Source organism: Salmo salar, chromosome ssa03 (assembly GCF_905237065.1).
Source record: "Salmo salar chromosome ssa03, Ssal_v3.1, whole genome shotgun sequence".
Classification (NCBI taxonomy): Eukaryota; Metazoa; Chordata; class Actinopteri; order Salmoniformes; family Salmonidae; genus Salmo; species Salmo salar.
In genome coordinates this window covers 66349438-66451278 of record NC_059444.1, presented here as the reverse complement: position 1 = coordinate 66451278, position 101841 = coordinate 66349438, and the positions used below count along the sequence as shown (strand labels likewise).

At 43.9% G+C, this 101841-nt stretch overlaps 4 protein-coding genes across 14 annotated transcripts; all 4 read right to left on the bottom strand.

Moving 5' to 3' along the window:
• Positions 1 to 10500: 10500 nt before the first annotated feature.
• On the bottom strand, positions 10501 to 29458 carry LOC106601226 (transmembrane protein 184B). 5 transcript variants are annotated; one of them, XM_014193265.2, is made up of 11 exons: positions 29192 to 29458; positions 29018 to 29055; positions 24150 to 24386; positions 22892 to 23057; positions 14151 to 14241; positions 13865 to 13940; positions 13664 to 13755; positions 13120 to 13289; positions 12762 to 12956; positions 12282 to 12308; positions 10501 to 11866 (listed from the first exon to the last, which is right to left on the bottom strand). In XM_014193265.2, the coding sequence occupies exons 3-11, from the start codon at positions 24384 to 24386 to the stop codon at positions 11640 to 11642; spliced, it is 1281 nt and encodes a 426-aa protein (XP_014048740.1). In that variant the 5' UTR covers positions 29018 to 29055; positions 29192 to 29458; the 3' UTR covers positions 10501 to 11639. The 5 variants fall into 5 exon arrangements, with proteins under 5 accessions (XP_014048740.1, XP_014048737.1, XP_045571108.1 ...); XM_014193262.2 differs by having other exon boundaries at positions 29277 to 29458; XM_045715152.1 differs by having other exon boundaries at positions 24150 to 24430; positions 29018 to 29458.
• Positions 29459 to 31633: 2175 nt separating this feature from the next.
• LOC106601228 (casein kinase I) lies at positions 31634 to 40069 on the bottom strand. 2 transcript variants are annotated; one of them, XM_014193266.2, is made up of 11 exons: positions 39670 to 40069; positions 37253 to 37343; positions 36924 to 37034; positions 36481 to 36629; positions 35846 to 36074; positions 35473 to 35643; positions 35165 to 35313; positions 34632 to 34821; positions 34169 to 34308; positions 33780 to 33846; positions 31634 to 33649 (listed from the first exon to the last, which is right to left on the bottom strand). In XM_014193266.2, exons 2-10 carry the CDS (start codon positions 37326 to 37328, stop codon positions 33814 to 33816), a joined length of 1248 nt encoding a protein of 415 aa, XP_014048741.1. In that variant the 5' UTR covers positions 37329 to 37343; positions 39670 to 40069; the 3' UTR covers positions 31634 to 33649; positions 33780 to 33813. The 2 variants fall into 2 exon arrangements, with proteins under 2 accessions (XP_014048741.1, XP_045571107.1); XM_045715151.1 differs by having other exon boundaries at positions 39804 to 40068.
• A 1309-nt stretch (positions 40070 to 41378) lies between these two features.
• Positions 41379 to 72684, bottom strand: LOC106601229 (trinucleotide repeat-containing gene 6B protein). Of its 6 annotated transcripts, none has more exons than XM_045715149.1 (21): positions 72269 to 72684; positions 69935 to 70022; positions 69655 to 69676; positions 67338 to 67691; positions 64509 to 67208; positions 64267 to 64422; positions 63993 to 64177; positions 63800 to 63862; positions 57528 to 57686; positions 57146 to 57280; positions 51716 to 51865; positions 51400 to 51498; positions 51009 to 51204; positions 50540 to 50695; positions 50242 to 50409; positions 49978 to 50121; positions 44541 to 44633; positions 44165 to 44380; positions 43902 to 43972; positions 43411 to 43550; positions 41379 to 43165 (listed from the first exon to the last, which is right to left on the bottom strand). In XM_045715149.1, the coding sequence occupies exons 2-21, from the start codon at positions 69989 to 69991 to the stop codon at positions 42610 to 42612; spliced, it is 5820 nt and encodes a 1939-aa protein (XP_045571105.1). In that variant the 5' UTR covers positions 69992 to 70022; positions 72269 to 72684; the 3' UTR covers positions 41379 to 42609. The 6 variants fall into 6 exon arrangements, with proteins under 6 accessions (XP_045571105.1, XP_045571104.1, XP_014048746.1 ...); XM_045715148.1 differs by having other exon boundaries at positions 67338 to 67697; positions 72269 to 72683; XM_014193271.2 differs by lacking the exon at positions 72269 to 72684 and adding an exon at positions 71604 to 72210.
• Positions 72685 to 73462: 778 nt separating this feature from the next.
• Positions 73463 to 89050, bottom strand: LOC106601230 (caspase recruitment domain-containing protein 10). Its single transcript, XM_014193272.2, has 24 exons — positions 88804 to 89050; positions 83732 to 83974; positions 81431 to 81568; positions 81153 to 81339; positions 80695 to 80833; positions 80299 to 80487; positions 80072 to 80191; positions 79759 to 79884; positions 79244 to 79414; positions 78945 to 79043; positions 78344 to 78380; positions 77652 to 77689; positions 77289 to 77377; positions 77039 to 77085; positions 76813 to 76933; positions 76487 to 76664; positions 76264 to 76387; positions 75845 to 76085; positions 75553 to 75619; positions 75365 to 75467; positions 75011 to 75169; positions 74724 to 74836; positions 73971 to 74086; positions 73463 to 73825 (listed from the first exon to the last, which is right to left on the bottom strand). Exons 1-24 carry the CDS (start codon positions 88808 to 88810, stop codon positions 73618 to 73620), a joined length of 3060 nt encoding a protein of 1019 aa, XP_014048747.1. The 5' UTR covers positions 88811 to 89050; the 3' UTR covers positions 73463 to 73617.
• Positions 89051 to 101841: the final 12791 nt, after the last annotated feature.

The following is a 101841-nucleotide window of genomic DNA, read 5'->3' as shown; positions in this document are numbered from 1 at the left end:
TTGTCCTGTGCAATTTGCACAATAAACACAACAAAGTCCACCTTCTTCACTGTTAGTGTTTCGGGATCCTTCTCCTAAACTGCATTCACTGCAGGCTGTGGGGCATCCACTGCCATCTCGTCTACACTCGCTCATCCAGGAGACCTCCTGGATAGTCCTGATCCTAGCTACTGCGACCGCCTTCATCCTTACAGGGCACTCCAGGAACTTGGGAACATGATTCCCATCACAATTACAGCAATGTGCTTCATCTGACTCTTCAACTACAACATATTTATTCCTTCGACAAACACTTGTCATGTGTCCAATTTTCTTTTACAATTGTAACACTGTAGCAGCTTCTGTAGATACAGTCTCACCGCATGTTTCACATACCCAAGTTTTACATGAGTCGGGAGAAACGCTTGATCAAAACACAATAACAATAGGTCTTTCCTTTCTTTCAATCTATCATTTGGGTCAGTCGGCGTACGTCTACCACTTCAGGTGTCCTACTTGGAAAATCATAGCTTTCCACATCATACGTTGATAGTTTGTAGAGCCACAGCACTTCCTCCCTTTGTTCTTGTGACACACACAAAATCAACAACATACCACTTCTGGTCCCTCTGACCGACTCCACTTTTTCCAATGCGTCCTTTACCATCGTTGAGACCACAAACGGGTTACCCAAAAAACATCCTTGCTGGTGAAACGCACTCCAACAATAAATGTATCTTAATTTCCAACTAGCCCTTTTAGCTCCATTCTTCTTTCTCACCATTGTCCACCTATCATTCTCACCAACTCCACTCACGCCAACAAAATCAAACATTGCATCCGCTTCTGGCGTTACACGACCTGCCACCACTAGGATAGATTCTAATTCATCCATCCACCTTCCATATTCCTCCACTCCGGGAGCCTTTGTCCTTCTCGTCCTCTCATTATAGCTAGCTAACATCGGCATTCCCTCAAGCCCTTGTCCTTTTTCTTCCAGCTCGACAGCCAGATCCATTGGAAACAAATTACCCCTCATTGACTCTGCTTCCCCTGTGCTAGCTAGAGTTCTTCTTTAAATTTGTATTGGCGGATCGCAAACAACTGAAAGGTAAATACACCGCCATCTACGGTACTGGATTGTGAGGCCGGTCATGTCCTCCCTATTCATCTATTTCTCTTATCTAGTCCTGTGTTTCCGCCTACTGTTCTGGAATGTGAGTTCATTACACTTTGTGACACAAAAAGACATGGGGAAAAGGGAAGAGAAATTGCCCTACTAACTAACTCTACTCCCATTAAAACTTCACCACTTTTTCACTACTTGGCCCGATCTGATCCTACACTAGGCCGGCAGCCTGTGAGGACGGGACACTTCTGCAGTAAAATCTCGTACACTGAAGTACTTCTCTGCAGCTGCCACCACAACATCTATTTTCTGTGATTTACATTCCATTTCTGTGGTACAGTTGATTGGCAATGAACGCTAAGAAACCAACCATACTGAAGCACGTTATTCCTATCACTCTGTATTGGTCTCAGCCTACTCACAGGGACTCTCTTAGGATCACTCGCCCCGATCTCTTTACCTGCCTTTCTCTCCCCGGACACTTCTGATCTCCAGCACCATGTGTACCCTTACAGGTAACACACAGCTCTTTCCACCAATACTACACATTCCTTTGTTTCATGCCCTCCTGCACACTTTTCACATCTAGGAATCTCCATCCTACACACGGCTGCAATATGACCATGAGCTTGGCACCTAAAACACCGTAATGGGTTTGGGAGAAAAGCTCTCACGGGATAACTACAGGTTATCTACAAGTCTCTGCTAGGTAAAGCCCCGCCTTATCTCAGCTCACTGGTCACCATAGCAGCACCTACTCGTAGCACGTGCTCCAGCAGGTATATCTCACTGGTCACCCCCAAAGCCAATGTCTCCTTTGGTCACCTTTCCTTCCAGTTCTCTGCTGCCAACGACTGGAATGAACTGCAAAAATCTCTGAAGCTGGAGACTCATATCTCCCTCACTAGCTTTAAGCACCAGGTGTCAGAGCAGATCACTGCACCTGTACATAGCCCATCTGTAAACAGCCCATCTATCTACCTCATCCCCATACTGTATTTATTTATCTTGCTCCTTTGCACCCCAGTATCTCTACTTGCACATTCATCTTCTGCACATCTACCATTCCAGTGTTTAATTGCTATATTGTAATTACTTCGCCACCATGGCCTATTTATTGCCTTAACTCCCTTATCTTACCTCATTTGCACTCACTGTATATAGACTTTTTTGTTTTTTCTACTGTATTATTGACTGTATGTTTTGTTTATTCCATGTGTAACTCTGTGTTGTTGTATGTGTCGAATTGCTATGCTTTATCTTGGCAAGGTCGCGGTTGCAAATGAGAACTTGTTCTCAACTAGCCTACCTGGTTAAATAAAGGTGAAATAAAAAAATAACTGACACATCCTAACTTGACTTTGTCGGGTAAAGACACTTCTTTAAAACTCAGCAGGACAGACGGTGTCGTCTCTGTTTCACCATGCTCTCCACCAGGGCTGCGTTGCACCAAACGGTGGGCGTCCAAGACACCAGGAATCTTCCATTTCAGTTGATCCTCCTCAACACTTAACGCCACCCCAGTTATCACTCTTTTCAACAGTGCCCTGCTCCGGAGAGCAAAGCAAATCACCGTTCTTATCCCGAGGAGCATGTTGCAGAACGCCCCATCCCTCTGGGCGGAAGACACACAATCATCACGAGTCCACTTCAAGTTACTTGCACCAATTTTCAAGTCCCCAACCTCTTCTCCACCCAACTAGACACCACATATGGATCAGCCAGAAGGCAAGGATCCATTCTCTCAAAATCTCACTTCCACTAGGCCAGAATACCCTTTACCATCATCGGACGAGGCTAGAACTTGCCGGTCTTCACTGCACCTGCCACCACAGGTAATTCATCCTCATTCTAGTCATGTTCAATGTCTTAGCTACTGGAGTATGTTTTTTGTTTTTATACTTGGCGCCAATCTTCCTCACCACACCGCTTCCCTCTTCACTCAGCTCTTTTCCGTCTTCCTCGCTGTCCATTTCCACGCTCTTTCCACTCCTTCATTCGCTGTAGTAGCAAACTATTCGAATGATTCTTGTATCTTAAACTCCATCAGGGGGGTTTTCTGAAGAGGACTATAGACTACAACATTGTAGGGTTTCATACTGGGTTTTTGTTCAACAACCTTCCTTGCTGGTGATCATACTAGACCAGCTCCATCTCTGCTTGATCTGCTGAGCAAGAAGGACCTTGGCCAGGGAGGTGACCAAGAACCCAATGACCATTCTGACATAAGTAATTCCTTGGCTGAGATAGGAGAACCTGTCAGAAGGACAACTGTCTCTACAGCACTTCACCAATCTGGAGAGAGTGGCCAGACAGAAGCCACTCCTGAGAAAAAGGCAAATGACAGCACACCGAGTGGTGTTTTCAAAAAGGTAAGTGAAAGACTGACTAAATAAGGAAAAAGATGCTGTGGTCTGACGAGACAAAACATTTACTTTTTAGTCTGAATGCAAAGCCCAGCCAACAGAGAATTGCAGTAGTCTAGATGGGAGATTCCAAGATTCCTGGATTAGGACCAGCGCTGCTTCCTGTGTGAGGATAGGTCGTACTCTACGGATGTGGTAGAGCATGAACCTGCAGGAGCAAGTCAATGTTTGCAGAGAATGACAGGGTGTTGTCCTGGGTCACGCCAATATTCTTTGCACTCTGGGAGAGGGACACCGTGGAGTTGTCAACGTGATGGAGAGGTCTTGGAGTGGGCAGGCCTTCCCTGGGAGAAAGAGCAGCTCAAAACCAGATTTGTCCGTCGGACTGCCAGATGGTGAAGCGTGATTCACCACTCCAGAGAACGCGTTTCCACTGCTCCAATGTCCAATGGCGGCAAGCTTTAAACCACCACTTGTTTTGGGGTCTCTTACGCTTATAATTTGGTTGTTATATTTGAAAAAAAAACTATTTTGGATGAAGCAGTTGTTATCTAGAATAGTAACGCTAATTTACATAATAGGCTGTAGCAAAAGCTAGCCAAAAATACATTTTACTGTTTAAGTGTTGAAGTTTAATGCAGTTGATTTGCGATGACGACACACGCAATATATTAAGCAAGACATTTATACGTGCCTTAAAATCCAATTATAATCCAAAAGTAGTGTGAAATGCACTCATAAGCAACATGTAAATAGAGGCGTTTTTTCTGGCGTTCTATAAGAACTTCCCCGTCTTTCGACACCAACTTGCACGCATCGCCCTCGTGCGGCAATGTTTGCAAACACATGAAGGGGTCTATTGTATCAGTATGATCAAAATGTATCAGCGCTCGAAGCCCCGTATTTTGTGCTTGCCATTCCATATAGACATTAAAATACTTACATTAATTTGAATCTATTATATATTTCCGTAATTTTTAACATCTATTTACCTGTTGTTTTGAGCTTCTCCTCCAGAGATCTGATAGTCATCCTCATGTTCTTCATCTCTGTGTTACAGTAATGGGATAGATGTACATACAGATGTAGGATCTTCATTTTAAAGTGTGTAGTGTATTTGAGGTTTAAAAAGGCTTTTAAAGTTTGTAATTTCCACTTTGCAATGTCAGACCTGATTTTCCTCTTATGAAAAATGTATGGACTCTTACAAAAATATTTCATATTTCCTGTTGCTGAAGGATTATTTTCCTGCTGTAGCAAACTGGCTAAAATGTAAGATCCTACATCTGTACATGCAAGTATGTACTAGTCCTATACCATCTATCTGTGTTCCCTATCGTTTTCTCTACAGCCTGAAGCAGAACTTGCACCTCTGAGCTATGGCTTAACTCATGATATCGCCCCCTGCATTTTTGGATTGTCTCCCGACTGCTTTCTTCTACATATTTTCTCTTGGCTCTCTTGTTTGTTTTTTGTGCTTCAACACAACCATAAAGTCATTGACCCTTGAACTCAGTATATTCTGGATAGTGTCTTACTTTCTTTCATCTTCATCAGTGAGTTGAGCCTGTTGAGGTGCTCCATACAGAGCAGGCAGCTCCACCAGAGTTACTACGCGTCTATCTACCTTTCCCTGTCTCTTCATACAAACTGAGCAGGAGGTTCACTCTGGGCTGGACTTTGTCTGACCCAGGTGGCTGTGTAGAAGTCTTCCAAGCTCCTCTTTTCCCATACAGCACCAAGTTCACTATTGCAGACATTGGGAAGAGAAGATAATCAGATCATATTTCTAATTTACACGATTCATTTGGATTACTTTACAAGCTACTGAAACATAACTAAGGGTACCATCTTTGCTAAGTTCTACACTCTTTGGTGAGACAGTGCTTCACAAAGTAGGTGGGGCCATAGTATCCTTTTATCTCTCTATTGGTATTTTTTATAAAATGTCACTTGTTGCATTTTGGAGACTTACTGACGATGTCCCCTCTTGCGGGTGTATATGACACATTTAAAAGGTTTGGTTAGTGTTTTTCCAACAAGGATGTAATAGTCTACACAAACTCATAGCTATGAAGAATAATTTCATAGCAGCCCTACTCTAGTCCAGGGGGTATGCGGATGAGGTACTGCAAGCCAGATCAAAAAGATAAAAAAAGTAATAATTAAATATTACTAGTAAAAACAGATTAAACGAATTTGGCCAAGGGTTCTGTCGAACAAGTTTAGAGGATACAATATTATTAATCTAAAATATAGGCTACCCTGAGATGCACAACGTGGCCTGTGAGGCTCACCAGGATCCACAGTACTCCATCAATGATAGTGTTCAACTCAATACTTCTTGTATTCCCTAAAAATGCTGTTTTTCATTGTAATTTAGGCTTTAAAACGGTTCAAATGTTTCTCTGCCCCATGGGAAAATGTGTAGAGTTGCAGGAAATTAGTTTTAAACCTGCAAAATGTTCTGATTTGAGGGGATCTCTGATGAATTTGCTTTCGCAAAGGGGGTCCCCAGCTCCAAAAAGTTTGGGAATCCCTGCTCTAGTCCACTCAATAGATTTCTTCTGAATCGATTAGTCGAAACAAAACTGAAATACAATATCTTAACGACACATTAAAGCATTGGCATGGTTGTCTGAATAAGACCTGTATGAAATACACTCACCATGTAAAGGGCTTCGGGAGGCCATATCTTAATGTCCCCAAACTGCTATTCAACTTCTTTGCTAAAACTGAACTTGAACTTCAGTTCTTATTCCCTTGTTCTCAGTTGTTTTCTTTTCAAATCAAAGTTACCAGGACCAGAGGGAGAATATTTATTTTTAGCTTCCTACAGCCTTTTCTCTGAAAAAGGAAGACATTCATAATTCAAACCACTGTTACTACTACTGTTACTTTTTGAAATAAAATAGTTGTTACTTTACAGTATTTTCTCTGAGGCTTCATGCCACAATGACTACCGTCCTGTAGCACTCGCATATGTAATCATAAAGTGCTTTGAGAGGCTGGTTATGGCATACATCAACTCCATCATCCCAGACACCCTAGACACACTCCAATTTACAGATCAATAGACAACGCAATCTCAATTGCATTCCACACTGCCCTCACCCACCTAGATAAGAGGAATACCTATGTGAGAATGCTGTTCATACAGCTCAGCATTCAACATCATTGTCCCCTCCAAGCTCGTCACCAAGCTTAGGACCCTGGGACTGAACACCTCCCTCTGCAACTGGATCCTGGACTTCTTGAAGGGCCGACCAAAGATAGTGAGGGTAGGCAACATAACCTACGCCACGCTGACCCTCAGCACAAAGGCCCCACAGGTGTGTGTGCTTAGTCCCCTCCTGTACTCGCTGTTCACCCACGACTGATGGCCACGCACGACTCCAACACCATCATCAAGTTTGCTGACAACACGACGGTGGTAGGCCTGATCACCGGCGATGATGAGACAGCCTACAGAGAGGAGGTCAGTGACCTGGCAGTGTGGTGCCAGGAAAACAACCTCTACATCAGTAAGCCCGAGAAGCTGATTGTGGACTATGGGGGGGTTTTGCAGTGGAGCAGGTCGAGAGCTTTTAAGTTCTTCGGGACTCAAATCACTAAGGACTTAAAATGGTCCACACACACGTGCAGTCGTGAAGGAGGATCGACAGCGCCTCTTCCCCCTCAGGAGGTTGAAAAGGTTTAGCATGGGCCCTCAAATCCTCAAACCTTTCTACAGCTGCTCCAGTGAGAGCATATTGACTGGCTGCATCACTGCTTGATATGGCAAGCAGTGATGAACAGCTTCTATCCCCAAGCCATAAGACTGCTAAATAGCTAACAAAATGGCTGGTCAGACACAGATCTGAATTGACCATTGTATTTATTAAACATTTTGCACTGTCTCTATGCACACTCACACGCCAACACACAGAACATGCACACACTTTTATACTGACTCTACACACACACTTACATACAATCTTCATTTACGCTGCTGCTACTCTGTTTATCATACATACTGATGACAAGTCACGGTATCCCTGTGCATACAATATCTACCTCTATCACAACAGTATCCCTGTACATTGTAAATATGGTATTGGCACTGACCCTCTATATAGTTTCTTACTTTCTCGTGTTCTTATTTCTATTTCTCGTGTTTTTGTTCTACCCTGTTATTTTTAGTACTACATTGATATTGATTACTGCATTGTTGACTTTGGAGTTTGCAAGAAAGGCATTTCACTGTACTTGTGCACGTGACGAAACTTGGCGTCTTAACAGAACAACTATATTGTCTGGTAGCATCATACATCTCTGAACCAGAAGACTGTAGCTTCTCTGTATAGGGAAGTGACCAGCTCCTAAAAGTAGTACTTTAAGCTTTTTATGCAGCCAACCTAAAAATTAACAAACGCAATATCAATCAATCCCACTGACTCTCCTCTCACTCTGTAGTCACTCAACACAAGGACCAAATGAAAATAATCAATTGTCTGTCTTTTTATTTTGCGGTTGTTTAAACACCACAAAGACAAAAAAATTGCATCAGAATCTAGAAAGCAGAATAATACCAATATACAAATGAACACAAAAGTATGAAACAAAATAATATAAGGATTATGGAGCAAAGACGATACAGAAGTAAGTATTCTGTGCTTTATCATTATTATACCCACCAATAACCATATTCCATTATCTAGTTCAACTTTATATACAATATCCTGTCTTTTCAGGAATAATATATTCATTTTAATCAAAAGACACAGCATAGGGCACATCATTAAAACAATCACTTAAGTGTATGTAGCCTATACTTAACATTCAAACGTATGAAATATACAGTACCAGTCAAAGTTTGGACACATCTACTCATTCCAGGGTTTTTCATTATTTTTACTATTTTCTACATTCTATAATAATAGCAAAGACAAACTATGAAATAACACATATGGAATCATGTAGTAACCAAAAAAGTGTTAAACAAATCAAAATATAGCCACCCTTTGCCTTGACAGCTTTGCACACTCTTGGCATTCTCTCAACCAGCTTCATGAGGTAGTCACCTGGAATGCATTTCAATTAACAGGTGTGCCTTTAAGTTAATTTGTGGAATTTCTTTCCTTCTTTAATGCATTTGAGCCAATCAGTTGTGTTGTGACAAGGTAGGGGTGGTATACAGAAGATATTTGGTAAAATACCAAGTCCATATTATAGCAAGAACAGCTCGAATAAGCAAAGAGAAATGACAGTCCATCATTACTTTAAAACATGAAGGTCAGCCAATCTGAAAAGTTTCTTCAAGTGCAGTTTTAAAAACCATCAAGCACTATGATGAAACTGGCTCTCATGAGGACCGCCACAGGAAAGGAAAACCAAGAGTTACCTCTGCTGCAGAGGATAAGTTCATTAGAGTTACCAGCCTCAGAAATTGCAGCCCAAATAAATGTAACAGACACATCAACACCAACTGTTCAGAGGAGACTGCGTGAATCAGGCCTTCATGGTCGATTTGCTGCAAAGAAACCACTACTAAAGGACACCAATAATAAGAAGAGACTTGCATGGGCCAAGAAACATGAGCAATGGACATTAGACGGGTGGAAATCTGTCCTTTTATCTGATGACTCCAAATTGGAGATTTTTGTGTGTCTTTGTGAGACGCAGAGCAGGTGAATGGATGTGTGGTTCCAACCGTGAAGCATTGAGAAGGTGGTGTGATGGTGTGGAGGTGCTTTGCTGGTGACACTGTCAGTGATTTATTTAGAATTCAAGGCACACTTAACCAGCATGGCTACCACAGCATTCTGCAGCGATACGCCATCCCACCTGGTTTGTGCTTAGTGGGACTATCATTTGTTTTTCAACAGGACAATGACCCAATACACCTCCAGGCTACGTAAGGGCTAATTGACCAAGAAGGAGAGTGATGGAGTGCTGCATCAGATGACCTGGCCTCCACAATCACCCGACCTCAACCCAATTGAATGTTTTGGGATGAGTTGGACTGCAAAGTGAAGGAAAAGCAACCAACAAATGCTCAGCATATGTGGGAAATCCTTCAAGCATTCCAGGTGAAGCTGGTTGAGAGAATGCTAAGCGTATTCAAAACTGTCATCAAGGCAAAGGGTGGCTACTTTGAGAAATATAAAATATAAACAAATCTAAATATAATGTAACTTTTTTTGGTTACTACATGATTCCATATGTGTTATTTCATAGTTTTGATGTCTTCACTATTATTCTACAATGTAGAAAATAGTCAAAATAAAGAAAAACCCTGGAATGAGTAGGTGTGTCCAAACTTTTGACTGGTACTGTATTTATTGGACCCTGTAAACCAGGGTTTTTTAACCCAAAGTGGGCCCTGGGAATGTGAGAGGTGGGTCGCGAGTTATGAGAATACATCCATAATAACACACTATTTCTTCTTAATTTGGGTCGTTAGAGGAAGATTTGAGTCACGGGAGGACAGTAAAATGTATAATTTGGGTTTCGAAATGAAAACGTTTAAGAACCCCTGCTGTAGAAAAACACTTCCCTCAGGTATTCAAATATGGGTAGTGTTCCTATTTACATTTTTTTGTAAAACTGCAGCTTTGGAATTGACAGTTCAGTGAGTTTTTTTTTTTTATGAGTAAAACGTTTCAAAATTATCTGTTTGTGTGTTGTCTTCAGCAAAAAGACCTCTCAAAGGAAAAATTAATGAGGAGGCAAGTGACACTAAGCAGCAACATAGCAACCCTAACAAGACAAGAAAACAGCCATGATGAAGAAAACAGGTATATTCAGGCATAACTGACGTATATTAGTGCTGAAGATAGCCAAGCCTTGCCTATGTATTCAAATAAACTATTTCTGCTCAACAGGCTCCTCCCAGAGGCTGGGCTGGAAATCTCTCTGCCTCTTGCCACCAGGGGGAAGAATTGCTTGGTCCCCATACCCTTTGACAACTTCACCGAGTTTCTAAACCCAGAGGTGCAACATTGAAGTCTTCCAGGAACGCTTGTGAAACAGACCAGGCTGAGGTTTGAGATGAGAACAGTGAACTTAGTTGTTTATTTTCTCAATCTAAAGACACAACCTAGATTCGAGCCACTGTCTTAAGTAGTTGAAAATGTTATTACTCCAACCTCCTCAAAGTGACATTTTCATTTTCGTCCAAAAAACATCAAAAGACATCATTTCATTAGACGGTCTGCACATGCGCAGTTCGGCGCGATATGACCGTTAGACCAACGTGATGGTAAAAACATGCCTGATCTGTACCGCACATAATGCCCCAATTACGGGATTATAATCCTGTCTGCTGTGGCCGGGTCCAGCTCTGCTAAGAAGCCCGTTCCTCTTTCAGCTGTAATCCGCGTGAGTGATGTTAGACGTCCACACCAAAACTCTGTCAACAGCTGTTCCCTCAATACGTCGTCAACAACAACCATAACATTCCGGGAGACACCCGAAATGACCCCCAAAACCCCCCAATTATATTATCCTCACTGTACCTTCCTGTTCACGCCAACACACACTAACACACATCATATAATAATAACCTCCCTTCATAATAGATTAGTTTAAAATGAGAAGAATACCATCAGGTCAATAAACATCAAAATATACAGTGATTTCAGGGTGTCTTATCCAAGTCACTCTGAAATCTAAATCTTAAGTTAGAGAGGGTCCTGCTGACCAAGCGGGATCTCCCTCTATTTGGCAACATTTCAGCAAGAGGCAGAGCTGGCAGGAGGGTGAGGGGGGATGCTGTATAATTGACAATATTTCAATTATACAGCAGTGGGTGTTTCTCTGTGTGGAAGGCCTTTGTAGTGTTAACACACAGCCTGGAGACACCTGGGAATGGTCTATGCACGTGTGTGTGTGTGTGTGTGTGTGTGTGTGTGTGTGTGTGTGTGTGTGTGTGTGTGTGTGTGTGTGTGTGTGTATCTGTATTGATCCATATTGGCAGTGGTATGTGGCAATGGACCTCTGTAGTAGGTTGCTTGTATTGTCAATATAGACTGAGGAATATGAGTACTATGTTCATGTACGCAATGAAGTGGATCAGCCAAAGGACTCAAGCCTGTCGATTTGGTATGGCACTATAGTAGAGTCCATAAAGCCCCTCCCGTCTCCACCCCCCAGTAGTACCACCGGTCGGTGTGTAGGGGGGCTCAGAACTCATCTTCGGAGCTGAGCAGCAGGGTCTTCTCGTTGTCGCGGGTGCTGACGTTGCTGTGGCTGCGGGACACCGGCGCCCCTCCGCGCTGCTCAAGGGTGGACTGCTGTGTGTACTGCTGGTAGGCTGGGGAGAAGTTGTGGATGGCGTCCTGCACCATGTCTCCGGGGTTCATGGTCTCCTTCAGACTGCTGGAGATGCTCTTCATTGGGGCGCAGCGACCTGCCGGGAGAGGATGGAAATAGAGGGAGGATAAGGGATAATGGAAGGAAGAGTGGAACCCTACAGTGAGCAACCTGAATGCCATGAGTAAACTAAATGGAGGATCACATAATACTACTGAACCAAACAGACAAACAGGCAGTGGAGCTCCTAGTGCATTGCAAGGGGTGAACTCAAACACCACAAAATAATATATTGATAAAAGCAGCACATACTGTACAATAATGGCAATACAAATGTATGACAGCACTTAGGATGCTCAAAATAAATTGTTTGTACAAAATTAAACTCTATATCTCAGAAACAGTTAAAAATAATAGAATAACAAAATATGAGCACATCACAGAAATGGAGTCAACCAGAAAGTACTGTGGCAGTGAGAAGCCAAACACAGCTGAGCTAGTGGTAGACCTACCGTACTGTCCATAAATAGGAAAGGACCCTTATAGTGCAGCACAGAGAGAGACAGATAAAGAGAGAGAGGAGGGACATAAGAAAATATACACGGATGAATATTGAACAATAAAAAAGATGGTCGAGAGAACAGAACAGCAGAATAAGGAAGAGATGGAAGATAGATGAGAGGGGAAAAAAGGATTCAACAACAGAAAAATAGAGTAAAAAACCGAGGGAGTGGAGAGGAGAGAGAGGGAGAATAAAAGAAAGGAAGAAACATTTAGAGACAGAGAGAGCAGGTCAGTGGAACAAAGTCACTGAAATAGACTTGAAGAGCAACCATGGAGAACCAGTTTCCTGAATCCTCACTGAACACAGTTCCAGAAACATAAGCAACTGCTTGTGTCAGGAATACACACTAATATGCTAGTGATGACTTCTTTTTACTTAAACAGTTATCTCTAATCTGCATGGATAGTCCCTCCCTCTGTATCCTTACCGTAGGAGTCCAGCCTCTTGTCCATGTAGACCTTGTAGGTGAAGGCGTGGCGCAGGGCCACAGCGGCAAAGAACATCTCAATGCAGATGATAAAGTTCTGGTAGCCGGCGGCGACCGTGCCCTCCCCCACTGACACTTCGGGAGAGTTGATTTTAGGGATGGCTCCACACTTCTCCAGGATGGCCAGCAGCATACCTTATCCCCCAGAGATAGAGGGAGAGAGAAATCGAGGATGGAGGATCAGAGTCCTATCAAATCACAATGTGTGTATTATCTGGGAGAGAGGGTCAGCACACTTGGATGCAGTATTATCTATGATACATTGCGTGTGTGTGTGTCGATCGAGAGGTTTCCTTACCCTGCCAGAAAGAGAGGAAGATGACAGACTTGACCATGAGGAACTTGAGCATGGGGCTGTAGGGGACCAGCAGGTTGCGGGTGGCGAAGTAGAAGAGGAAGAGGGCGTAGAGAGACAGGCTGACAGAGAAGTTATAGATGATGGTCACATACAGGTACCCACTGGCCACACTGGAGAGAGAGAGAGAGAGAGGCACAGCCAGCTATCAGAACAGTGTCAACACATAAGTCTGTGCTAAGACATCCCTATTTTAGAGATTAAGTAATATAATTCCTACTCTGAGATGCTTGACAACTACAACCCCAACATTTCGGTGAAAACAGATTTATAGCCAGAAGAGTGTAAATGTAAAAATCATCTGTGAGAACAAACAAATAACATTTAAACTGTTCATACAGAAAAGTACAGACTAGTAAAGATATTATAGACAAACATGAATCCTCTGTGGCTTTTGAAACAATTCACTTTGAGGTCAACACAGGTTAAGCAAATACTCTGATATAGTATAGAGTAGAATGAGTGAGTGTCCCATAGCCCTACGTACTTGAAGTCTCCGTCTCTGTACTTCCCAAAGGCCTGCAGGATGACCGTGATCATGGCCATCAGAGGCTTCACCACACAGAACTGTAGAGTGGCCTGAGAGAGAGAGAGAGAGAGAGAGATAATATGTAATGCTGTAACAACTCTGTGTTCATATGTAAGGGTTTCTCACAAATAATGTGTGAGAAGAAGGCTTCCACTATACCTGTTTGCAGAATCGGAGGAACCCAATGGAGTAAGTCCTTCCCCAGAGACAGCAGGTTCCGTACACACAGCTGGACCTGTAGACAGCCAAGACACAAGCATTTGGTAGTCTGTGTTCTCAAGATCCAAATGGCATGAAAAGAGGTTCAAACCATACAATAAAGTATTGATACACATTACTATTCTGCAGTTGTGGGATGTTTGAATGACATTCTTGGATTGTATATGAATTGTCTTCTTTAATTTTTATAAGAGAGGACAAAGAGTGATAATAGAGAGAGACTCACTCAATGGGCTTTCCTCTGATCTCAGCCATGATGGCGCTCTCCCCTCCAAGGTACTCATAACACAGGCTGAGGAAGTTGTAGATCACAAACGCTGCAGAGGAAACACACACAAACACATGTAAGCAGAGTCAGAGAGTTAAGAGAATATGGGGGTAGTTGCCGCTATGCAACTACAGCAGTCTTTCGGTTAACCCTGCAAAGCTTTCATATCCAAAATCAATCCCCCAATCAGTCTGTCTGTGTGTATTTGGTCTGTTTGGACTCTGGGCATCCCTTGAGGCATTGGCCATGTTCCTCTCTACAGTATTAAGGCCATGGTCCCTATTTCCCATGAGCAGAATGCTGATGTGCTGTGTCAGTGCAGAAAGCAAAACAAGATGAGAGACTGAGTCATTGTCCCCAATGGCCTCTGGCTAAACCGCCCTCCATTCTAGCTTGGATCAACATCGTTCTGTCCCACTGTGTGTGTGTGTGTGTGTGTGTGACGTGTATTCCAGAGATTCCCATATATTGATATCCATCCAGCTGAATGTTTAGTCCAAAATTATTCAGTTACCATCCTATTTAACAACACATGTACAGTACTGGTATAATCTAATACGCACCTGTTTATCTGAATCCATTCATTAGCATAAATTATTTATCTAAGAGATTTGAATGGTTCATAGAGATTTCAATTGATTTGGAAATTAAATAAATTGTTTCAAATGAACAGAGCACAGTGGTGGGTCCCGACTCCTTGGGACAGACGGAGAGTTGAGGGAAAATCCTCTCCAGTTGACTGAATCACTTCCAGTTTGTCAGGGCAGAAGAGGCTGCAGGACTTCTCTCTGTCTCTCCTTTGGCTGCGAACACTGTTGTTGGTGTCATTGACTGGGAGGAATGTGGTTTCACCTGCTGTCCCAGGTGTTCAGTCCATGCTAATTTGAGGGTGGTGAAGCAACTACAGGATGAATCAATCCTGAAGCGTTGCTGCTCTTTCTCCTGTTCTGTCTCTTTTCTGGCATTGGAAACTCCAGCCATAAAGGACCTATTCCATTTGCTTTCCTTGTATATTGTATTTGCACACATATCGCTGCATAGAGGTCTGAGTAGACAATAATGGGAATCCCAGTGCCATCCTTATGGTAATGACTCCTGCTATTCGAATGTTTGCAAGCATGCATGTATAAATATTCAACATCAGTGTGTGTACTTTGCTGTGTGTGTGTGTGTGTGTGTGTGTGTGTGTGTGTGTGTGTGTGTGTGTGTGTGTGTGTGTGTGTGTGTGTGTGTGTGTGTGAGAGAGAGTGTGTAACTTTATGACAGCACTGGGACCCTCTATATTTAGCAGTGTGGAGCCCTGGGGCCACAGCTGCTGCCTGTGCGGTGTGCCATGTGCTGGCAGGGAGAGCCCACTGTGTGCAGCCTGGCTGAACTGTCAGCTCCCCTGCCATCAATCCATGCGCTCACACACATCATACAGTACACACACACACACACACACACACAGCATTCTCTCACGCATCATAGACTCACACAACTCTCTTTGACACAAGGTAGACAAAATGTGCAGAGCAAAGCACTCGTTCATGCATTGAGCACACCTTCGCACTGAGGTCCCCTTTTCCCCACAAACAGACATAGGGTTGTACATTGTACATACAATAGAGTTTGTCAGGCATAATTTGATGGCAGAGACCGGTAACCAAGGGGCACACCTGTCTGTATTATGTAACCACTGTAACAAAATGCTAATGCCAATTTCTGTTGATGTTACTTCTGGTGAGATACAGCCGGCTGGTACAGAACAGCCAGACAATTTATCTGTTCATAATTGAGTGGTTTCTAAAACTCTTCTCACGGCTTCAGTCATTTGCATACTGTTGCTAGGGAACAGGCTTCCCCTCCCCAGCAATCCCAGCAGGCCTTGGAAACAACAAGAGAACAAAGATGACCACTCTCGTAAAGGCAGAGAGACCGCAAAGGCCATCTGTCACTGGGGACAGAACAGATTCCCACACACTCGTTACTACGACCAGGGGTTGGAACCAGTTCAGAGAACAGAACTGAAAACCGGAAAAGAACGTCATTTTTCAAGGAACAAAATCAGAACCGGGAACGAAAGTGATCTATTCTTCTCTGGAACAGGACCATTATTTTAAAAGCATGGTGACCGGTTAATAACGTTCCGGGCATTTTTCTTTTAAAAGTCCCACAAAATAAACAAAGTGCCTATGCAAAGCCCTCCCTCTGTCAATCAGAAACTTCTTCCAGTGTCGTCCTGCTAGAGGTGTGCCGAGTAGTCGGACAAAACGAGTATAGTAACAGATATGGGACATTTTCTGGATACGACTTGATCAGAGTATTTTTTGTAATTATCTCAAGTGAGGTGCTACATGGTCTAAATAACTCAACTGGCCAGCTTGCCTGTCTGTAAAGAAAAGGGTGGGCTGTACATTGATCCTGCTACTCTAATTGGATAGAGTGAAGATGTATTTCGCTGTCCACTCGCTTCATAATTTCACCCGATCACTTTCACTTCTCTTTTGGTCTGATCATTCAGACTACTGCTGCTGCCTCCTGTTAGCCTGCTACTATGATAAATCAAATGGAAAGGGAGTTTGGTATCAAGCTATCAATGTGCATAATATTTAACAAGCGGGGCAAGGTTAGGGGAAAAAGATGAAATGGAGTCTTATATCTCCCTCTCTAACTTAAAGCATCAGCTGTCAGAGCAGCTTACCGATCACTGTACCTGTACACAACCAATCTGTAAATAGCACACCCAACTACCTCATCCCCATATTGTTATTGATCTTCTTGCTCTTTTGCACCCCAATATCTCTACTTGCACATCATCATCTGCACATCTATCACTCCAGTGTTAATGCTAAATTGTAATTATTTCACCTCTATGGCCTATTTATTGCCTTACCTCCCTACTCTTCTACATTTGCACACACTGTACATAGATTTTTCTATTGCGTTATTGACTGTACGTTTGTTTATGTGTAACTCTGTGTTGTTTTTGTCGCACTGCTTTGCTTTATCTTGGCCAGGTCGCAGTTGTAAATGAGAACTTGTTCTCAACTGGCCTACCTGGTTAAATAAAAGTAAAATAAAAAATGCTGACGCGCATTCTGATTGATAGCAAACTTGTCTGCCCGCTACAAATTGAGGACACACAGACACACCGCTCCTAATCTGAAACTTGTTTGGTCTATAAACATACAGGGAGATAAGTAGATGTTGGCAAAATACCTAAGCATATTAAAACTTCTACGTTTTTTCCGATCACTAGTATCATCCGATCCGACTATCAACTGTAAATTTATGGATACAAATACGAGTATGGCCATGTTGGCACACACATACTGCCTGCCAGCTGAAAATGTTTGCCAGTGTGCATGTAGGCTACTTGCCCCTCCCCCTCCGAAGCATACAGTTGAAGTCGTAAGTTTACATACACTTAGGTTGGAGTCATTAAAACTCGTTTTGTAACCACCCCACAAATTTCTTGTTAACAAACTATAGTTTTGGCAAATCGGTTAGGACATCTACTTTGTGCATGACACAATTTTTCCAACAATTGTTTACAGACAGATTATTTCACTTATAATTCACTGTATCACAATTCTAGTGGGTCAGAAGTTTACATACACCTAAGTTGACTGTGCCTTTAAACAGCTTGGAAAATTCCAGAAAATAATGTCATGGCTTTAGAAGCTTCTGATAGGCTAATTGACATCATTTGAGTCAATTGGAGGTGTACCTGTGGATGTATTTTAAGGCCTACCTTCAAACTCAGTGCCTCTGCGTGACATCATGGGAAAATCAAAAGAGATCAGCCTGAACCTCAGAAAAGAAATTGTAGACCTCCACAAGTCTAGTTCATCCTTGAGAGCATTTCCAAATGCCTGAAGTTACCACATTCATCTTTACAAACAATAGTACGCAAGTATAAACACCATGGGACCACGCAGCCGCATTACCGCTCAGGAAGGAGACGCGTTCTGTCTCCTAGAGAAGAACGTACTTTGGAGCAAAAAGTGCAAATCAATCCCAGAACAACAGCAAAGGACCTTGTGAAGATGCTGGAGGAAACAGGTAAAAAAGTATCTGTATCCACAGTAAAACGAGTCCTATATCGACATAACCTGAAAGGCCGCTCAGCAAAACCGCCATAAAAAAGCCAGACAATGGTTTGCAACTGCACGTGGGGACAAAGATCGTACTTTTGAGAGAAATGTCCTCTGGTCTGATGAAACAAAATTAGAAGTTTTGCCATAATGACCATCGTTATGTTTGGAGGAAAAAGGGGGAGGCTTGCAAGCCGAAGAACACCAAGTACGGAGGTGGCAGCATCATGTTGTGGGGGTGCTTTGCTGCAGGAGGGACTGGTACACTTCACAAAATAGATGGGATCATGAGGATGGAAAATTACGTGGATATATTGAAGCAACATCTCAAGACATCAGTCAGGAAGTTAAAGCTTGGTTGCAAATGGGTCTTCCAAATGGACAATGACCCCAAGCATACTTCCAAAGTTGTGGCAAAATGGCTTAAGGACAACAAAGTCAAGGTAGTGGAGTGGCCATCACAAAGTCCTGACCTCAATCCCATAGAAAATGGGCTGAACTGAAAAAGTGTGTGCGAGCAAGGAGGCCTACAAACCTGACTCAGTTATTCTGTGGGCCTAATTCAGATAATTCATGTCATCACAAGATGCTCAACGCTTCCAGCCAAGTCTCTCCCCACCCACAAAATGTCAGTTGCACCTCACGTCCTACACTTGTCTTTCCATCAAGCATGTAAACAACTCACTGAGCTATAGCTTGCCCGCTCCATAGTAAGTTGCTCTATCCATACTGCATAATTGGTGAAGTAATTTAATGTTGAGTTAAATGTAAAAAATATACGATTTCAGGGGTTTAAAAAGGAACAGAAAGGAACAATATAAACCTGTCGTCTTTTGGGGTCGAACTTGTTCAGAAATGTATTTTGCAGGTCGAAAATTGGAATAAAAAAAAAATTTAAAAAAAGAATGGTTCTATTCAGAACAAAACGATTGTAAAAGGATTTTGTTTCCAAGTCCTGCTACGGGACACAAAACAAGTGCACATGCAAAAACACAATCATCGAACGTATGTCCACCAAAAATGTGTTGTGAGTACTTGTGCATCTCCAATGGAGTAGAAAGTACGTGTGTGATATTGCTTAAAAAACACAGAACATGTAGTAGCACAGCAGAAAGGTTTCGGCCGTAACAGTGTACTGCAAACAATAGAATGCACCTGTGCTTAGCGCAAATACATTTTTCCATTGCAACATCAAACCATAGACCAGCAGGATGAGCAACAGACCACAAACCATGTCTATCACAGCTCTATTTGAATGTATAAGGAACAAAAATATAAACACAACATGCAACAATTTCAAAGATTTACAGTTCATATAACCTCTTGGGGCTAGGGGGCAGTATTTTCACAGCCGGATGAAAAACGTACCCAATTTAAACAGGTTACTACTCTGGCCCAGAAAATAGAATATGCATATTATTAGTAGATTTGAATAGAAAACACTCTGAAGTTTCTAAAACTGTTTGAATGGTGTCTGTGAGTATAACATAACTCATATGGCAGGCAAAAAAGCTGAGAAAAATTGAATCAGGAAGTGGGAGTAATTAGAAATGTAGTTTTTGTTTTGAATCCCTTGGAAAAACTACAGTGACATAGGATTTACGTTACACCTCCTAACTCTTCCATTGGCTGTCAACAATCTTTAGGAACTGGTTTCAACCGTCAGCTGTTACCGGGCAGATCATTTTGGCTCAGTCAATCATTGGCCAGTCTGAGGAGAGGTGTCTTATGATGCACATGCACTTGACGTCATCGTTTTTATATTTTTCTTCTGGGATGAATAGCTATTGCCCGGTTGTAAAATTATCGCAATTTTACGTAAAAAAATACCCTAAAGGATTGATTGTAAACATCGTTTGACGTGTTTCTACAAACGGTAATGGAACTTTGAACATTTCGTCTATGGATTTGCGTCCACTCCACATGGCATTGTAAAGTGTTCTGGATGGGTCAAAAAAACGGACGTATTTGGTCATAAATGATGGACTTTGCATAACAAATTAACATTTCTTGTGGAAGTGGGTGCCCATCCGAGTGCATTCCGCCGAAGTTCAGCAAAGGTAAGTAAATATTTAGAACATATTGTTAGAGATTTGTCGACGCCGAGGTTGTAGGCTAACTGTATAGCTTAGCATTGAAGGCTAAGTTCTGTACTCAGAATATTGAACAATGTGCTTTTTCCGTAACGTTATTTTGAAATCTGACAAAGTGGTTGCATAAAGGAGTAGATTATCTCTAATTCTTTAAATAATTGTTATACATTTTTTCAACGTTTATGAGTTCTTTTGTAAATTAAATGTGCCTATTCACCGGAAGTTATGGGGGGAAAAGAAATTCTGAATGTCACGCGCCAATGTAAAAATAGGGTTTTTGGATATAAATCTAAACTTGATCGAACAAAAAATGCATGTATTGTCTAACATGAAGTCCTAGGAGTGTCATCTGATGAAGATTGTCAAAGGTTAGTGCTTAATTTTAGCTGTATATCTGGTTTTGTGATGGCTATTGTGCTTGGAAAATGGCTTTTTCTTTTTTTTTTGCTGAGGTGCTATGCTAAAATAATCTAATGTTTTGCTTTCACCGTAAAGCCTTTTTGAAATCGGACAATGTGATTGGATTAACGAGTAGAGTATCTTTAAAATGCCGTATAATACTTGAATTTTAATTTTGAGATTATTTTGTTTTGAATATCGCGCCGTGCTATCTCACTGGTTGTTGTCCAACCAATCCCGTTATCGGGATTGTATCCTCAAGAGGTTCATATAAGGAAATCAGTCAATTGAAGTAAATTAGGCCCTAATCTATGGATTTCACATGACTGTTGGTTACAGATACCTTTAAAACAATGGGTCTCAGGATCTCGTCACGGTGTCTCTGTGCATTCAAATTGCCATCGATAAAATGCAATTGGGTTCATTGTCCATAGCTTATGCCTGCCCATACAATAACTCCACCGCCGCCATGGAGCACTCTGTTTACATCAGCAAACCGCTCGCCCAAACGACACCATACATGTGGTGTGCGGTTGTAAGGCCGGTTGGACGTACTGCTAAATTCTCTAAAACGGCTTAAAAGCTCTAAAACAAATTAACATTCAACTCTCTGGCAACAACTGTGGTGGACATTCCTCCAGTCACCATGCCAATTGCAAGCACAGTATCTCTTCGCTCTAAAACAAATGTACTTGTATGTACTTGATGTTTCTCAAGGCTTTCAGTCTCTATGGGGGTGCCACAGGGTTCAATTCTCGGGCAGACTCTTTTCTCTGTATATATCAATGATGCCGCTCTTGCTGCGGGTGATTCTTTGATCCACCTCTACGCAGACGACACCATTCTGTATACATCTGGCCCTTCCTTGGACACTGTGTTATCAAACCTCCAAACAAGCTTCAATGCTCCTTCCGTGGCCTCCAACTGCTCTTAAATGCTAGTAAAACTAAATGCATGCTCTTCAACCGATTGCTGCCCACACCTGCCAGCCCACCTAGCATCACTACTCTGGATGGTTCTGATCTAGAATATGTGGACAACTACAAATACCTAGGTGTCTGGCTAGACTGTAAACTCTCCTTCCAGACTCATATTAAACATCTCCAATCCAAAGTTAAATCTAGAATTGGCTTCCTATTTCGCAACAAAGCCTCCTTCACTCATGCTGCCAAACATACCCTCGTAAAACTGACCATCCTACCGATCCTTGACTTTGGCGATGTCATTTACAAAATAGCCTCCAACACTCTACTCAGCAAACTGGATGCAGTCTATCACAGTGCCATCTGTTTTGTCACCAAAGCCCCATATACCACCCACCACTGCGACCTGTATGCTCTCGTTGGCTGGTCCTCGCTACATATTCGTCGCCAAACCCACTGGCTCCAGGTCATCTATAAGTCTTTGCTAGGTAAAGCACCGCCTTATCTCAGCTCACTGGTCAGCATAGCAACTCCCATCCGTAGCAAGCGCTCCAGCAGGTATATTTCACTGGTCATCCCCATAGCCAACACCTTCTTTGGCCGCCTTTCATTCCAGTTCTCTGCTGCCAATGACTGGAACGACTTGCAAAAAAAACCCCCAAAAAACGCTGAAGTTGGAGACATATCTCCCTCACTAACTTTAAGCGTCAGCTGTCAGAGCAGCTACCGATCGCTGCAGCTGTACACAGCCCATCTTTAAATAGCCCATCCAACCAACTACCTACCTCATCCACATATGTTTTTTCTTTTCTGCTCTTTTGCACACCAGTATTTTTACTTGCACATCCTCATCTGCACATATCACTCCAGTGTAAATTGCTAAATTGTAGTTACTTCGCCACTATTGGCCTATTTATTGCCATACCTCCTTACTTCATTTGCACACACTGTATACAGATTTTTCTATTGTGTTATTGACTGTACGTTTGTTTATTCCATGTGTAACTCTGTGTTGTTTTTGTCGCACTGCTTTGCTTTATCTTGGCCAGGTAGCAGTTGTAAATGAGAACTTGTTCTCAACTGGCCTACCTGGTTAAATAAAGGTGAAATAAAATTGTACAAATTATATTCATGCCAATACATTTAAAAATGCTATTTTAACAGGTAAAAAGCATACACCATTGACAGGGTGGGAAGGTTCTCACCTTCGTAGCAGTCGCGGACCGTGTCAAAGTAGACGTAGTACTCTTCGTTAGTGAAGAAGAGGAGGCTGAGCCACGAGTCAAAGGCGTAGATGGGAACGATGAAGAGGATGCGAACTATGTGCCTCTGCTCATTGGGAGAGCTGTAGTAGCGCAGGTGCATGTAGATCTATCAAAGGGAGAAAGATAGGGAACGATACATAGACAAGAAAGAGAAGGACAGTGAAGAGGGCATCATTTAATCTCAGCTCCTAAAGGACCTCGCTAGATTATAATGTACTTCATTGTAGGAGAACAATTTAAAAACTATAAACGTGACAGTTAAATAGACAATGGAGTGAAAGGAGGGTAATTGTGTTTGAATATTCAACAGCTTCCTTCTCCCTCAGAGGGACCACAGCTCTGTCAACGTGAGCTAGCTAAAAATGGGCTAGCTGAAACAAGTATCTCATGAAATCAATGTGTTTTCACTAGGGCTCAGTGACTGTGACTTTGTGGTCCTGCCCACATCTTGGGGAGAGCAGTCGACATCATGCGTGTGTGTGATGAGTGGATCTGTGTTGTGTTTTTCCATTCGGATGAGTAGGCTCTGTCATCAGTACCTTTTATCTACTTCATCCTGTCCCAGGTTCCCACTTACACAATGCTACACCTATCACCTTTCCTGGCCTGGGCACACACACCTTTGGTAAAATAACAAACAGTAGGGCGCTCGCACACAGAGAGCACCGTACCCAGCTTTGTTGCTAGGCAACAGCCCCCGCTCTCTGATGTCACTGCAGAGCTAGGTACACCTGTTGTCAGAGCGACGGCTCATCTTTAACCCAGGAACACACAATGGAGAGGAATCATTAACCTGGGCTTTTCAGTAGCTCTGAACCTACAGGAGGTTAGTGGTCTGCAGGCAACATGAATACATATTGAAGACCTGCCACAACTACTTTATCATGGCTGAACAGCATGAGGTGTTCCACGCTGGATGTGTTCCAGAGTGCATAATCAACCTGGACTTGGCAGGCATGAGGAATCTGAAGGGAATCCTTGATATGCTTCTGCAGTTTCTATCTGCAATTTGATTTGTGCATACTGAGAAAACTACTGTAGGCGCTAGGCATCCATCTTATGCAGTAGTGAGACCACACTAACATATGATTTGAGTACACACAGTTGAAGCATATGTTAGATGCAGCATGCAGAAAAACATAGGAGTGTGTATGTGTTTGTGTATGTATGTGTGAGAAAGAATTCATTAGCCCCTTACCTGGTGGCAGGTTATTAGCAGGGCTGTCCAGACAAAGAACCCTGACACGGTCTGGGCAGTGGAGGTCATGAGGAAGTATGGTTCCTCAGGGGTCACCAGGGGGGTGTCTGGCACCCAGGAGGCGTTGGAGCCCAACGGGGCCGCTGTGGTCGGGGACCCTGGGCCAATATCGGCTGGGGAGTCATTTTCCATTCGATCTGACAGGGGCATGCCACGTCTCCACTGCTCCTCCATCATCTGGAGGGTTTTCCGGATATTCACAATCACATTAACAGAAGTAGCTAAATATGTAGAAAAGGTGGAGCTCCATTCAGGAACAGTGTGCCTCCCAAGGGACCAAAAGCCTAGTTTCTTTCAAGGTTATCGAACACATCACATGTGGATGGTTGTCTCGTGCATACCAATAAAAACCTACTTCTTTATTCAATTGAACAATTAAAGCTGAAACTAACATCCTAGTGGACAGAGAAAATCTGAATAAGATATGGAGAGGAGAGAGAAAGAGGGGAACCAGAAGAAGCTGAGTGAGGGGAAGAGAGGGGAACCAGAAGGAGCTGAGTGAGGGAGAGAGAGGGGAACCAGAAGGAGCTGAGTGAAGGGGAGAGAGGGGAACCAGAAGAAGCTGAGTGAGGGGAAGAGAGGGGAACCAGAAGGAGCTGAGTGAGGGAGAGAGAGGGGAACCAGAAGGAGCTGAGTGAAGGGGAGAGAGGGGAACCAGAAGGAGCTGAGTGAGGGAGAGAGAGGGGAACCAGAAGGAGCTGAGTGAGGGGAAGAGAGGGGAACCAGAAGGAGCTGAGTGAGGGGAAGAGAGGGGAACCAGAAGGAGCTGAGTGAGGGAGAGAGAGGGGAACCAGAAGGAGCTGAGTGAAGGGGAGAGAGGGGAACCAGAAGGAGCTGAGTGAAGGGGAGAGAGGGGAACCAGAAGGAGCTGAGTGAGGGGAAGAGAGGGGAACCAGAAGGAGCTGAGTGAGGGAGAGAGAGGGGAACCAGAAGGAGCTGAGTGAAGGGGAGAGAGGGGAACCAGAAGGAGCTGAGTGAGGGGAAGAGAGGGGAACCAGAAGGAGCTGAGTGAAGGGGAGAGAGAGGGGAACCAGAAGGAGCTGAGTGAAGGGGAGAGAGGGGAACCAGAAGGAGCTGAGTGAGGGTGAGAGAGGGGAACCAGAAGGAGCTGAGTGAAGGGGAGAGAGGGGAACCAGAAGGAGCTGAGTGAGGGGAAGAGAGGGGAACCAGAAGGAGCTGAGTGAGGGAGAGAGAGGGGAACCAGAAGGAGCTGAGTGAGGGGAAGAGAGGGGAACCAGAAGGAGCTGAGTGAGGGAGAGAGAGGGGAACCAGAAGGAGCTGAGTGAAGGGGAGAGAGGGGAACCAGAAGGAGCTGAGTGAAGGGGAGAGAGGGGAACCAGAAGGAGCTGAGTGAGGGGAAGAGAGGGGAACCAGAAGGAGCTGAGTGAAGGGGAGAGAGGGGAACCAGAAGGAGCTGAGTGAGGGGAAGAGAGGGGAACCAGAAGGAGCTGAGTGAGGGGAAGAGAGGGGAACCAGAAGGAGCTGAGTGAAGGGGAGAGAGGGGAACCAGAAGGAGCTGAGTGAAGGGGAGAGAGGGGAACCAGAAGGAGCTGAGTGAGGGGAAGAGAGGGGAACCAGAAGGAGCTGAGTGAAGGGGAGAGAGGGGAACCAGAAGGAGCTGAGTGAGGGGAAGAGAGGGGAACCAGAAGGAGCTGAGTGAGGGGAAGAGAGGGGAACCAGAATGAGCTGAGTGAGGGAGAGAGAGGGGAACCAGAAGGAGCTGAGTGAGGGTGAGGGAGAGGGAAGTTGAGAGAGAACACAGGGACAGAGTGAATCAGTCAGACAGAGCGAATTGGCGTGACATGGGCTGAGGGCCCACTGACCCAAATTCTCCTTCTCCTCTCCTCCTGGTTTGAGAGCAGGGGCAAGCGTAGGAGAGCCACAAATAAATCTCTATGGAGCACATTGAAGGACAGACTGGGTATATCAGTGCCAGTGGGACATACAGTTGAAGTCGGACGTTTACATACACCTTAGCCAAATGCATTTAAACTCAGTTTTTCACAATTCCTGACATTTAATCCTTGTAAAGATTCCGTGTCTTGGGTCAGTTAGGATCACCACTTATTTTAAGAATGTGAAATGTTAGAATAATAGTAGAGAGAATGATTTATTTCAGCTTTTATTTCTTTCATCATATTCCCAGTGGGTCAGAAGTTTACATACAGTCAATTAGTATTTAGTAGCATTGCCTTTAAATTGTTTAACTTGGGTCAAACGTTTCAGGTAGCCTTCCACAAGCTTCCCACAATAAGTTGGGTGAATTTTGGCCCATTCCTCCTGACAGAGCTGGTGTAACTGAGTCAGGTTTATAGGCCTCCTTGCTCGCACACACTTTTTCAGTTCTGCCCACAAATTTTCTATGGGATTGAGGTCAGGGTTTAGTGATGGCCACTCCAATACCTTGACTTTGTTGTCCTTAAGCCATTTTGCCAAAACTTTGGAAATATGCTTGGGGTCATTGTCCATTTGGAAGACCCATTTGCGACCAAGCTTTAACCTCCTGACTGATGTCTTGAGATGTTGCTTCAATATATCCACATAATTTTCTTCCCTCATGATGCCATCTATTTTGTGAAGTGCACCAGTCCCTCCTGCAGCAAAGCACCCCCACAACATGATGCTGCCACCCCAGTGCTTCACGGTTGGGATGTTGTTCTTCGGCTTGCAAGTCTCCCCCTTTTTCCTCCAAACATAACGATGGTCATTATGGCTAAACGGTTCTATTTTTGTTTCATCAGACCAGAGGACATTTCTCCAAAAAGTACAATCTTTGTCCCCACGTGCAGTTGCAAACCGTAGTCTGGCTTTTTTATGGCAGTTTTGGAGCAGTGGCTTCAGTAAAACGAGACCCGTTTCCTTCAACATCTTCACAAGGTCCTTTGATGTTGTTCTGGGATTGATTTGCAGTTTTCGCACCAAAGTACGTTCATCTCTAAGAGACAGAACGCGTCTCCTTCCTGAGCGGTATGACGGCTGCGTGGTCCCATGGTGTTTATACTTGAGTACTATTGTTTGTACAGATGAATGTGGTACCTTCAGGTGTTTGGAAATTGCTCCCAAGAATGAACCAGAATTGTGGAGGTCTACAAAAAAAATTCTGAGGTCTTTGCTGATTTCTTTTGATTTTCCCATGATGTCAAGCAAAGAGGCACTGAGTAGGTAGGCCTTGAAATACATTCACGGGTACACCTCCAATTGACTCAAATTATGTCAATTAGCCTCTCAGAAGATTCCAAAGCCATGACATTTTCTGGAATTTTCCAAGCTGTTTAAAGACACAGTCAATTTAGTGTATGTAAACTTCTGACCCACTGGAATTGTGATACAGTGAATTATAAGTGAAATAATCTGTCTGTAAACAATTGTTGGAAACATTACTTGTGTCATGCAAAGTAGATGTCCTAACCGACTTGCCAAAACTAGTTTGTTGACAAGAAATTTGTGGAGGGTTGAAAAATGAGTTTTAATGACTCCAACCTAAGTGTATGTAAACTTCCGACTTCAACTGTATAGCTAATGAGAGGAATTTATTTAATGACAGAATTTTTTTAAACATTTATGAGATTGGTTTGAGTCTTTTAGCCATCAGCAGCACATGTTCAATTCTCTAAGTCAGCAAGGTGACTGACCCCTATTGCTCATTAGGTCTGTAATACTGATGTATTGCAAAGTAGCCAGATAGCAGTTTTCTAATGGGAAACTGTAGGCTAAGTGGCCATTAGAAAGATGGACAGTAGATTCTCCACACCCTTGTACTCAATTCTGGCATTAGTGATGCTCACTAGGTAATGTGATCGCTAGATGCATCAGTCTGGAGTCCAATGATGGCAATAACCTAATCATTCAGAATAAAACTGATTTAAAAGGGGATTTAATTAATATGCATGGCTAAATATAGGCGGGTCGTGGCCATGGGTGACTCACGCTGCTGGACGAAGCCTGCTGTATGTATTATATTTGAGGGGGCAGTTACATTTGAGTGTCACACTCGTTTCCTTCAAGTTGGGTTTCTCAAGTAACTATTGGTTCGTGATAAGCATAGACTATTGACTGATGACTATTGAGGTTGAAAATCAACAATATGTAGGCCTATTCTTTATAGGCCTAGAGAATAAATGCCTATTAGATTATAATGTGATTTTTCCATGACACAAATGCTTAATTATTCAAGAAAAGGGGAAAGGGTTGAGACAGTAGTAAAGAATGAAAGTATTGATGGCTTCTAAAAACAGCATACATGTTACATTGATAAGGTATACTGATGTTCAGTTGTAATTGAGAGCCATGTCTGGTGCATTTCGTTTGGTTTAATGACCAGATAATTCATATAGACACGACAGGGGTGACTCCATCAAGTCCTGCTGACTGAACCTGAAGGTGTATTTCATAACATCTGTTGTACTTTGACCTAAATCCTATCAGTCATCCAATATCGGCTTTTTGACATTGATGCCAAAATGAAACGAGATACATTTTTGCAGTTTTCCTCTCCAGATATACTAAAGGCATAACATACTAAGGAAAATATATGGCGTTGTAGTGAGAATAAATGAATAACATAATTTCCATGCAAAGACTACATTTAAAAAAACATTTAAACAATAACAGCTGCTCATTTCCATAATAGAAAAAAAAGGCAACCAAAACCTCTTTATGGATGATTTCATTATGAAAATTGTCATTGTACAACAAAGTGAAAACAGGAGCTGAAATTACAGCTGTGAAAGCTACATTCGTCGTTCGTTTGGAAACAGTTTCTTTCCATCCATTCCGAACACAAAAACACAGCGCGAGCGGTGGCTTACCTGCCTCTGCTGATGTTTGATTTGTGTACACACTGCGGCTGTTTGAATCCAAGCATAAATGTATCCTAAATACGTTATCTACGACAGACACACATTCATAAAATAATAATTCATACTAAATTAAAATTACTGCAATATAACGTCAAGTGAGAAACCAATTTAAACCATGTTTACAGTTATATCTAGTTCGCTAGCTAACGTTAGCATAGCTAGTTAGGTAGCTGCTCGCAAACTCTTCAAAGCCTAGGCAAATACAAACTTTTGTCTGTACTAATAGTCCATCTCATGTAGAAAAACTTTATTCAGTCACTATAATTTCAAAATAGCATTATCGGGGAACGCTCGTGAATTCGGCTCCGTTATTCCCCTGTATCTCTCCTAGCGATTCACTACGCTAAGATTTTACAGTAGCAGAATAGCGAAACTCCTCCACCGTTTCTGCTTTCACGCAGGCGCAGTAGCTTCATTGCCTTGAGCCACTTTCCCATGATGTAACCGTACATGCCAGCTGGTCTTGTATTGTTGTACAAACCCAGATTTCAAGTATTTGTGTTTGTGTATGAAGAATTTACCAGGTAGTATAAAGTTAATTCATTCGGTAGCTTTGTTTTCATTCGAATAATATTACACATTTCATTGTAAATACATATGTCTTATTAATTAAATAAAAAACGCAATTAATTAGCTAGCTCCAAAATAACTTGTCACAAAAGATTTGGATAATAGTTTGCCCATTTTAAAGTTGATTTGTATATCAAAGTGAAAGAAATTAAGGGGCAACCAAACTTTCTTCCAGTCAATTTCACTAATATATCCGTACCCGAAAATGTTTACTTTAATATTTATTGAAATCTATAGAATTAGTCAATGACGAGGACAATATTTTCTTACATAATTTCACAAATGTAAACCCTGATCCTTTTAAAAATGTATCTGCAAATGGAATGTAAAATGTTCATTATTCCTGACATCTTCATGTATTCAAGTGTAGTGACTTATTTTTCAATCTGTAAACATACTTTATTGTATGTACTGAGATGTCGCATTACTGTAATGACAATTTAATTTAAATTTTGAAAAAAAGCATTTCAGGCCCAGTCACTCCTCCAGTCTCCTCAAATGGTCCTCTTTTAGATACAATAACATGTCATTTCCCAAATGCAGTGTATAGTTATGGACAAAAGTTTTCAGAATGACAAATATTAATTTCCAAAGTTTGCTGCTTAGGTGTCTTTACATATTTTTGTCAGATGTTACTATGGAATACTGAAGTATAATTACAAGCATTTCATAAGGGTCAAATAATTTGGGTTTTTGTTTGTCCACCCGCCTCTTGAGGATTGACCACAAGTTCTCAATGGGATTAAGGTCTGGGGAGTTTCCTGGCCATGGACCCAAATATCAAATGTTTTGGTCCCCGAGCCACTTAGTTATCACTTTTGCCTTATGGCAAGGTGCTCCATCATGCTGGAAAAGGCATTGTTCGTCACCAAACTGTTCCTGGATGGTTGGGAGAACTTGCTCTCGGAGGATGTGCTGGTACCATTCTTTATTCATGGCTGTGTTCTTAGGCAAAATTGTGAGTGAGCCCACTCCCTTGGCTGAGAAGCAACCCCACACAAGAATGGTCTAAGGATGCTTTACTGTTGGCATGACACAGGACTGATGGTAGCGCTCACCTTGTCTTCGCCGGACAAGCTTTTTTCCAGATGCCCCGAACAATCGGAAAGGGGATTCATCAGAGAAAATAACTTTACCCCAGTCCTCAGCAGTCCAATCCCTGTACCTTTTTCAGAATATCAGTCTGTCCCTGATGTTTTTCCTGGAGAAGTGGCTTCTTTGCTGCCCTTCTTCACACCAGGCCATCCTCCAAAAGTCTTCACCTCACTGTGCGTGCAGATGCACTCACACCTGCCTGCTGCCATTCCTGAGCAAGCTCTGTACTGGTGGTGCCCCGATCCTGCAGCTGAATCAACTTTAGGAGATGGTCCTGGCACTTGCTGGACTTTCTTGGGCGCCCTGAAGCCTTCTTCACAACAATTGAACTGCTCTCATTGAAGTTCTTGATGATCCGATAAATGGTTGATTTAGGTGCAATCTTACTGGCAGCAATATCCTTGCCTGTGAAGCCCTTTTTGTGCAAAGCAATTACATACACACGTGTTTCCTTACAGGTAACCATGTTTGACAGAGGAAGAACAATGATTCCAAGCACCACCCTCCCTTTGAAGCTTCCAGTCTGTTATTCAAACTCAATCAGCATGACAGAGTGATCTCCAGCCTTGTCCTCGTCAACACTCACACCTGTGTTAACGACAGTCACTGACATGATGTCAGCTGGTCCTTTTGTGGCAGGGCTGAAATGCAGTGGAAATGTTTTTGGGGGATTCAGTTCATTTGCATGGCAAAGATGGAAATTGCAATTCATCTGATCACTCTTCATAACATTCTGGAGTATATGCAAATTGCCATCATACAAACTGAGGCAGCAGACTTAGTGAAAATGAATATTTGTGTCATTCTCAAAACATCTGGCCACGACTGTACAGCTACAAAAATAAACAGTACACAACAAGTGCATAGAACTGAAGTAGAAGAGCCATTTCAACAAATTACTAAAGAGTGAGGAAGTTTTATTACGTCATAAAATATACACAAATACTGTTGTAAATAAAGTTAAAGTGTGTTAAAGAACTGTACAAGATATCGGTACACAATACATAAAGTGTATACTCCCCATAACCTGACCAGCGCTATCCCTCCCCGTAGTTACATTGCCACTGGGTCACACTGGCTTGCCAAAGGGACACGTCGCAAACACAGGTCATTACCAGAAACTGTGACTGCATCTGAGTCCCAGTTATCAATGACAACAAGGGTGCTGGTAAATGACATCCAGGGACCTCTTATTTTGCAATAGAAGGCTCCGATGACATCAACCCACTGTCAGCGTCTCCTTTTTCAAGAGTGCTTTTTTTGTTTTAAAAAGAAAAGTAGACAGCCCTATATTAGGTCCTTGGTGGAGAACATGGACAGCCTCCAGGAAAGGCTTTGAGTAGAGTGATGGGGAGAGTAGTGACAAATTCTCAACAGGCTATGAACAACCTGCTGGGAATAAAATAGGAAAAACAAAGTGCAATACTTCAAGAGTTCTCATACACAAGTGAAACAAAATGGAGTTTCAGAAAAAGAACAGCGAGATGGACAATCTCAAATAATGAGGCATGAGAAATGTATAGCCTGCAGTTTGTCCCCAGCAGCCCTGTGATCTCAACAGGGGACCTATGGAATTCTCAGAGTCCATGCACCAGAACTTCACTTCTGATGACACACACACACGACCCAGTTGGCGATGTAAAAGTTTCTAAAATCCTTCCCAATTTAGTACTTAATATTTTAAAAAAATTCAGATCCCCAGCTGCAATTTATGCATTTAGTATGTATTTTTCTACATTACACCTTAAAAACAACCAACCACATTTTGGCTTTACACAGAAATAAAAAATATTTACAGTGAAGTAAAAATAAAAATAATAAAAAAGCCATGGCACTTGATGCGCCACCCCCCCTTCAAGAACAAAGCTCGTCCATTCCCATCACACCTACAAAAACAAACACATTCAAATAAAAAAAGTTGACGTTAAGAACAATTATGAAAATCATAGCCACCGTCATTTTCCAACTTGTTCATCGCAGTCTCTGGTCAAATACCCATGTCTTAAGAGTGTTGCACAGTCTTAAAATAAGCATGGTTGCTTTGACCTTACCGACCTACCAAATATTATGACCAAAGAACACAAATCAAAAGGAGAATAAAGTGGAGAATTAGAGTGGAGAAGTGGAGAATTGGCAATTCAGTAAGAGGTAAAGTAGGGGAAAAGAACCCAACATAATTTCAGCTAATATTCACTTGCTCTTCCTTTCTTCTCATGGCTTCATCTACCACCCACCCATCTCTCCATCCTTCTCACCATTCCTTCTCTTCAGCTGTACCTTTCCTTTCCGAGTTAAAACGTCAAATAAGAAACAAAAACTGCCCAAGCCTCAACAGGACCACCATCAAATGAATATGATCTAGTCACAAAATATGCACAGTAAATCATACCAATGAGTACAGCCCCTTACTATTCTATAAATGAACTGGTTAAAACATACATGGGTACATTTGTGTGTGTGGTCTTTGCGGTGTAAACAGAAATGGCTAAATCCACACAAGCTCAAATTTCGAGTTGACCTTTTCTTGGTTTGGAACGCGTTTGTGCCCGCAACTATATTTGGCAAAGGAGCACCCGCTTGTCTTTTTCGACCCCCAAATCAGTCTTCTACCTCTGCCAGCCGCCCAGAGAATAGTGGGGGAGGGACAAAGGTGTGTGGCAGGGGGTGCATGATCCAAGCTACCATGGGGTAAATAGGTCAGTGGAGAGGAGGGTGTTATTCACTATCTTATCCTTGTACTATTATAGGCCAGGTTTATCCCATCAAAGTTAGGGTGGAGGGGAGAAATTCCTGCAGTCCTTGACCAACTGTCATCAGTTTATGATTCTCTGTCCTTTCCTCCAAGATCCACTTATTTGTCCAATTGGCAAAAATTCACAACAGAAACAAAACTGGGACAAAGGATCTCTTGAAGCCCTGCAATGGAAGACTGCGTATTTAGTCAGATGTGTAGATAGTGTTTTTTTGTTATTTATCACCTGTCTGACAAACTAGGTACATTTACTTAAGTCCTGCACGTGTCAACTTAGGGAAGAGACATCCTCACCTGTCAGTATCCAGTGCATGTGGAGCTGAAGGTTTCACTTCCCCAGGTGCTCAAATGGCATGCTGACCTGCAGAAAGAGAAAAGGAGGGGAGAGAACAAATGACTTCGAAAATTGGAGTGAAAATAAGAGGGCGATCAATTGAGTGCTGCAACTGTGGCACAAAATAAAAATTATAATCAACCCACTGCATGCTACATAATATAAAAGCTAAACACTAATAGGAAGTCCTCTGAAACTTGGACAAGAAATGTAATCTTGTTCTGGAAGGGTGGACATTTTTCCAGTTGATATTCCCCGTCAAAAAGTTGGTCGTAGGAGTTGGGCTCAGGTGCATGGCACCTGGATTGTAGGGTTTGTGATGATGCATGATGGGGTAGCGTTAGCGTACCTGCGATGTGGAAATTCGGGATTGGTCAAGACGGGCTGTGAGGTCAGAGGATGACACGTTTGCGGGTGCTCCTCGGTGGAGCCGCATGCTCACCTTCCGCTCACGCTCAGCGCGAGAGATAGCCCGCGGCGACGTGTTCCCTGAAAGAGGAAGAATACAAGGGAGAAGGTCATTTAGAAATAGAACTGTTGACGGCAAACCATCATTTATGTCAATGTGTTTACCAAATTATTTATCTATATCAAAAGTTATTTCATTGTACCCCACAATCCAGCATTTACAAAATTACACTGATTGGCAGAAGGGAGCTATAGTAATTAACTGAAATGTGTTAGTCACACACACTCTCTCTCTCTCGCTCTATTGGCCCTTATGGATTATTGGCCCTTATGGATAATTTCCTAAATGTTCCTATTCCATTCAACTATAGCTCTAGTTAAAAAGAGCACAGGTGTGTGCTCACCAGACTGCTGCACCCGTGAGGCGGGGTTAGAGATGGCCTGCTCTGGTCCATTCCTAACTCTGTTGGCGGCTGGTGGGTTTGGCCCTGGCGGGAGACCCCGTGCAGCGGATCCCCGAGGGCCTCCTACGATACGCTCGTCCCTTTCGTCAGCTCCCCTCCTCTCACCGTCTTCTGCTGTCCTACTGGCACCCTGAGAGGAGACCACACAGGTTACAGCAAACCCATACCTCTACATAGAACTACATCCAAATCTTTCAGAATCATTCTGATTATGTGGACACTATACCACTGCTTTACAACCCTGTTTTTGGAGAGCTACCCTCCTTTAGGTTTTCGCTCCAACCCGTTGTAACAAACCTGATTCATCTTATCAACCAGCTAATTATTAGAATAAGGTGTGCAAGATTAGGGTTGGCGTGAAAACCTACAGGACAGTAGCTCTCCAGGAACAGGGTTGGAGAGACCTGGTGTACAGACAGAATGTAGTACTTAGTTCCTTGTAAAGAGTAAGAGCTTTGGTGTGGCAAACTCACAAATTTGAGCATGTTCCAGTCGAATACGTAGTCATAGGAGAAGCCTTGTCTGTGGAACAGATTCCTGAAGAGCTGACGAAGGTATGAGTAGTCTGGCTTGTCGTCAAAGCGCAGCGAGCGGCAGAAATTCAGGTAGGTGGAGAACTCGGCTGCAGACAAGCGATGCCAATAAAAAGGGTGAGCAAAAACCCAGGATTGAGAGACTGGTATATGCAAACGTTTATTACAACACAATGGGGAAGAAAAATAGTTGTCCACACACATTGATACAAATGTCACAGCCCAGACAGATACTAGCAGTCACTTACAGGGGTGTCCTTTGCAGAGCACCTCGATGGGGGTAGACATTTTTTTCTCACTGATGCGTTCGTACTTCTGCCTCTTTGTGGCGGCTTTGAGGCCTTGCCAGGGCAGAGAGCCCAGGTTGAAGTACATGAGGACATATCCCAGAGATTCCAGGTCATCACGCCGAGACTGCTCTGAAGAACGGGAGACAGGTTTGAATGATTTGCTACTTAGGACATAAACAGGATCGAGTTCTATCAAAATATGTAAGCTAAGGACAAGGGGTCAATAGTCACTACATCTCAACACTAGGCATGAGCATTGGAAGTAAAATGAAATCACATTCAGAAAGACATTTCAGCCAAACAGGAGGAGGTGATTTATAAAGTCCCTTACCGATGCCCAGGTGGGTGTTGATGGATGCGTAGCGTGCAGTGCCCGTCAGGTTCTTGTTCTCCCTGTAGGGGATGTGCTGGTGTGTGCGGGCGTCTCTGTACTTCTTGGCCAGGCCAAAGTCGATGATGTACACCAGGTTGCCCTTCTTCCCCAGCCCCATGAGGAAGTTGTCGGGCTTGACATCGCGATGGATGAAGTTCTTGGAGTGGATGTACTCGATGCGACTGATCTGGAGAGGACAGAGGGGGATTCAGAAGAAAAGGACAAGCGAGACAACAGAAAGCTCTGCTGGCATGGTCTGTAAAAGCCTTGAAACCTTACTGTAAGCTAACAGTAATTTAAACCCTCCAACAGCCAATGCCTTTCGGGGACACAACATCGGTAAAAACAGAAACAATAAGTAACAGAACAAATCTGAGCAAAAGGAAGAACAACGAGGAGGACAGGAAGTGGAGAAAGGACATCCAAATACCATAGAAGAGTAATACGACTACACAGCAAAGTTATGAGAAAAGGATGACACAGCAGCACAAGCAAAGTTAGGACAGCAGACAAGAGTTAGTGGTAAAGGGTATAGAGGACAAACAGTACAATGAACGTTGAGGAGAAAAGATGACACCATAAGAGTTCTGTACCATCTGGTCTGCCAGCAGTAGCACCGTTTTGAGGCTGAACTTGCGGGAACAGAAGTTGAAGAGGTCTTCCAGACTGGGGCCCAGGAGCTCCATCACCATGACGTTGTAGTCTCCCTCTGCCCCGCACCACTTTATCGAGGGAATCCCCACTGTCAGGCAGGCACAAAGAAGTAGCTTTTAGTGTATATCTAATCATAGTTACTTGCGCATACATCCTTTACGGCTAATGTTATACAACAACAACTTCAGCAAAAGAGTGTTTCAGTGCTCAACACATTATTTTGGTGAACATGATACTTCTGAAATGAAATAAATGCAATAACTGGGTACATTTGACCATTTATGATAGTCACTACTTACTGATCCCAATACACACATAAGTGTCAATATGGCATTTAGTAATGCTCCTTCTCAGTCACACCCCCCCCCCCAATTCTCCTCACCTCCTCCCTGCATCATCTTATAGAACTTGCTCTCGATGTGCAGCTGTGGGTGTTTAGTCTTCACACATTCCAACTTAATGGCCACCTCCTCACCCGTGGCAATGTTGGCACCTGAGGAAGCACACACAAGGGCTAGACTCAGGAGCAACTTGTGAACCATGAACATGGAAAGAAACTCCGGTTGAACACCCAGGGAATGGAAAGAAAGTCTAAGGCTAAGAGGAGGAAAAAGCCAATATGGGGACTAGGCCAGTAGACAGAGACAAATGGAGAAAAGGACAAGGAAGAAGAGAAATGCCAACAGAGGGAGATGGAGCACTTCCACTTACCAAGGTAAATGTCTCCAAAGGAACCACTCCCTATTTTCCGTCCCAGTCGGTACTTATTCCCCACTCTCAGATCCATGGTGTTGAAGGTTCACTATGGACACAGAAGACGAGAAGAGGCCAAGATGTTACGAGGCAAGCATGACCGTACAGTGTTATATTTTATACTTAGCATAGACTAATTTGCAAATGAAAAGAAACAGAAAGGATGCAAATCCAACAGAATTCACTAGACCTCGAATCGAAGGCAAACTTTGACTAATGGAACATTTCTTCCTGAACCAGCGGTAGGCCGTCTTACAATGGTCATTTTGCACATTCCAATAAAGGATGGCCATTAACTGCAAACAACTAAATTAATTGAGTGAGGGTGTAGCTTGAGCGGGTTGATTAGCAGACAGCTGTCTGGATTCCAGCGATCGGCTACACGATTACATTTGTAGGGCTACTGAGGAGAGGTGGTACAGAGAAAGTGGGAAATACAGAGGAAAATATGGAAGATGAGGCCTGAAAGAGAGACAAGAGAAAGAGCAACAACATATCTGCCTGGAAGGGCCCGGGAGAGCTCTCCAGAGTCAGCTGGGGCCTGGATAGTAGAAATTGGCAGACACGAGGGAGGGAAGGAAGTGAGTCTTCTGAGCCAAACTGCACGTGACAGTGGAGTAGGATCATCACTTATTTAGCACCCTCAACCACGCCATATTCTGCAGCCACTGCAAAGGCGCTGCTGCGTGGGCTGTATGTGTGTCAAAGCCCAGAAAGGAATCTGTGCAATGAACTTTAGAGCAAGACCTGGAGAAGGATGAGGCATAATTTATAGAGCGCCACACCAATTTAGGTGGCCTAAGAAAAGCATTTTTTTTTTAGTACAGACAGATGGGAAGCATGATTCTGTCAGTTCTCATTACTAAACTACTATAGAGCTTTTCATTGTATGTGTATGACTTGTCATGTTTTTCCTATGATTAGGCCATCCTACAACACTGACCACATTATACCTCACCATGATTACAGGTCTACTTCCTCTCAACATAATACTTTGGAAATGCAAGTAGCTCATGACAGAGCAGAACGAGGAAGAACGAGAAGAAGCATTCTCGGACAAACTCCGTTTTGTGTGGCAATGGGCATACCAATTCGGGAATGGAAAAAGTCATCAATTGTGCAGGACTAGTTGTGCATATTTAAACTACCAAGGGGGACCAAATATCTTTCCGGAAATGATTCCAAAAAATTGGCATGAGGTTCTTCCCATTGCCTGTAGTGTTGTCAGAAGAGGCATCAGGTGACAGACAGAAATACAGATGTGATGGTAGTAGATGGATTAGGGTTAATAAAGGGTTAGGTTTCATTACAACACGAGGGTTTCAACTGTAGAGACCCAGTTCAGGCCTAACATTAATCAGGGCCCATGTATTAAACACCATAGATGAATTGCCTTGTCAGAAATAGTGACATTTCTTTATATCACACATTGCTCCGTGCATGACATTCAGCTATGGAATACTGCCAAATCTAGTGTGTCACAGTGCAGAAAATCACAATGGTCTACCGCTGGATATTCAGTTTGTAACATGGGACTTGTGATAATTATTTAGCAGTTGATTAATCCTACTGGGTCATGTGAGAGGTTTTATCAATAGATCACAGTTCAGAGCCAGGCTTTATATTTTGGTAGGAAACGATCAGGACCTGGTAACTACAGTGTAAACCGTACACTCCGGCACCATGTATTGCAATAGTCAACCATTACCACGAAACCCTACAGAGTATTTACTGACTTGAATCATTTCATCAGTATGGGCCTGTAACCTACATAGAATTACAATGCGTTCGCTTTAAAGAGGAATTCTGTCTTAACAAAAAACTAGGAGGATTTCACAACCACATGAAGAGAGACAATTTTTTCAGAAAAAAATACAACTAGGCCTACATAATGCCAGTCTATTTCACCTAGTGTTAATGTATTTGCTAGGTACGGCAACGTGAAATGTAACATTTGCATGGACAAAATCCTTACGGTTTTGAGTATCATCAACCCAACTAAACATCTTCTTACGTCACCTTTTAGAAAGCTGTCGCTGCGTTGGTAACAATCAAAAGGGAAGCATCTCAACTAGGTTGAATAGTTGTGACATTTACGATCACTCAAAAGTCGAACTGGTTACAATAATAATAACAACAACATTTACCGTACACTTCAAACAAAAGGTTGCTACTGTGACAACACCAACTGACCGTATACAGCAGTGGTTGTGCATAGCTAGTAAGTAGCCCGAGAATACGCTTGCCGCTTCAACCATGTACCAGTCATTCACACCATTTTGAATACCATAAAGCTTCACAAATAGTTGACAGTGTATACGATCATGTAACAGTTTGACTTTATTCTAGCCGCACCCTTACACTGGGGTACCTACCCTATGGTCTCCAGTGATAGCCATCTCTATTCGCCCCCTCCCCCTCTGCGACGCTCTGAATACAAGACTCCGGTTCGGTCGAATCAAGTTCCCTGTCCCCCCTGGTTTCGTCGGTTCCCCAGTACACTACTCACACGATATTAGGTTTATTAGAGAGGTGGTTCAGTGGCGGTGCTGATCCGAAGGTTGTCAGTCAGACTGGGCCCCGGGCAGCGAAGGATGGGAACGGATTCTGGTGGCTCTCATACCCCAATTTTCCTTTTGCATCGGCTATAGTCCCTGTGAAGCTTCAATACGAATGGCCGTCTCTATCAGAGTTCTGTCTCCCCCTCTAGTTACTTGCAACGCACCATTGACAACATCGATGATGTCAGAAGTACCCGGATTGCCTTAAAGAAATAGAACAGCTACAACTGTAGACATTCTTAAATGTTACACATTTGAGGAATAGGCAGCCTCAGAAAATAGATGCAACTGAATTAGTGAAAATAGGCTGCATTTACACAGGCAGCCCAATTCTGATATTTCTCTCACTAATTGGTCTTTTGACCAATCAGATCAGTGCTGAAAAAGAGCTGATATGAAAACATCAGAATTGGGCTGCTTGTGTAAACGCAACCATAGAGAGTTGGCTTTTGTTCAGTTATTCAGAGAATAGGCCTTTGCAGGATGATTCGATTCTTATGAACATTGTTATGAAGGATAATAGAGTGAAGACAAGAGCCATCATAACAAATAGCAATGGTTCTGGTTTAGAGATAGTGAAGATTCCATCCAGACATTCGTCCTCATGCACATTACCAAAGGGTTCTCCATAGCCCTGCACCCTGGAGTTTAGACACAAGCAGCAGAAGTGAAAGAACAGCGGAGGTCCCCATAAGGTACCTCTAGACCCTGATGGTTTTGCACAGTGATGGGCAACTGGCAGCCCCCCCTTTTGTGGAACTCAGTTGGGGTCTAAACTTGATGTTGAAAGTCAGAATAGTAGAACACATGGTGCAATTTCCAAATTTGGTAAGGCAGCAAGTTTTTTTTGTTACGTCAGTCACTGACAGTCACTCAATTAGCCCAATTAATCAGCTAACATTTTTTAGATTGGTTAATTAGTCTAGCCAGCTATCTAAACTTGTAGTAATCATGGTCAAATTACCGATTAACAAAATCACTCTCATATTCAAAACTGCAAACATTTCTCTCCACTCTATGACAAAATTGGTAAAATTGCAGGAACTGTGTTATAAAATTGCAAAATCTATTCCCCGCCCCATGGCAAAATGTTTTGTTCGCAAGGTGGGGTGCCCAACAAAGTTCCCCAATTGGCTCGGGCCGGCTCTGACTGCACATCTGGCTATGGATGTTGGTATTCAGACCCGCTAGCCACTGCAGCCACGAGTTCAGATTTTGTGGCCCCCACCCCCATCAAAGTTGCCCATCTCTGTTTTTTCACATACAGGATTTAAATACTCAATACTGTTATACTAATTGCACCGCAAATGATAGATCGCTGGAGAAGTGCATGCTTCTTACAGGCTGTGTGGCTTGTACAGTAAATAGGATTGGTTAAGATGGCATAGCAGATGGACACCGGATTATTTGAGTGTGTGTGACGTGGAGTGGACACAGGAACCCGTGTGTGAACGGTGTTGGGACACCTGAGGATAAAAGGCCATTCTGTATAGATGGACAATTCTCAATGACCACAAGACAAGTTGAAGCCAATACTTTCATCTTTATTAGTAATCTTGTTCTGTTTAAATACATTTCTTTGTAAAATCTCAAAACGAAACACTGAACAGGAGTGTTAAAGCCTGTCTTAATTTAAAACGATACACAACAAAACATATAAACGCACGGTAACTCTTTTCTGTGTCTTGTAAACAACCCCCCACCACTCCACAGTTTGATAAGATTTGGCATGTCCTTTTTCTTAATACATATGCCTTCAGCTCTTTGTGTCATTAAAAGTTTTATTATTGCAGTTCGGACAATAAAAAAAAAAAAAAGTCTGCAAAAAAAATATTCTTAAAATGAGAGAAAAAAAAAAAAGCATTAGTGCCAATGTTCTTGAACACAGTCAGCAGTTTACCGAATGCACTCAAAACATATTTTTAGACCTTCTGTAAGCAGCCTCGCACACTAATCATGACAGGCAGTAACATGCACACTACATTATCCTCACATTCACACAGGGGTTTATCACTTGGTCTCATTCTCACTCATACACACCGAGTATTCCACACACAGTATCCCACTCTCTGAGAAATGCAATGTTGCCTCATACTGCCAGAGTTTCAACAATTATCATAGTAACAGTAACAAACGTGATTGAGAGAAAAACAACAGTAGGAGGTCAGCATTTGAAAGGAACAATTACATTTCAGTATTCCACTGTTCAAAATAAAAACCACCATACAAAACAGAAACTAACATACACAATAAGATACAGTTGTCATCAATCAGAGCAGTGTGTTTGCACATGTTTTGATTCAGTCTCCATAAGGGACATGAATGGAAACTGCAGGTTGTCCTGCATCACGTAGTTTTCCTATATGACGCGAGTAATGCTGTTACAGTGCCCATCTGTCCGAAGGCTAGTTTGTATTTGGTGTGTGCATGTGTATATAAGTCTGTCATCAAATCACCTACTAAGCACAATGCAATCCAGCCAGTCTCTCAGACCGACAGACTAATTTTTCAGGTTCAAGTCTAGCAGTTGAAATCTTCATCTGTGGAAAAAGGCCTTACACGTCTAACAGTCCCTGCATTTGTTTATATAATAGCTTAAGTCTGGCCATGAGAATGTGTGTAAGCATGTCTCACATTTCTGCTTACGTGGTTATGTGTTTACGTGGTTATATTTAGTAATTTATATATGTATTTGTGTGTGTTTCCCAGTGTATGTCGTGTCAGTGTGTCTAAATATATACTTATGTGAAGGTGTCAGATGGAGTCAGCCCCTCCTCCCAGCAGGTCACCAGGCAACAGGGCAGCTGGGCTGCCCATTTGGTGCCTGTCCTCCATTTGGGGTGCACCCCACAAGGTGCTGCTGGAGTAACCTGGGGTCACACCACCCCAGAGCCCAGACCTCCCTGCCTCTACCCGTCCCACCCCACCCCCCACCCCCTTCCCAGCCCCGTTGGTGCTCCACTGAGCAAAAATACCAAGCCCAGGACCTTGGGCTGAGGTGGCCTCTGGAGAGCTGCCCGTACCGTCCAAACTTTGCCAGCCGGAGCTGGAAGGCCCCACACTACCCAGAACCCCTCCTCCACCGCTGTTTCCACCCAAATTGTTTCCTGCTCCTATTGCTGCTCGTTCACTCCCCGGGGAGCCCCCTCCGCTGTTGCCCACCGCTGTGTGCGTTCCTGACGAGCCCTGGGCCGCCCCTGCCCCTGGGCTGGCCCCCTCCACACCTCCAACCTGGGAATGTACAAAATAGCGAGCCACTTCCTCCTCACTCACAAACTCCGCCAGGATTGTGGTGTTCCCCAGAACACACCTGTAGAAAACAAAATATGTCAGTGTCCTTTAGTAAAACAGGTGAAGTAGTAGAAATTGTACTAACTGAATGGCCATCAGGCTCCAATTCAGCATTATAATCTTAAATAATGGTAAAATAAAATAAAAAACATGTTGCATGGAGCTAACATTAGGGAAAATGTGTAAGTATTTCATTACAGGCATTTAGCATTACACTTGGCAGCAGCACAGTGTTTGTTAGTGTGTAGAGGGGTAGTAGCCTACATGTGCAGTGCACCCTGGGCCTTGGCTGCTTCCTGACGTGTGCTGTAACGAATCAGGGCGCTGCCCTGGGTCAAGCCGAGGTGAAAGGTCAGTAGGGGGCCGTGCTGCATACAGATAGTCCGTAGTGTGGAACCGTCAATCTGTAGGAGAACAGAAAACTTAGTGGGATATCAGTGTGTCTGCGGTGGGGAAGTGTGAGACTGTAAAAGGGTGGGCAGTAGAATTAAGCATTTCCCCATTCTGTTTTTCCCTTAGCAGCCCTTTCATGCCAACGTCATTCATGCAATCCTTAATTGATTAAATGGATCAGCCAACTTCACAATCCAATTACACTTGGGTCACGCATGACATCAATGGGTCAGAAAACATAAAATTCCAAATCACCCACAACATAATCCCTAGGCCCTCTTCCCCCCCCCATCCTTCTGCTCATTCCCTCCCTGCTCATTGGTGCTACTGCTAACATCTTTATCAATTCTCTCCATCTGTACCTGAGGGGTGAGGTTGCTGAGCAGTAGCCAGCAGCTGCCTCTGGAGGCCACACCATCATTCCACGCTGAGCCTACGGAGAGAAAGAAGGCAGTCAGAAACAAAGGGTAGTCTTTCAAATCTTTTTTCTGTTGTAAAGCCGGTATCTAATAAATATCTTACTACAATGAGTTCTGAAAACCCAACAGCTATAAATGGTTTCGTATCAAGTTGGCCAGGAAACAGTTAAAATCGCTACAGGGTTGATCCAGGTATATAATATTACCTGTCCCAAATCTTGAATCTTGACTGCCCCCGCCCTCTCCCCAGCCCCTGGTCAAACGCGGGGCTCCGCTGCCCCATAGGGATGTCGAGGCCTGTTTCTGACTGGTCAGTCCAGGAGGGGGGCGTGGCAGCTGGGAACTGACGCGACTGGTCTTCCACGGCTTATTGTGTCCGATGGGCTCTGGGGGCCAGCTGGGTTTGTACTCAGAATACTTTGCTGAGGAAACAAGCACAACTTTCAACACACCAAAATAAATGACCAAGGGAAACAGCTAATTTCAATATATCATCAATTTACAGAGCTTTGGTTAGCAACTCATTCTCTCAAATATTAGACTAGACCTTAAAGCTGTTCATATATTAGAGAATGTCACTACCTGTGCTGTGTGCATTGCCAAGGGGGTTGTCTGAGGCACTGTAGGGCCAGGCACCTGGTGAAGGCAGCAAGGTGTTGAGGGAGGGGTTTGGCCCTGCAACAGAGATAGGATGTGTCAAGAAATACTGCAATACAACATATGGTGTGCCCGTGGCGGTCATGAAACTTGGTCAGCCGGTGACTTACAATCAAGTAACTGTCGGTCTCACAGTAATTGACCGTTAACTAAAGAACACATTTAGCATCTCCTGGCTTCCACACATAGCCTACAAGCTACCATGCGCATTCCTGACGAGCCCTGGGCCACCCCCCGTCGCACCTCCAACCTGGGAATGTGCAAAATAGCGAGCCACTTCCTCCTCACACAAACTCTGCCATGATTGTGGTGTTCCCCAGAACACAAGGGAAACATACCTAATTTCAATAAATTATCCATTTACAGAGCTTTGGTTCAGCTCAGTCTCAACTATTGGACTAGACCTTAAAGTTGTTCTTATTAGAGAATGCCGCTACCTGTGCTGTTGCATCCCCAGTTGTGGGGATGCGAACTCCCTCGCTGCTCATGTATGCCAGTTAGACTCTACACCCCTTTTAAAGCAGATTAATGTGCTTAATTTGAAGAAGTTATTTGGCCACTTTAGTTGTGATACAAACCTTATTAAAACATTTTCACAAGTGATCATTTATCATTCACAAGTGATAGGCTAATATTGTCACGAGGGTTGCACATTTTGGGGAATATATGCAAATGAATTTTAATACCATTTAAATGTATGTGTCATGACGTGGCCCTTTCTGGGTATAGATCGTGGCATCTCTCGCTCTCCTACATACAGGTTCTGTTATCTCAGGTCGTAAATTCCCGGAGGAGACTCTCCTCCTGGCCATGCAGTATGTATGCATGTATGTATATATATATATATATATATATATATATAGAGAGATAGAGAGAGAGATAGAGAGAGATAGATAGAGAGATAGAGAGAGAGATAGAGATAGAGATAGATAGAGAGATTGAATCTCTCTCTCAGTAGAACAAAGGAACTTCTTCTACATCACAGAACAATATCCATGTTTTGGAGAATGTGTAAACAGTCGGTGGAGAAGCCAGCTGCGACCCAGTCTGTTTTGTTTCATGTTTGTGACCTCATGAAAGACAATACAGCCACATTACCATAACTCTGTTTATACAGGTGCCTCCGTTATGAGGTTTGCGTCTAATTATTGTATAAAATGAATGAGTAAAGATGAAACCATTTGTGAAATGATGTAATGCTATGTTAATCTGTTAATGTGAGAGAATTGTATTCCCTTTAAAAAGTTTAACTAAGCCATTGGCCCGCCGCCATGAGCAGACATGATCTGGCTCATGGAACAGCTTTTTTCTACTGTTACCAATAAAACCCCCACCTGAAGAAATCCTCTTCAGACCATGCCTACCTCGGTCAGCTGAGGGGGCAAAGGTTTGAGTAGAGACCACAAAAACCTCCGTTTAAGCTAAGGTTGTAATGGTTGTTGAATTTCTAACCATACCACGTGGAGCATTGGCTACACGGCAGGAAATGGTTAAACTCAGACTATCGATCCTGACAGATTAAAAACAAATCTTAGATACTAATTACTAGTCTGCAGCTAGAAATTGTGTCAACCTGGGATGCGAAGACCGACAACTGCCAAAACATCTAATCTACAAGAACATTTCTGAATGATACTCTGACGTATCCATTCTAACCACGAAAGACTTCAGGGAAGAAGGGACGTTCGGATGAACTTTCCAACAGAAGGAATGACGACTCCAACAGAGATCACAATGACACACTGGGAGTAAATATATATTGATTGCAATTATTCCCAAATGAGTGTGCGTTCATGTGCAAAGGATTAGCATTTCAATTAATATAATTATCAATTGTGTAGTGACTTTTTGTCTTTCCCGCACTTCAGTCCACACCCACTTCCCTTTGTCCACCAAGCCGTCATATCGGCTTAGCCCACTAGGAAACCTCCCCTATCATTTCCTTGTAGCCATTTCTAATGTTTGTTTATGCATTTGTGATTTTTTAGCTAGTTAGTAAATAAATAATTAAGACAATTGGTGTATGGATGATTCATATTAAAGGCTGGGTTCGTGCAGATAACCAACAATTTACGACGTTTGGAATGACACTAACGTGAGGTAAAGAATAATTCATTAATTAGAAGACTGATTAGATATAATTTTCCTAATATAACTCTGCAGATATTGTAACTTTATAATCTGAAGATTATCCTTGGTGCCCCAACTTCCTAGTTAATTACATTTACATGATTAGTTTAACTCTGTAATAATAATTACAGAGAATTGATTGGATAAAATAGTCTTCAATCTAAAGATACCAAAGGCACGACACTTTTTTTAAAAATTGGATACATTTACCATATCATATGTAGACAGAAACAAACCTTACCTTATCATAAGTAGACAATTGTAAATTATTAAATCCTTTCAATAGAAATACAAAAGTTTAGTTACGAATTGAAGTTTAATTCAATTAATTGACTCTTCACATGGGATGTTTTCACTGAACAACAAAAGGGACTATTGAATGATCCTCAATGATCCATCGCATCTCCCAAAAACATTTTCAACATACATCTGTAAAATGATAGTCTAGAAACTAAAGCTTTGGTTGTTTTCCATGTCTTCTCCCTGGACCTCCTCAATGTCCATCTCTTGAACAGACTCAGGCCTCATCTTCACTGTCACTTTCCAACCTTGAGGATGGCTCATTGTCAGGCTCAAAAAGGCTCAAATTTGCCCGGATGGCCACCAATTTTTCAACTATTGTATTGGTCAGCCTGTTGCGTGCTTTGGTGTGTATGTTCCCAAACAAGGACCAGTTGCGCTCTGAGGAGGCTAATATTGGTAGGATTTGCAGGATGGTGGAGGCAACAGGGGAAAGAGCCTCAGATCCACAAAGTCCCTTCCACCAGGTGGCTGATGAGATATGTTGGCACAACTGCCATATTGCATCTCCATCCCAAAGCCCTTGCTTGGAAGTGTACTTCGTCAGACTGCCAAGAATCTTTCCCTCATTCAGGCCAAGGTGGCAAGCCACGGTAGTGATGACACCATAGGCCTTGTTGATCTCTGCACCAGACCGGATGCTCTTGCCAGCATACTTGGGCTCCAACATGTATGCTGCGGCGTGTATGGGCTTCTGGCAGAAGTCTTCACGCTTTTTGATGCATTTCAGAACTGCGGTTTCCTCTGCTTGGAGAAACAGTGAAGTGGGCAGGGCAGTACCCATTTTTTCCTCATAGTACCTATTTTTTCTCATACATCTGCAATCAGAGTCCGAACATCAGACAGGATGGCATTGTCTCCCTCAATCCACGCAATGGCTACTGCTATAGGTTTCAGGAGTTTCAGGCTGCTTACCACTCTCTCCCAAAATACATAATCCAGGAGGATCCTCTTGATGGGGCTGTCCATATCGGCAGACTGTGATATGGCCATTTCTTGGAGACTCCTTCCCCTTCAGGAGACAGTCAAACATGACGACACCTCCCCAACGGGTGTTGCTGGGCAGCTTCAATGTGGTGCTCTTATTCTTCTCCATTTGCTTGGTGAGGTAGATTGCTGCTATAACTTGATGACCCTTCACATACCTAACCATTTCCTTGGCTCTCTTGTAGAGTGTGTCCATTGTTTTCAGTGCCATGATGTCCTTGAGGAGCAGATTCGATGCATGAGCAGCACAGGCAATGGGTGTGATGTGAGGTTAAGACTCATCCACTTTAGAACAGGCATGCTTCATGTTCGTCGCATTGTCGGTCACCAGTGCAAATACCTTCTGTGGTCCAAGGTCATTGATGACTGCCTTCAGCTCATCTGCAATGTAGAGACCGGTGTGTCTGTTGTCCCTTGTGTCTGTGCTCTTGTAGTATACTGGTTAAGGGGTGGAGATGATGTAGTTAATTATTCCTTGCCCAAGAATATTCGACCACCCATCAGAGATAATTGCAATACAGTCTGCTTTCTCTATGATTTTCTTGACCTTCACTTGAACTCTGCTGAACTCTGCATCCAGCAAATGAGTAGATAAAGCATGTCTGGTTGGAGGAGTGTATGCTGGGCGAAGAACATTCAGAAATCTCTTCCAATACACATTGCCTGTGAGCATCAGAGGTGAACCAGTTGCATACACAGCTCGAGCAAGACATCCATCAGCATTTCTCTGAATACGTTCCTCCATTGAGTCAAAACAACTTCTGATTCCAGGAGGACCATGAGCTGTTGCTATCGATAAGGTATCTGATTCATCATTTTCACCTTGAATAGATGTAGAGGTACTTTTGTCAGAGGTTGCTTGTGAGCAGTGAGGGAACTTTATGCACTTGGCCAGATGATTCTGCATCTTTGTTGTATTCTTCACATATGATTTGGCACAGTATTTGCAAATGTAGACAGCTTTTCCTTCTACATTAGCTGCAGTGAAATGTCTCCACACAGATAGTGCCCGTGGCATTTTCCTGTGAAGATCTGGGGAAAAAAGGAGTAAATAAAAACAAATACAATTCCATGTACAGATAAATAAATAGTTAAGCAGTTAGATTAAACAACTCCTTTGTAAGATAAATGTTTTAAAATGAAACATGTATGGAAACAGGTGAATTAACACTCCTCAGTTAGCAGGCTCAAGCAAACTAAACCCCACATGGAAGCAAAAACGAACTAGCAGAAATTGTTAACAAGTTAGAAATGATTTAAACACTTTGCTCTAGGCTACTACTTACTAAAAAAAATATTTATGTCATAAAATATATTCACCCCACCCAGTAATGTAATGAAAACTTACCAGAAAGCATGTAGTCCATGGCTCGGACAGTGTAGTAGCAAGATCTTGAGAATCAGCTGTACATGTGATGGAAGAATGCACTGTGCATGCAGAGGGTTGCAATTTCATTGAATTGGGGTAGTTTAACCAAAATATGCCACAAGACCTACAATTGCCTTATATGTATCCTACAAAAAAAGGTTCACTGTTATAAGCAAACTTTTTTGATGAATTTAAGCACAATTCCCCAAATTCCAGGGCTCAACTTCCCATGGAAAATGTCTGTACATTTATAGACCCTTTGCAACCCTAATTGTCCCCCATCAGACCATTCTTGATTTAATCTTGTCTTTACATATACTAAATAATATATTTTTGTGAAATTTGTTTTGATTTAGAACGGACCATTGTCGTGCACCTGTACCAAAACAGGGGCAGCGGGATTTTTTTTAATGTCATCTATGCACTTAAATAGCAAATGGAGGATGCTTTTCCCACCAGGCAGTTTGACTGCCCTCGTGACCGCCAGTAATATGGTCACTGCAACAGCCCAAGGTGTGCCAATAGGTTTAATCTCATTCAATACTTATACAGAAGCAGTGATTAAACAGTGAGTACCTGTATTGTCTCGCAGTAACTGGTGGTCAGAGTCACTGAGGCTGGAGGGTCCATGGGAGCCCAGTACACTGCCAGGGGTCATGTACGGGTCCGACTCCGGGTCGGCACTCTGGATGCCTTTCCAGGGCACTCCAGGCTGGAACTCTGTCACCGCAGAAACCACAGGGAAGACTACTGAGCCTGGCAATATTGACATGTTTTGCCACCTTTCATGTGCATTTCAAAATTGTGCATTAGGCACTTGGGGTACTGAAAGCAACTTACCTGGGGGCCAGCTGGATGTCCCAGTCATGGTGGCCATCTTGCTTCCAGGGGTACGGTGCCAGTTGTCAGAAGGGCCCTGAGGGGGCATTCCCAAACCATCAACCCCGAGCAACTCATACTGTGAATATGGGGAGCCCTCTCGAACTTTCATGGCCATGGGTAAAGGACCTGCAATAGCACACAAGACAAAAACAGAAATACAAATCATTTGTCAGTTTGACATGACTTTTCCTTTTATGGCTTTATATAGGTATGATCATTCATGTCATTAGCAAGAAACTGGATTTTAATGACTCACCATTCTTGTGATGGGCTGTATCTGGGGGGGAGGGGGCCGGAGAGTGACCCTCCATCATCCATTTGAAGCGGGACTGCTGCCCTCCTCCTCCATCCTTAACCCCCCCCACCATGGAGCCCAGCTCCAGCCCAGACAGATTGCCTCCGGGAGCAAGACCTGAGATACCAGAAAAAAACATGGTCAGATGGTTCATTCAATGCAGTCATGAGCAAAGATGGCTGTGTTGATAAAACTTGGGCCAGTGTAATCCCCCTGAAATCGAACATCACGGAATAGCTGCTAGGTGATTTAAATGAAAGACTTTCGTCACGCAACAGTGATATACGAGCTACTGTTTACACAAATTAGTTGGATATGATTTAGTAATGGTTTGCCTTTGACGTCATACTGAGTAGACTGCTCTAAACTGACAGATTGGACTGAGATGTGTCAGAGAGATAATAACGAAGACCAAACCTAAGCAACTTACCAGAGTACATCCCCTGTGTTTTGGCATGAAGATCTGACAAGGGCCCACCCATACCAGGGTGGGGCATCGAGTCTGCCATCGGCTGTTTTGGTGCCCCTCCAAGAGATGGAGACAGTTTGGAGCTCCCACTGCCTCCGCCTACCACTCCCTGTTGTTGCTGTCTCTGTTGTTGCAGAATAGCCATGATTCTAGCCAGCTATGGAGACATAGGGTAAGAGAAAAGATAGAAAAATATGTACACAAACACTGCATCAAGAGACTAAAGACAAGCTGGCTAGAAAGCTACTACATACTGAAAGTCTAGCACAACTATTGCATCTAATATTTAAATTAGTCCGAACTGCTATAGGTATAGTGATAAGGCACTACACTACTATGGGACGTTCAGTACCTGCTGTGGATCAGTCTGCTGGCGTATAGGCTGAGGCAACTTCCTCTGGTTCTGCAGGAGCTGCTGCTGCTGTTGCTGCTGCAGAAGGAGCTGACAAGCCTGGGGGGGGGGGGGGAGGAAGGTATGGAGTTGGCAGGCACAAAGTAGTTTTACTATTCTATTCCACTGAGAGAGCTAGTGTAGTAGCAGTTTTACAGTTGCAATTACTTGATATCCAATCAATACAAGATTATTTGAATTACTGAGCAATTTAGAAAATTGTGATAAATGGTTCAGACGGCCTGAACCACAACACCGAGGCGGAGACGATATTTACCAGGTGGAATTGCTGCACATGAGGGTAAATGTTACTAAGCACGGCAAGTTGCTGTGGTGAGAGCTGAGGTGGGAACACCCCTCCTCCGACACCTACTCCTCCAACACTGCTGCCAGGAGAGGGTATCTGCTTTAGCATGGGGCCCGGCACCTGTGACGTGAAAAAAGCATCACCATGTGTATTAGCATTGTGGACACTGGAGAAAGAAAAAAAATGCTCTCTGGATATATTATTTTCCGGAACTCCAATTTGAGCAGCAGCAGCTGAAAAATGAGCTCCTACAAATATTGAAATTTACATGGTTTTTAGAGTGAAGTACATCGGAAAAAGCAAAAGAAAACTGCAAGACTGAATAGGAGAAAAAACAAGCAACAAACAAAGATAGGCTTTTGAAAAATAACTATTTTTCATAAAATTGTAGTTATCTTAGCTAGCTGAAATGTTTACCAGGTGCTAAGCAGTTGCTAGGGACTCTTTTGGAAGAAGCTAGCTAGCTAACGAAGAACAACAAAGAATATCTAGTTAACAGAAGAAAAGAAAGAGAAAATTAGGACAGAAGAAAAAGGATATCAAAGTGAAACAGTTCTCTAAAGACACAGGAGACAATAATACAAGAAACAACACTTCTGTAGCTTGTCAACTATGTGTCTGTCTATCCCTGTTCTCTCCTCTCTGCACAGGCCATACAAACGCTTCACACCGCGTGGCCGCTGCCACTCTAACCTGGTGGTCCCAGCGCGCACGACCCACGTGGAGTTCCAGGTCTCCGGCAGCCTCTGGAACTGCCGGTCTGCAGCCAACAAGGCTGAGTTCATCTCAGCCTATGCTACCCTCCAGTCCCTAGACTTCCTGGCGCTGACGGAAACATGGATTACCACAGATAACACTGCTACTCCTACTGCTCTCTCTTCGTCTGCCCACGTGTTCTCGCATACCCCTAGAGCATCGAGCCAGCGGGGTGGTGGCACTGGAATCCTCATCTCTCCCAAGTGGACATTCTCTCTTTCTCCCCTGACCCATCTGTCTATCTCCTCATTTGAATTCCATGCTGTCACAGTTACCAGCCCTTTCAAGCTTAACATCCTTATCATTTATCGCCCTCCAGGTTCCCTTGGAGAGTTCATCAATGAGCTTGACGCCTTGATAAGTTCCTTTCCTGAGGATGGCTCACCTCTCACAGTTCTGGGTGACTTTAACCTCCCCACGTCTACCTTTGACTCATTCCTCTCTGCCTCCTTCTTTCCACTCCTCTCCTCTTTTGACCTCACCCTCTCACCTTCCCCCCCCTACTCACAAGGCAGGCAATACGCTTGACCTCATCTTTACTAGATGCTGTTCTTCCACTAATCTCATTGCAACTCCCCTCCAAATCTCCGACCACTACCTTGTATCCTTTTCCCTCTTGCTCTCATCCAACACTTCTCACTCTGCCCCTACTCGGATGGTATTGCGCCGTCCCAACCTTCGCTCTCTCTCTCCCGCTACTCTCTCCTCTTCCATCCTATCATCTCTTCCCTCTGCTCAAACCTTCTCCAACCTATCTCCTGATTCTGCCTCCTCAACCCTCCTCTCCTCCCTTTCTGCATCCTTTGATTTTCTCTGTCCCCTATCCTCCAGGCCGGCTCGGTCCTCCCCTCCTGCTCCGTGGCTCGACGACTCACTACGAGCTCACAGAACAGGGCTCCGGGCAGCCGAGCGGAAATGGAGGAAAACTCGCCTCCCCTGCGGACCTGGCATCCTTTCACTCACTCCTCTCTACATTCTCCTCTTCTGTCTCTGCTGCTAAAGCCACTTTCTACCACTCTAAATTCCAAGCATCTGCCTCTAACCCTAGGAAGCTCTTTGCTACCTTCTCCTCCCTCCTGAATCCTCCCCCCCTCCCCCTCCTCCCTCTCTGCGGATGACTTCGTCAACCATTTTGAAAAGAAGGTTGACGATATCCGATCCTCGTTTGCTAAGTCAAACGACACTGCTGGTCCTGCTCACACTGCCCTACCCTGTGCTTTGACCTCTTTCTCCCCTCTCTCTCCAGATGAAATCTCGCGTCTTGTGACGGCCGGCCGCCCAACAACCTGCCCACTTGACCCTATCCCCTCCTCTCTTATCCAGACCATTTCCGGAGACCTTCTCCCCTTCCTCACCTCGCTCATCAACTCATCCTTGACCGCTGGCTACGTCCCTTCCGTCTTCAAGAGAGCGAGAGTTGCACCCCTTCTGAAAAACCCTACACTCGATCCCTCCGATGTCAACAACAACAGACCAGTATCCCTTCTTTCTTTTCTCTCCAAAACTCTTGAACGTGCCGTCCTTGGCCAGCTCTCCTGCTATCTCTCTCAGAATGACCTTCTTGATCCTAATCAGTCAGGTTTCAAGACTGGGCATTCAACTGAGACTGCTCTTCTCTGTGTCACGGAGGCTCTCCGCACTGCTAAAGCTAACTCTCTCTCCTCTGCTCTCATCCTTCTAGACCTATCTGCTGCCTTTGATACTGTGAACCATCAGATCCTCCTCTCCACCCTCTCCGAGTTGGGCATCTCCGGCGCGGCCCACGCTTGGATTGCGTCCTACCTGACAGGTCGCTCCTACCAGTTGGCGTGACGAGATTCTGTCTCCGCACCATGCGCTCTCACCACTGGTGTCCCCCAGGGCTCTGTTCTAGGCCCTCTCCTATTCTCGCTATACACCAAGTCACTTGGCTCTGTCATATCCTCACATGGTCTCTCCTATCATTGCTATGCAGACGACACACAATTAATCTTCTCCTTTCCCCCTTCTGATAACCAGGCGGCGAATCGCATCTCTGCATGTCTGTCAGACATATCAGTGTGGATGACGGATCACCAGCTCAAGCTGAACCTCGGCAAGACGGAGCTGCTCTTCCTCCCGGGGAAGGACTGCCCGTTCCATGATCTCGCCATCACGGTTGACAACTCCCTTGTGTCCTCCTCCCAGAGTGCTAAGAACCTTGGCGTGATCCTGGACAACACCCTGTCGTTCTCCACTAACATCAAGGCGGTGACCCGATCCTGTAGGTTCATGCTCTACAACATTCATAGAGTACGACCCTGCCTCACACAGGAAGCGGCGCAGGTCCTAATCCAGGCACTTGTCATCTCCCGTCTGGATTACTGCAACTCGCTGTTGGCTGGGCTCCCTGCCTGTGCCATTAAACCCCTACAACTCATCCAGAACGCCGCAGCCCGTCTGGTGTTCAACCTTCCCAAGTTCTCTCACGTCACCCCGCTCCTCCGCTCTCTCCACTGGCTTCCAGTTGAAGCTCGCATCCGCTACAAGACCATGGTGATTGCCTACGGAGCTGTGAAGGGAACGGCACCTCCATACCTTCAGGCTCTGATCAGGCCCTACACCCAAACAAGGGCACTGCGTTCATCCACCACTGGCCTGCTGGCCCCCCTACCTCTGAGGAAGCACAGTTCCCGCTCAGCCCAGTCAAAACTGTTCGCTGCTCTGGCACCCCAATGGTGGAACAAGCTCCCTCACGACGCCAGGACAGCGGAGTCAATCACCACCTTCCGGAGACACCTGAAACCCCACCTCTTTAAGGAATACCTAGGATAGGATAAAGTAATCCTTCTAACCCCCCCCCTTAAAAGATTTAGATGCACTATTGTAAAGTGGTTGTTCCACTGGATATCATAAGGTGAATGCACCATTTTGTAAGTCGCTCTGGATAAGAGCGTCTGCTAAATGACTTAAATGTAAATGTAAATATAGAATGTAGAGTTTTGTTAGACAACCTGGCCAACATTCCAAAATGGTAATCTAAAGACAAGCTAGAAAATATACTGCTCCAAAAAATAAAGGGAACACTTAAACAACACAATGTAACTCCAAGTCAATCACACTTCTGTGAAATCAAACTGTCCACTTAGGAAGCAACACTGATTGACAATAAATTTCACATGCTGTTGTGCAAATGGAATAGACAACAGGTGGAAATTATAGGCAATAAGCAAGACACCCCCAATAAAGGAGTGGTTCTGCAGGTGGAGACCACAGACCACTTCTCAGTTCCTATGCTTCCAGGCTGATGTTTTGGTCACTTTTGAATGCTGGCGGTGCTTTCACTCTAGTGGTAGCATGAGACGGAGTCTACAACCCACACAAGTGGCTCAGGTAGTGCAGCTCATCCAGGATGGCACATCAATGCGAGCTGTGGCAAGAAGGTTTGCTGTGTCTGTCAGCGTAGTGTCCAGAGCATGGAGGCGCTACCAGGAGACAGGCCAGTACATCAGGAGACGTGGAGGAGGCCGTAGGAGGGCAACAACCCAGCAGCAGGACCGCTACCTCCGCCTTTGTGCAAGGAGGAGCACTGCCAGAGCCCTGCAAAATGACCTCCAGCAGGCCACAAATGTGCATGTGTCTGCTCAAACGGTCAGAAACAGACTCCATGAGGGTGGTATGAGGGCCCGACGTCCACAGGTGGGGGTTGTGCTTACAGCCCAACACCGTGCAGGACGTTTGGCATTTGCCAGAGAACACCAAGATTGGCAAATTCGCCACTGGCGCCCTGTGCTCTTCACAGATGAAAGCAGGTTCACACTGAGCACATGTGACAGAGTCTGGAGACGCCGTGTAGAACGTTCTGCTGCCTGCAACATCCTCCAGCATGACCGGTTTGGCGGTGGGTCAGTCATGGTGTGGGGTGGCATTTCTTTGGGGGGGCCGCACAGCCCTCCATGTGCTCGCCAGAGGTAGCCTGACTGCCATTAGGTACCGAGATGAGATCCTCAGACCCCTTGTAAGACCATATGCTGGTGCGGTTGGCCCTGGGTTCCTCCTAATGCAAGACAATGCTAGACCTCATGTGGCTGGGGTGTGTCAGCAGTTCCTGCAAGAGGAAGGCATTGATGCTATGGACTGGCCCGCCTGTTCCCCAGACCTGAATCCAATTGAGCACATCTGGGACATCATGTCTCGCTCCATCCATCAACGCCATGTTGCACCACACTGTCCAGGAGTTGGCGGATGCTTTAGTCCAGGTCTGGGAGGAGATCCCTCAGGAGACCATCCGCCACCTCATCAGGAGCATGCCCAGGCGTTGTAGGGAGGTCATACAGGCACGTGGAGGCCACACACACTACTGAGCCTCATTTTGACTTGTTTTAAGGACATTACATCAAAGTTGGATCAGCCTGTAGTGTGGTTTTCCACTTTAATTTTGAGTGTGACTCCAAATCCAGACCTCCATGGGTTGATCAATTGGATTTCCATTGATTATTTTTGTGTGATTTTGTTGTCAGCACATTCAACTATGTAAAGAAAAAAGTATTTAATAAGATTATTTATTTCATTCAGATCTAGGATGTGTTGTTTAAGTGTTCCCTTTATTTTTTTGAGCAGTGTATATTGTTATTGACTTTTGGAGCACCTGCTATTACACAACGTGGAACAACACAGGCAACGTACCTGCGCAGACAAGAATTGATGAGGGACTTGTCCGCGTAACCCTTGGGAGGGGTTCATGGGATGCATCCCAGACTGGCGCATTCCCCGAGACTGAGGCATCCCACCGCTGCCACCAAATAAACCATGACCACCCATCTGGAACGATATACAGAAGAGTACAGTTAAATATGAAATTATAAAAAGGAACAGTGAGAGCTGAGAAAAGGAAAATATCTATAAAGTTAGTTGACAAAAAAAGCTAGTTGATGTTAGCTGGCTAGCTAATGATAGGGTCAACATATCTAGCCTCCTCCACCTAGGCCAATCGACGGACCATGCAAACATTGCTTAGCACAGCTTCAAGGACACCTTGAACCCTTTGACAGGAGTATGACTCTCTTACCTTGTCACTGTAAGGCCCCATGTCTCCAGGCCCCATGTCTTTGGAACTGGGCATACGGTAGCCTCCGCCACCTCTTCCTCCTCTCCGCATTTCACCGCTGTAGTCATTCATCCCTCTCTTATCTCCTTCCAACTTTTTATCAAGACTCAAGTCCTCGCCCTATTAAAAGAGTCGGAAGCTTGAGTTTTTACAGAGTGATCAAAGACTTAGTCATGATCTGGTTAACCATTACTACAAACACGGTTATGTTTTACCATTTTTTAAAACATTTTCAGAACATCATCTTGAGAATCTATGCTACCTAGCTAGTTCCAGTTGGCTAACGTTAGCTACTAGCCAAGCTAGCATGTAATTACATTCCAAATCATGGTGAGATACTATGTGCATCCACTAATAAGAAACCATATAAATTCATGCCAAAAGCTGCAACGCCTCTACTCCTGTGTGTTTGGTGGAGTATGGGAACCGTGCGCACATCTACTGTATGCAGTGCTCATTTCATCCCGGAGGACTTCAATGGCTTAGTATAACCAGTGGAAGGCAGGATTTGGAATGAAACCAGGTGTTGTGCCGAGCGTTATTTGTGAAGCCTGCAAGCTCCATTTCAGGGTTCCCCAACTGGTGGCCTTATTTGGGCCAAGTTCTGTGTGCAAAAAATAGTTTTTTTTATTTTTTATTGGTTCATTGTTGGGGCATAAGACTGTAAAAACACCAATAAATAAGTTAAGTGATTTTTAATTTTGGAAATCTGTTCCAAGTATTCCCAAGCATTATAAAAAGACATGTGATTGTATAAAAATGTAAGCATTGTTTTAGTCAAACATATGGGTTTGGGCTTATCGTGGATAATTTGCAGTCTACAAATTATTTGTAATTATGTTCAGGCCCCCCAGACCGTCCACTCAAGAAAAAAAAAAAAAATCGTCCCGTGACTAAATCCAGTTTACCATCTCTGCTCGATTTCCTACTGGTACATCGAGTGTCAGCAGTGATGAGATAAACCATGTAAATTCAATGTGGATTTACCACACTATTGGATTAGCATGCAGACTCTCCCTCTGAAGTCCTCTCCTTGGCTCTTTGACTTTGGTAGCTTACTCAGCCGTAAATTGTTGCCAAAATTTGGTTTACTTTAATGTAGCTGTAAGCTAGGTGTTGACAGCAACTGGCTGACTCAAGCAGTGCTAACCAATGGTCCCTCTAAACTGCACGCATTCCACACAGCTCCCCGGGACTGCCGCACAGAAATATCAACCCACAGAGAGATGCATAAGATTGAGCTTCACTGCTCTAGAAAGTTCAGTGGTCACCAACCGGTCAATCATGATCGATCAGTTGATCGTGAAGGGATTCCTAGTCGAACGCCAAATAAAAACCTAACGATAAAGCAATGTGTTCCTATTTTTACCACTGTTGGCGGTAGGCGCACCCAATTCAGCTGCCCTGTGCGCCGGGTAGGTGAACTGTTGCCATTTTTAACCATTTCGTGTGTCTTAAGGCACAATCTCTGGCTTCCCGGTGGGCCCAGAGAGCAAATCAAGTGCACTATAGGTCTACCACTGGCCAATCGGATGGCTCAGATGACCGTGTCTGCAGTAACGTAGCAGGCATAAAAGGAAGCTACAGCAAAATTGATACTGTGAGTTTTCAAAACCATGACTAGAGAGACCCAACGAATACAGCAGAGATTTACTGAGTGGGTTCAAGTTTAACTCAGCGCTGTCAACACTTTTAAAAGCCATGAAATGAGAGTTCATCCCATTTCCACTCAGTGCTACAACATGCACTGCAGCAGTAATGAATGAGTAGGGAAGTATCTATAGAGAGTTGCGTTATTAATAGCGGCTTGGGTCATTTTAATAGAGGAATATTTCCCTTTCTCTGTTCATAGGAGTAACATGAATTTGTCCAATAATGCGGTGCAACTCGAGTTTTGCAATCAGCTGGAAGACTGTGTCCCTTTTTGGTCAGTGAAGGAAAGGGAGAACGGAGGGGTGTTAAGAGGCAGTCTCTGTATGCTGCTCCCTCCCTCCGCTGAGACTGAACATCAGATGCCGGCCCCATAAGAACAGTAAAATAAAAAACGAATTATTTAAATGTATGCTCACGCAGCTATGTCTCACAAGTAATACAACAACGGCTCTATTACCAGTGTGATCATATAGCCTACCTCAAACTTTGAAAAATAAATATATACATTTTTTAAAATGGCCTGAACAAAAATGCATTGGCAGGGCAATTCAAGCAAAGCTAATATGTGGTGATAACGTATTGGGCCTATAGCTTACTGCACAAACCTGATCGCTACAGTACTGTTTTCAACTGGTTAATGTTGCATAGGTTGTTTTAGGTAGGTAAAAAAAAAAATCTGAGCAGTAGGTCTCAGCTTTCATTTTCACTCAGAAAAGGTTGGTGACCACTGTTCTAGAGTTTCTTGTTAACACCATCAACTTATCCCTTTACTGTGGCAATTGTGATCGAATCAATGCAATATTAGCCACTTTCAATGTAGCATACCGAAACAAAAACTACGCAAGAAATGTTTATGTAGGCAGAACGCATCGGAGTAGAATTCTATTGCATTGACACTCACTACTCAGCCCGTACGCTACACAGTCCGGTGCGGCATAAACATATCAGCGCTGCAGTAGCTCTATATGCAAATAGACCATTGCCATATATGGATCTGTGCCATTTACTTTGAACTGGACTGTGTTTACAGCATGAGCGGTCATGAGCAAATGGGGTTGGTTTGAGATCAAAGTGAGAGATGCATGTTCTTTATTTCACCTTTATTTAACCAGGTAGGCTAGTTGAGAACAAGTTCTCATTTACAACTGCGACCTGGCCGAGATAAAGCAAAGCGACACAACACAGAGTTACACATGGAATAAACAAGCATACAGTCAATAATACAATAGAGTTAAAGTCTATATACAGAGTGTGCAAATGAGGTAAGGGAGGCAAGCAATAAATAGGCCATAGTGGCAAAATAATTACAATTTAGAAATTAAACACTGGAGCGATAGATGTGCAAAAGATGAATGTGCAAGTAGAAATACTAGGGTGCAAAGGAACAAAAAAATAAATAACAGTATGGGGATGAGGTAGTTGGATGGGATATTTACAGATGGGCTATATACAGGTGCAATGATATGTGAGCTGCTCTGACAGCTGGTGCTTAAAGTTAGTGAGGGAAATATGGGTCTCCAGCTTTTTGCAATTCGTTCCAGTCATTGGCAGCAAAGAACTGGAAGGAAAGGCGGCCAAATGAGGAATTGGCTTTGGGAGTGACCAGTGAAATATACCTGCTGGAGCGCATGCTACGGGTGGGTGCTGCTATGGTGACCAGTGAGCTGAGATAAGACGGGGCTTTACCTAGCATAGACTTATAGATGACCTGGAGCCAGTGGGTTTGGCGACGAATATGAAGCGAGGGCCAGCCACCAAGAGCATACAGGTCGCAGTGGTGGGTAGTATATGGGGCTCTGGTGACAAAACGGATGGCACTGTGATAGACTGCATCCAATTTGCAGAGTAGAGTGTTGGAGGCTATTTTGTAAATGACATCGCCGAAGTCAAGGATCGGTAGGATAGTCAGTTTTACGAGGGTATGTTTGGCAGTATGAGTGAAGGATGCTTTGTTGCGAAATAGGAAGCCGATTCTAGATTTAAGTTTGGACTGGAGATGCTTAATGTGAGTCTGGAAGGAGAGTTTACAGTCTAAGCAGACACCTAGGTATTTGTAGTTATCCACATATTCTATGTCAGAACCGTCCAGAGTAGTGATGCTGGTCGGTCAGGCGGGCAGCGATCGGTTGAAGAGGATGCATTTAGTTTTACTTGCATTTAAGAGCATTTGGAAGCCACAGAATGAGAGTTGTACGGCATTGAAGCTCGTCTGGAGGTTAGTTAACAGTGTCCAAAGAAGGTCCAGAAATATACAGAATGGTGTCGTTTGCGTAGAGGTGGATCAGAGAATCACCAGCAGCAAGAGCGACATCATTGATGTATACAGAGAAAAGAGTTGGCCCGAGAATTGAACCCTGTGGCACCCCCATAGAGACTGCCAGAGGTCTGGACAACAGGGCCTCAATTTGACACACTGAACTCTATCAGAGAAGTAGTAGGTGAACCAGGCAAGGCAGTCATTTGAGAAACCAAGGCTGTTGAGTCTGCCGATAAGAATGTGGTGATTGACAGAGTCGAAAGCCTTGGCCAGGTCGATGAATACAGCTGCACAGTATTGTCTTTTATTGATGGTGGTTATGATATCTTTTAGGACCTTGAGCGTGGCTGAGGTGCACCCATGACCAGCTCGCAAACCAGATTGATAGGTCTTTTGCAGTTTGGGTCTAGAGTGCCTCCCCCTTTGAAGAGGGGGATGACCGCAGCAGCTTTCCAATCTTTGGGGATCTCAGATGATACGAAAGAGAGGTTTAACAGGCTAGTAATAGAGGTTCCAACAATTTCGGCTGATAATTTTAGAGAGGGTCCAGGTTGTCTAGCCCGGCTGATTTGTAGGGGTCCAGATTTTGCAGCTCTTTCAGAACATCAGCTATCTGGATTTGGGTGACGGAGAAATGGGGGAGGCTTGGGCAAGTTGCTGTGGGTGGTGCAGGGGTGTTGACCAGGGTAGGGGTGGCCAGGTGGAAAGCATGGCCAGCCGTAGAAAAATGCTTATTGAAATTCTCAATTATTGTGGATTTATCGGTGGTGACAGTGTTTCCTAGCCTCAGTGCAGTGGGCAGCTGGGCGGAGGTGCTCTTATTCTCCATGGACTTTACAGTGTTCCAGAACTTTTTGGAGTTTGTGCTGCAGGATGCAAATTTCTGTTTGAAAAAGCTAGCCTTTGCTTTCCTAACTGATTGTGTATATTGGTTCCTATCTTCCCTGAAAAGTTGCATATCGCGGGGGCTATTTGATGCTAATGCCGTACGCCACAGGATGTTTTCGTGCTGGTCAAGAGCAGTCAGATCTGGAGCGAACCACAGGCTATATCGGTTCCTGGTTCTACATTTTTTGAATGGGGCATGCTTATTTAAGATTGTGAGAAAAGCACTTTTAAAGAATAACCAGGCATCTTCTACTGACGGAATGAGGTCAATAGCCTTCCAGGATACCCGGGCCAGGATGATTAGAAAGGTCTGCTCGCTGAAGTGTTTTCGGGAGCGTTTGACAGTGATGAGGGGTGGTCGTTTGACCGCAGACCCATTACCGAAGTAAGCAATGAGGCAGTGATCGCTGAGATCCTGGTTGAAGACAGCAGAGGTGTATTTGGAGGGCAGGTTGGTAAGGAAAATATCTATAAGGGTGCCTGTGTTTATGGATTTGGGGTTGTACCTGGTAGGTTCATTGATAATTTATGTAAGATTTAGGGCATCAAGCTTAGGTTGTTGGATGGCCGGGGTGTTAAGCATGTCCCAGTTTAGGTCACCTAATAACACGAGCTCTGAAGATTGATGGTGGGAAATCAATTCACATATGGTGTCCAGGGCACAGCTGGGGGCAGTAGGTGAATTTTTAAAAAGTAGAAGCTCAAATTGTTTGGGCACAGACCTGGCTAGTAAGATAGTTCTATCTTGTCAGAAAATGTTATAGTTAGGGATGGAAATTTCAGGGTTTTTGGTGGCCTTCCTAAGCCAGGATTCAGACACAGCTAGGACATCTGGGTTGCAGAGTGTGCTAAAGCAGTGAATAAAACAAACTTAGGAAGGAGGCTTCTAATGTTAACATGCATGAAACCAAGGCTTTTACGGTTGCAGAAGTCAACAAATGAGGGCCTGGGGAATGGGAGTGGAGCTAGGCACTGCAGGGCCATTTATTAGCCCAGTTATAGAGCATTTGTAGTCAGTAATAGGGGAGTGATTGCTTCCTACAATAGCACAAAACATGTACATTTCTAGAGAACTTTAAAAGACGAGTCAGGTAAAGAGCTTATTTGTCTTAAAGGGGCAGTGTTGTATTTCGAGACAGGCTTGAATAAAGCTATGTAGCCAATTGGCAGAGGGCTTGCATTATAGGGAATAGACTGGCTTGCCGGGTCCTCCAATATATGTCACACAGCGCAAATATTTTTTCTGGCATTCTGATCAGTTTTATGTAATAACTCGAAAAATTGAAAAGTGAGGTGCAACTTTGTATTGGGACTTTTGATGAGTATTCTAATGCAAATCCATATTTTACATGTGGTTACGTTTATGCTACCTACCCTTCAACAGAAAATGCATTGTCACCATCCTTTCTTCTGAGACATAATTAATAGGGCTTACCATGAGTCCCATATTTTGGAATTGTCGTGTCATTGGGTTCATCCAGTTGTCTCCACCTCCACCCTTTAGGGAACAAACAGAAACCTGCAATGTAGCTAAACATAATCTCTCAATCAGAAAGATGTATTTCATAGTTCAACAGTTTAGGATATAAAAACAAAATTGAGCAAGCAGACCCTAATCACAAAAATACCTTGATGTTGCCTCTCTTTCCCCCGGGGCCTTGCCCCCAGCCACCAGAGTTGTAGTTGCTGCTGGTCTGTGAGCCTGTGCTGTTCCAAACTCCACCAACGTCCTCCTCCTCATCCCAACTGGAGTGTCGAGAGGCTGGAACCGGGCCCTCTCCTTTGCCCCAGCTCTCTTGCACTGACTTTGAACCTATGGGACATGCAAAAAATTGTCATGCAATGTCCTAAAGAGTAACAACCAACACATTTGCCTTACAATGAAAACTCGAAGTGTCTTACCAGATTTAGATGAGGGGTTTCCCCAACCAGCAGCTTTGCTTGAGTTATCTGGGTCTCCCCAGCCAGATGGTGCATCAGAAGTCTGCCCCCAGGAAGCAGTGCCATTATCCACAGATTGTCCAACGAGGTTGCCACCCCCTCCCCACATACCTGGGCCTGGTAATACAGAGAAGATCGGATTAAAGAATTTGCCAGAAATGCAAGTTGTTGGCCTTCGAAGGAATAAATCGGGCATAGCTTACCCATTCCAGGTGCATTGCCAGGGTTTGAGTCCCGGTTAGCTGGGATCGCAAGCTGTCTCCTTGGTGGTGGCTGTTGTATGGATGTAGGTGGACCCTGTTGAGTTTGGCCTTGAAGTGGCGGTGGCTGACCAGAGGGGGCACTGTTTTTATCCCACAGGTTCACATTCTTGCTGTTGTAGCAGGTGGGATCGCCCCAGGCTGAAGTGCCATCGTCAATCTCCATCTTGCGGCTGATGGACTGAGGGGAGGGCTCCTCCCACCCGCTGGACTCAGGGGCCTCAGCAGGCCCAACAGGGATCTGAGGGATGGGGCCAGCAGTCCAGCCCGAGTTTTGGTTCTGATTCTGGGTAGGAGGACCTCCTGACCTGCCCAAGCCTCCTGGTGGCTGTTGGGTCTGTGATTGATGTTGCTGTTGATTTGGGGCTTTCAATGTTGCCGCTTGGCTGTTTGGTATCTGTGGTGAATGCGGTTTCATGCACCAGTCCTGGTGCGGTTTGCCACCCATGTCACCTCCACTTCCCCAACTCCTCTGTGGGCCTCCCTCATCTATGTTACCCCAAGATCCCTTGTCCGTGTTGACTTCACCTCTGCCCCTCCCTTCCCCCCAGCCTCCACTGACTGTCTTGGGTTCACGCTGCGCCCAGTTGCCTCCCCCTCTTTGTCCCCATCCACCTCCCTCCCTCCCCATCTCTTTCCAACCCCCTGCAGTCCCCTTCTCCTCCTGACCACCTCCCCAGCCACTCCCTCTTCCGCCACCCTGTTCTCCGAAATCTCTCCAGTTACTTCCTCCGCCCCCTCTGCGGTCTCTCCCCTCCTGCTCCTCACTGCCCCAGCCTTTGCCATGGCTCTCTGAAGTACTGACGTCGCCCCAGGCTCCACTCGTCTTTCCCTGGCTGCCATCAATATCTTCCACTGGCATCCTGGAGGCAGCAGAATTCCGCATGTTGGATGGTGGAGCACAATTTGACTCGTCATCCCAGCCACCCTTTGAAGGTACAGGGCCAGGACCAGTGTTCATAGTAGGCATATGGGCCCCAGCAGATGGATCAGTAGTTATTGTGCTGTTGCTTGCGGGGTAAGTAGATGCCCGACCAGTAGAATTAACGGCTTGAGATGGAAATGCAGGGGAACTGCGTCCCTCATTTTGACTGGCTGCTCCTGTATCCAGGTCCCAGGCCACATTCTGTTGTACCTGGGTCTGCCCCCATCCGGTGTTGGACAGCACCCTGGGATCCAGGTCCGACCGGCTGAGCATGCTCTGTAAGGCCACTTCAGGGTTGGGGGGTGGGTTGCTGGAGCGGTGGCGGGAATGCTCCTGGTGCCGATTGTGACTCCCAGCCCTGGACCCTCCTCCACTGGAGGATGAGGGGTCTCCACTTCCTCTGCCACCTTGACCTGCCCATTCCCCCACAGCATCAACCCCTTTCTGATTGTCCCAAGCTGTTGTCATAGTAGCAAATGTTGGTGAGGCAGAATCCTGGGATATGCCACCACCACCACCACCACCGCTACCTCCACTGCTGCTGCTGCTCTCGCCTCCACCGCTACTTCCTATTGCTGGGTTGCTGGAACCCCTGACATCTGTCGACCCCTGTGTACCGCCCCAACCCTCCTCTGTAGCCCCATCCCATGCTCCCTGAGATACCACTGGGGTATTTGAGCTAACATCATTTCCCCTGACCCATTCCTCATCTCCTGCCAACCCAGCTTTCTCACCTTGGCTGCCAAAGCCCCACACATTTGCCTCCTCCCCCTGAGCTGCATCTCCCCCTACTCTGTCCCACCCGTCAGTCTTAGAGGCACCTGTGTTGAGGTTAGAGGGGGGATGCAAGGCTCCCCGTGAAGAGGAAGAGGTTGTGGAGGAGGATGACGAGGCAGAGAGATGCCCGCTCCCTCCAACAACCCCACTGTCCACAAGGTCTCTGCCTCCTTGATTTGGTCCTTCTCCAAGCTCCGGCCCCAAGCCCCCCCAGTCCCCATGGAGATGTTCTCCATCCCTGGCAGGCATTTCATGGAGTTGGTGCTGATGGCTAGCTTGATTCACAGACGAGAGTGGATGAGTATGGGTGGCACTGGCAGAGAAGGATGTTGTGATGGATGAGGGCACAGCTTCGGTGGTAGCTGCACCAACCCCTGTCGTTCCATCCTGCACAAGGGCAGGCCAGGCTGAAGGGTTGGCATTAGGGTTGAAGTTGGCACCAGGAATCCCACTGTTCACACTAAGAGGGCTCTCCTGAGTCCCAGGAAGAAAGGAGACTTTGGAATTGTTGAGCACTGGCCCCTCTGCTGTTGCGGCCACTCCAATTCCAGGCTGACTGGAAGAGCCCCACACGACACCAGACAGGACACATTCAGTGAGTGATGAGGGGGAAGAGTGGGGTGGGCAGGGACTGTCTGAACTCCCAGCTCTTGCTCCTCCTGTCCTCAAATGCTGTTGGATGCATTTGTCAGTCCGTGAGGCACTGCTGTTGTTGGGGCCATCCAGCTCTGCTCCCTCGGTACCCACTCTATCCCCACCCACAATGCTGGGCCACTCTTCAAGGTCACTCCCATCCACTATCACCTTCTCCCAGCCCTGAGAAGGGGGCTGGCTGCCAGAGCCCACCCCCCATGTGGAATTTGCATAAGTTGAAAAAGCAGCGACTGAAGATGAGGGTGAGGAGTGAGGGGGTGAAGGAGAAGGTGAACCCGGATTGGGATCTGTAGATAATGAGCAAACATACTTTGTTAACTTGAGGACCGAATTAAGGAGGTTAAAACAGCATGTTAATTACACTTGGTGCTGACTTCAGATCCAAACCACATCCTTTCCTTTCAATGTTGACCCACCTGTGGATCCAGATGTGGTTGCATTGGGGGCATCTCCCTGTGAAAGAGGGGGTGCGTCTCCCCTACCGCTGCCTCCCCCCAGCAGCATGCAGGACAGTGGTGGCTGGCCCCTCTTCAGAAGCACTTTGTGGTCCTGCTGGCAGCGGAATCGTGGGGGCACCTCTCTGGGCATATAGCGCTGAGTTGCGGTGGGGGGCTGTCCGTTGGCCACAGCCGCCCGGTTTGCATTGTTCCCGCCCGGAGGAACAGCGAACCCAGCTGCAGGGCAGGGGGACAATGGTGGAGTGGGGCCAGGGCTGGGAGACACAGAGCCAGGAGTGGCTAGTGACTGCGTGGAGCTGGCCTTGGTTGATTCTGGCACTTATGGAAAATGAAACAAGTCAATAAAGTCAAAGCTGGAATGCTTCCTAATCATAATGTTATGTAACATAATATAAACTTGGCTATTTCCTCTCATCATTATCTTGTTTGATGAAAGGAAGGGGTGTTACAGATGTACAGTACCAGTCAAAAGTATGGACACACCTACTCATTCCAGGATTTTTCTTTATTTTTTACTATTATCTACATTGTAGAATAACTGTGAAGACATCAAAACTATGAAATAAACACATGGAATCAGTAGAAACAAAAAAATAAATTATATATTTTTATATTGGAGATTCTAAGTATTTTTTTAACCTTTATTTACCTAGGCAAGTCAGTTAAGAACAAATTCTTATTTTCAATGACAGCCTAGGAACAGTGGGTTAACTGCCTTGTTCAGGGGCAGAACAACAGATTTTTACCTTGTCAGCCCGGGGATTCAATCTTGCAACCTTCCGGTTACTAGTCCAACGCTCTAACCACTAGGCTACCTGACGCCAAAGTAGCCACCCTTTGCGCAAAGCTATCATCATGGAATTCTCTCAACCAGCTTCATGAGGTAGTGACCTGGAATTAATTTCAATTAATCGGTGTGCCCTGTTAAAAGTTATTTGGTCGAATTTCTTTCCTTCTTAATACATTTGAGCCAATCAGTTGTGTTGTGACAAGGTAGGGGTGGTATACAGAAGATAGGGCTATTTGGTAAAAGACCAAGTCCATATTATGGCAAGAACAGTTCAAATAAGCAAAGAGAAATGACAGTCCACTGTTACTTTAAGACATGGTCAGTCAATAAGGAACATTAAGAACGTTTAAGTGCAGTCAAAAACCATCAAGCGCTATGATGAAACTGGCTCTATTGAGGACTGCCAGCGTTACCTCTGCTGCAGAGAATAATTTCATTCGAGTTAACTGTACCTCAGATTGCAGCCCAAATAGGAGGAGACTGTGTGAATCCGGCCTTCATGGTCGAATTGCTGCAAAGAAACCGGCGTAAAATTGTCCCAGTGTCGTCCGGGTTAGGCAGTCATTGTAAATAAGAGTTTGTTCTTAACTGACTTGCCTAGTTAAATAATAATTAATATATATCGTTTTTTATTTTTTTAAACACTACTAAAGGACACCAATAAGAAGAAGAGACTTGCTTGGGCCAAGAAACATGAGCAATAGACATTAGACCGGTGGAAATCTGCCCTTTGGCCTGGAGTCCAAATTTGAGATTTTTGGTTCCAACTGCCGTGGCTTCGTGAGACGCAGAGTAGGTGAACGGATGATCTCCACATGCACGGGTCCCACTGTGCATCATGGAGGTGGTGATGTGATGGTGCTTTGCTGGGGACATTGATTTATTTCAAATTCAAGGCACACTTAACCACCATGGCTACCACAGCAATACACAATCCCATCTGGTTTGCACTTAGTGGGACTATCTTTTGTTTTTTAACAGGACAATGACCCAAAACACACCTCCAGGCTGTGTAAGGGCTATTTGACCAAGACGGAGAGCTGCATCAGATGACCTGGCCTCCACAATCACCTGACCTCAACCCAATTGGGATGGTTTGGGATGAGTTGGAGCGCAGAGTGAAGAAAAAGCAGCCAACAAGTGCTTAGCATATGTGGGAACTCCTTCAAGACTGTTGGAAAAGCATTTCAGGTGAAGCTGGTTGAGAGAATGTCAAGTGTGGAAAGCTGTCAGAGGCAAAGGGTAGTTACTTTGAAGAATCTAAAATATAAATGATATTCTGATTTGTTTAACACTTTGATTACTAAATGATTCCATGAGTTATTTCAGAGTTTTGACATCTTCACTATTATTCTACAATTTAGAAAAATAAATAAAAATTCTTGAATGAGTAGGTGTGTCCAAACTTTTGACTGGTACTGTATATACATGACAAAAAATAAAAATAAAAAAATAAAAAAAAGGGAAAAAAAGAAATAAACGTACCTTTGACTTTTTGTTCAGTCACCTGAAAGTATAGAAGACCGTCAGTGCCATGAAACAGCCAACACGTTATTGTAACGAATGTCAAGTGCTAATACCACAAGCAACTATGGTGCGCAGGCCAAGTAAATCATTATTGCTGTCACGACTACAATTAAAACACAGCCAGAACAGTGTGGCTCTGACTTTCAATGGGCCACGAAACTGGATCAAACACCAGACAATTCTGTTTTGAGGAACATATCAGAGCATGTATATATATCCAAAAGTGGATATTATATACCTTCTGGGAAGCTTCCCTTTTCTTTTTATCCTCTTTCTTCTTTTTCTTGTCTTCCATGAACTGCTGTTCCCTTTCCTGATTCTCCTATCTGGACACATTTAAATGGATGTGGGCATTGATAATGGGTGAAAGGCATCAACATCAAGTTACATACATTTGCTGCGACTTGCCTAAAAACGTTTTATCAACAGTTTATTAAAATGAACTCTTACACAATTAGTTAATGTTGTCATAACTATAGTATTAAGCAGACAACCTTGGCAACAATCTGTGGTAGACATCCTGAATTATTCATTTTCAAGCAAACGATTACAACTCCAAACAACATGTAACACACATCAACAGAGAGGAAATGTAAGACTGGGCAGTACCTGACTGGTAGATAAAAGAACCCGTTTGCTGGTAGAAATATTTAATTATCACGTACGTCAAGCCCTAGCGAGCTAGTAGAGATGGCGAGAAGGTGAGTGTGTGCAGGATAGAGCGAGCGAGTTGGCTAGATGGGTCAGGTATCACGGGGTGGCATTTAGTTTTAGTCCCCCTGTTTGACTCAGCTTTACAAAAGCCCTCCACTGAAAACGCTAGTAAGCTGAAAATGTGGGGTCTTTTGATTGTATGTATGGGAAACGTAAACAAAGCAAATTTGCGCTATGGGAGGCATTTTGGACAAGAGCTTGTCCAAATTGCGAAGTAGTAGTCTAGTCTGTAAATACAATTTAAGGACAGCAGTCAAATTAAGCCGCTCAAAATGGTCAGATTAAGAACAAGCTAGCAAGCAATCTAATGTTCGCTTTTACTAGAACTATTTATTGACTAGTTAAACTGTTATGTGGATCTATACGCGGCATTTAATGAAAAACAATTCCCATAATAGTTAACGTTACATTATACTAGCTAGTGCCACTTAATACAAATCAGCTAGCAGACGCTTGCCTGGTGGTATCACTCTGACGTTTGCAAAGGCCTATTTCAGCCTCGAGCTCGAGTACAGAGTAGCCCCAAGCTGGACACCCGGTGACGGTAAACTTGAAAAAAACGGACGAAACAGACTCCGCGAGAACAAAGTCACGCAACGACACAAACGTGTGTTAACCTATCTAGCTAAATTGTCAAAATAGTATTGACATTAACTAGCAGTAAGATAGCGCTTTCGTGCGAGCGACTTTGACGTCGTTAACTGCCGCTCAAACGGTAAAGCCTAGTAGGGAACACGACGTACAGCTGCCGGCTTGCTAATCAGCTCCCATAGCTAAGCTCCATACATAGTTTTAAAAAAAAATCCATACATATCAGCCACACATATACTGTTGATTAGCTGAGTACTCCGTGGTAATCGAAACTAGTTAATAGCAATGTTAACTGAATTGATTGCGTTTCTCAAATTATTCATGCATATATATATATATATATATATACACTAGACAATACTGCTTCATAGTATGACTTGTCTGTACAATCAACTGTCGTTTTTGGACTGAAGTGACTGACAAGGCCAAATAAGCTACGATAAAACTTCAGTGACGTTCTCTGTAGCTAATTTAGCTGACTGGCGTTAGCTAGCTGTCGCTTATAACTTAACATGGATAGACAAAAATAGCACACACATTTTACAACATTGTAATGAACAACTTAACGTTACATCGTGTGAAATAATGTTTTAGTTACTCACCTCAGGAATCACAAACATAAAGTACTTTGTGAAATTCTTGGAGACCGATTTAGCTAAAGCTAGTTTAGCAATCTAACGGTTGTTCAAGGCTAAACCAAATAAGAAATAACATCACCAAAAGGCGAAATGTTAACAATCGAGAAATTCAGTTAACGTATATCCTTTCGTACGAATGTAGTTTTCGCTGTAAACTACACATGCATAACCTCTTGGTGGTTGCAAAGCGCTGTGAGGTCGGTTAGTTTACTATCGGCCATTTTGCTTCTCTGTGCAGCTTGTGTTGTTGACCAGAGGGAGGGGGGCTGAATGGATATCTGCACTCTGCAGCAAGGGGCCGTATTCTCGCCCAAGAATGACGTCATTTACATCCAATTAGCCAGAGTGTTATCAGAGATGACGCTCCTCGAGTTTGGTAGAAAAAGTTGTAAGCCAAAGCAACGGTACAGAACCATAACTAGACAGTGGAAACTGAACAACCTCTACCATAACTCAGTGAACTTAGATATTGCGAAACAAAAACTCATCAATAACCTAGTCCGTTCTCATTTTTGGTTTACAGTCAGCACCTGAATGAGATAATAATAAGTATAAGCAATGCATCCCCCCTCTTCTCTTCGTCATACCTTTTCCAGAACACAATGTATTATCTGTATCATAAGACTGACCTCAAAATCCCAGCCTCATTTGACTGCTTATTTATACCCTCTTGTTATGTAACATTTCCAGCATGTTGTTGTTTTTCTCTTTTGTTGCCTAGTGGCGTCCGCATGCATCCCAGACGGAACCGTTCGTGTATATATTATGATTACATTTTGTGACGTTTTTGTTTGTTTTGGACTTCGGCATGTTTTTTTCAGCAGTTCGGGCGGAAGTCGGTCGATGAAGTCTACGCCCCCTCGTCGGCGATTGGTCAACAGTAGGGATACTTCAATGATGTGCGGTCTCAAAGAGAAACTCGGCAAGTCACTTGAGAAATACTGCACCAAATATCATAGTCAAATGCAAAATCGCGCGACTAAAATATCCTTAACAAAAACGTCAACATTAATGAAAAATGTATTGACTTATGCGGTGTTCAAAATAACTGGTAACTCGGAAATCTCCTACTTCCCACTTCAGTCCGTTGGAAACAACTGGGAACTCGGAAAAATAGATTTGAACGGTCATCCAACTCGGAATTCCATCTCGTGAACTCGGGCCTCTTTCTAGAGCTCCGACTTTCCACCCTTAAAATCACTGACGTCATGATTTGACCTCGTATTTTTCCGAGTTCCTAGTTGTTTTGACCTCGGCATTATTATACCTCTGCCGTATCACCACGCTTAATCCGAAAATGTGGTCTGAGGGGGGGAGGGCAGTTCTAGATATACACAAACACACTTTCTTGACAACTGCCTTCACAACAGCTCTGGGCTGCTCTGCAAAAAAATATGTTTGCTCTGACTTCTGCGGAGGCCGCATCGCAGTAAATACTGTATTGTCAATGCAGATTACGTATAGACAATGCAGCGCCTTTAAGCTCTCGTTTTTGCCCGAGTTTCCAGTTGTCTTGAAAGCAATATTCTAAAGGCCAAAGTTTTTCCTAACCATAAAGCAGTCATGAGTTTTAGCTTTATTTTTTATAAGAACTTTCAAAAGCTATTGTATTGTGTCTAGTGGCCAAAGGCAAATGTAGGCAAACCCCAACTACTAATATTCATGTCTTTGGGTGTTAGAAAAGCGCTATACAAATTCCATGTATTATTATGAATTATTCAATCATTAAAAAAGATGCTCTGTTAACTAATGAAGGTTGTTTAATGCTGATGTTTAGCATAGGTAGACAAGAAATACAACATTAAAACATAAAGACACGTTACTACTGAGCTTGTAAGGTTTAATTCATCATATGAACATGAAACTTCATATTTACTGTGGTAGAACTAGGTATCTAAATGGGTGTGTGTGAAATGTATCTTTAATTATATCAAATTTAGCTTAGTAAAACAATAAAACTGGGTGAAAACATTGGGATCTATTGTAGCCTTTCCAACTCAACCCACAGCAGTGCCTTCTGCTGGCTATGGATGACATTGCGTATGGCGAGAAGCAGATCCTCGGTGCAGCTCCAGGTGCTGGGTTCCAAAGTGTGGTAGAGCAGGGGCAGGGTCTCCAGCTGCTGCTCGTCCGCCTGACACACCTCCTCCATCACGCCATCCTCCCCTCGCCTGGTCAGCAACTTCCTGTAAATGAGGCGAAATAGATAGACTTTGTAACTACTGTTTATAAATTGGATTAGAGAACATACAACTACAAAAATAGAATAACTTATGATCTAAAAGTGTATTGTAAATACACACAAATACAGATAGTCAGTCAGGCACCTACTTTAGCTTCTTGTGTTTTTTCTTCTTGGGTCGGATATTAATGACGATAGGGTAGACCCCCTGCCTCAGGAGGCCCTCCACACTACTCAGGCCCAGCTCCAACAGACAGTGCTTGTCCTGAGAGACAAGACACAGAAACCTATATGGGAAAGGTAACCCACTGGGCACAGACAGTTCAACCTCTAGTTTTGATTTACATTAGGTGTAGTTGTCAACTATCATGAATTCAATGTGAAATCAACAAAAACATTTCACCTTATCATTGGATTTAGGTTAAATGTTTGATGAAAAGAATACAAAATTCCCTTATGTTGATGACTTTTTTTCAAATCCATTCAGTTTCCCACGTCGATTAAACATCATTACATAACATTTTCTTGTTGAAATAGCGTGGAAGCAACATTTTGGGGCTCCCAAGTGGAGCAGCGGTCTAAGGCACTGCATCTCAGTGCTAGAGGCGTCACTACAGACCCTGGTTAGATTACAGGCTGTATAACAACTGGCGGTGATCGGGAGTCCCATAGGGTGGTGCACAATTGGCCCAGCATCGTCCGGGTTAGAGGAGTGTTTGGCCGGGGTAGGCCGTCATTGTAAATAAGAATTTATTCTTGACTGACTTGCCTAGTTAAATAAAGGTTAAATAAAAAATACAAATTGACACAACCAGTTTTTGCCCCATGGGAAGTGTTTGTTTGTTTGTGTGTGTGTAAGAGAGAGAATGAATGAATGAATGAATGAATGAAAGAGTGTATACCTGGCTTATTACATCCTGAATAGACTGCAGACTGATTCCAAGAGCCTGCTCTGGGGTGGAAGCATCTAGCAGGAAAACACTCTCATCATTTCTCTCTGTGGCCTGGATTGGCTCTGAAATACATCACTCCATGAGAAGCGGTAGAGAGACAACATATCTACAAGTAATTACTTTAAAACACAGCCGATCATGCAAGGACAACAAGCATGCAACTAGTGCTTCTGAAATTTGAGTGTGTAGTGACACTATGTAAATAACCATGTGTGTCTGCATGTGTGTGTGTGTACCTGGTTGGCAGGTGTTGAAGTCCAGTCCAGACTCTGCTGGCTGAAGCAGTCTCTCAATGAGGCCGCGAGAGAGCAAGGAGGGGGAGAAGATGACAGGCCGTTTGGTCTTGACCTGTATTGGCTGGACCATACTGTAAGGAATCAGGTGCTCCTCATGACCTGAGCAAAGACACACACACACACACACACACACACACACACACACACACACACACACACACACACACACACACACACACACACACACACACACACACACACACACACACACATTTAGGTTCATGCATTTTTATCTTACTATAGTCTTCAAAGGACAAACCAAAATATCAATAAAGTCATATGGGAGGAGCTTACGCTTGCTGAGTGTGTAAAGGACCTGTGGGGTGGAACCAATCCCACGACAGCTGGGGGACACAGCCTTGACCAATCGCACACGCTCAGAGCCCTTCTTGGATACCTACAGTGAGGAATGGAGGAATCAGTAGTCTGGTTATCCTTGGTTACCAGAGATTCACACACAGTAGGGACAAGAGGAGTCTTACTTTTTTTTTGAAATCCTTCTGCTCCAGGGCTATGGTACGTAACCTCACCAATAACAGTTGCTGGGCTCTGAGATAGAGAAAGATTTAGAGGGACACACATTTATCACTACGTGTCCCATGCAGTCTGTGAGTGCAGTCTAACAAAGCTAAACATTTGCACAACTGTCTGTTATAGATGAATGGAACGTTTAATCTTCTTCTCATGCTTATTAAAATGTCTTACATTATATAACCCGTTCATTTGAACTCTGTCACAAAGGTATTATTACAGTACATGGCACCTCTCCCTTACCGGTTGTAATTGGGCATGACCCCCGCCTGCAGGGGCTTGGCTGTGCGGGGGTTCACCAGGGTGCAGCGCCACTGGTACTTCCCATTGTAACGGGTGTCAGTGACGTGTATTATGTCATCACAGCGCACCCCCAGACAGGGCAGGTCGCTATGAGGGTCCAGGTCCAGGTTGACGCGCATGTAGAAGGAGTCAGCACCGTAGAAGGTAGGAGAATTGAGCTGGGCACATAACTTGGAGTAGGCTGAGAAGAGGAAAAGGGGTGGGCAGTTAGTTACACACACTATTCTTTTATCTTTTTTGGTTCTATAAACAGTCTGACGCCTGGATAAAGGCCAAGACCATATACTATAAAGGTGTACTGTACTGAAAAAGCACATCAGTCAAGGAAAACAACTGTAAAAGCTGTCTCAGAACTTCACCCCCTGTGTTGGTCTGGTGTTTGAGAGAAGAGGGCTCTGTCCACCACTGCAGAGAGAAGTGGGCCACCTCTCCAGTGCACTGGCCCATCAGCACACTGCCCCCACCAAACAGAACCTTCTCCAGCTGGGCAGGGAGGAGAGAGACAGTTATACTCAGACCTGTGTGGATGTTTTTCTACTACCTGTTTGCCTGTCCATCTGTCTGTATGCCTTTGTTTCTCACCTCCAGTAACTCACTGCCCTCCTTCAGACCACACTGCTCAGCAGGAGAACCAGCTCTGACGCTGCTAACAAAGATGCCTGTGCGGTTGCCCCCAATGATGGTGATGTCATCTGCCAGGCTGCCTCTTCCTCTTTTGGGCGTAGTGGGGGGACTAGGTACAGGGGACAGGGGCTCGAAACTGAAAGAGGAAGTGGAAAGAAAGATGGTAATTACACTTATCAGTATACAGTTAAGATTATATCTCACACCATAATGGGTTAGCAAGTGTACCTACACTACGTTGGATTAGCTGTCCTGATGTAGGCAGCACAGAGATGGAGACATACCAGAGACTGCTGTAGTTGGGTTTGTGAGGTGGGACAGGGGGCAGGTTGACGAGGTCAGGGGGGAAGAGGTGAGAATGCAGGGAGCTACAGGAGTTCGACAGGGAGACCTCACTCTGGACTCCTGAAATACAACATAATTAGACATCACTACACACATCTATACTTAGCAGGGGTTACAGGTAGCTACAGACTTAGACAGGAGGGGATGTACTGAACTAAACCAAACCTGTGAGGTTCTCATTCTCATCACTGCCCCAGGAGTCCAGGTCAAACCTGTAAAGGGATAAGATCACGATAGAGGAGTTTTCATCATCATTTATTTAGTTTTAAATGCATTTACAGCATAACATGGGATTTAAGAGAGTGATATCTCCATATTAGAGAATAATCTAAACGTTGATCTGCTATGGTATGACCATAGATATCCTATTAAATTAATAATAACTCTAATTCCTAATTCTATGGGTATGACATACTCTATGTTGACCCTGCGGTTGATGGAGTTCATACAGGGAGGGAAGGGGAAGATGGAGAGCCTGTTAACATCCCTCTCACTGTCCACTGTCTGTAAAACACACAGGACACAAACAAAGAGTGAAATAGAGAATGACTAAAGTATCGATGCAGGCCCACAATTTAAACCTATTCATCATCTCCTTGACAACTTGAAAAAGTTGATTAATTATTCAATAATCCACATATACTGTGTGTATTCACAGCTACACTGTTCAGTGAGAAAAATACATTTGTTAATATAATATAGATGAACGCAAGATGAGACATGATGCTTTGATATGTCGGCATGTCACAAAGTGTTGTGGAGTAATGTAACAACTCACTGGTGTCAAGAGATTCTCCTCTGAGTTTGAGCGGGAACCTGCAGACAAAAGAAAGTATTTAGAAGTCTAAGCCTATCCTCTCTCATCAAAGTTGTACAAATAAAAACATTTGTTTTGGCCATGCCTATTTCTACCATGTCTTATTCAAACAGTAGTTCAAATACAAGGTTTATCCTTCATCAGCTACAGTGATGTAAAAATTTAGAATAAATAAAGCAAACATGAAAAAAAGAGGGATTAACTCAGGAATGCTCTTTTCTTCAATGCTATCCTTGCAAAACCCCAATCCCCTAATCCAGTGGTTCCCAACCTTTTTCCGTTACTCTACCACCAAGTATATTTTGCTCTGCCCAGAGTACCCTTAAAGTATCCCCTCGTGTGCATTTACCAGTAAGCCTATGGTCTCATGAGTCTTCTCAAGTACCCCCTGTGGATAGGCCAAGTACCCCTGGTTGGGAAACACTGCATTCATCTCAACTCTACTCCCTGTATATAGCCTCGCTATTGTTATTTTACTGCTGCTCTTTAATTATTTGTTACTTTTATTTCTTATTTTTGTTGGTATTTTTCTCAAAACTGCATTGTTAGTTAAGGGCATGTAAGTAAGCATTTTACTGTAAGGCCTGTTGTATTCGGTGCATGTGAAAAATAACATTTGATTTGATTTTAATTGAATTGAAATATAGGCTTACCTTGGGAGTGGTCATGGGTTTGGCCTGTAGAGGGAGACTGTGACACAGAAATGAAAACAGAGACATCATCAACATCTGTTCACTGAAAGGTATCCTACAGGTACCAACATGCTGACAGTTACACAAATTCCTCTCTGGCAACATCAATTCAATTCAATTCAAGGGGCTTTATTGGCATGGGAAACATGTTAACATTGCCAAAGAAGTGAAGTAGGTAATAAACAAAAGTTAAATAAACAATACATAAAACATATCTCTAACTCTATGCAAAACAACAATGCGACCTAATTAGCACACAGGAGTTGCTTCACCCTGATCTAAATATAATATTCTCTGTAAGTAGACCATGAATAACCATGGCAAGTAAAATGATCATTATTATTATGGGGATCAGCTCAATGGTACCTACTTAAGTACAACTCTGTGAATGAGTCAAATGAAAAGACGGGTTGGACAGCAACACTGCCATACTCCTCAAGGACTATTTATTACATGATTATGAAGAGATAAATGTTGTGGCTGCTGTTGATGGTAACACTATAATGTTGCTAATATTCTAGCTGCTGCCAATGAAGATGATAAGATGGCGATGAACTCTGACCTTGTAGAGCAGCTGGTGAGTGCCGCTGGGTGGAGGGCTGAGGTCTAGGGAGCAGCAGGGGCCGTAGCACTGGTCCTCGCTGAACAGAGACAGGTGAGACTAGGAGAGGGACAGAGAGATAATCACATTAGAAGAGTACAGGAGAAGGCTAACAGGTCCACACTGTAATTTGATTATCATATTTTTGTGAGTGTGTGAAACTGTATGTCTGACAGAATAGGGAAAACACACTTGTGTTGTGCAAGTATAATCAAAAGTGTGTACACAGAATGTGTGTACATACAGTAGCTGAGACTCACACAGTGCAAACAGGGGGAACTCTGCTCCCTGCTCCTGTCCTTCTCTTTCTCCAGCTCTCTCTGCTGCTGCTCTAGATTGGCCTGAAGCTCTGCGATGCGTTTACGCAGGTGGTTCTTGTCCAATAGGCAGTCAGTATACTCCAACTGCAGGCTGTCTCGACTGCGCAGAGCCTGAAGGATATACAGTATCAGAGGGAGGAGGAGAGAACATGCCAGAGAGATAAGTTATGAGGAGACAGACAGACACAGAGTGGGGGAGATACTGAGTAGTGGAAACCCCTGTATGACTAGACAAAAATGATGTATTACGGTGAGTAATGGGGCAACTATGCAGAGAAGGGCCTTATATTATCCAGCAAAAAGGCCTCAAACTCAACACTCCGACCTCAACATTCCTCTGTGCATGTGCATTCAGTGTCCAAACAGCCATGAACTATTTAAACCAACAGAAACAAAAACCTAACCATACACTGATTCGTTGATTCTAACCCATATCCCTACTCAGACCTACTGACCTGGTCCCTCTCCTTCTCCAGCTCCATAATCTGGTTGAAGTAGGAAATGCTCCTTTTCTGTTCTGTCTCCCAGTCCAGCTGGAGAGTCCTCACCTTCAGCTGCAGCTGCTCACACTGAGACTCCAGCTTCACAACACAACACACCATACCATCAAAGACAGAATAATACAATTGTGTTGATATACAAGAGGCATGTTTTAACACTTTATGAAACCTGAACAAAGACAACTTGAAAAACTGTCACCAGCTCAGTGACTTCTGAGAGTGAATCACTGGACAGAACGGTGTGAATAGGCTTTTTCTCTGCTATCACCTTGTCCCTGAAATCCTCAGAGCTCTCCAGCTCTCCCTGTACTCTGGCAATGTTGCCACACAGCTCGTGTCTCTGCTCTGCTGCCTCCCTGCGGTCCTGCTTCAGGATGTCCAACAGAGCCTGAGGTCAAAATGGAACAATACAAGAGTTAGAGCAGCACCGTCGGAGCGGGAAAACATCACGAACTCAGAGGGTGAATTAGATTCCCTCTGAGTGGTGGCTCTCACCTGTGTTTCAATGTGACCTGACTTCTGAATGTCAATGTGCTGTAGTGGCTTCTCACTCTTCTCCGGAACCGCGGGGGTGCCGTTCGTGCGATGGGTGACACTACTGTTCCTTCTGACTGGCGCCGTAGAGGCAGGGCTACCGTCAGTCTCTTTCTCTGCCTCCATCAGTCTGGTCTTCAGCTGCTCCATCTGTAGAAAAGGTTGAGTAAGAATATTACAAGGGAATCCTACCAGGGAAAAGGCTTCCTATAAAGGCATGTCCCAACAGCTCTTTAAAAAACAATTATACCCTCCACCCATCCTTTAATCTTTCTCCAGCTGCTTTCTTCTGTCCCAGTCACACTCCCTCTCCTTCAACAACCCATCAGACCCTTTGTCCCCCTCTCCTCTCTATACCTGTTCCAGTAGCTCTCTCTCACGTGCGGAGGCCTTGGCCTGATCCTCCAGGGCACGAGAGTATTTCACAGCCTGTTCCAGGTGCCTGTCCTTCAGCCGGCCCAGCTCCCTGCTGCCTGCCTCCCAGTCCTGACGCAGCCTGTGGGAGACACATTCAGCCAGCTCTTAGTACACTGGACATAGAAACTGTACATCCCTATTAAAATGTTTTATGACAGCCATGGACCATGGCTCATCATGAATGTAGTTTATGTATATCATTCTCGATGTTTCAAGTTCCAGTCTGAATACTGTCATTCACTTTGGGTGTAGTGCACATTGTTGGGCCCTGTGGATAACAACCAGATGTTTGTGTGGTTTTACCTGTGAAGTTCAATTAATCAAACTTTAATGCTTCTCATAGTGTCATTTGTCTCCCAGTGCTTTAAGCCCTGAATGTGTGGTTCTGTGTGGAGTACCTCTCCATCTGCAGCCGGTCATGTCGTAGGTCCAGTGTCTTGCGTTCAGCCCGGCTGCGCTCCTCCTCGGCCACACGGCAACGCTGGGACAGGCGACGCTCACACACGCGGCTCCCCCGCAGCTGCTCCCTCAGCTTACGCACCTCGAGCAGCAGGAACTGAGTCAGGCCCTCTGGACCCTCCTCATCTGGGGGGACACAGCAGTGGAGGTAAATGGGGGATGGGGAAACACTGGTCATACAGGAGTGGAAGGGGGATATTTGGGGACAAATCCTTACCCAAGATGATGGAGCAGCGCTGGGTGGGCTGTTGTCCAGTGAGCTGAGTGTATTGCTCGGGGTGGTAGAACTCCAAAGACTCCATGAAGGCCTGCAGGCCACGCTGGCCCCGCCCATGCAGGATGTCAATCAAACGTCCTGATAAACAGTTAGGACATCATTAAAGTTTATAAGATGAAGACGACAATACATCCTGAAGATGGAGACACTCACTGTAAGTACTGTACTGACACAAGTGTGAAAGCTGCTCATGTTCCAGGTAATCCCTTTGTCATCTTTTCCTCTCTAACCTCATCTCTCTGTTTCTTCCTCTCTCCCCGTCCTTTTCACTCCCCATTTGTCTACCTCCTCCTTTATCTCTCCCTCTCCTTTACCTAGCTAGTGGCCACCCCTTCATTCCTTTCATATTGATCTCCTGCCTCGTTTCTCATACCTGTCTCCACTCCCTCTGTCTCTCACTCCCCTCTTGCTATCCTTTCTAACCACCTTTTTCTCACACGGCACAAACCCCTACTTACCTCATTCTCTCCGACCTACCTCCTCTCTCCCTGTCTCCTCTCACTTACAGTTGAAGTCGGAAGTTTACATACACTTAGGTTGGAGTCATTAAAACTCGTTTTTCAACCACTCCACAAATTTCTTGTTAACAAACTATAGTTTTGGCAAGTCGGTTAGGACATCTACTTTGTGCATGACACAAGTCATTTTTCCAACAATTGTTTACAGACAAATTATTTCACTTATAATTCACTGTATCACAATTCCAGTGGGTCAGAAGTTTACACACACTAAATTGACTGTGTCTTTAAACAGCTTGGAAAATTCCCAAAAATTATGTCATGGCTTTAGAAGCTTCTGATAGGCTAATTTACATCATTTGAGTCAATTGGAGGTGAACCTGTGGATGTATTTCAAGGCCTAGCTTCAAAGTGCCTCTTTGCTTGACATCATGGAAAAATCTAAAGAAATCAGTCAAGACCTCAGAAAATAAATTGTAGACTTCCACAAGTCTGGTTCATCCTTGGGAGCAATTTCCAAATGCCTGAAGGTACCACGTTCATCTGTACAAACAATAGTACTCAAGTATCAACACCATGAGACCACGCAGCCGTCATACCGCTCAGGAAGTAGACACGTTCTGTCTCATAGAGATGAATGTACTTTGGTGCGAAAAGTACAAATCAATCCCAGAACAACAGCAAAGGACCTTGTGAAGATGCTGGAGGAAACAGGTACAAAAGTATCTATATCCACAGTAAAACAAGTCCTATATCGACATAACCTGAAAGGCCGCTCAGCAAGGAAGAAGCCACTGCTCCAAAATCGCCATAAAAAAGCCAGACTACGGTTTGCAACTGCACATGGGGACAAAGATTGTACTTTTTGGAGAAATGTCCTCTGGTCTGATGAAACAAAAATAGAACTGTTTGGCCATAATGACCATCATTATGTTTGGAGGAAAAAGGGGGAGGCTTGCAAACCGAAGAATACCATCCCAACCTTGTAGCACTGGGGTGGCAGCATCATGTTGTGGGGGTGCTTTGCGGCAGGAGGGACTGGTGCACTTCACAAAATAGATGGCATCACGAGGACGGAAAATTATGTGGATATAATGAAGCAACATCTCAAGACATCAGTCAGGAAGTTAAAGCTTGGTCACAAATGGGTCTTCCAAATGGACAATGACCCCAAGCATGCTTACAAAGTTGTAGAAAAATGGCTTAAGGACAACAAAGTCAAGGTGTTGGAGTGGCCATCACAAAGCCCTGACCTCAATCCTATAGAACATTTGTGGGCAGAACTGAAAAAGCGTGTGCGAGCAAGGAGGCCTACAAACCTAACTCAGTTACACCAGCTCTGTCAGGAGGAATGGGCCAAAATTCACCCAACTTATTGTGGGAAGCTTGTGGAAGGCTACCCGAAACGTTTGACCCAAGTTAAACAATTTAAAGGCGATGCTACCAAATACTAATTGAGTGTATGTAAACTTCTGACCCACTGGGAATGTGATGAAAGAAATAAAAGCTGAAATAAATCATTCTCTCTACTATTATTCTGACATTTCACATTCTTAAAATAAAGTGGTGATCCTAACCTACCGAAGACAGGGAATTTTTACTAGGATTAAATGTCAGGAATTGTGAAAAACTTAACTAAAAACTAAATGTATTTGGCTAAGGTGTATGTAAACTTCCGACTTCAACAGTACCTTTTACACTCTTCTCATTCCCTTCCATAATTTTTCTCTCATTCTCCCTCTCTTTTTTGCGCCCACACATTCCCTCCCTCCCTCTCTCTCACCAGCCTTGCTGATACGTAGTGGGTACTGGGTGGAGTTGAGGACCTCATCCTCATCCTGCTCGTCGATGACCTTGCACTGCCTCAGGTAGGGGGTGAGCTTGGCTGGGTTCAGGATGCGGGTCAGCTTGTGCCTCACCCCCTCCACCCGGGCCCACAGCTCCTCACAACACTCCTCAGAGAACGGGGACACCGGCCGCCCCTCTTCCTGTCCAGTGTCATAATCCTTCACCCATACTGTGATGCCTGGTACAGAGGAAGCATGTTAATAGAGGACTGGTTTGAACGAGTAGCCAACATTCTGTGTATAAGAACAGCAAAGGTAATCCAATTTTTCTTATAGTAAATCTGAGTTTGGTGAGTACCAAACTTGGTGGGTGTCAAAATAGCTAGCCTGTGATGGCCGGGCTATCTACTCAGAATATTGTAAAATGTGCTTTCACCAAAAAGCTATTTTAAAATCGGACACCGCGATTGCATAAAGGAGTTCTGTATCTATAATTCTTAAAATAATTGTTATGTTTTTTGTGAACGTTTATCGTGAGTAATTTAGTAAATTCACCGGAAGTGTTCGGTGGGAATGCTAGTCACATGCTAGTCACATGCTAATGTAAAAAGCTGGTTTTTGATATAAATATGAACTTGATTGAACAACACATGCATGTATTGTATAACATAATGTCCTAGGAGTGTCATCTGATGAAGATCATCAAAGGTTAGTGCTGCATTTAGCTGTGGTTTTGGTTTTTGTGACATTATATGCTAGCTTGAAAAATGGGTGTCTGATTATTTCTGGCTGGGTACTCTGCTGACATAATCTAATGTTTTGCTTTCGTTGTAAAGCCTTTTTGAAATCGGACAGTGTGGTTAGATTAACGAGAGTCTTGTCTTAAAATGGTGTAAAATAGTCATATGTTTGAGAAATTGAAGTAATAGCATTTCTAAGGTATTTGAATATCGCGCCACGGGATTCCACTGGCTGTTGACTAGGGTGGGACGCAAACGTCCCACCTAGCCCAGAGAGGTTAACAGGTATGTCTTAAGTTAATTTGTGGAATTTCCTTCCTCCTTAATGCGTTTAAGCCAATCGGTTGTGTTGTGATAAGGTAGGGGTGGTATACAGAAGACAGCCCTATTTGGTAAAATACCAAGTCCATATTATGGCAAGAACAGCTCAAATAAGCAAAGGGAAACAACAGTCCATTACTTTAAGACATGGTCAGTCAATATGGAAAATGTCAAGAACTTCGAAGGTTTCTTGAAGTGCAGTAACAAACCAAGCGCTATGATGAAACTGGCTCTCATGAGGACCTCCACAGGAATGGAAGACCTAGAGTTACATCTGCTGCTGCTGATAAATTCATTAGAATTACCAGCCTCAGAAATCGCAGCCCAAATAAATTCTTCACAGAGTTCAAGTAACAGACACATCTCAACATCATCTGTTCAGAGGAGACTGCGTGAATCAGGCCTTCATGGTCAAATTGCTGCAAAGAACCCACTACTAAAGGACACCAATAAGAAGAGACTTGCTTGGGCCAGAAACATGAGCAATGGACATTAATTTGTCCATTGGTCTGGAGAACAAATTTTAGATTTTTGGTTCCAACCGCTGTGTCTTTGTGAGATGTGGTGTGGGTGAACAGATGATCTTTGCATGTGTATTTCCCACCATAAAGCGAGGAGGTGTGATGGTGCCTCCCTGTGGCTCAGTTGGTAGAGCATGGTGTTTGCAATGGTGTTTGCAACGCCAGGGTTGTGGGTTCGATTCCCACGGGGGGCCAGTACGGAGAAAAAAAGAATGTATGAAATTAATTGAAATGTATGCATTCACTACTGTAAGTCGCTCTGGATAAGAGCGTCTGCTGAATGACTAAAATGTAAAAAATGTAAATAAAGAGAACAGGCTCAAACTATGTTGATAATACAGTTTATGGGCATTGTCTGCTGCATTTTGAGAAGGAGCAAAAGGAAGTGCTTTTCTGGCTGTGCTCCAAGGAAAGCTGGAGGGGATTATTTTGCATTTAACATACAGAGCATTCAGAAAGTATTCAGACCGCTTGACTTTTTCCAAATTTTGTTACGTTACAGCCTTATTCTAAAATGTATTAAATAATTTGTTTTCCTCATCAATCTACACACAATACCCCATAATGCAAAGCAAAAACAGGTTTTTAGAAATGTTTGCTTAAAAACAGAAATACCTTATGTTGGATTCAACATTTTGAACATTGAGATATTAAATAAATGATAGAGAAGAAGCATAGAATAGTGAAAGAGACTGGGCTTTATGTCAAAAGTTAATGGTTCTCTGTAGAAAGACAGATGGCTTTGGAATGTGTTGGGTGGATGGGAGGAGAGCAACATGTTGATGTAGGGGAGACAGATGGACATCTGTGGATTAGGTGAAGATGGGGCTGAGGTCAGGAGGTGAGGTCAGATCCCCTGAGGGGAGTAATAAGGGTTTAGCTTCCTGTTACTCTTTTCCTGTAGAACCATAAGATGTAAGGATTGGAGAGAAGTGGAGGAGTGGAGGAGTGTCTTAAGTAGGATATATATATATATATATATATCTGTGATGGGAGAAATGTTGGGTTGTCTGAATTAAAGCTGTACAGAACCTTTGGGAAGAATTAAACTTGGTTAAAGCTTATCTAATGTCCTTGAGTTATTTACTCTCAAAAATAAGAACCTAACACTTATTTACGTAAGTATTCAGACCCTTTGCTATGAGACTCGAAATTGAGCTCAGGTGCATCCTGTTTCCATTGATCATCCTTGATATGTTTCTACAACTTGATTGGAGTCCACCTGTGGTAAATTCAATTGATTGGACATTATTTGGAAAGAAACACCTGTTTATATAAGGTCCCACAGTTAAAAGTGCATGTCAGAGCAAAAACCAAGCCATGACGTCGAAGGAATTGTCCCTAGAGCTCTGAGACAGGATTGTGTTGAGGCTCAGATCTGGGGAAGGGTACCAAAACAAATCTGTAGCATTGAAGGTCCCCAAGAACACAGTGACCTCCATCATTCTTATATGGAAGAAGTTTGGAGTCACCGAGACTCTTCCTAGAGCTGGCCACACAGCCAAATTGAGCAATCGGGGGAGAAGGGCCTTGGTCAGGTGGGTGACCAAAAACCCGATGGTCACGCTGACAGAGCTCCAGAGATCCTCTGTGGAGATGGGAAAACCTTCCAGAAGGACAACCATCTCTGCAGCACTCCACCAATCCGGCATTTATGATAGAGTGGCCAGATGGAAGCCACTCCTCAGTAAAAGGCACATGACAGCCCGCTTGGAGTTCGCCAAAAGGCACCTAAAGGACTCTGACCATGAGAAACTAGGTTCTCTGGTTTAATGAAACCAAGATTGAACTCTTTGGCCTGAATGCCAAGTGTCACGACCGGAGGAAAACTGGCACCATCCCTAAGGTGAAGCACGGTGGTGGCACCAACATGCTGTAGGTTTTTCAGCATCAGGGACTGGAAGACTATTCAGGATCGAGGAAAAGATAAATGAAGCCAAGTATAGCGAGATCCTTGATGAAAACCTGCTCCAGAGTGCTCAGGACCTCAGATTGGGTTGAAGGTGCACCTTCCAACAGGACAACGACCCTAAGCACACAGCCAAGACAACGCCGGAGTGGCTTCGGGAGAAGTCTCTGAATGTCCTTGAGTGGCCCACCCAGAGCCCAGACTTGAACCCCGATCGAACATCTCTGGAGAGACCTGAAAATAGCTGTGCAGTGACGCTCCCCATCCAACCTGACAGAGCTTGAGAGGATCTCCAGAGAAGACTGAGAGAAACTCCCCAAATACAGGTGTGCCAAGCTTGTAGCATCATACCCAAGAAGACTCCAGGCTGTAATCACTGCCAAAGGTGCTTCAACAAAGTACTGAGTAAAGGGTCTGAATACTTATGGAAATGTGATAGTTCTGTTTTTTTTTATACATTTGCAAAAAAATTCAGAAAACCTGTTTTTGCTTTGTTATTATGGGGTATTGTGTGTAGATTGATGAGGGGAAAAAACGATTTAATTGATTTTAGAATAAGGCTATAATGTAACAAAATGTGGAAAAGTCAAGGGGTCTGAATACTTTCCGAATGCACTGTATAACAGGCTGTAGGATTAACTTCCAGTACTATAAACACATTTGATGGTGCATTTAACTGCACCAATGATTTACTCAAGTTTTTCCTGGTGTTGCACAAGGTTGGTTGGTGGGTCGTAAACAATGATAGGGACGACATTAAATCTGTGTCAAAGCTCAAGAACGCAAACACTGGTGTGATTCATATCGCACACTTAAAAACCTACTGTGATAGCAGACAAAGACCTCCTCAACTACTGAGGAGCAGTTGTGCCAACTCCCTGGACTAAGAAAAAACACATTCAATTGAGACTCTCGACACGTTTAGTAGTACAGATCAGGGACCCATGATCTAATTCCGTTACCCGGTGTAAATCCACTTCACTTACTGTAGTTCAATAACCAAAATTGATTTTTCCCAACTCAAGGTGCCGTGTCATAGCTGACACCCCCTTTTTTCTGCAAACTCTGAAGCAACATAGTATATGTTTTAAAGTTAGCTATTTACCGACAATGAGGGGTAAGTAAGTGCTCCATAATCACGCCCCCCTCGCTCAAATATAGGCCAACAGACAGACAGGTCAAGACACATCTGTGTCCTGTGGAATCTTTTCCTGTCATCTCTCTTTTTCCCATGCAGGCTACTCATGTAGTCAATGGAAAACATGAGATACTTTTTATCAAGAGCAACTTTTTCCCAGAGCAGTGTCAACATCTCAAAATAAAAATAAACACCCCTCAGACTATTTGGCAGTATGAATATTTACTACATTAATTGACCGGAGCTTACAATACTAAAAATAACTGTGACTGACAAGACAATAAGGAGATCGAAGTGTCATTCAGTGCCGCAACTTTTCACCCCGATTGAGTCATCTAACTTTTTCTGAAAAAGTCAGGTAAGAAATGCTGTAATGCCATCTTGAAAAAAATTATTAATAAATAAACATGACAAGAAGAAATCTTAATTTCCCACTTACCACTCATTGTCAAGGATTGATCGTGTTGTAAGCAAACTCCTCAGACAGATATTCCACTTTTCGTTTTGATCAATCATAAAAGGATGAATGAGTCCATAGAAACGTAAACTACTATTCCACTATGGCTATGCTATTGCGTTGAGAAGCTGGTTGTGTTGTACCTGGGACGCAGTATCACACCCCTCCCCAACTTTGCAGTCCCGCCTCCTCACAATTGCCTGCACATCCCATATTCCACCAATCAGCAATTGTTCACAACTGTCCTGATCATTCCAGATGACCATACCAGGATAAGTTTCCAACAACCGGATGTATCCGGTTTTCAGGGACACAGCTAATTCAACATAGGCTTCCTTTTCTGATGAAAACCAGATTTGGTACTCCTCTCAGGCGTTTTCTTTTAACCTGCTACTTTAGGTTAAAGCCAGGTTAACCCAAATACTGTATCTCTGGTTAACGCAAGGGCAACATTTTCTGTTTGAAAATTGAGAAAGTGGAGGAGTTGGACCGTTTTCATGCCCAAAGTCGACCGTTAAAGCTAATTTCCTGCAATGAAGTGGCCTTGGTCTTTGGAAATCGACATTCCTGTGCACACAGTGTATGGTTAACTTTAAACAAATGTTGTTAAAAAGGAAAGCCTACCATAGTTCAAATGTAACCAGCAATCAGTAGGCTAGAGGACAACTTCCATTTCAACAGGCCATACAGATCTAAGATCATGAAGATCAGTCATTTTTGCTGTTGAACTTTTAGAGTTTACTCCCTTCAACTCAATTAGGTATTAAAGCTGCTTTTGAAGAGGGGCTTGAGAAGGGCTTTTCCACAAGGTGGAGCAATCCACCCACTGCTTTACAATGTTGCTCAGTTTAATTTACCTTTCTTTCTTTCGTCAATATCTTTGGAAGTTCCATTGCTCACACCAATAACACCAGTTGTTTTTATTACATCTTTGATTAATTCTATTGAATATATAGGACAGTTTTGTCCTATGTTATGTTTTGTTAGATAGCTATACCATGGGGCTCTTGCCCAGCATGTAACTCACCCTGGCCTGGTCCACTGAGCACTGACTCTCTTTTACTACAAGATCTTGAATCATGATGAAAACCTATTACCTAAAACTGTCTACAATAGAGGGAACACATAATTTCAATATTATGTAATTGCTTTTGAAAGGCTGCTGCTACCTTAGAAATTATATTTAGATAAGCCCACTTAACGCGTACCGTTAAGACTGATAGTGTTTTAACGCTTACAATTCGACAGATACTGTGTAATTACAACAGAAGTCAGCAGTGACATTGCAGAGGCATACAGGCTGGTGCGTCTGGCCTGAGCACAGAAGGGGGGTTTAAATTGGGAAGGTGTTAACTCCCTGTACTCTATCTGTGTGGTGCACTTTGTTTTGTTGTCTGTGTAAACCCTGATCGAATTTTTTAATACAATTCTAATAAGAAAGATAATTACAAACAAAGGCTCAAAAATAACATTTAATAATAATAAATAAACAGGGAATGTGTCTCTCGGTTACAGTGCAATGTGAGACAGGAAATATGGTGTGCCTGGCAAACGAATGTGTCTTTCTCTTGACACACTGAAAGGAAATGTCAACCTATCCTCGGTCCCTGGGCCTCCCCTGAATAAACAAGCAGACCAGTGTCTCAGAGCTGCTGGACTAAAGAAGGGCCTACAGCACAGAAGCCAAAGCAGTGGGGCCTACAAACAAAAAAACATAAATTACTTGGTTTTTAGATATTCTTAATGTTCAGAAATAGATGTTTGAAACAATTTTAGCACGTCCTCTCCCCCCTCCCCATCTCTCTTTCGTTCTCATATTTTCTCAAAGCCCTCCCTTGCTTCTCACATTCAGAAGCACTACGGCCACAGGCCAGGCCCAGAGGGGACATCATTCTTGTCATTTCTGAGGTGACAGAAACAGAGAGGGCATTGAGAGGGCTCCAGAGCCCAGTGCTGCAGTGGTGGAATGCGTTGTCCCAGTGCAGCACAACCACACTGGCCTTCACCCAGTAGACCCACAGCCCCATCTCTGACTTGGGCCTCACTGTCGGCTCTGCTGCAGCAGAATCAACCCTTTGTCCCCACAAAGAATGTGTCTTTCCTCACTTTTTGGGGGATAACAGAGAACAAAAGAGGGATGGGTGGTATGAGTAAATTCAAATCTTGCTCTGCAATTTATTCTCCTCTAATTGTCCCCATATGATGTGGAAGAGATTATGCATTTTCCTGTTTTAGATTCAGATCAACACAAAAGATGCAACAACACCAATGAGGATCCAGAGTGTCAGAGTGTAAGGAATTGTTTATTTAAACAAACAGAAGTCTGAGGAAAAACAAAGAAGAGAGAAAAATAGGATGCATCTATACAGAGAGAAAATTACTCAGCCCGTCAGAGGAGGCTCTCTTTGGGCATTATGCACTGTTTTCAAAAGTTGGAGGGGCTCTCTTTCAATGGATTCACCCTGATTTATGATTCAAATAAGTCAGCTGGGTAGTGACGTCTTTCAAAAGCCATTAACTCTCAGATAGAGGCTGATGATGAGGGCAGGGCCCACTGTGATGGTCAGGTGTCTCAGCAGCCGCTCACTCCAGTTCAGATAACACAGCAGCTTCTAGCATTCAGGCTGTCGCCAAGCTCAGTCAGTCAGAAAAATAACGATTTCCTGGAGACACAGTGACTGCTCCTCAAAAAACGGCAATGCACTTCACTAAGGCATGCGTGCCTAACTGTGGCAGCGCTGAGAGTAAACAGGAAAGGAGCAGGCGTTTCTCAAGATCCTGTGCTGGCCCCTCTGCATTTCTAGATGTCTATACAAAGTTGGAGTGAGAGAACACAGCACTGTGAAATAGGTTAGCACTCTCACTTAACCCACATTATTTCCTAAGTCCTATAATTAGTAACAATTATAGTCTGTATAGTTTTTTTATGATTGGGCAGGTCTCACAAGCTCAGAGGAAACAGGATGTTTGCTGAGGGGTGAGTGACTGTCACTGGCAGCTTCTTTGTTTTGCTTTGTCAACGGCTGCTCAGCCAGCAATTACAAAGCACAGATATACTTCACACAAATGAGTTCAGTCCACTTTCTTGGCAACAAGGTCCAACCCTGTGGTGAATAAATAAAAAAATAAAAAACAGGGTTACACACTTAGAAAATAGGTTTCCTCAAGGATTATTTGGTAAGGGTTTGTGCCCTTTAATGGTTCTTTGCAGTTCAGGAAAGGGTTTGTTTATCTTTTTGTGATAAGTAAAATGTAGTGGTGGCAGTTCATTTGAATATTTTGGGGTGTGGTTTTACCGTGAGTGAGAGTGTCATTCCAGTTGATCTAACCTGTTGTGTTATGTTTCTACATGTTAATTATGACTATGGCCAATGACGGTGTCTTGTGAAAGACTCACGTATGGCCTTGTGTCAATTGAGAACTGTTGACTAAATCAGTTGTTCTCAATTCTCCCCTCAGGGACCACTAGGTATTCCAGAGCTGGCATGCCTGATCCAACTTGTCAAATAACACAATAATAACACCTATGGAATTTTAGTAATATAACATGCCTAACCAGAATAAAAAAAACTTGCATGGTTATCCAAAAGCTTCTTTGTAGAACCTCTGAGATTGAGAAAGGTTCTTTATATAACTATTCTCCATAAAGGTTTCGCTATGGTTCTTTATAGAACCATTAAAAAGGGTTCTATCTAGCACCAAAAAGGGTTATAACCATAGCTAAACTCTTTTTGGTGCTGTATGTATATGAGTATGGTTCTTTATAAAACCTTAAAAAAAGGTTCTATATACCACCAAAAAGGGATCCACTTTGGTTAAAATCCAAAGAACCCTTATTTTGCACTATATATATATTTTTTGGTGTGTGTAGGTCATAGAACTTCCATTAGAACAGTGGCTCCTTTAGAACAGTGTTTGAATGAACTGGTCAATCACCAAAGCACTATTAAGAAGCCAATAGCTGCCAACAGAAATATAAAGGAACTGGCAACGGATCAGAGACTTTGAGCCAGCCAATGTCAAATTGTTTAAAAACCACAAATAGATGAAAGGATGCAATTAATTTAAAACATTTCAGTGAATACCAAAGGTAATCTGTATATGTCCCACTACTGGCAACTGAGTGAGAGAAGAAAGGTTTGAGAAAGGTTCTTTATATAAGAACAACTTCTCTCACTCTCCTTCCATGGTTCTCCTTTTTCAGTCAGAAAAAACATCCAACACCATTAAACTCAGCCCATTGTGTTTTGTAGATCTAGTAACCATTCCAGGATATTCCCTCTCTGCTAACCACGGAACACTATACTGGGATCTGGGCACAAAGCCATGGGTAGCAGAGCAGCCACATCCACAGACCTGCCTGTGTTTTCCATCAGGCCCTGTGTAGCGCAGGACGCAGACTGTAACATAAAGCCCAGTTAAAAATGGAGCATATTAGCATTAGCGGTTCAGTTTGCGTAGTTATAGAATTTGCGAAGAGGTCATGGGTTGAAATTCGAGACCTTATTTGTCTTAATAACTCCCTCACTCACACTTAGAGACACACCTAAAAGAAAACAACCCTCTACCCAAAATGTACACACCTTGCACATGCACACAAATGCACCACCCAACATCACCTTATTCAATACTAGCCTCATGCCAGCCATATCTTTATCACTTACTTTCCAAACACATGTGGTTGTCATTAACCTTTAAATTATAGGATGTATGTAGCATGCATGGCTATCTAAATGTAAGCACTGCCACACATATGAACTGCATTTATAGACAGCTTTGTTGACCACTCAGACTTCATAAAACATTTCGATTTTAGAATGTGCCTTTTCATGTTTTCATGTTTAGTGTTGTGTTAAATGGGTTTAGGTACATTTGAGAAAAAGCACACAAACAGAAATGGAAAGTTGTGGCAAGGCCACATACAATAAATACTGACATTTTTCTCTTTCCTATTAGAGGGACTCCCTGTAATGTTGAAAATGGAACAGCAATACCTGGCTGACCAGTTACAGTCGCATCTGAAATTATTGGCACATTTGATAAAGATGAGCAAAAAAAGACTACTCAGCTATATTGTATGCTCCAAAAAATTGCATGAGATTGAAGAACACATTGGGAGGAATCTTAGACCATTCCTCCATACAGAATCTTTCCAGATCTTTGATATCCAACAGTTTGCACTTATGGACTGCCCTCTTCAATTCAAACCACATGGTTGGTGTTCAAGTCCAGAGACTGAGATGGCCATTGCAAAATGTGGATTTTGTGGTCAATTAATAATTTCTTTGTGGATTTTGATATGTGCTTAGGGTCATTGTCTTGCTGGAAGATCCACTTGTGGCCAAGTTTCGCCTCGTGGCAGAGGCAACCGGGTTCTTTGGCTAAAATGTCCGGGTACTTGGTATAGTTTATGACGCCATTGACCTTAAAAAATTCCCCAGGACCAGTGGAAACAAAACAGCCCCTTAACATCAAACATCTACAACCATATTTCTTCCTGCATATGCATCCTTCTTTGGCATGGCCAAAGAGCTCTGTTTTCATCCCATCTGGCCATAGCACCCAGTTCCAATCCAAGTACCAATGCTGTTTAGAAAACTCCAGTTGTTCACATTTGTGTGCGTGTGTGTATGTGTGTCAATAAAGGCTTTTTATGGCAGCCCTTCCAAATAGCCTATTGGCATGAAGGTGGCGTCTAATTGTAGATTTGGAGACTTGGCAACCCCAAAATGCGACCAAGTTCTGTAATTCTCCAACTGTGGCTCTCAGAGATTTATTTCCCTCCTGAACCATCTTCCTCACTGTGCATGGGGACAAGATACACTTGGGTCCAATACCAGGCAAGTTCACCACTGTTCCAGTAGTTTTAAACTTAATTGTTGCCCTAATTGTGGTAAGTGGTATACAGTGGCTTCAGAAAGTATTCATACCCCTTGACCTATTCCACATTTTGTTGTGTTACAACCTTAATTCAAAATTGATTAAATAGATTTTTACACATAATAGCCCATAATGACAAAGTTAACATATTTTTTGACATTTTAGCAAATGTATAAAAAAAATTAAATACAGACATATCTTATTTGCATAAGTATTCACACCCCTGAGTCAATACATGTTAGAATCATCTTTGGCAGCCATTACAGCTGTGAGTCTTTCTGGGTAAGTCTCTAAGACCTTTGCACACCTGGATTGCACAATATTTGCACATTATTCTTTTAAAAATTCTTCAAGCTCTGTCAAGTTGGTTGTTGATCACTGCTAGGCAGCCATTTTCAAGTCTCGCCATAGATTTTCAAGCCAATTTAAGTCAAAACTGTAACTAGGCCACTCAGGAACATTCAATGTCGTCTTGGTAAGCAACTCCAGTGTATATTTCGCCTTGTGTTTTAGGTTATTGTCCTGCTGAAAGTTGAATTTGTCTCACAGTGTCTGTTGGAAAGGAGACTCAACAGGTTTTCCTCTAGGATTTTGTCTGTGCTTAGCTCTATTCTGTTTTGTTTTATAAAAAAAAAACTCCCTAGTCCTTGCCGATGAAAAACATACCCATAAGATGATGCAGCCACCACCATGCTTTAAAATGTGAAGATTAGTACTCAGAGATGTGTTGTGTTGGAATTGCCCAAAACATAACGCTTTGTATTCAGGACATGAAGTTAATTTCTATGCCACATTTTTTTGCAGTTTTACTTTAGAGCCTTATTGCAAACATGATGCATGTTTTGGAATATTTTTTGTTCTTTACAGGCTTCCTTCTTTTCACTCGGTCATTTAGGTTAGTATTGTGGAGTAACTACAATGATGTTGATCCATCCACACTTTTCTCCTATCACAGCCATTAAACTCTGTAACTGCTTGGCCTCATGGTAAAAGCCTTGAGAAGTTTCCTTCCTCTCCGGCAACTGAGTTAGGAAGGACACCTGTATCTTTGTAGTGACTGAGTGTATTGTTACACCGTCCAAAGTGTAATTAATAACTTCACCATGCTCAAAAGGATATTCAATGTCTTGTTTTTACCCATCTACCAATAGGTGCCCTTCTTTGCAACCTTCCTGGTCTTTGTGGTTGAATCTGTGCTTGAAATGTATTGCTTGACTGAGGGATCTTACAGATAATTGTATGTGTGGTGTACAGAGATGAGGTAGTCATTCAAAAATCATGTTAAACACTATTATTGCACACAGAGTGAGTCCATACAACTTCTTACATGACTTGTTAAGCACATTTTTATTCCTGAATTTATTTATGCTTAACATAAGAAAGGGGTTTAATACTTATTGACTCAAGACATTTCAGCTTTTCATTTTTATTAATTTGTAAACATTTCTAAAAACATAATTCCACTTTGACATTATGGGGTATTTTGTGTAGGCCAGTGACACACAATCTCAATTGAATCAATTTCAAATTCAGGCTGTAACACAACAAAATGTGGAAAAAGTAAAGGGGTGTGAATACTTTCTGAAAGCACAATATTTTTTTGTACCCATTGCCTGGTTAATGAAAGTCAATGACCATTTGTCTCTTTTCATTTGTGATTTCTTTGCCTTTCCTAATGGTGATGGATGACAAATGGATTTTACATGCATGTTACCTCTTTTTTATATCCCAGTGAAAAAGGATGCCATGAAATGCCACTATACAGTTCCTTAAACTGAGATTAATTTGAAAAAGTAGAATGTTAATGCAGATAAAATGTTGTTTTATCTGCATTAACATAGGCAAGACCACAGTACTTGCATATGAAGCAGCAAGAGGAATTGCCCTGCCCTATCTTAAGGTTATGCTCAAACCCTACATCCCAACCCGCCACTTCGAGTCTCTTTGTCCTCCCACCCCTATGGGGGGAAGCTCCCACTGAGCCCAGTCCAAGCTCTTCTCTGTCCTAGCACCCCAATCGTGGAACCAGCTTCCCCCTAAACTAGGACAGCAGTCCCTGCCCATCTTCCGAAAACATCTGAAACCCTACCTCTTCAAAGAGTGTCAGAAATAATCCCACAGCAGTGAACTTACACTCACACTTAACTTTTTCACCCCGTACTAGCGCTGACTTTGCTGATAGCTACTTTATTGAGGAAAAATGTACTTACTATGACTGTGATATGTGGTTGTCTAACCTAGCTACAGTTGAAGTCGGAAGTTTACACTTAGGTTGGAGTCATTAAAACTCGTTTTTCAACCACTCCACAAATTTCTTGTTAACAAACTATAGTTTTGGCAAGTCAGTTAGGACATCTACTTTGTGCATGACACAAGTCATTTTTCCAACAATTGTTTACAGACAGATTATTTCACTTATAATTCACTGTATCACAATTCCAGTGGGTCAGAAGTTTACATACACTAAGTTGAATGTAAACAGCTTGGAAAATTCCAGAAAATTATGTCATGGCTTTAGAAGCTTCTGAGAGGCTAATTGACACCATTTGAGTCAATTGGAGGTGTACCTGTGGATGTATTTCAAGGCCTACCATCTTTGCTTGACATCATGGGAAAATCAAAAGAAATCAGCCAAGACCTCAGCAAAAACATTGTAGACCTCCACAAGTCTGGTTCATCCTTGGGAGCAATTTCCAAATGCCTGAAGGTACCACGTTCATCTGTACAAACAATAGTATGCAAGTATAAACACCATGGGACCACGCAGCCGTTATACCGCTCAGGAAGGAGACCCGTTCTGTCTCCTAGAGATGAACGTACTTTGGTGCGAAAAATGCAAATAAATCCCAGAACAACAGCAAAGGACCTTGTGAAGATACTGGAGGAAACAGTACAGATACAAAGTATCTATATCTATAGTAAAACGAGTAAAATGTCCTCTGGTCTGATGAAACAAAAATAAAACTGTTTGGCCATAATGACCATCATTATGTTTGGAGGAAAAAGGGGGAGGCTTGCAAGCCGAAGAACACCATCCCAACCGTGAAGCACTGCGGTGACAGCATCATGTTGTGTGGGGTGCTTTGCTGCAGGAGGGACTGGTGCATTTCACAAAATAGATGGCATCATGAGGATGGAAAATTATGTGGATATATTGAAGCAACATCTAAAGACATCAGTCAGGAAGTTAAAGCTTGGTCACAAATGGGTCTTCCAAATGGACAATGACCGCAAGCATACTTCCAAAGTTGTGGCAAAATGGCTCATGGACAACAAAGTCAAGGTATTGGAGTGGCCATCACAAAGCCCTGACCTCAATCCTATAGAACATTTGTGGGCAGAACTGAAAAAGTATATGCGAGCAAGGAGGCCTACAAACCTGACTCAGTTACACCAGCTCTATCAGGAGGAATGGGCCAAACTTCACCCAACTTACTGTGGGAAGCTTGTGGAAGACTACCCGAAACGTTTGACCCAAGTGACCCAAGACCCGAATGTGATGAAAGAAATAAAAGCTGAAACAAATAATTCTCTCTACTATTATTCTGACATTTCACATTCTTAAAATAAGGTAGTGATCCTAACTGAGCAAAAACAGGGAATTTTTACTGGGATTAAATGTCAGGAATTGTGAAAAACTGAGTTTAAATGTATTTGTCTAAGGTGTATGTAAACTTCCGACTTCAACTGTATATATTTATATATATCTTTGGAGCATACAATATTGCTCAGTATTTGTATTATTTATTTTATATAGTATTTTTCTGCTCATCTTTATCTAGGGGGGCAATCTCTTTATCAGAGATAATATGCCAATGAGTGTCTGTCTGTTACTGTGTGTGAGCACGGGCATACACACGCATTTGCGCGTGCGTACTGGATAAGCAAGACATAGAAATGTCTCCGAGTGGTCTAGACCCTCAGTCACAGGTCAACAGTTAAAGGTCACACAGGGACATTTTTCACAACTCTTGGCGGCAAACATGCCCCTCCTCACATTCCCTTGGCCCAAGAGATTCCCCCTAAATCTGGAATAAAGTCAGCAAACAGGCACAGAAGTGTCATCTCTCATGAGGATCATAACAATGGGAAGAGTGTGTTGGGGACAGGATGGGAGGTTGCAGGGTAACAGCAGGATATGCTGTTGTATTAGTGGTGTGTGCATTTTATCTGTTATAATTAGGTGAGTGACACTATTTAGGAATTGTGTTTGTACGTTAATGTTTTAGACAGACATATTTTCATACTTCAGTATACTGTGTAGGGGAATGTCTCACACAATGAACCACATGTAATGGTCGTCGTACGTAATGGACCAAGGCGCAGCGGGTTGAGTGCTCATCTTAACTTTATTTGAACACGTAACAAACAAAACGATCGAACGAACAGTATTGCAGGCTAACACACAGCAGTGCAACAACAACTTCCCACAAAGGGACAGGTGAAAACAGGCTACCTAAGTATGACTCTCAATCAGCAACAACGATGTACAGCTGTTCCTGATTGAGAGCCATACCAGGCCAACAAAGATATACACAACATAGACAGAACATAGAAATACGAAATAAAGAACATAACCCAAAAACTCCGGAATACTCTAACCAAACACCCCTCTACATAAACACATATACTAACAAACCCCGAACCACATAAAACAAATACCCCCCTGCCACGTCCTGACCAAACTACAATAACAAAGTGTGCCTTTCAAGACTGTTTCGTTGTTCATAAGTTCGTTTTGTTTTGTTGTTTTGGTGTGTTCATTCTGAGTTAATAAATGTCAAGATGAGCGTACACATACCTGCTGCGTTTTGGTCCTCCATTACCAACTACAACCGTGACAGAATCTCCCACCAACTAAGGACCAAGCAGCAGAGGAAAAGGGATTTCGAGTTGGACTGGCGGGAGAGATGGACCTGGGAGGAAGTTCTGGACGGGGCTGGACCTTGGCACCAGGCTGGGGAGTACCGTCGCCCACGGGAGGAAATTGAGGCAGCCAAGGCAGAGAGGCGGAGGTACGAGGCCTTGGACGCGCTGAGGGTGAAGCACGAGAGGCACCCCCAATAATTTTTTTTGGGGGGGCACATGGGTAGTTTGGCTAGGCCTAGGAAGAGCCGGAAGCTAGCTACCCGTGGTTATATGGAGGAGCGTATGAGGTGGAGAGCGCCATGTTTCGCTGAGGAGCGCACTATCTCACCCATACGCACGCACAGTCCGGTGCGCATTATTCCAGCCCCTCGCAGGTGCCGTGCTAGAGCGGGCATCCAGCCTGGTAGGAGGATGCCTGCGCAGCGCATCTGGTCGCCGGTACGCCTCCAAGGACCAGGCTACCCAACTCCCGCTCTACGCACGGCTACCATCAGGCCCCTGCACAGCCCAGTCCGCCCTGTACAAGCACCCCGCTCGTCTTGGGCTACTAGTTCCATCCAGCCAGGACGGGTTGTGCAGGAGGTAAGATCAAGACCGCCTGTGCGCCTCCATAGCCCTGGGTTTCCAGCTCCTGTCTCTCGTGCGGACCCGGAAGTGCGTCAGCCCAGTCCGACTCGTCCTGTTCCCGCTCCCCGCACTAGCTTGGAGGTGCGTGTTCCCAGTCTGGTACGTCCAGTACCAGCACCACGCACCAGGCTTCAAGTGCGTCATCCCAGTCCGACGTCGCCAGAACTGCCCGTCAGTCAAGAGTCGCCAGAACTGCCCGTCAGTCAAGAGTCGCCAGAACTGCCCGTCAGTCAAGAGTCGCCAGAACTGCCCGTCAGTCAAGAGTCGCCCGAACTGCCCGTCAGTCAAGAGTCGCCCGAACTGCCCGTCAGTCAAGAGTCGCCCGAACTGCCCGTCAGTCAAGAGTCGCCCGAACTGCCCGTCAGTCAAGAGTCGCCCGAACTGCCCGTCAGTCAAGAGTCGCCCGAACTGCCCGTCAGTCAAGAGTCGTCCGAACTGCCCGTCAGTCAAGAGTCGCCAGAGCCGCCCGTCAGTGAGGAATCGCCAGAGCCGCCCGTCAGTGAAGAGTCGCCAGAGCCACCCACTAGTCAGGAGCTGCCAGAGCCACCCACTAGTCAGGAGCTGCCAGAGTGGCCAGACTGCCCGGAGATGCCAGAGTGGCCAGACTGCCCGGAGATGCCAGAGTGGCCAGACTGCCCGGAGATGCCAGAGTGGCCAGACTGCCCGGAGATGCCAGAGTGGCCAGACTGCCCGGCGATGCCAGACTGCCCGGCGATGCCAGACTGCCCGGCGATGCCAGAGTGGCCCGACTGTCTTCCGGGTCTGCCAGAGTGGCCCGACTGTCTTCTGGGTCTGCCAGAGTAGCCCGACTGTCTTCCGGGTCTGCCAGAGTGGCCCGACTGTCTTCCGGGTCTGCCAGAGTGGCCCCACTGTCTTCCGGGTCTGCCAGAGTAGCCCGACTGTCTTCCGGGTCTGCCAGAGTGGCCCGACTGTCTTCCGGGTCTGCCAGAGTGGCCCGACTGTCTTCCGGGTCAGCCCGAGTGGCCCGTCTACCTGGAGCTGCCGGGGTGGGTCGTCTGCCCGGAACTGCCTGAACCAGAGCCACCTCCAGATATAGGTGGGTTGGGGAGGGGGGGTGTAGCACAGTGCCGTCGTTGACGGCAGCCACCCTCCCTTCCATCCCTTTAGTTAGGGGGATTTTTTTGTTGTTGTTTGGGGTTTTTGTTAATTTGAGGTGCTTCCGGGGTTAGCACCTTTAGGGAGGGGGTAGTGTCACGTCCTGGCCAGTATAAGGATAAATTGTTATTGTAGTTTGGTCAGGACGTGGCAGAGGGTATTTGGTTTATGTGGTTCGGGGTGGTGGTTTTTCTAAAAAGGGCATTTGATTTATGTATTCCGGGGTTTTTGGGCACTGTTCCTTGTTTATGTAATTCTATGTTTAGTCTAGGTAATCTGTTTCTATGTTGAGTTAATTGGGGTGGACTTCCAATTGAAGGCAGCTGTGTGGTGTTGCCTTTGATTGGAAGTCCTATATTAGTTGGGTGTGTTTGTCTGTGTATTTGTGGGAGATTGTTTCTTGTTTTGCTGAGTGTGCCTTTCAAGACTGTTTCGTTGTTCGTAAGTTCGTTTCGTTTTGTTGTTTTGGTGTGTTCATTCTGAGTTAATAAATGTCAAGATGAGCGTACACATACCTGCTGCGTTTTG

Bases quoted from the DNA above. Each gene is read 5' to 3' on its own strand.
- LOC106601229 (XM_045715148.1), bottom strand. From the start codon at position 69,991: ATGGAAGACAAGAAAAAGAAGAAAGAGGATAAAAAGAAAAGGGAAGCT. The intron at 50,696-51,008 runs GTAAGTTGCTTA...CTGGTATCTCAG, and splicing joins AACACAGGGGATGTACTCTG to GTCTTGCTCCCGGAGGCAAT. The intron at 44,381-44,540 runs GTAGTGACATTC...TTGTTTCCTCAG, and splicing joins TGGCAATGCACACAGCACAG to CAAAGTATTCTGAGTACAAA.
- LOC106601230 (XM_014193272.2), bottom strand. The intron at 81,569-83,731 runs GTGAGAGAGAGG...ACTGTTTATCAG, and splicing joins ACTACGTATCAGCAAGGCTG to GACGTTTGATTGACATCCTG. The intron at 76,388-76,486 runs GTGAGAAACAAA...CTCCCTGCCCAG, and splicing joins AGGGCAGTGAGTTACTGGAG to CTGGAGAAGGTTCTGTTTGG.
- LOC106601226 (XM_014193262.2), bottom strand. From the start codon at position 29,304: ATGAGATGGACTATTAGTACAGACAAAA. The intron at 24,387-29,017 runs GTAAGCCACCGC...AAAACCCTCCAG, and splicing joins TCAAACATCAGCAGAGGCAG to ATGATGGAGGAGCAGTGGAG. The intron at 13,941-14,150 runs GTGAGTCTCTCT...GGCTGTCTACAG, and splicing joins ATCAGAGGAAAGCCCATTGA to GTCCAGCTGTGTGTACGGAA.
- LOC106601228 (XM_014193266.2), bottom strand. From the start codon at position 37,328: ATGGATCTGAGAGTGGGGAATAAGTACCGACTGGGACGGAAAATAGGG. The intron at 36,075-36,480 runs GTACAGAACTCT...TGTCCTCTCCAG, and splicing joins TACTGCTGGCAGACCAGATG to ATCAGTCGCATCGAGTACAT. The intron at 35,644-35,845 runs GTAAGGGACTTT...CCCGTTCTTCAG, and splicing joins CAACACCCACCTGGGCATCG to AGCAGTCTCGGCGTGATGAC.